General features: G+C 38.0%; 2 protein-coding genes across 2 annotated transcripts; one reads left to right on the top strand and one right to left on the bottom strand.

Annotated features, from left to right (window-relative positions):
• Positions 1-44,658: 44,658 nt before the first annotated feature.
• On the top strand, positions 44,659-130,058 carry LOC127526659 (uncharacterized). The gene is made up of 6 exons (XM_051922609.1): positions 44,659-44,771; positions 115,071-115,183; positions 123,561-123,863; positions 126,415-126,692; positions 128,663-128,847; positions 129,179-130,058. Exons 1-6 carry the CDS (start codon positions 44,659-44,661, stop codon positions 129,930-129,932), a joined length of 1,746 nt encoding a protein of 581 aa, XP_051778569.1. The 3' UTR covers positions 129,933-130,058.
• Positions 130,059-132,668: 2,610 nt separating this feature from the next.
• LOC127526658 (uncharacterized) lies at positions 132,669-136,390 on the bottom strand. Its single transcript, XM_051922607.1, has 6 exons — positions 136,272-136,390; positions 135,260-135,391; positions 134,435-134,706; positions 134,109-134,192; positions 133,802-133,885; positions 132,669-132,758 (listed from the first exon to the last, which is right to left on the bottom strand). Exons 1-6 carry the CDS (start codon positions 136,387-136,389, stop codon positions 132,669-132,671), a joined length of 780 nt encoding a protein of 259 aa, XP_051778567.1. The 5' UTR covers position 136,390.
• Between the last annotated feature and the right edge of the window lie 7,789 nt (positions 136,391-144,179).

The following is a 144,179-nucleotide window of genomic DNA, read 5'->3' as shown; positions in this document are numbered from 1 at the left end:
AGCTCACTTTGCAAACCTCTATTCTCATTTTAGATATTAAAAACTTTTTCTGTTGATCAAACAACAAAAATCCAGTGTTGTGTAACAATAAAACGTGAACATTTCTAAGAGAGTAAATACTTTTTATAGGCACTATATGTTACTGCCTATGCATTAATGTTGATGCCTTAATGATATTATATGACTCAATGGACTGCACTAGAGAGGGGCAGGGCTGGACACCTGAGTGCCAGTGATCCATTACATGGACAAGGAATGTTGTACCCCATAAACTTCAAGAATATTTGTGCTACACCCTTCAAGGCTGAAAGGGTTCTATAATGAGATAGAGAATCCCTCAGCAGAGAATAAACAGAAGCCCTGGCAGAAGATAAGGGTTCTTCAGTGAATTCCTGAGAGAGACAAAGCGTTTGACAGTGAAAGACATTTGGAGATAATGGATGAGTTAACGTGATGAATAAATAGCACAAGAATGGATAGTTTCAGTATATATGCTTGCATTTGCAGTTTAAAATGGAGTGCATGGGGCACACATTCAGACATAAAACAAAAGGCTTAAAACTTACTGAATGTGGACACTTCGAGGCAGCAAAAGTTTCGATTTCACAAAACATGCTGTGTTTCCGAGGTATGTTTATAACAGCAAAAAATATTAGAAATAATGTTTATTTAAACACTGATTGTTGGCACTATTGTTCCTGAAGGTAAAGTATAAGCTGTGTTTGCTTGTCTGTTAAAAGGTGACTGTCGTGGGTGGTGTTTCCAAATAAGCTAGGAAGTAAAACAGCATGAAAACAGAGATGTCTGACAAGCTGCTTACTGTGACATTAACTTCCAAACAAAATACTTCAAAAACATACATATCCAGAATGTGACTATATATATATATATGTATATATATTGTGATTGACGGCCGGTGTCACCAAGAACCCGGGGACTATTATGGTGACGTTAACTCGCAAGTACTTAGGAGTCACAAGGACGGAAACCTGCAGTACTTCTGGGACATCTGAAGAAGGCGTTTGACCCGGAGATGGAATACTTCCAGGTCAGAGACTTTAAAAGGACTATGGGAAACCCCAGCAGATCGAGCTGGAGTTGGGTGGGAGTGTGATGGAGCTGCTGGGAGTTGGAGGAGTGTATTCATTGTTATTGATTATTGTATTGATTTATTATTGGAGAATTGTGGAGTGTGCGGTGCTTTGTGCACTTTATTGAAGAAAATATTAAAAGAATCTTCTTGTGCTTTTACACGTGTGTCTGGGACGTCTGTCTGGTGGGTTCAACAGGGCGCTATAGAGCGCTTTATTCCACAATATATATATATGTATAAACATACTTGTTTTTGGCAGTTTTTAATTCCTCTTTAATTGTAATTGTGACAATTTAAGGTTACCTTACCGGTTGTCTGTAGTGTCTCCATAGCTTTAGGCTACTTATTTCTTCCTTTAGGCTTTGAAATCTGCCTCATCTTAAATCTGTTTCATCTTCTCATCAGATAATTCTTGTTCTTACAGATATGTGCTATGATCTCAGTGAAGTGGTGTGATTGGTAGATGGACAGCACCAAATGTGACAAAAGCAGGCAAGGGTCTTATACCAGGACAGACAGTAGAACACATGCCAACTATCCACAAACAAATACCAAAGTCCGAGTGAATGGACCATTTAAACGCCCTATCACTAAAGAGTTGGAATTGGAAGCACATTTTACCATCTTCTAACACTAAGGGAGATGCCAAAATGCAAGTCTTGGGTATCAATCATCTGTAGTACTAGGGTGTTGTACCGTGTTAGCCGCCATTATGAATGTAGAGAAAAGCCAAGCAAAATGACACCTTTTATTGGCTAACTAAAAAGATTACAATATACAAGCTTTCGAGGCAACTCAAGCCCCTTCTTCAGGCAAGATGTAATGATGTAATGATTACATCTTGCCTGAAGAAGGGGCCCGAGTTGCCTCGAAAGCTTGCATATTGTAATCTTTTTAGTATCAATCATCAAAAGTCCAACATAAAGCAAGAATGGTCTTTGGAATAACTAGATTTATTTTCCCCAAACTAAACTAAAAAAGTCATTTGTTTTGTTTTCTGAATTAATATGCTGTGAGAGACGGCCAGCACCCATGCCCGGCCAGGATGCCTTAAACCTGAAAGGACGAGGGAGATATCTTACACAGGGCTTTGTCTTCCCCAGGATGCTAGATGGGAGCCAGCCCAGGCTGGTATCCCAACATGGGTGCCAACAAAGCATGCCAGGCATTGTAGTCCTGGGGACAGGCTTGTTGGATCCTGTGTGTTCTGCAAGTGAGAACTGTGGAATTTGGGAGTCCAACCTCACCTGGGAAATGCTTTGGAACCACAGCTTCATATGACTGGAAGTACTACCAGGGATTGGATAAAAGGAGCTGCCTTTCACAATGTAAGGAGCCAGAGTCAGGAGGAAGGAGAACAAAGCTCGTGTGAGGAGCAGAGGAGGCAGTGGCAGTGACTGAGAGAGTGAAGAAGGCAGAGAATTGCTAGTGTTTGTTATACTACTGTGTATTTCTTCTTGTGGCATGGGAAACAATTCACAGAAGAGTTTCCCACAATAAAAACTCTTGTTCATTTCACACTTGTGTCCATTTCCTGTCTCTGTTGGGTGTTTGGGGAGCTGGAGCAACCCCTGGTGGCCACAATACATATAATTGTAAAAACTGTATATTAAACTCTATGAATACTGTTTTTTGACTGTGCCTTTTGTTCTTATTAAATTTTTGTCACTATTCTGAGAAGCCCTGCAAATAAGAAATTCTTTGTAGTATATACATAATGTAAATAAACCTGGAGTTGAAGGAAATTCTAGCCCTAATTGCTGGAAATATTCAAAATAAAAATTGCAGCATTCACAAGCTGCAGGAAACCACAACCCAGGGACAAAATATTTGTTTAAAAAAGAAGACAGTCAATGATGTGAAAAGCACTGCTGAGTATCTTTTAAAATGACCAAATCTCACAAAACATTACACAAATACATTGTCCTACAGCCTTACTCTGATCAATACTGAAGTTCATTCTTGGCTTGAAATATTGACACATTCTGTAAATGTTAAGGTTTTTGTTTCACATTTAGATTTGTGCTCTTTTGGACCCCATAATAAAATGCAGACACCATCACTGCATTGCTTCAAATTTATAAAAAAATGCTTTACTTTAGAACACAATTAATGTATTGTACACCATTATTATGAAAAGAAAAGTTTATCTTGAAAAGAACCAAACTTCTTTAATTGTTATTTTGCATGTGACTCAGTATTTCTGTCTCAGTGTTCGTTACAATATTGAAACTTCAATAAAAGCTCTCTTTGCCATTCCCATGTTATTCTGTACATTCGATTATAAAGTGACAATTTAATTTTATGTGTTTGTATGCTGTTATTTTTACTGAGCAAAAAGATGGTAGGACTGGATACAAAATTATCATAGATGAAGGATAAATGTAAATATGTTTCTTTTAATTTTGTTCTAATTTTAAATAGCTTGATATTCCATAAAGATTGACTAATTGACTTGTCTGTGTCTTGCAGATCCTATTTTAATTTAGTTTCCCACTAACGTACCTGATCAATTTAAAATGTGGTTTTACGCACTGGCCTCTCCAGCTACAGGTTCATGCATGGAATGTTATTTGGGTCATAATTATCTTATGCTATACATTCAGGTACTTTAAAATTAATAGTACATTCTAGGTTAGTATTAAGCTTCTACTATTCAGACAGCTAGGTAGGAATAATAAGTAAGACTTTCACGTTACTCTAAATGCAACATATAATAAAACTGGGGTAAACGAGCCAGGACTCATTAAAACACAACAATATATTAAAAGTTAATCATTACAGCAAGAAAAATATTATTATTGTTCTGATTAGCCTAAAACTATAATAAACTTTATAAAATATGACAATTTTTAATCTGTATTTGCTAATGTTTTTTTATAAACAATCTCATAACCATAATGACTTTCAAAATAATTACAATAATATAGTTAATTATAAATGTATATGTGTTGATATGATTCTAATCACCTCAAAATATATAAGCATATGTGTGTGTGTGGGTGGCGGCACGGTGGCGCAGTGGGTAGCGCTGCTGCCTCGCAGTTGGGAGTTCTGGGGACCCGGGTTCACTTCCCGGGTCCTCCCTGCGTGGAGTTTGCATGTTCTCCCCGTGTCTGCGTGGGTTTCCTCCGGGAGCTCCGGTTTCCTCCCACAGTCCAAAGACATGCAGGTTAGGTGGATTGGCGATTCTCAATTGGCCCTAGTGTGTGCTTGGTGTGTGGGTGTGTTTGTGTGTGTCCTGCGGTGGGTTGGCACCCTGCCTGGGATTGGTTCCCTGCCTTGTGCCCTGTGTTGGCTGGGATTGGCTCCAGCAGACCCCCGTGACCCTGTGTTCGGATTCAGCGGGTTGGAAAATGGATGGATGGATGGATGTGTGTGTGTAGGTTTGTTGTCACGCATGTGCATCTGAGGGTCCCCTTTTGGGCTCATCTGAGGTAAGCACTTCCACTTCAGGGCACCAGGGGGCACAATCGCTAACTCATATATCTCTCATCACCCACAGCTCAGAGAAGACTTCCACTGTGGGCAACTGGCCACGCCACTTTGAGTCTGGGAGCTATAAAAAGGAAACACTCCCAAAAGGTGCCGTCTCATTCAGGAGCTGAGTTCACCGCATTACAGAGGTCTGACACTCTGACTGGACTGCTCTCCAGAGCCTATCATTTTGAAGCCAACTGCTAAACTTTGTTTTTGTGTCTTTGTTTTTGGGTCTGTGATACGGTTTGCATATTTGCAGCTGGAAATTCATAAAGGGAGAAAAATGAATCACGTATCATAAAGTAGTTTTTATTCCTGAGCTTTCAACCCCTGCCAGGGGTCTTCATCAGAGGATAATGCTTAGACTTACAAGAATCAGAGGCAATATATGGCAAAAAATTACGTGGTGGGGTGGGGTGGGGGATGTGGCTAAGTCAGTGTGATCGGGGTGGGGGGGGGTATTGGGTGCGCAACTGTCATCTTAGACAATGAACAATCCACCACAGCTATGGAAGAAATGCTTTCTGACACTAACACTTATCAACAGCTGAGTAATGACCCAACGAAAACTACACTTAATAGAATAAACAATACTCTGACCAAACTCCAAAATAACAACCGCCTAGATGCACAGAATTATTACAAAATGAAATCCAACGATGCTAACTGCCCTGAATTTTACGAACTCCCAAAAATACATAAAACACCACTGAAATTCAGACCAGTGGTCAGCCTAATAGGCGGACCATCTTACAACTTGTTAAAAAGACTTTTCCAGTTATTCAGACATTTAACTTATGACTCTGAATATTCGGTGAACAGCGCTGAGTTGGCATTACAGCGCTTGAAAGATGTATCCATCGCCGAGGACGAGATCATGGTCTCGTTTGATATTGTGTCTCTATACACCATGATTCCGATTCATCTGGCCACAGAAACACTATTAATGAGACTGGAAAGCGACCCCACCATAGAGACAAGAACTAAACTGTCCATTAAAGACATAATACACCTAATATCACTTTGCCAAAAAACTCACTTTCATTTCAACGGCAAATACTACACTCAGAAAGAAGGCATGCCAATGGGATCGCCGTTATCAGGACTTCTAGTGGAACTGGGTAATGCAGCGATTTGAAAACATGGCTCTATCCCAGTTCACACCCAAAATTTGGATACGCTACGTAGACGACACATTCGTCATACTAAAAAATGACCAGCTGAATGAATTCTAAAACCACATCAACACAATATTCCCTGCAATCCAATTCACAATGGAAAAAGAAATTAACCAACACATCAGCTTCCCGGACATCTACATCAAAAGAAATAATGACGCCACCCTGACCACAAGTGTTTACCGTAAAGAATGCTACGCAGACAAGATATTACACTTCACCAGCAACCACCCGGTATCTCATAAATGGAGCTGTGTTAAAACTCTATTCAGAAGAGTCCACACCCATTGTAATACAAAGGAAACAAAAATGAATGAGAGACGCTATCTCTTCCATCTTTTCACTTCAAACGGATACTCAAAAACATTCATTAATCAGAGCTTACACAGAAGACGCCAAAAAACTCAGCAAACAATCGACTTGAATCAGAACCCCCCCCCCCCAACCTGGCACTCATTCCCTTATCACCACAAGGTGTCTGAAGGTACAGCGCGCATCCTGGCCAAGTCGGGCATCAGAATAGCACACTAACCCACGAACAATTTGTGCACGGTCCTCTTTAATGCTAAAAACAAGAAATCGACAGCAGAAACACGAAACGCAGTTTATAGTATTCCATGCAGTTCTTGCTCAGTAGTATACATAGGACAAACTTCAAAAAGAATACACTTATACAACACGTATACAGGAACATCGCAATGCCGTCAGAAGAAAGGACTCACTATCATTGATCTATACGCATACTAAGTCAACAGGACATACATTTATCTGGGACAATGTACAAGTAAAATTTAAGGCCAGTACTAAAAGTGCCAGAGAGCTGGCCGAATCTTGGCTATCAAATGAGAACGCTATCAACAAACACTTGGACATAAATTCAGCATATGCAAACTTAAGAAGAACATGTTCATAATAAATAAACTGTACACCCAATACCCCCCCTCCTGACCACACTGACTTAGCTCCCCCCCCCCATAATTTTTTACTATATATTGCCTTTGATTCTAAGTCTAATCATTATCCTCTGATGAAGACCCCTGGCAGGGGTTGAAAGCTCAGGAATAAAACCTACTTTAAGATACGTGATTCATAATCATAATACGTGATTTTTCTCCCTTTGTGGATCTCCAGCTGCAAATATATATAGTTGAATTTATAGGGTGCCTTTCAGAAACCCAAGGTTGCTTTACATACAGAGTAAAAAAAAAATACACAGAAGACAAAAGTTTGTAGAAGAGGAAACTTTTCAGTTGAGATTTACAGGTGGACAAAGAGGAGCAATCTCGGAGAGACTGAGGAAGAGAGTTCCAGTGTTGAGGGTCCATAACACTGAAGAACCTGCCTCCCAGGGTGGAGAGTCTGGTACGTGGGACAGTTAGGCGATTACTGCTCGAGAACCTGAGACAGCGACAAGGAGTGTAAGCAGCTAGTAGCTGAGTGAGGTAGAGGGGAGCAAGGTTATGTAGGGCTTTAAAGGTGAGAAACAAAATCTTGAATTTAATCCTTGATGGAACTGGTAACCAGTGAAGATGGGAGAGAACAGGGGAGATGTGAACAAAACGCTTGTGTGGGTGAGGTATATTTAGTACTTAATAATATTTACACTTATCAACCATTATGTGTTGAAATTATCGTGATTGCGCTCAATATATATTTTTATTACAGTACAATGGTTAGTTACATTATCAACAAATCAGATACTAGATAAAGATGCAACCCTAGCATCTTTGCATTCTAAGTTTTAATAACTTTTGCCTCACTCAGTTTTGAAGACAAAGAGATGGTTGAGGAAGAAGCCAAGAATATTTTGGATTTTGTTTTTCATGGTGATTTACCTGTTCAAATACAGATATGTATAAGTTGGAAGAGCTACAAGAATTGAAAGAAAATGTTCTCACATAAGCTCCAACGTCTGACTAAAAATGGCACAGTATTTATAATATCATGTGTCCACAGTTTGCCTTTCTTTTCTGACCAAGGAACAGTGGATCAATTCATTGGCAAATGGGTCAGTCATGCTCTCATTACATTAAAAAAATACCTACTCTATGAGCATTTGGTTCAAGGGCAGAAATGTATGGCACATAAACCGCTTATCAACCCAATAAAGATATTTAAGATATTTTTGTCTCCTTTTTATAGGAAACTTGGACTAATGAAACATTTCATAAAAATGATGAACACGGAAGGTGAAGGATTTTGATATATAAGACAGATGTTTACCCAAATAACTGATGCCAAAATTAAGGAAGGCATTTTTGTTATTCCACAAATCAGACACATCATCAGTGACAAGAGGTCTGAAGTTCTGCTAGTGGGGCCATAGGGTACTGCACAGATGGCATTCAAAGAAGTTGAGAATATTCTTGGCAACTACAGAGCACCAAATTATGTCCAGCTGGTTGACAACATGCTTCAAGCAATACAAAACAATGTCATCTAACTTGTTATAAAGATTAATTTTCTGAATTCACACTTGGACTTGTTTCCTGCTAATCTTTGCGCAGCCAGTGACAAACACTGTGAAAGGTTTCAACAGGATATTTCAGTGAAGAACGCTATCAGGGCTAGAGGAATCCATCAGTGTTGGCTGGCTATTGCTGGACACTGAAACAAGAAACATCAGAGTGTGAGAACAAATGAAAATCAGCAGAAAAAAACATTAGTTCAATTGAACTAATGCAATGTGTCAGCATCATTAAGTGTTTACACACATTGAATTCAAAAAAAGTTAATTTCATGTTTCTCCAATTCATACACAATACAGTCAATCTGAAATTACATTTGTGTTCAGCTTGAAGCAATCTATCATAATCACTAAAAATTTTCTAGAAAGCAAAACTTTTGAAATAAAATTCTTGTCCAGTGTTATTGGACTTATTATGCTGGCATGCTGAGTGCACTAATTTCTTGTACAGCATACAATTAAAATAAAAAACAAAGTGATTGTCCAACAATCCATCCATTCAGCAAGTTTTTCACAATTCCATCCAATTATCTATCCTTTGTGGCAGGAGGCTTGGGGTCAGAACCAGCCGGGATGCCTGGAAGGACTGGGAGGCAGTCTATATGTCCCCTGGGCCACGAGGGGGCAACTGCCCTTGATGGTGTGGGGACCATGGGGACGGAGCGTGGAGGCTCAAACCCGTTGGGGTCCGTAGCTACCGTCAGAGGGTGCCCCGAGCCTGGGACATCTGCACTTCTGTCACACCTGGGAAGGTGTATGGATGACGTTCCAGGGACACCCGGAATGCTTCTGGGTGCTCATGCGGCACTTCCGCCACACCAGTAAGTGCTGCTGGAAGGACATTAGCGAGCACCTAGAGCATATCCGAGTGATTATAAAAGGGGCCACCTTCCTACAGTCGGGGAGCCAGAGTCGGGTGCTGGAGGAGAACGAAGCTCCAGTGAGAGGAAGAAAGGCGGCCTACAGGTGTTTGAAGGCCCGTGTGAGGGTGAATGGTGTGGGAGCATTGTGTGTTGTGCGGGACTGTGTTGGGGACATTCTGTAAAATGAACGTGTGTTTTATAGTAGTGCCGGTGTCTGTCTGAAGGTGTTCAGGCTACGTCTCACAATGGCATCCTAGATGGGACTCTCCGCTTGTTCCAAGGCAGGGACCCATAAAAATAATTTTGTGAGTAGTCTGGCACCACAGACCATCACACACACATGCCACAATAGCGCAGCCCGCACACGCACCACGGATGGTCTGCGACTCACCCAGGGACCGCAGGCAGTTCACATAATTGCCTTCTCCAACTTGATGGTGGAAAGGAACACCAGGCGTGGCCGGAGAGCCGCGGACTCCTCAGTGTTCGCCATCGCTGTGGACAACCAGGTCGGCACATCGATGGAAGTGGCCACTTGGAGGCAATTCACTCCGGGAGACGGGATCCAGGAGGTGAGTCCTAGGCCCTACAGCAGTCGTCCCGCGGGGTTCGGTCGTGCCGGGCATTGTCTTTGTTTTACAGGAGGGGACTACCTGGATTCGCGTCGCTGGCCGAGGTGTGCCAATCCCTATAGCGATGCAGGGGGAGGAACCGCAATGTCTGAAGAAGCCCCACGAGACTTGCTACCCCATTGGGAACAGGAAGAGGATGACGGCAGGGAACCGGAAGTCCCTCCCCAAGGCAGGCGAGGGATTGGATGGTGTGTGTCATGTTCCCGTCGATGATTGCTCAGAGGGGGACTGACAAATGTCCGTCCCGAGCCAGGGGAGGACCCAACGGAACCGGGAACAAGGCTTTGCAGTGCACAGCCGGCGTGTAGGACTAAGCAAAAGGTCTGATGCTCTGTTTCTGCTTGCAGCTCGGCGCGAGCTGGAGGATTGCCTTTGGACCGCTGAGTTGCTCTTCCAGGTACTACATGACCTCCGAGAGTGCATAGACGAGCTGGAGGGGAAGGCGATCGCGCCAGGGAAGAAGGGAATGCGAGTAGGAGTTGGACATCCTGAGGAAGGGGGCACGAAGGCCGCAGAGCAGGTGCTGAGGTTTCGGCTGCCAGGGTGCCGATCGACGGGGGAAGTGTTGCCCATTTGGAATAATGGAAGACGCCAGGCAGTGGTGTCAGGGAAACATCTCTGCCCCTGTTTTCGGTTTGTCTTTTAAAGGACTGGACCCTGGACGAGCGCGAATCGGACCTTTTTTGTGAGAGGCCTGCCCTCACGAAACGGGCCGCTGCGCCCTACGGGTCTCTGCTGATGGAGGGACAGTGTGTCAGGAAGCTGGGGGTCAGTGTGAGGGTGAATGGTGTTGGGAGCACTGTGTGCTGTGAGGGACTGTGTTGGGAACATTCTTTAAAATAAACGTGTGTTTTATAGTAGTGCCAGTGTCTGATGGTGTTCAGGCTACGTCTCACACCTTCCATCTAAACATTTTCTGTCCTGCCTATCCAGCTAGGGGTCATGGAAACACAAATGGGTACGCCATGAAACATTAAGCTTGCATTTGCCAAGTTAAGATGTGGACGTTCCTAAGGTGCTATTTTCAACGACACTACTTTCGTGACTTGTTCAAGGTGTTTAAAATACTGTATGTGTTGAAATGCTTTGGAATATTTCCACAAAACTGATCATTCACAATTTTAATCTCTGCCCTCACATCCTTATCTAATAACACATTTTACATGACTCCTGGCTGATTTATTTGCTTCATAAATGTAAACACATCAGTTATATCTCATTGTATTCTTAACTGGAACCTTGAATCTTTTCAACTCAACTCTTTTAATCTTTGCTCATCACTTATACCGTACACTTCTAGACTCAGCACGTTGAAACTTCTCTGTAGATGTTATGTCCCTTCACACCTAGAACTGTGAGTAACAATAAACACATTACCAAAGGATGCAGTTGGGAGAAGCACCTGTTGAATCTTCAAATCCTGACTTACTGATATTTCCCTGACAGTAGATGAACAGTAAAAGATGAGCTATGTCAAGTTGAATGGCCTCTTCCACACAGCATTTAAGTTTTTTAATACATGGGTTGAAAATGCACACAAGTATATTATACAGTACATCCTATTCACTTATATAAAACAAAAGACCTGTGTATGTGTGTGTGTGTGTGTGTGTGTGTATGGAGCAGTCCGCTATGCTCACGCTGAACCACAGCCACTAGATGGTGCATGCATGCACTTTTACATTTTTTCACACCCTTGCATGCACCTCACTACAAAAGACCTGTGTGCAGCAAACGCCACTGCACAACAATGACGCCTTGATAATGACAAAGATGAAAAGACACAACGTTGAAACAAAACAAACACTGCGGCTCAACAACGTGCAAGTGCAATACCTCAGCAACGGAGGGCAAGGCTTGAAGTTTTCACTAAAACATTGTCTATCAGGAGGAATTTTCTGAAGACAAAGAATAACAGGACTCATATACCAGCAATTCGGCTAAGATATGGTATCAACTGTGTCTTCTTATGAAAGCCAGCAAGCACAGGTAGGTCCACGTCCTCTACATTGGATTAATTCTTAAGAGTTAGCTGATGCCTCTCCAAGTTCAAGAATATAGTAAATATGTTAGGGAGTATTCAGGTTGTTTTTTGTCCCAAAGACCACACACAGCTAGTTCTATTAATATTTTAATTTGTTTCTATGTCCTGATGATGGACAGAAATTAGTTTTCTGGGACTCTAGAGAACTGTACCTCATAGCTACCATCCGATCAGAATATTGTTCCATTTTGTGTGCACACTTCTTTCCAAATCATTGCAGTTGAATCATAGTAGTAGCATAGTGTTAATATGCAGACGGTTCTTTGTAAGAGCGGGGTGGAAAATGCCACTAAAATAATAGAACTGGCAACAGTCTTCTGTATAAAAATTAGGTTCTGGTGGATGCAGGAAGGATTGTGAGAGCCTGAAGCCAAGAGATGCCAACTTGCATAAACAAATCTATTGGCCATTTGTCTCCAGAATTATGTGACCACTTGGCTCATTTAACTGTTATTTGTCAAAGTCCTACCATCTGCTGCCTATTATTAGATAAATGAGAGGGAAGAAGTGTGAATAATGAAAAACTACTGTTCAGGCACATCCCAAATCATCCCCAGTTTTCAAGCCTAGAAAAGATAAGGCTTACTTTAATGGTGTCTAATAATGCATGCTCTGGCAAGAGTGAAGTTAATCTGCTGTTTAAGAACTGTGGAATAATTTAACATTTTAGTGTTCAAATGTATCATAAAAAGAGCTCCCATCCTGAGCATTTGGAGCATCCTTTATCAGCCAGAACTCTTGGGGAATGCTGAAAGGAAGGACTTTAACAGGCCTGATGATGTGTATTCACTAATTGTATTATCTAACATATCAGATGGGAAATAAAACCCAGCCAGGAAACAGGCATGTGGCAGATGTAATCTGAATCAGGGTTACAGAAAGCCTACAATGAAGTGGCATCAAAGGCTTTGTGCCATTTGGCTGAATCTAATGCATCAATTCACACTGGTTAAGTAGAAACTCATTGATATTTTATTACAGACACCATGATGCATTTTTATAAAAATTAGGGTTAGGGGTAGGCTTAGGGTTAAAAATTAAAATGATCACTGAATTTGAAGTGATCAAATTGGATCCCAATCAATATATACAATGCTAATGTCTGTCCATCTGCCAAGCAATTACTCGCAAACTAATGGGGTTAGAATCTTGATCTTAATGGAAAGCTTATGACCCAATATGTTTTGGAAATTTAGAAACCTTTTAGATAGAAGCAAACTGGTAGGCACTTTACTGGTATGGTCCCTGCATGCCCATCTATTGATAATCCCCCAGGACACAATACATAGGCGTTTACAATTCATAATCAAGTGTAATTCCTTACATTTAGAAACAACAGGTGGTGAGTTTACTGTATGTTTAGCCTTTTGTAGCATTTTATTTTAGGACCACAGTTAATAATAAAATGTTTGTAAATGAAGTTATGCCTGTTAAATCTATCAGTTTGCATTTGAAAACATGTCTGATTTCCAATTCCAATGGTCTTTCGGACCTTTATTCCAAACCTTCCCACTGCCTCCACAAAGCCTTACTCTGCCAAGTTTCCTAACTCTATGAAGGTCTCAAGCACCCCATTAGTCCTTCTCTTCCTTCTGCATGCACTTTTTTGTTTAAGTTACCACAGATATCATGTCTAGGGTTCACTCAGTGGAGTCCAAAGCCCAGACATTGGTTGTCATTGTACTTTTATGTGACAAAATCAGTGCAAACTTTATTGACTTCAAGACTAGTTATTAAAATCCTGGACATTTTTAATGATGGTCTTCCGCTCAGAAAATAAATTTTAACTCACAGCACAGCAAGGATTTAATCAGCATACTCTCTCTTAATAAATCTGCTGAACTGGCAACTATGTCATTTATTACTGTTTTAATGCAGATGTGCTAGAATGATTTAAATTTTTTTTAACCCATCATCTTTTGTGGAGATTAATTAACTTCAGGTGCCAGGAATCAAAAATAAAAAATAAAATAATTGTGTAGGATATTCTTGCACAGCAGTTCTAGGTTTTGTGTATGTGGGGTGGCCATATTTAATAAAAAAAAGGTGTGGAGCACCAGGCTGGCACCACCACTTCAACCCAACACAGACAAGCATGGGACACAAATTCAAGGTGCACACGTTTTATTTTTTCTTTGTTACCTTGTGGGAAACGCCTTCCCTGTTTCCCATAAGCCCAGCACAGTCCAAAACCTCCTCCAGACAAGCTTCGTCCTCCTCCTCCTCCTGACTCTGGCTCCCCGAGTAGTGGTTGCTGGCTCCTTTTATACTGCACCCAGAAGTGCTCCAGGTGCTTAAAAACTCGTTTCCGGCAGCACTTCCGGGTGTGGCGTAATCACTGTCCAAAAGGACTCAGCAGATCCTGCTGCAGCACTCCCTGGCGGCGCCCACGGATCCCAACAGGGCTGCACCACACTCAAACTCCCATGGAGCCCTGTGGGAGTCCGAGGCACTGCTGCAACCCAGGGTGGCTGCCATCTAGCAGGTAGGGGAGGTAACACTGTGGCCATGCTTGTTCCTCTAGTCCTTCCAGCGTGGGGTTAAGGGCCCCATCCGCACGCTACAAAGGGGAAAATGATTTCTACACAATACATCAGTTAACTGATGTACAGGCGATGCACACTTATCAAAGTTATTCAACTGGTCACAAGGACAAATAACTCCAAGTACTGTTATGCATTGACCGTGTCATGTCTGAAAAGGAGACACAACTGATACCATGTATTACCTGCAGTTGTTTATTTGTTGTAATCCTTTAATGCCCTTCAGTGTATTGGAACAACATAGGTATAGTTGTGAGAAAGAGTGACAGAAGCATACAAAACATGCGCAAAAAAAGAAATGATTAAAATATGATTTAGAGGGTGTGGCAGATTAATGGGGTTCGTACCTGGCCGGGATGCCTGGAGGGACCGGAAAAGGACAGGAATAGCATCTGGGTCACAAGGGGGCAACCGCACTGGACTAGGAGAGGAACAAAGTGGGTTCTAGCCTGTTTGGAACCGTGGCCACTGCCAGGGGGCGCCGCAAGCCTCGTGGGACACGAAGAAACTGTTACTTCCGCAACACCAGGCAAGATGGCGGATGAACCTGCCAGGGATGCCTGGAGTGCTACTGGTGCAAAAGGCAGCACTTCCACCACACCAGGAAGTGCTGCCGGATGGATGTCATCAGTCACCTGGAGCACATCTGGGCAGGAATAAAAGGCGCCGCCTTGCTACAGTCTGGGAGCCAGAATCAGGAGTGGGAGTAGGACAAAGCTCCCAGGAGGAGAGTAGAGGCGGCTAAGGACTGAGAGATAAAGAAGTTTATTGTGGGGATTATTGCTGAGTGCTTTGTGTGGTGTTTGGGACTGAATCTTGTATATTATGGTGCTTAATAAACGTGTGAGTTTTATAAAGAGGTGGTTTCTGACTGGTGGTGTCCAGGCAAGTCTCACAAGGGACATCTGTTAAGACAAATTAGCAGCACATTGGCTTTCAGCAATTTGAGTCTCTGTAAAGCTTCACACTGTGGTGCTTTCAGTGGGGACTTTGAATTTTCCCCTTTCCTATTTAGGCATTAAGTGCTTTTTGACTGACATGGTCCAAATACATGTTGCTAGATATTGATTTTATTTCATATCCGGCTGACACCTTTTCCAGGATCAGCATACATCACAACAATCTACTGTAGTAACATTTTTCATCTTCTGGTTAACTAACTTATTGAGGTGAGTAAAGGGCAGCAACTGAAGAGGCAGCAACTTGGTGGTTTAGAGTGCAAAGCTGAAGCCAGTGCCACTACACCACAGTGCCCACCACAGACATACTCTGGGCTCACTGGCAAAGCTAATCTGACCCAACAGGAATCATGTGTTTGTGTGACAGTAAATCTAGGGAGGTATTCTGGCATTCTGTTGGCTGTTGTCCAATTCCTGGTTGGCAGACAGTCACTTTAAAAATGAAGTTAAAAGTAAAAAAATACTAGATTTGCGGTGTTTATAAGAAATGCAACGATTTACTTTATGAGGTGGAAATACATAATGAACAAGAATAGTTATGTCAAATAATCAAAATTTGTGCTTCAATGTAAATGTTTGAAGTCGAAATATTCTCGATTTTTATAAAAATTTAGCATTTTGCATTTTCTGATAAAAGCCCAGTAAAGGATCAAAAATCACAAATATATTTGTAATCACTGATCTTGAAACAGTCTAAAACAATACCCCACATTTGTATGTTTGAAATTTGTCATTTTTAACCTGGGAGATGCTCTGAGAGCTATAGAACCACTAGTAAAAAATCAAGTATCAAAAATATTATCATATTCATGATCAGCAACCAACATTAAAGCAACACTCCACGTGCCTATATTACCAATTACATTTTTTATAAAATTTGTGAAAAGGATTTTGATTCCTCTTATCCCATTACAGGGTAAACCCCTTGGGCCAGTTGAGGTGGCATGCACAAATCTTTGTGATTATTTCTGCTGAAGGCACCTATTGATTTATCATAAGGGTGTAATTTCCTGCACAAAATATGGTCCAAAAATGGCTGTATCTGCGGGTGTGTAAGGCGAGTTCAAGCACGGGTAAAACGCGTGCTGAAAGAAATTTCTCGGTCCAACAATTTGTTTTAAAATATTTAGTGAAAATTCAAAGCAAATAATCCACACAAGAATAAAAGAAAAAAGGTTGTTACACACATAGAATAAAAGGCAAAAAATTAAAAGAAAATGCATCTTCTCTAAACTTAGCTTTTCATTTCAAACTTTAGTTGTTTATACTTAAAGATGCTTTACTTCTTCTTCTGTACACTTTAAACGTACGGCACTGCACATTCAATAGAGCACATTGTCTTTCATGTTACTTGGCACTTAAGGCACATAAGGGACGCAAGGCACGGTTTAAAACCGTGTGCCCTCAACACCTTACACCTGGCAAGGTAAGCCACTAACTGAGAATAATGTATAGACAGAGAAGCTAGAAATATTTAGAATATACCAATTTTATTCAACTTATGGGGGGATGTAGGAACCTCCCATAGACTATGCACAAATATTTAGGCAAACATTTATATAACTTAAATATCTAGCAAATGGCTCTTACAATGGTCTAAAAATAAAAGTTTTTTTGGCTCTAGTGGGCCAGCAATAAGAGGGGGGGGGGGGGGGGGGGGGTATCTCAAAAAGCTTGAAGTCTTGCATAAGCAGACATGTTGAATGTGAATTTCCCCTTGGGATTAATAAAGTATCTATCTATCTATCTATGAACAGAAGTTGTACCGTATATCATATGTGGGGGTTTTCGCATAACGGTGAATCAGTGAATGCCGGACAAAAAAAAAAGGAAGTTATTTAATTGTGTTTATAAGCAATTCTTACGATCATAATAAGACACATGCATAATCAGAGAATTCATTTATTGTTTGAACTTACTTATATCAATACTGGGCCCCAGGGTCTGCGTCTATCCTTAGGGAGGCAGTCCTAAGCAACAAAACATCCACCAATCCTTTTTCAAAGAAATCAACTCTCAAGAAAATATGAAGATAGCAAAGAGAGAAGATAAACTTAAATACTAAAAGTAAAGTAAAACACAACAATTACTAAGCTATGTCACAAATATATTCACGTATATAGAAAACATTAAATAAACAAGTAAATGTGTTCAATTAAATTAAATTACCAGAAAGGTTCCATATCTTAATTTCCAGAAAAAAATATGGTGAAATAGGAGAAGTCCAAAACATATGATTGTATCGAAAGGTTTTCAATCTGGAGCAGGAAGCAGAAGTCCAATCAAAGGACCAAACGGTACCTCAGGGATGGTAAACTTTTTCAGCCAGTGAAAAAATCAACCACAAAGAAAAGCCTACATGTTTCAGGACTGGATATCCCTTCTTCAGGGCCAAGTAGAGTGGTTCTACAAATTAATAACAAATCACAAATTAACAAAGAAGAGGAGCCAGTCCAGGGCAAGATGCCACCTTATCACTTACACTCTTACTCTTATACCAAGGATGCCAGTCAGTGTAACCTGCAGATTTGTGGGGTTTTGGAGAAACACAGGATTATCGAGACAAGTATCCACATAAACAGGGCATGGACCAGAATTTGAACCTCAGTATCCACCTCAGTTTGCTTCTACTTTATGCTTGGGGAAATTACATAAATCCTGTTTAAGTGTTTATGGATGTCCTATACAGAATTGCGTTTCCATTGTATTTGTGAAGTCTGTGGCATTTTTATACATTCATTTTGCCTCACCAGTTACTTGTATCACTAATAACTTTTACTTGCATCGCTTTGGAAGTTACAGTTTTTCCCCATTTTATACACCAAAAAGTGGAACTATGCATACAATTCTGAAACCATGAAGCTCATGCTTCAACAACATGACTCCAACTGCTAAACTCTAAGCACAATTCCATTGGTCTCATTCAAAAATCATTTTAAATCACAGTTGTGCAAACCTCTGAACAGAAATTGCATCATTTAGCACAATTTGTTCACCTAGAAGCACTGGCCTTCAAAATGGAACACCCTGACTGCCAATTAATCTCACTCAAGTTGGAAGATCAATTCAATCATTGTCAGGGTGGTCCTCAACTGGTTCGCCAACAACCCAGGTTTTGTACTGCTGTACCGTCCACCATATTCCCCATTTCTAAATCCAATAGAGGAACTCTTTTCAGCATGATGGTGCAAAGTGTACGAATGCACACCCCATGAGCATGTGGCAGTACTCCAGACAATGGAGGAGGCATGTGATGACATCTACATACATAGATGAATGCCAGGGATGGACTCACCATGCCAGGCGTTTTTTCCTTCACTGCCTGGCCAGGGAGAACATTGCAGCTGATGTGGATGAACCTCTCTGACCTGACTAGGGTCAGAGGTGGAATGCAGAGTAATCTGTTTCATTACATTTTGCAATTGTATTTGTCAGTTCAGCTGGAAACTTTGTCTTGCAGTAACGAATGAATATTCTTTTGTTTCCTTTTTATATCTGTTCACTTATTTTCTTTGCAGTGTTTCTTATTGTACTTACATTATATAGATGAAATTACTGAGTTTTGCTACATACTACGTAAAATATTAACATCTGTGTTGCATATACATGCAGTACTTTAAATTCTATTTCAGGACAAAAAAACCTACACTTCGCCAAAATGAGAAAAAGGAAACTTATTTCCATACATTGATATGCATCTGAATATGCAACATGGCTTCTTAAGCCATAATATACATGATGGTAGTGTTTTGAATTTATCACATCGGTGTTTATTTAATGCTCTGTAAGATATATACGAATATGAAAGCTGTCTGCATTGTTTTGGTGAAAGGAATCAGTTTTGAGAAAAGAGAACATGGTTTGGAGTGGCGTGTTTCATTTTGCAAGAGATTTTTGGAGTTTTGACAAAGTAGTTAACTCTTTACAGTTAGTGTTTAGAGTTTTGAGAATTTGAGCCACAGTTTCTGGAAATGTGTTTAAATGTTTGGGAAGAACTGTAATTAAAGAAGTTCAACCCAACTACAAATTAAAGAGTGCTATAACTAAACAAAAAAAAATCTAGTAACTGATGTCACAGACGACTGGGGTTCTGACCCAGCAGGGATGCCTAAAAGGACCAGAAGGTGGCAAGAATAGCTTCCGGGCCATGAGGGGGCAACCGCCCTGGAGCAAGAGAGGACCACGGGAAAGGAGAGAAAAGATTATAACTCGTTGGGACCCGTGGCCACCGTGGGACTCGGAAATAGTTACTTCCGCCACTCTCGGCAAGATGGCGGAGGAACCTGCCAAGGACGCCCGGAGTGCTTCCGGGGCAAAGGGCAGTACTTCCGCCACACCAGAAAGTGCTGCCGGAAGGATGTCATTAGACACCTGGAGCACATCCGGGCAGGGATAAAAGATGCCGCCTTCCAGCAATCGGGGAGCCAAAGTTGGGAGTGGGACAAAGCTCCCAGGAGGAGAGTAGAGGCGGTTAAGGACTGAGAAAGGACTGAATTGGGGTGATTATTGCTGTGAGCATTGTGTGGTGTTTTGGGACTGTGTTTATTTGGGATTAAATAATCACCATCCGACTGGTGGTGTCTGGGCAAGTCTCACACTGAGAAACAAAAAATAACTAAACCCTTGAAATTGATTGAGCCCCTGAAATGAAGGGATTGTATTAAAAAAATGCTTTAGTTGCCTCACATTTTTATGCAATCGTTTTGTTCACCCCACTGAATTAAAGCTGAAAGTCTGCACTTCAACTGCATCTGAGTTGTCTCATTTAAAATTCATTGTGGTAATGTACAGAACCAAAATTAGAAAAAAGTTGTCTCTGTCCAAATATTTATGGACCTAACTGTATGTCACTGGTAGTTAAATAAATTCACCTTGCAATCTTCAATAAATCAATTATATCACTTCATGGACTTTTCTTTCCTTTTCTTAGTTTCTGTTTACCATGTCTGTGCAAGTTGACATTGTTTGCCCTGGAGCTCCACAGAAGTAACAAATCTGTCTATCTGTCTTGATTCAGGTCAATTCAATTGAAATCCTATTCAATTCAACTTTGTGTAGCACTCTTCACTAAGTGCAGTTTTCAGAAAAAAAAAAACTACAGACTTTACAAATTACATAATGTATACCCATAAAAATAAACATTAGTTTAAACACTCAGTTAAACACAGCAATTTCAAGAAGAATGACATGAAAGGATCCTAATAATATATGTCCATTACAGTTTTCTTCAACTGCTTAAATGCAGTTCTCAAAGCATTAACCTCATTCCCGTAACAGAGCCTCAAACTCCACACCCTTAACGCCATTGGCCACAGCACTGTTTCATTTTTTAATGTGCATGCGCTAAGTGGCAATTAGTAAAGCATGTTTTGCAAATCACTAAGTCCAGGCATCATTGCATAGACACAACTTGCATTGTATAAACGCAATTCTCAATTGACTCTGATAAGACAATCAGAAGAGATTTTCCTTTTATCATTTTGGAATATACATTTCTCACCCATATCAGCACAATGGGTCATTGTATAAATCATTATGTGTACAATGAGCAGTGTATTCATTTGATAGTTTGTTAGAAGGTATATAAGAATAACGAACACCCCCCATTTTACATGTGCAAGTCACAGCTATTTGTAACCTGTTACTAATTACAAACCTTTATAAGGTCTTCCTCAGAGATGCTGCAGGAAAACAATGGAGCAAGAGGTGTCAGAATGTGTGGCGGAGGGGTGAGAGGAGTGCAGAGAGGATGAGGAGGGCATCAAAGGTGACTAAACATATCAAATGAGATCTCGGCCACATTGTTGACCATGTAATACACCATGGTCTAAGCATGGTTGAGGCTGAGCGGAGGGTCCAGCCACAACTAAGCCAAACCTCAGTGGCATCCGTGATACAAATGTTCAGAAATCAAAACAGGTGTATAACCAAAATCCTGCACATTGCATATATATTTTACTGTTTCTGTGCAAACTTGGTAACGGCGTACTGTTCAGTCATGATACTTTTTGCTTTGCAGAGAGTGATGGGGCTGGAAGCGAGTGACACCGTATATGTGGATGAAGCAGGATTCAACCTGAACAAAGTCAGGCAACAAGGTAGAAACATAATAGGCCATTAAGCCACAGTGGATGTGCCAGGTCATCATGGAGGTAAGATAACCATGTGTGCTACAATATCAGAAGATACTATAATCCACCACATTTCCACCATTGGACACTATAACACAGCTCATCTCCTTGACTTCTTAGGATGGCTTTACAATTCTTTCATTCCTGAAAATGAGAGGGGAGTGGTGAGACCTGATATGCCACAATATATGACATTGTCAGTTTTCACCACTTCAACCTTGTCAGGGAATGGTTTACTGCCCATGAACACATGTCAATGGAGTTCTTACCACCACCCTATTCTCCCTTCCTCAAACCAATAGAGGAATTCTTCTCGGCGTGGAGGTGGCATGCATATGACCATCTGCCCCACGACCAGTTGTCTCTACTGGGGGAAATGAATGCTGCTTGTGAAGACATTACTTAGGAAGCATGCCAAGGGTGGATGTGGAATTCAAGAAAGTTCTTCCCCCTCTGCCTTGGAAGACAAGACATCAGATGTGATGTTGGAATGCTGTGACCAAACGGAGATGGATTGAAATTATTGCCTCATTGTATTTACAATATGATACATCAACTGTATGTTTCGAAATGTTTTCTTTCCTATAATAAAAAAACAGATTTTGTTTCATGTCATCACTTGGAAGTTATATTTGAATGTATACTGGATTTTTATTGCATATAAGGGTATATTTACATTGACAACAAAATAAATGGTGTGGTTGGTTTGGGTTCAAGAACATAGCATTTTTCAGGATTTACCTATGCATTGGTCAAGTGTGCTTTAATAATAACTAACAAAATGCCCACGCTTCGCAGCGGAGAAGTAGTGTGTTAAAGAGGTTATGTAAACATATATATACATATACATATATACATATATATACATATCTACATATATACATATCTACATATACATATATATATATATATACATATACAAATTTACATATCTACTTATATCATATATATATATATATATATATATATATATATATATATATATATATATATATATATATATATATATTCACGGCATTCGTAGTCTGAATCACAATCTGATTGTATGGGTGATTACCTACCAGGTAACGCTTGTGGTTGGCCAGCAAGTCAGCTAACATCCGCCATGGTGCCCTCTTTTGTGAGAAGCAGATCATAGAATGGTTGAAAATAGTTTACAGTCAAATAATGCAAAGAGTACGCGACACGTGTTTCGCCCTAATTCTGGGCTCATCAGGCGTACACACTGCATATAGCCAAATTCCCGTGCTTCGCAGCGGTGAAGTATTGCTTTTAAATTTTAATTAAGAAGAAAAGAAAACCTTTTTAAATTGAGGGAAAATATACCAATAACAATTTGTTAAGGATCTGTTTTTTTGTGAAGCTGCCTTTACACAGCCTGTCCGCTGTTTTATAAACGAACGCCATATAAGGCCGTCCTTTCTCCTTGCTTAGTGGTTCTGTATTGTTTTATTGTTCGTTTATTACGATTGTTATAGTTATTGTGTAGGTATTTGAGACTCACTTTTCTGTTCAGGTACCCATGGATTCTCCGCTATTTTTTGTTCGTTTATTACAATTATAGTTCTTTATTGATTCCCTTCTTTAGCTGACTGCCTGCTCATATAAGGCGCTCTGCTGTTTTTTGTGAAGCAGTCTTTACACAGCTTCCCCGCTGTTTTATAAATGAACGCCATATAAGGCCATCCTTTTTCCTTGTTTCGCCAAGGAAGCAGCCTTTTTATTTAATCCAAAGGTTCCCCACTGTTTTATTGTTCGTTTATTACGATTGTTATAGTTCTCTTTGTATACCACGTTGTCAGTTCAGCACTCCGGTTGTAATATGACCAAGTCGTGCAAGCTTACTGTTGAGAATGCAACGTATAGTTGTACAGGAGAAAAGCAATCTTTTGCTTTTACACCGTGCTTTGTTTCCACCTTAGCTGCACTTATGAATATGCTTGTATGCGTCACTCGCTCGCTTCTTATTGTTTCGCTGCCTTCTCAATTGTGTAATGAATGTTTTCTTCAGCGCTCTTTGGGGCTCTTCCTTGTTTTCTACGTACTGTGTTCACAGTCAGTTCACGTGATTACGTGGGAGGCGTGATGATGCGATACGCAACTCCGCCTCCCACAGCCAGCGAGCTGCAGTCCATTACAGTATATGGACAAAAAAGAGGTTCCAGTTATGACCGTTACGCTTTGAATTTCGAAATGAAACCTGCCTAACTTTTGTAAGTAAGCTGTAAGGAATGAGCCTGCCAAATTTCAGCCTTCCACCTATACGGGAAGTTGGAGAATTAGTGATGAGTCAGTCAGCCAGTCAGTGAGGGCTTTGCCTTTTATTAGTATAGATAATAATAATACATTTTATTTATATAGTGCCTTTCCCATGCTCAAGGCACTTTCTTTATGGGGACAATATTTTACTGATGACTTATTTTGTGTGTTGTGGTACATGTTCTAAATGTTTTGGGCATGTTTTGTTTTTTACACTTGAAATACTGTGTGAAATGCACTTAGAGCTTTGAGACAAACATTAACATTTTGGAAAATGTATTTTAACAATTGAAAAAACTGTAATATTGTTGACAGAGGAAACACAAACTACAGTCGGAAGCATCCCTGGAAAAAATAAACCTCTAGGGGTCCAAGTCTAAGATGGTTGCAGTCCTGGAGACCTTGGCGATCTGGCCGACCCACCCCCTCCTGCGCATTCCACAGCAAGTTCTGGGCAGTCTAATATCATAAAATCCTTTCCTCCATGGATTCCAAAGCTCACAAGTAATTTTGGTGTCTTTCACAAGGTTAGGAGTAAAGTTTGAAAGCGGAGCAGAAATAGCAAGTGCCACAGCAGGACAGCAATAGCAAAGGGTGAGTAACAGTTCAAAATTATTTTAATACTTATATTTTTGTACAAATAACTAAAAAACAGAGATGCAATAAGAACAGCTATTCAGCATCTATACTCTGGGTATAGAAGAATAAAATAGTGAAACTAAAGGGGCTTATACATGAAGTCCAATTTAGAAGCCCTTTAGCTAAAAACAACAATATTGTTGTATTAATTCTTGGAATGTTGAGTAGACAGGAATCGTGAGATCTTAATACATCGGAATCAGACAATTCTGGCAATATGAAATTGGTGATCAGCATCGGTCCCAGCTAGACGTGTGTGCATGGGTGTCCCTGACATGGATAGAAATCCTATCCAGGGAATCTGAAAAGAAACGAGATTCTGAAGTGTCAAAACTCTTGATGGCACTGGGAGACAGCAGATTCATTGTGGATGGCTGTAGTATGTGTGATACACAAAATCATTCCTAAACATAAAGATTTCTAGAGGGTTTCTGTGGAAGGATAATCTAGATAAAACTTGGTGGCTCATTGATAAATTTGCTCATAAAAATGGACACATTAGATTAAACCTCTGTGCGGCCTAGTGATGTAGCCACTGGGCTGTGAATCTTAACAGTTCAATGGCTAGCTAGGTGACCCTGAGGTATTCAATCTTTCGGTGTTCAAGTTACAGCTAAAAAGATATATAAAAAAATACTTTTTAAAAACCACGCTTATATTAAGTTAAAAAGTGTACTAAAAAGTAAAAAATAAATCTCTCATATATCACTCGTAAAAAAAAAAAAAAAAAAAAAAAATGTGGATGCTTTTTGAATGTTGTTAAATAAAAGCGTGGGCGCTTTTCATCAGTCAAGTGATGTATGAGAGACTTAATTTTTACATTTTTATTACACTTTTTAATTTAATATTAGCATGGTTTTAAAAAGTATTTATATATATATATATTATTTTCAACTTTTTAGTCTTGGGTTTGTTTTACTATAATTTTGTAATCAATATTTTAACACTTCCTTTAATATTTCTGTCCGTTACTAGATCCATCTATTGGTGAAATCTTGAACTATTCTTCATATGAAAATTTAATTTCTTAATTAACATGGATTAATTAATCAATTAGTGAAACTGATTATTGATTCATGTATTGTCATCAGAAGTGAGTAAGTGTGCAAAATTTCAAGTCATTTGGACAATAGGAAATGGGTTAAATATCGATTACAAGATTTGTACCAAACAACAAACAGGTGCAGTTAATATAAGCGTGGTAATAAAATAATAATAATAAAAACAAAACCAGACCTACAGGAATGCTGGCTGAGCAACTAGGGATAAAATGGTATTTGAAAGGTTAAAAGAGGAACCAAAAAAAGACAAACTTCAAGCTGTTTTTTTTCCAGCTCCATTCTAGGAAAAATCAGTATAAAAAAATGAAGAAACCTCACAATCTAACAGAGAAAACATTACTGAATGTGAGCAACAAATATTCAATGAACTTAATAAATATTTCCCCCAAGTATTCATAAAATAAAAAAAATTAAAGGAATGCCAGAGGCAGAAGAGAATATGAGGTTTGTGTTTATAGATTTTAAAATTGTAGTTTCACTGTGGCCTTCCTGCTCTCTGTGTATTGAAGACCCCAGGCTTGATGGGATTTTAACAATGGAACTGACAGAAATGAAAGAAGTTATTTGTAAGCCTTTAGTAAACACATTCTAGCAATTACTTCTGATTCAAAAAGAAATGGATGACAGAAAAGTTGCCAGTGTAATTTCAGATTGCAATAAGAGCAACAAAATGGATCCTGGTTATTATTAACCAATAAGCCTTATCTGTACTCTGTGTAAGATTATAAAAAACATAATCACAAACAAATAATAAGACTGCTTGTATGAAAATGATGTATTGTAAATTGGGACACCGCGGGGTGGCAGCAGCATTTTAAATAAATGGAATCAGGAGATGTTTTATTAACAGCAGAGGTCAATACCGGGGAAACAAAACTCTAATAAACAAGCCCAGGATGTAAAATGTAAATCAAAGAATGGAGTGGAGGAGTCAAAATGCAAAATAATTTCACGTAAGCAGCACCAAAATGTAAGATGAAATTCATAGTAAATAAGCAAAAGAATTTGCTGACAAAAATCACATTGAAACACTAATCAGAATGTTAATCTTTATTTTGGACAAAATAAGATGTACGACACAGACCTTTATGCCCTTGACCTGGTGATGTTATGCACCATACACTTCCAGTTGACCTTGCCTATGAACTAATTACCAAGCAGGCCAAACTGAATGCATAAAATGGTTAGCACCCATATCACAAACAAAATGGCATAGAAGCAAATCCTTTTTACTTTTAAGCGTCAGTTAGAACATGTCTAAGTAAAAAATAAATGAACAGATTGGGTCAGTTGCAGTGTACTTGTACCACACTAACTGCAGATCAACACCACATTATGTAATACAGGACCAAGAGGAGACGATCCACAGGTCTAAGTTCTGTTGCAGTGAACAGCAGAACAAAATTAATATCAAATTTAACTAATCTGCAGGTAGTTTTGTTTTGGTTTTGTGTTTCTCCTTAGCTTGTTCAGCTGGCTGAATGATTGCCGGTTAGCAGCAGTGCACCGGCAATTAACGTCTTGCCCTCACACAATTAACACTTTACAGCTACAAATTCCTCTTGATTTAAAGGAATAAAGCACAGGTTCTCATGTAAATTTAAAAGTAACTGTAACCATTCAGCTACATTAGATTGAAATTAGATTGAATGTTGTCAGTCTGCTGGGGTTTCCCATCGTCCTTTTATAGTCCCTGACCCAGAAGTGCTTCTGTCCCTCAGTCCATGTGATTTCATAGCACTTCCGGGTCAGATGAACACTCCTTGTCTTCAGCCCGGAAGTACTTTGTTTCTTCCCTCCCCTTGACTAGGGAGTACTTCCGGGCTATATGGAAAATATATATCCTTGTTCCTCCCTGCAGCGTCCCCTGGCAGCTCCCACTGCATCCAGCAGGGCAGTGAAGAAAAACTCCAATGTCCATGATGCCCTGCTGGAATTCGGGGCCCCTCCATGTTGCAAGGAGAGCTCCATCTAGCAATGTGGGGGTATTGGCTAGGATAAACTGCCGGCCATATATCACAATGGACATAGGTGATATGTCTGAAGTATGTAAATATTGTAAGGCTTTGAAGTTTAAGTCAGAGAATTTCAAAAACGGGGTTTACCTCACATGCATTCATTGGTTACTTTGCAAAAAAAAGTATTAACTGCTGATGATGTAGATCATTTTGTCTGTGCTATAATTCCAAACAGAGAAACCTATTCTGAATTATGGTACAAAGTCATTAAACACATGTCTCACATTTAAAGACTCAGCATGTTGGGACTTGAAAGATTCCAAATATTGTTGTTAACTAAGTTCTGAAATAAAAGTGAAACTAATGAAATAGCAACAATTCAAAGAAAAAAAAACCTTAAAAGTGTGTATCCGGAAAACCAAACACAGGGGTTGGCGAGCTAGTTTGTAAAAATATTTTCACTCAGCTTAAACAGTTTTTTGTAGAGATGTGGTTTTACATTGCCCTGATTTGAAATCTTTCTTTGTTTTACAGGTCGATGCACAAGGGTAAAGGTTTTAGTCCATCTTTAGCATAGGGTGAGGGCAAGGACAAGAGACCCATCTTGTTTATAAGCAGAAAACTGTTTGATAGACGGAAAAAAATTCCGCTCTAGAGAAAGAGGTTTAGTAATTAAATGGACTGTTGATAGTCAGAAATACTACCTAGTACGGAATGAATTTGTTGTAGAGAATGACTACAGAGAGGTGTAGTGTGTAGTATGTAGTGTGGTGGTACCTCTCCCCAGTCTCATACTTTCCAGTTATGCTACAGTTTGGGAAAGAATAATTTAAGGAGTAATGTGTGACAAGCTGAACCATAGTTTAATTTCTATTGAAGGCATTTAATAGCAATTTATGGCTTATTAATAAAAATATAGTTATTGTGGGAAAATGCACTTATCTGTTGCATGCAAGTGCGAACTGTGAAGGGACGAAAATAGAGAACTTGTACTGTACATGATAAGGGACTGATGCTCAGTGGGCATCTTGGCATCTTCCACAATTGGTGGTTCCAGGAAGATGTACATGACCCGGCATTCTGAGCAGGTTTCCATTTGTAGTAGTTAAGAAATGGTGCTTATTTTTTAGTAAATTTGAATTATAGGATGATTTGTTTGTATATATTTTTGGCATAGGTTTCTGTGGTGGTGTTTTTTTTATTGTATTATTTCTGTGCCTTGCATTTCATTTTTAACCTTTTTTTTCTGTCTATCCTTAATGAACTGTGTTAATCGAAGGAGGAAGAAGATTATTTGTTCATGTTTTTTTCATCACCATGAAATTTGGAGCCACTGTAATTACTGTATATAGCATCAGCACTTATTTTTGTTTATTTCTATTTGTTTGTTTCTTGCAGTGAACTTTATATATAATTGCAAGATGTTATTTTTGTAAATATTTTTTACACATCTGGAATAAAACCAGAATCTCTGTTTTACAATAGAACTGCTATTTCAGATGCTATTTTAATGCTGTAGTGGTTTCATCAGACTGAGTGGAAAAAGCAGGAGGGGGATTGGAGATTTATATGAATGTGCAATGGTGAAAAAGGGAGCACAGTACAATTAAAACTAAAATGTGTGAAAAAGACACTGAAATGCAGACTGAATTTGTCCATGTCACTGTTCAGGAAAGCAAGTTACTGAACATCATCTTGACCGACTCAGCAACAAAAATGATGTACTCTGTGCCAATATCTTAATGATGAATTATTCTGAATGCTGGTCATGTTAAACAAGAAATCAAGTGTCCATTATGCATATTCCATTTGTGGACAGCTTGACCTGCCTTATCCAGATATTAATGAATTCAAATACAATCCTGTTTTACAATCTGAGCAGGTCTGACCTCATCTTGCTGCCACCTACAAGCCTGTTATTGATAGCAGAAGCTCTCTGTTATCCACACCTGGGGGGTATTTTTCATACGTCGCTTAAATCATCCGAGATCAGATGCCTCATCTTGGATGAGTTAATGCCGGTGACACTCATCTGGGATAGGTCGGTTTTTCAAACGCAGCCTTGTATTAGATTAGTCTAGCTGGATCTAATCATACGAGATGAATGCGCGCGCCCGCGCTGAGTGAAAAGCCCATATATATTGAGTCTAGAAAACATGATCAGTCTTTGATAGGCTGTAACAAAATGACAAAAGAACGGGCACATTTTTTCTTTCACACACGCGGCGCAAGACCTTTTATTCGAAGGACATGAAGAATTTCAAGATTTAATATGCACAAGGGGTAACACTGCAAAAGTAGCCCAGACCAGAAAAGACGGCTAGCAAAAAGTGGCCGACAAATTAAATGCTAAGTAGTGTGCTTTGTACTTACTGAATGCAGCGTTTCATTTCCTATGTGTCAGATTAATTATTATTTAATATGTCATAATTCCATTTCAAATGTGAGCACAAGGAGAACACGGGAACAGGTTAAAGTGAAGTACGAAAATATACTTCAAACTGGTAAATATTGATATATAACTATTTAAAGAATTGTTGACATAAATTGTCATATATAATATAAAAAACATTAATTTTAAAGCTAATAAGAAGGCAGACAAGCAAAAAACAGGTGGAGGTCCACGCGGTCCAGACCTAACCCCTGCAGAAGAGTTGGCTCTCCAGCAAAATGCCCATCGCCGTGTTTCTGAGGGCATTCCAGGGGGAAGCTCCTCCTCAGAACCTGTGGCAGGATGCAGTGATCACTTCATTTCAGGTAAAGAATGGTCATTGCATATATTTGTCCTCCATGTGTGCCATAGGTATGTTCCATATAGCCCTCTTTTTTGTTGGGTCAGTTGCAGGGAATGTCATATCCCTTGAACCTGTGTCTGACCAACGAGATATTGACGAAGGTCAAATATTTGATGAAAACACTGTGTCTGATTATTCATCAGGAGGAGAGGTACATTTTACAAATAATGTTTGGTCAAACTCCACTCTGATCAGTCCCATGTGCCCCAATCACATTTGGAAATCCTGGTAATGAGACTGTTAGGCTGATTGAGATTCTTCATGTAACCATGGGTGTTTTTACCTGTGTATTACCTACCTGCAATGGCATGAAATGCCTCTTTTATTGTCTGCACACGCAGGTGTCCAGGAAACACTATGAAAACCCGAAGGAAATATTTCAGAGCCAAACAGACTTTATGAATTGCCTGGCAAACTGCACTTTTAGTTAGATTTTCCGCCTCGCCCACAGTATATAAAAAAGTGCTGCTTGTAAAAAACCTCAAAGCAATGCCTACTGTCTGTGTGGTTGTGAGAGCCTGACTTCGCCGAATTTGACTTTGAATATAAGGTGCTAATAAATCTTTGAGGTACAATATTCCCCCTCAGCTAAAGCGGTATCTTTCGAAAAGAATTTCCTCCGGGAGCAATAAAGGATATTGTCGATCGCGCAAAACCCTCTCTATATGAAATTCTCTTTGTATAATTTGCGCACCAATATCCATTGGTCACTCATTCATGAACTCCGAAGCCATGACTGGATGACTTCCACGCACCGTCACTGATCACGTGTGTAAACTAATCCTTGTTTACGTAGAACAAACCTGCTCCGAGCAGGTTTGAGGATTAGGATGTGTTGCTATGACAACACTTCCAGCAAGAGTTTCGAAAAACCGACAGATCCAGGATCAGGCCAAATCGTCAACAATTACATCCGGCTAAACGACTAATCCACGTACGAAAAATACCCCCCAGAAGTTTTTATGTGTGTCTGGTGAAGGGTTGTTGTTTTGTTTTCATATTATTTATTTATTTATTTTGAGAGCTTCTATAAAATTTTAACCGGTTGTTCAGTTATGACTCCAGATGTCTAGAATCTGAGTCTGTGCAAGGGTTCCATTACATGGGGCATTAGATCCCTTAGATAGATAGATAGATAGATAGATAGATAGATAGATAGATACTTTATTAAATTCACATACTCCAGCAGCAGCATACTGATAAAGACAATATTAAAGAGTGATAACAATGCAGGTATACAGACAGACAATATCTTTGTATAATGTTAACGTTTACCCCCCCAGGTGGAATTGAAGAGTCGCATAGTGTGGGGGGAGGAACGATCTCCTCAGTCTGTCAGTGGAGCAGGACAGTGACAGCAGTCTGTTGCTGAAGCTGCTCCTCTGTCTGGAGATGATACTGTTTAGTGGATGCAGTGGATTCTCCATTATTGACAGCAGCCTGCTCAGCGCCCGTCGCTCTGCCACAGATTTCAAATTGTCCAGCTCCTTGCCTACAATAGAGCCTGCCTTCCTCACCAGTTTGTCCAGGCATGAGGCGTCTCTCTTCTTTATGCTGCCTCCCCAGCACACCACCACGAAGAAGAGGGCGCTTGCCACAACCGTCTGGTAGAACATCTGCAGCATCTTATTGCAGATGTTGAAGGACACCAGCCTTCTAAGGAAGGACAGGATTATTGATCACCATACAACACATACTAAAGACTGCGGAGGTGGAGTAATTTTCAATGTATATGTTTCAAATAACAGCAAACTTTTAAGTAACATTACATCTTTTGAAGTACTAATTCTACACATTAACAATGAATTAAACATAATTCTATTACTCATTTACAAGCCCCCTGGTCCTTATTCCACAATCTTAAGTTCGTTTAGTAACCTTTCATGCAAAACAACAATTTACCTCATTCATGCTGACTATTAGGTACAGAATAACATCCTCAGAGAAATAACAACTAAATACAATAAAACATTTATAAAAATATATGTTAAAACCTTGTAAAGGGAAAGATTAACCAGGGACTGAAAGCAGATAAAATGTCCAAGAAGACCATGCAGATATCACATCAACAGGAGTACCCCCAATTTTACATATAGATTGTAAAAAGTAAGCAAGGCCACTATGCATAAGGCAAGAGATGAAGAAAACCAGCACGATGACCACGTGAATTCTTAAACTGAGACAGGCAGAAACATATTGAAATGCATATTACTGATACAGAAGGTCAGCATTATTTAGAGTCTTATGGAGTGTTTGCCATCCGGATGGCAGGAAATTAAAAATAAATATCCCAGAATAATGCACATGTATTTGCCACTACAAGTAACAAATCAGAAAGGGAATTGCAAGAAGCAATTCTGCACTTTGTTCTTGACTAACAACATTTTTCAATTAAAAACAGAACACTTCTGGCTTATTTTTTTCAGGGAAGTAGAGGGTGAATGCACAAAAAAAAAAAAAATCTAAAAATAAGGGGTTGTTCACTCAGGTAAAATTTGTCAGTCACTCAGTCAGTCATTGTCCTAATATAGGGGTCACGGGGGTCTGCTGGAGCCAATCCCAGCCAGCACAGGGCGTAAGGCAGGAAACAAACCCCAGGCAGGGCACCAGCCCAACGCAGGGCACACACTCGCACACACCATGCACACACTAGGAACAATTTAGGATCGCCAATGCACCTAACCTGCATGTCTTTGGACTGTGGGAGGAAACCGGAGCACCCGGAGGAAACCCATGCAGACACGGGGAGAACATGCAAACTCCACACAGGGAGGCGAACCCAGGCCTCCTTACTGTGAGGCAGCAGCACTACCACTGCGCCACCATGCTGCCCTGGTGAAATTTGTAATAGTGCAAAACAAAAACGGTTGTCTTTCCTTAGTGTTTAGTTAAGTTCAGGCAAGAAATGCATGCAATTTCCTTTTTCAGGTGTCATCCATGGTGGTCAGAGTGCTGCACCCATGAGTGCTTTTGGTTTGAGCTCATGAAGACTAACAGAATTGTTACCAAGTTTTAAGCAAATTTTCAACAAATGCCCAACAAGTCATTAACTGTAATACTAAAACTGTAATCAAAAACAAAGGAAGTCCTGGCACTCAAGTCTTCGAGCAAGTACCTTTTAACTTTCACCACAGTTAAGCAGAAAAAGTGGACCTGATGTTTAGATGGCAACCATATCAGACAACAAACATGATGGTGTCATCAGAAAAACAAGAAAAATGATGAAAAGCAATAAAAAAAACTTTGAAGATTCCAAAAATAAAGCAGATTCATCACCCTGACAACCCTTTACCAACTCAAAATCTTCACTTTTCTCAGTAGTGATGAACAAAACAATTTCCAAAAAAAAAATTCAGAACAAAATTTGCAAATTAAATACAATTTCACTTCCACCTTAATGTATGCCATTAACACAAGAAGAAAAGTGTTAATTTCCTATCAAGAAGGAAAATACAAAAATTCATTCAAATTATGCATGTGTCTGAATGACATTTAGATTTTAAAAAAAGATTTCTATTTGAAGAAAACAAATCACCAGACACACGTATATGATATCTTGGCAATTACAGTTATAAACTGTTATGTTTTAGCAAAGATTCCACCCCTAGCTGGGGTTCAGATGCCATGTTTTTGTCTATTTTGTTCATAGTTTATGTTTACATTGCTGGTTATTTATTTTCTTAATGTTTATGCATCATTTATCATGTTTCTTGTGTTTGGTGGTTGGTTCCCTAAGAAGTGGGGCCACCTTCTCTTTACCGCAGGGGTCTTCCCTCAGCCCTATAAAGGCTAAGGAAAACCACAGTCCCTTGTGGGTCATTCAAATGGAGCTGGGAGTTGATGGGTGTTTCTTTGTGATTTACTAGATTTTGGAAATTTTTTCCTCTGTTCTTGACCACTTTTTAAATTTCATATTGGGACTTTGTTCACCTTGTATCACCTTTGCTGGCAACTTATTTTGGTGTTTTGTGCTCCACAGAGCTCACATTTTGTTCAGAGCCTTGTTGTGAAAACTAAATCTTTTTATTTGAATAAAATGAAATTTTTTTGCCATTGTTACAACCTGGGGTTTGATAGCAATATCCCTCTCTATTGTGTGCTTTTGGAAGTTTTTGGGATTTATGTGTTTTGTAACCCTTGAGGTTCATGACATGAATATGGATTGGAGACTTAAATGAAGGGCACAGGAGCATGCAGGTTCTTATCTGCCAGGTGGTGCTACGTAATAGCACTGGAGGGGCAGCAGCTGTCTGTGTACTGAGTTTTCCGGTGGTGAAACACAGTAATATGCACAATGGTGCGTTTTGGTGTGCCTTCATAGGGAAAATAGGCGGCATGTACCATTTGTAAACAGTATAATATGGTTATGTGAAAGAGAGCCATAAAATACAACTGGTTTTGCTGGTGTGCCACCAATTACCTCCATTACACAGCTGCAGAAAAAAAAACCAGATAAACACAATGTACGAATGAGGCTTTAGGGAGCAATATTTCTTGATTTTTTTTTACCCTACAACACCTTTAAAACTCACAAAAAACACTTTTTAGTAAGTTTTGCTATTCACAGTTGGGTAATCACTAGCCAAACAAATTTTACAGCCAGTTTTACAAAAATGTATGTAGATCAAAACATCCCTGTTTAACTTTTCAATAATTCTCAGTATATACTATATGTGCCATGGATATAAAAAGTCTATGATTCCTTAAAGAAATTTTTCTTGTAAAGGCTGAACTCAAGACAACCACATGAGATTTTCTGAAAACTAATTAAAGTTAAAAAATCTTTTATATTAGAAGTTTCATAAATAAAATACAAAACCATATGGAGATAAGGATTAGATGTGACTGCGGTGAGCTGGCGCCCTGCCCGGGGTTTGTTTCCTGCCTTGCTCCCTGTGTTGGCTGGGATTGGCTCCAGCAGACCCCTGTGACCCTGTAGTTGGGATATAGCGGGTTGGGTAATGGATGGATGGATGGATGGATTAGATGTGAGACAGAACTTTGGCTTTTCACAGAAGCTTGTTAAATATATATGTGTTGTAAGAAGAACGACCATAAGACATTGCGAAGGTTTGGGGCAGCCACCCGTATAATTTTTCCCAGCTGCAAAATTGTTGACAAAGCACAGACATGTTCATACAACAGAGTCCAAAACAGAACTCCCTAACTGGAAGCAAGATGGCGGCTTTAAAGGCCAGTGGAGGAAGTAATGTAATCAAGACCGGAACCGGAAGTGACGTTGTTGGCTGCCCCTGAGCCGGGTGGGATTTCCCTAGAATGGTCTGTAAAAGATCGAGAGGGAGAATTAGTGCACCTCGCCACCCCCTGGTCCGGCTTGGAATTGCATGTTGTCAAGCCCTTTAGTTGTCTCCTAAACACACATGTGTGACTGTATATAATACTACAGTTTGGTCACAGAACAGATTAACTAAAAAGTCCCAGTGAGTCATTATACAGACATATTGCTGTTGGTATAAAGGAGCCCCAGTAGCGTTTCATGTCACATTTCTGCTGAATGATTCATCTTCTGAAATTCCTCAGTGTTAGTGTGTCAGAGACAGGATGTGCAGCAGTGTTCATAATGGCACTCAGTTTTGTTTTAATACTCTCTGTTTCTTGGTTGCAGTGATGATAACAGTATATGATGTAAACATTTCAAAACTCTACCATAGAAACTTATTATTATAAGTTATTTCCGTGGTCACAGTACTTGTTAATTATCTTAGCTAAAATGGAAAAGAAAAAGATACTCTCGGATCCAAAAAAAAGAAAGAAAAATACAGTAAATTGTTTATAATAACTACAAAAATCTTTAAGAGCTCTTGGAAAAACTTAAGGAGACAGCATCACAGCAATTTCATAACTCTCACAAAAAGCTGTGAAGGTATTGTGGTATAACAAGAACCTTAGAAGTTAAAATGCCTTTCGCAAACACATTTATGCAAGAAAACACATGTCCAGCAGGCACAATATTAGTCTATCAGCAAAAAAGCAAAGAATAATACGTAAAACATTGTATAAGTAAAAAATAATGATAGTAATGTTTTTATTTTTCTGGCCAACTAGATCAACAATTTTAATATCCTATTTTATAAATTCTAAGTGTTCCCCTGCTATTTTTCAAACTTGATAGCATCCTGTCAGCTGAGTGCTGAACGTGAGCAGAATACAGATAAGAATGTTTTTATTTGTTCCCCGCAGGGGGAATTTAATTGACTATACCTATTGATTCAGGCTTTATTTTAATGATTATATGTCTATTTTCTGTAGCATGGAATGTGTTTTTTTTGCATACCTTTCTAATATAGAATGAAGCTTTGTATACTTGGGTAGCCGATCTTCAAATCTTTGCCAGATGTAGACAGTTCTGCATATGCTGTGCCATACCCCAGATTTGCAGTCTGCATTTTATTAAATTTGGTCTCCCACAGCTCTTACTTATTAAAAGAGAATAACTGCTGTGCCACAAGCTGAAAACTGCATGTTTTAAGGGTGTATATCTTTTTCCTCGCAGACATCTTCAGAACAGAATAAGCTACATTATTATTTTTTTACCCATACATTGCTAAAACCTGGTCATTATATTTCACTATTTTTGTTATATATTGTTGTAACTATTAATCTTTATAAAAAGGAATTTAAAAAAAAACAGGAAAACAGGTGACAGTGAATTCCAGGGTGAAGACACATTTCTTCAACATTGTTTTCCAACACTGTTCATATAATACCCTCAATCATACTTACACACATTCACAACTTGGCTCTATGTAGGCTCCAGATACCCCCACCAGACACTCCTATTCAGGCAGATCATGTCCCTGTGAATAGTGTCCTCCAATTGTGTACGTAATAATTACAGCAGCATATTTAAAGTCTAATGATGTAAATTTAATGGAATTTTCCATTTTTAATGTGTTCTTATAAAAGTAATGAGAGAAAACAGTGTTATATTTCAGCCAAGGTTTCTTTACTGGCCCCAGTGTATTCTTCGTTCATTTGATCATTTTGATATCCTTTCATATAATTTCGTATATGGTATTATTTTTTTCTGCACTTTACTTATTTCGTATTGTTTTTATTACTTTTCAATACTGTATGATGTTAAGATCACATGCATTAGTTTTCTTTGTCCTTTGCCCTGTCTCCTTTATGTAGAGCCTAAGGAAGTGGGGCCATCTAATTATGCAGCTAGGGTACTGGTTTGGGCCTATCCTGACCAGTGTGAGGCCAATTCAGTGAACCCAGTTCTGTATAGAGGGCATATATGGCATTTTGTGGAATTTTTGAGGTCTGCTGCCAATTTTGAGCTTTGTTTTGGCAAGAATCTTAACATTTATGTTTCTGAATTTGGCAGAAGGTGACTTATTCAGTTTGGCTTATCCATTATAAACATTCATTCTCAGGTCATTCATTTTTTAACATGCTTATCCATTCCAGGGTTGTGGAAGAGAGGATGCTTAGTTCAGCAACATTAAGTACAAGTCAGAAAGTAACTCTTGAAATGTGAGAAGTCTGGTGCAAGCTGCAATTATACAGAACTGCATTGGCACTAATTTTGAGTCACCAATTAACACTAGAATTACCAGAGCCTACGAAAAAACTCGTAGATCCGGCCCATCTTAAATCGCTTCTTAAATTCGTTCACACCTCTCTGCCAGCATCCTTTGTCCTTTGCATTTCTGCGTGTGTTCCAAATAACGATCTGTTTCCACTGTAAAACTCCACTTCACTCCCAGATAATCAACAAAGGCATGAGCTGGGAAAAGTTCGCTCACATTCTAAGTCGGTGGGGGGATGGAATAGCCGGCTGCTGGCAGCTTGTCTTTTATCAGCACATTTAGAGGACAAAGGATGCTGGCGGAGAGGTGTGAACGAATTTAAGAAGCGATTTAAGGTGGGCCGGATCTACGAGTTTTTTCGTAGGCTCTGGTAATTCTAGTGTTAAGTGAACATACATGTCTTTCAAATGTGAAAAGAAAACTGGAGAACCTGGAAAGATTACGTGGTGTCTATGTGTTCAGTATTCTGTTTCTGTGTTTTAATTGCTATTTTGTATATATGTACAACACTATGGACTTGTAAAACGGGCATGCTCCATCCAAGGAGAAGATGTATTGAACTTATATACTAAGAAATTAGAGCATGCTTTTAAGATGTTACCAACCCTAAATGAGGACAAAAGGGGACAAAAACACAAATATAAAGGTATTTGATTAGGATAACTAAAGGTTACCACTTGGGAGAACTTGGGTGTTCAAGCAAAGAGGGAATAATTATGACCTAATGCTCTAATGGCCCTATCTATGCCAGACTACCTCATTAGGTAGCAAGCCCACTTATCGAAAAGTACAGATAAAACTCCCTGTTTATCATTATTTAAGCACAATATTCCCTGCCTACACCTTATTCTCTCTTCCTTCCCATTTGAGTTTTTGACAACTGACTCACATCCCAACTCCATCATACCATGTCTCTCACCAGAGACTATCAAGTCACGTTCGAGGATCACTTTCAAGGTACCTTCCCAAGAGCAGTTCTAGAGTTAGGAATGCTTTGTGGATCTTCCTGGATCTCCTGGGGCCATTTTGATAGAATCCCCCTGGTGGCCTCAGGTGTTACTTCAGTCCTGAACTAAAATTGGTACACAACCCTAAAGCACACTACAGGTTTCCCTGCCGCAGTCAATAAGATTATTGGATACCTGAAATATTACGTGTCATTTGCTATTGTCCTGTATTCCCATTTCTGTTTTCTTAGTATGACTACATTTGTGGATTCCCTATTAACACCTTTCCTCCCACATGACGTTCCTTCCTTACTTTTTCGGGCCCTCTGTTGCCTGCAATGTAGGATTTACTGTTGTTATTTGAGTGAAGCCAGGTTTACTGAGCAAACACACATAATTAGCAGTTGTAAGTGATGAGACAACATAAAGATGGTAAAGTGTTGGGGACCAACTGGGTACCTAATTGAAATCAACGAAAAACTAAGTAGTAACTATATTGTGGACATCTTGCGTCCTTTAGAGCCTCTCTGTGGGCTGCTAAGTAATTGTGTCTTTCAGAATCGCTGACCTTGGAGGAGCTTCTTTCTTTTTAGATCTGGGTTCCTTGTTGATCTCCAACTTCCATTGCCATTGATCCTTAAATAGAGCCCGTGTGCTGAAAGCTTTAAGATGTCCAGGGAAAGACAAAAAAGTTTGTCACAGCAAGTCCTGGAGCTCATAAAAACTTATAAAAACAGCCTAAGAAATTAACAGCTGCCTAAAATGCAAAAGACAGAGAGACAGACAGACACACACACAAAATGAAGCAATGGACAGTCAGATATTACACGCACCTAATCCACATCCCCTTAAAATGATTACTGGGTTGCCTATTCCCTGCTAGCTGCGTTTTGAGGTCTTACAGACTGGTACCCATCTTAATATTATGATGTATGTCTCTGCTCTATTTTAACTAGGAATTTAAATTTAGTCAGCTGGACAAAGAGCCCAAAAGGTTTATAATGCAAATTTAAGGCCTATAGTTTTACTACATGCATTAAAAGTCGTTAAATTGGATCACTGGGATTGGAAATTGAGCTTTTATAGAAGCATAATTATTTGATTTCCTTTAAAATATGGGAAAGATAATTGTACTTTCAAAAGTGCAGTTAAATTAGAACTTGGTGTTTGCTTCTGTGCTACATCTAATAAATATTGCTGTTGATACAGTACCATACCTGACAAGTATGATTTGATGAAAATTAACATCATCAAAAGGCCAGCGGTGGAGGTAGTGTTGATAAGTCTGATGTTTAACGTGTCACTTAAAATATATATTTGATGATAAATGTTCTTACTTTAGCTGACGCTTTTATCCAACAACAAAATTAATTCAATTTTTTCTGCATTGTGAGTATTGGCTCAGTCAGTGATCAAGATGGAACCATGGTGCTTTATTGTCCAAAACCTCACTTACATGACCACCATATAAATAATATGACAGATACTTGCACTGAGACAACAATTGAGCGGCAATCATCATTTGCCACTTATATAAAAAAGTCATGCCAAAAGGGCAAATTGGGTCTGACTTCAGGAGGCTAGGTTTGTATCCAAAATGGTGGAATGGGTTCTGCATATTTCCCTATTGTTTGTGTGGGTTTTTGTCCAGGTACTACTGTACTTCATGCCAAAGATGTGCGTGTTGGGTAGATTAGAGACTCTAAAGGTAATGTTAGCATATGCACAAGTACGCCTTGAAATCAATTTGGTGCTTTGCACTGTACAGAGTTTGTTCCTGCATTGTATCCAGTGCCGTGGAGTCAGATTATATGTGACTGGTGAACCCAAAAATGTAATTAGATGGATTCAGGAAATCAATAACTGAATGAAATATAAGGCACAAAGAGATGGAATTTGATGTGAAAGATGTTATACCAAAAATAAAAGTGGATTGATTTATGGATTGATTTGAAAGTGAACTTATTTTCAAACAACATTTATTTGCCGAAATTGATATTGTGTTTGTAAATGGAAATGGCTGTCACATCCACTGTGAAAATGTTTTTGAAATAAATCTGTAATGTCTATGATAAATAAGCAATCCACTCTGATAGAAATGCATTGCTCCAGGGCAAATTGTTCAGCTTGCTCATTTAAGCAATAACACATGAGTGTCTTGCAGAACATCTTGATTTTGATTATATGGCATATAACAAGTTGCCATTATTGTTTTTATATTCATGAAAACTGAAATGATCTTTTAAAAATAATTTTAAATTAAAAAAAGAAACATGAAAAATTCAGGGTTCAGGAAGCTACAAAATGGTTTTGACTAATCAGCTTGGCTTTTTCCTTAGATTTAATGGTATACTCACGAAAGCCTTTAGCAGGAATGCAGAATACTCAGATCTCCCAACATACCATCACAGACAAAAATGTTTTTCCCAAAACAAATTAAACATGTACATGGAACAGTTCCTTTTCACTGTGCCACCACAAATGCAATATGCAAAGGATTTCTCTTGAAAAACAAGCCATTTAGAAAGACCGCAGACTCATTTTTCTTTCCTTGAGCATAATTCTATTCAGTCTCTCCACATAGGAATGATAGACTTACAGGACTGAAACACAGTGAATCTTTAACACTTTTGTGAGTTCTTAAGAACTCCAATTGCATCTCACAGTTTAAGAAATAAGCCACTGTATCTCTTTATGTATATATTGTCACACACATGCGAGTAGGAGGCAGCTGAAGGGCTTATATAATCGTAACAACTTATCCGACCAGGGGGCAGAGGTGTGTACTGACTCTCTTTATCAGTTCCCTGCAGACCGTTGCCGGGAAATCCCGCCAGGTCCTGAAGCCCAGAAGAAGACACTTCTGGCCCCGGCCCTGAAGGCGACATCACTTCCGGTCAACTCTCCATAAAAGCTGATCCTCTTCCTCTGGTGATCAGTTCTGTCTTGGACTCAGTAGTGTAAACTACCAATGCTAACTTTTTGACACAACTACCTTTTGCAGCCAGTATTATAATATACGGGTGACTGCCCCAAACCTTCTTGCGATGTCTGGAGTCCCTTATTGTGACATTGGCATAGTCAGCAGGATTCTGTTGGTAACAAATACGGGAGTAGTGCTTCTTAATGGGCATAAACTCACACCGTTGTTTGATGTTTCCGGCAGTAACGTTACCATCGTTGCTCACTGATATGTCTTACCGTGACAGCTAACTAAATGAAAGACCAGTGTTAAATGCATGCATGGAGAAGTCCGTAACTATAAAACCGCCCTATGCTACATCTGCCTGGACGGATCGCTAAGAAAACACCCCGTGGTGGTCCACCCCAACCCACCTTTTCCTGTAGTTCTAGGGCGGGACTGGTCTGAAATTAAAAGCAGTAGACTGCTGGCTGCTCCCGGTCAAACACTGGGCCTAGTTGTAGAGAAGGTTGACTCATCTCAGGCTGCCTCCACACCATGTAATATGCCGGCAGAGAGCGAGATGGAAGACCAAGATGGAGTCGGAGAAACTCCTGGCCTGTCGCAAGCAGCTACATCATTCACCCGCACCCTGGCAGGTCAGGCGGAGTCTCCACCCCTTGAGGTCAGACTGGATCCTCTCTCTGAGATGCAGTTTCAATTTAGAATGACACCAGCTTCTTTCAAGAGAGAACAGTGGAATGACAACTCTCTGAAATATGTTAAGAATGCAGTGGTTCTTGTAAATGGCCAACGCGCACATTGGCCCATGCCATAGGGACCCCACTTCGTTATCAAAAATAATTTATTATGTCGGGTCGCGGAACATAGAGGGGAGGTCCAAGAAATTGTTGTTAATCCCACGAATTTACTGGGGGCAGGTTTGTGAGTTAAGGCATGCCCACCTCCTTGGAGGCCATTTAGGCTCTGAAAAGACTGTACAGTATATCAAGCTCCGATTTTACTGGTTGGGAATCAACAACAAGGTTCGCCGTTTTTGCATATCCTGCCCAGAGTGTCAACTATGGCAAATTCCCAAGAGGGACCGTGCTCCTCTCGTTCCCCTTCCCCTAACTGACATACCCTTCGAGAAAATCGGGGACGATCTAGTGGGACCTTTAGAGCCCTCCGCCAGAGGACACAGGTATATATTAGTCCTCGTGGATTATGCGACCCGATATCCAGAGGCTGTTCTTTTGTGCTCAGCTACAATTAAAGCAATTGCACAGGAATTTGTAGGGGTCTTTGCGCGTAGTGGCATCCCTAAAGAAGTCCTCACAAACCATGGGACACCGTTCACTTCGGAAACAGCCAAGTTACTTAAAGCATTTAAAGACCGCGGTATACCATCCTCAAACTGACGGTTTAGTGGAGATGTTTAATCAGACTCTCAAACAGATGCTCCGCAAGGTGGTCAGTGGGGACGGGAAGATTTGGGACCAACTCCTCCCCCCATTCTCTTTGCCTCTCCGAGAGTTCCATCCGGGGGATCGTGTCATGGTTTTGGTTCACACCTCTAATTCTAAATTGCTCCCCCATTGGCAAGGCCCTTATGAAATTAAGGAAAGGAAAGGGTTGGTTAATTATTTGGTGAGACAACCTAATCGTCAACCAAGCTAGTGGGTCTATCATGTGAACTTGCTGAAACCGTGGAAGGAAAGGTACCCCCGATCCCATCTCCGGTCAGCCCTACTCATTCTTTGCTCAGACAGACACACTTAATTTCGGCAAGGAATTAACCGTCGGACAGAGACAGGAGCTGAAAATAGCTATCTGGTCCGTCCCAGAGGTGGTGAGTATAACACCCGGCCGGACCTCTCTGATTGCGCATAACATCGTGACTGAACCGAGGGTATAATCCGAGAGCGATCCTATAGACTGCTGGAGGCAAAGAAAGTGGAAGTGGAATTGGAAATCAAGCAAATACTGGAACTAGGAGTGATCGAGGAGAGCTTTAGTCCCTGGTCCAGTCCCATCGTCTTGGTTACTAAGGCAGATGGCAGTTGGAGGTTTTGTAATGACTTCCGTTGGCTTAACCAGGTTTCCCAGTTCAATGCCTATCCCATGCCATGCGTGGACAACCTCCTTGAGAGGCTGGGCCTGGCAAAATTCCTGACCACACTTGACATGACCAAGGGTTTCTAGCAGATTCCTTTAACAGACTCCGCGATGGTCAACACCGCGTTTAGCTCCCCTAGTGGACACTGGCATTATCGTGTCCTTCCATTTGGGTTACACGGGCTCCTGCGACTTTCCAGCGTCTGGTGGACAAAGTGCTCCATCCTCATTGTCACACATGTGCGCATGGGAGGCAGCTTGAGTAAGGGCAGTTCTGAGTTCATACTGGGATGTGGCAGAGTGCACTGACTCTTTTTCTCCCTTTCCTGTAGGCCATTCACGGGAGATTCCACATGGCCCCCTTGACGTCACTTCCAGGACCGAGCCTATGGAAGGAGACCTTGCCAGCTCCGGCCCCTGTGATATCATGTCTGGGCTCGAACCTATGGCTGAAGACCTTCATGAGCCCAACCCCTTTCATCTCACTTCCTGTCTTCCCCTTTAAAAGCCTCCACCTGTTCCCTATTCCCTGAGTTCTGTTTTGGACTCGGTTTTGTGCACATCAGTGCTGTACCTAATTTATGACTTTGCAGCCAGGAAACCAGTTATACGGGTGGCTGCCCCAAACCTTTCTATGACTCTGAGTCGAGTTTGTGACACCATAATGCGTATAGTGCTACCTACCTGGATGACGTCATCATCATGGAAGGAACACGTACAGCAGGTCAAAGCAGTATTGTGGACACTAAGAGAGGCTGGGCTGTGAATCAATCTAAAGAAATGTTTCTTTGGACTGAGAGAAGCTAGATATTTGGGCTACCTGGTGGGTCGGGGTACTGTAAGACTACAGTGGTCCAAAATAGATGCCATTTTGAAATGGCCCTGCCTGCAAACCAAGCAGCAGGTCCAAGCCTTTCTCGGCTTAGCCGGGTACTACCGCCGGTTTGTACTTCTGTTTTCTGAGAGTGTGGCGCCCTTGTCTGATTTGACGAAGAAAAGGGCTCCCAACAATATGGTATGGTCCGAAAAAATGGAAGCTGCATTTGGTGACTTAAAGCAGGCCCTTACTTCGGCACTAGGCGTCAACAGTGCTGAACACCCAGTCATGTACCTGAGCCGGAAACTGCTGGACGAAGAGACAAGGTATGCGGCAGTGGAGAGGGAAGCCTTGGCGATCAAATGGGTGATTACGCAGTTGAGGTACTACCTCTTGGGCCGTGAGTTCACTCTGGTGATGGATCATGCCCCTTTACAGTGGATGGCCCTTCACAAGAAGTCGAACATGCGGGTCACAAGGTGTTTTCTTGACCTACAACCATACAAGTTTATTGTTCATCGTAAAGGTTCTCTTTATGCCAACGCCGATGCTCTCTCTCGAGCACATTACCTCTCGGTGCAGGCTGCCCGACCTGATGGGTCTGGGATGAGGGGGGGCCTTGTCACATACGTGCGAGTAGGAGGCAGCTGAAGGGCTTATGTAATCATAACAACTTATCCGACCAGGGGGCGGAGGGGTGTACTGACTGTCTTTCTCAGTTCCCTGTAGACCATTCCCGGGAAATCCCGCCAGCTGCCGAAGCCCAGAAGAAGACACTTCCGGCCCCGGCCCCGAGGGCGACATCACTTCCGGCCCTGAGGGTGACACAACTTTTGGTCAACTCTCCATAAAAGCTGTTCCCCTTCCTCTGGAGATCAGTTCTGTCTTGGACTCAGTAGTGTAAACTACCAGTGCTAACTTTTTGACACAACTACCTTTTGCAGCCAGGATTATAATATACGGGTGGCTGCCCCAAACCTTCTTGCGATGTCTGGAGTCTCTCATTGTGACAATATATATACCGTATATGTTGCAAATGATGAGGTTCAAGTCATGGATATAGTGCTTAGTTTTTGAATAGCCATGGCTCCGTTTCACCCCAGGAAGTTTAGCATGAAGCAAGTTCACTTATTTTATAAAACAGACAGCTAGGTAAAAACTCTGATGCTCTGAGCATTGCTTACAGGTAAGCAGACATGGGATTAGTTGCTGGTTACATAAACATTGTTAAGGACACGTTAATGTACCTGAGGATTACTGAGAAAAAAGGTGAGACCAGAAGAAGAAATCTGTGCCAAAACATATGGTCAAGGAAAGTGAAGAGGTCAAAATTAAGAGAGCAAACCAAATACAGAAAACAGAACTAAAAAGATGAGATAAGTGCAAAAGCCAATCCTAATGGTAGGGACTACCTGGGAAATCAGCAAACTATTGCTAAGGTGTCTGAGAAGTTGTTATAGCCACTAAGTGTGACCAGTGTGTTACCACCACTATATTTATATCGTCATCTCCTGTGACATTATCATTGGTAATAATTGTGAATACGTGATGGGAATCAACATGGCGATATGTAATGAAAGAAAATTAACACAGTAACAAACACCTTTGTAAATACAAAACAAAACATGAAACTGCTGCCAGAAATGAAGTCTTTGGTATAAAAACCTCACATTAGGCAACTACAGAAATTAGTTCCAGTGTGTAGTCCGTAAAAAAGAAAGCAAAAAAGGTGTTTGTAAAAGCAATTTGTTGTCAGAATTATGAAACATAATACGCTGGTTTTGTTTAATTTGTTTTATTTGAGTGCCATTTCATCACTATTTTGTTTTATTTGTTTTCAATGCACATTGCCATTTGGTGAAGTTATTTGCATCGACATCATTTTGTATTTCTGGATTGGATGGGTGCCTCCAGTTTCTGTGTCTTTTTCCGATGATACTGCATGGTTGCTGGGCACATGATGCATGTATAACCCATGATGTCATGGTGTTCATGTTATCTTAAATGGCTGCTCACATTAAAGCTTATCCAAACTTTGTTCCTAAATTAAGGGAGGACTGACTTGGGTCTGTCTAGACTTTAATGGAAATCTTCTACCAGTCATGACATTTGTCTAACATCTTTCTCCACTAACAATGCCCCACAAAGTTTTGCTTGCAACTGTTCAAACCTCTGCCAATCCAGTTATAAACCATGTCTTAAGAGTTATAGTATTATTGTATTATTATTTATTGTATACTTGGCTCCCACAATTATCTAAAGTTGCTTACAATGTTAGGCTATGGCACAATTGCTTGCCGTTACACATGGAGCAAAGTGGTAGAAGGTAGAGGTAGAAATCACGCCAGAAGCCACCTTTTTCTAATTTATACCTCTTTTCACAGTTATATTTTTTAATCTTTAAATACATGTATCAGTAGTTTAATCTAGGGCATACATTTTTGAAAAGGTCTTTAAATGAAACTCATCTCAACTAGAAAATCATTATCCCATAAGAACTAATGGATTCAAGGAACATCTGCTATTTGTCATTCTGACTTTTGGGTATGGAGATTTAATACAAGTTCAACACAGCAGAGTATAATTAAAATAATGAAGGCAGAAAAATTATGTCCAAAAGCTACAGAAATAATACCATGTTTTATAATATGGCAAGCATTACATTTGTGTTATTAAGAACTTAAAAAGAATATGCCATTCAGTTTAAAATAACTTATCATTTTCAGTTCAACTGGAGTTTTCAAATTAAGACAAAAATAAGATTTGAACGTTCCACAATGTGATTCATTTGGGCAATTTCCTATGCAGATGAATTTGTAAGTCTGTACATAAGAAATGAAAAACATTTTAATGAATTTGCTCCTAACCAATTACATCAGTGCCTCTGTCCTCATATATTAGAAAACAACAAATCAATAATTAAAAAATCAAAACTAAAACACTCTTAATTAGCTTTTGCTTAGAAGAAGGCTGAGTTCAAGGCTGGGCCCCCACACCTCCACTGCTCTCAGCCTCAACACCGGGACGCCGCACAGTTGTGTGCTCAGCCAGCACCTCTACACATATGACTGTGTCCCCACTCACCATAGCAACAAGATCATAAAGTTCGTGGATGACACGACGGTGGTCAGACTCATCTCGGGCAAGGAGGGTGAGCTAGCATACAGGGATGAGGTGGAGCGGCTGTCAGAGTGGTGCAGGGTCAATAACCTGCCCCTCAACACCAATAAAACGAAGGAGCTTGATATTGACTTTAGAAAAAACAAAACTGACATCCAGCCACTCATCCAGCCTGTGTGGAAAGGGTTCTGGTGTTCAGGTTTCTGGGTATTGAGCTGGAGGATGACCTGACCTGGAGCACCAACACCAAGGAGCTGCTAGAGAAGGTGCAGCAGAGACTGAATTTTCTGAGAATCCTCAGAAAGAACCATCTTCCCCAAAAATCTGCTCCTTGCCTTTTATCACTGTTCCATCGAGAGTGTGCTTACGTATGGACTGTGTGTGTGGTACGGTAGCTGAACTTCCTCAGAAAGGAAAGCACTCCACAGGGTCATCAGGACAGCAGAGAGAACAACTGGCTGTACCCTCCCCACTCTGGAACAAATCTATACCTCCTGATGCAGCAAAAAAGCAATAGACATTTCACAGGATTCATCACATCCCGGTCATTGCCTCTTCCAGCTTTTTCCATCGGGCAAGAGATACAGAGCAATGAAAACCAGGACAAACCACCTTAAAAACAGCTTTTATCCAAAAGCAATCATGGCCCTGAACTCAGAATAAAACTGCTCCATATCATTCTCCCAAATGTGCAATATAGACCTTAAGTCAACAAGTGCAATTTGTAAATTTTGTAAAGTACTTTTATTACTGAGTCGACTGCACCTTCAATTTCTTTGATCCTTTTTAAAAGTGACAATGACAATAAAGATCTATCTATCTATCTATCTATCTATCTATCTATCTATCTATCTATCTATCTAAATATAACAGACACTTTCAGCCTTTGAATCTGCTGACTTGGATTCTTAGATACCTGACCACTTAGACCAATGTCACACTACATGACTTTTCTAGTATTTTTCAGCCATAGACTTAATTTATATAATCTTTGTGAGATGTAGACAATCACAATGCCAAAAGCAGAGTTAAACAAATACCCCAAGTGCATGAAAGATTTTTGATCTTCATTAGTTCAAACACTTTTTTTTGTTTGGTATGGGTAGCGATTGGAGACAGAATCGACAGTCTTCTTCTTCTTCTTTCAGCTGCTTCCGTTAGGGGTTGCCACAGTGGATCATTTTCTTCCATATCTTTCTGTCCTCTGCATCTTGTTCCGTTATGGAGACAGAATCGACAATAATAGTAGTTTGAAATCCAAAGAAATCTTTGTACTTGTTTTATACTGTCTGGAAAGGACTGATTGACTATAGTAGGTACCTTTGATCCATGGACAATAACCCAGAAACAAGATTTTATTTTCACATTTCTTTTTCTAATTTGACAAAAACAGATGTTCCCACAACTGTTGCAGTACCTCATCAACATGTAGCATATGAGTTTATCTTTAGAAAAAATAAGAATATTATCATCTACACAGGGACATATTTTTCCAAAATATTTTAAAAAATGCCATCACCAAACGACTGAAAGACTGCAGGTGCATTTGCCAAACCATTAGCCATTATCCTATATTCATAATATCCATTAACAGTATTAAATGCAGAGTCATTTCATCCTTTTTCTCCACAAAAAAACCAAATTCTGTGGCAATAGGGCTATTATATGTAAATTCTCTTATATATTTCTCCATTGATTGATGCTCCCAGCTTTGTCCCGGGTATGACGTTAAACTGCATCCAGCCCTACAAATGGTCCTCCAACTGCAGGGAAAACCTGGGCACTCCAGCCAGCGTAAAAACCTTACACAGCTCTGAAATGACAGACAGGACTTCTTTCTGCTCTCCGTGGGAGTAGCTCTGCTGCAGCCACCCATAGGAAGACTACTTGCATTGTGAAGGGGATGGGGGAAAGCCCTCGGGAGCCTCATCCCTGGAAGAATCAAAACCGTCGGAGAGCCAATGGGGTCAAGCCTGTGGGGATTGGAACTGGTGTGGTGCTGAGGCGTCACTCACTGCATGGCAGAACTTGGGTCCCAATTCCAGGCGGCACATCTGGGAAGGTGTGTGAAATGTCTTGTTTCATCTTCCTCTGCTTTTAGAGGAACTTCGTAAACTCTCTCTCTGAGGTGCACAGGCTCTGTAGGTGCTCCCGAACCTGACCTGACCTGATCTAATCTATGCTCTTTTTTTTAATGCAGACATCTTTAAGTTGTGAGCATCTAATAATAATTCTATTGCACATATTTAGGTTATGGTGGAAGTTCTTAAAAGGCACTATATTCTGGTGGTATGACAGGTGTGGTGTTGCATGATAAAATAGGTGGATTCCTAATTAAGCAGCGTTTCTTACAAAAAGAGCTCCACTGAGCTCTTTTAACATCCAATCAATAATTGTATTGTTTTTTTGGAGCAATGGAGGACAAAAAAAAATCTACGGCATGAAGGATTGAAAAATAAAAAATGCATATGTTACTTTATGTAAAGCCTCTATCTGTCACTGTCAATGAAGAAGTAAAACAGTCATGAATAATTTTTTTTATTTTAATTTCAATGAAACTTTGATCAGTTTCAATTATTTCATCCAATGCTTAATTTCTCAGCAGCTACTGAATCAATAAGTGCAGTAACTGTTAACTAATGTTTTCATTAATAGTAAATTCTTAAATACGTTTTTACTAGATAAGTCCACCCTAACAATTGTAAAGTAAAAAGAAATCTCAGTATTTCCCATTTTTAGAGGATGATTGGACACAAAATGTTATTAATTGCCACAAATGAAACATAACCTTTCTTTATTTTTCCATTGATTTGACTTTTTTTGTTCACCACTTTCCCCCCAAGGATTCCCGTTTCTTAACAACAGATACCCTGTAACATTGTAAATATTGGCAAACAGATCTGAAATTAAATAGGCCGTTTGTGCACAAACATAGCTCTCATGCTTCACATTATAACTTATAAACATCACATAAAATATGCGAGGGAACTTATTTTATCTTCTAAGCTGCCGCATTATCTTGAAGACTAGAGATAGTAATTTAAATGAGAGAGGACCAGGAGGTGAATGCAAGTCAAGACTTGTGCCAAATTCATTAACAGGAGGTCAAACCAAAATTTTACCAGAAACCAAAACTAAACCCAAAAATCACAGTCAGTGCTAAAGTCAAAAACTTGGAAAAAATCAAAAGAAAGTTTTTACTACAGTGTTTCAAGGATTATCCGTCAAACTCGGCTAAAACACAGCTGCTTGAGGCAACCTGTAAATCCTCAACCTAATGAGGTTAGGGTCATGACCTCTATTAACATGCCACCCAGCAACCGGAGAATGCATCAAAGCAATGGGATCTGCAAAATGGCACTGCATGTGAGGAAAGGCAAAATGGATTAGTAGTAAATTGTGGATTTTGTTAATGTGCAAGAAACAGAAGAACGAACCTCAGATTTGGAATCACTCTGTGTTAAAACTGTATAATTGAATTACAATTAGTCAGAAACTCTGATTTTCAAGAATTTATAATGCAGATTCTAGCAAAGATTAAAACACAAATCAAAACAGAAAAAATAAAATGAGAAGACAGGATGAGACTGTGACAGAACTCACCATACCTGGAAAACATTTGGATAGCCATTGGCGCTGTCCGGCAACACATGAATTGGCTGCCAAAATGAAGCAACAGTTTGAAAAATTGGTTAACTGTGGACCAGCAGTTTGCTCTGACAAGATACAGAAACAGAATTGTGCAATGGATTATTGTCTTCAGCACAACAAACAATCAAAGAGAGACAGACAAAAGAAGAAGAGCTAGTCACTTGCTCCACAGGACTGTGTCTTCATTGACTTGATCCATACATAAAGAACACCAAATAGCTTAGAACAGTGTTTCCCAAGTTCAGTCCTGGGGTGCCACTGTGACTGGGGGTTTTAGTTCCAACCAGTTTCACAAATGAATGATTCAGTCTAGTTTATTTAGTCTTTTTGTTCTCTTATTTTGCTTTCAGAGGTTTGTGCTGGTATATTTACATGTAAACAAAATTTGCCATATCTTAAAATTTTTACTTTTTAGTATACCTTCAGCACCACCCTTTCCTCTGTTTTTGCTTGTGTTTGAAGTTATCTTAACTGGCCCTCGGTCTCTCAAGTGTGTTCTTGTAAAGCCTGTTTCTCTGATTCTGTCATTATTTTTGAGGCATCTTTTTCACCTCCTGTCCAGTTTTATACTTACCATTTTTGAAGCCGACTTTTTCAGCATATTTCTTTACTCCTTCTTGTGAGTTTCACACTCGCACTTCCTCTTTTGTCAAAACACCTAAGCCAAACTGACCAATCAGATTGCTTTGAGGGAGTAGACAAAGACCTTAGTATTTTATTATATAGTGGACTAGCACACAAATGAAGGTAACACTGATGTAGTGGCTCTAGTTTTATATCCAGTGTCATTTTCACCTGTGTCTGCACTCCTCATCAATAATCATCATTACTGAGATACAGTTTAGGGAGCAAATGCCACAGGAATATGGTGAATTGAATTCAAAATGGTAAAAGAAAGTTAAATGTTTAAAACTGTGCCAAAGAAAATACATTCTAAATTTTCTTCTAAGTGCAAATATTGTACTAGAGCACTTTTTTGAATGCAGAATAGGAATTTAAAAAGTGACCTCGGCTGTTGGGTTTTGTGAGAGATACATACACCACCTTTCTTTGATGACCGCAGGTCCAAGTGCTATTAGTTAAAATATAAAATGGCAGAATGAAGATGTTATGTATGTAATGTCCAAATAGCAAAAAAAACAAAAAACAAAAATACAAATATAAATAATGTTGAAATTTTCTTTCAGTTGCGTCAGACTGGAATGATACCATTTGCTGATACATATGGCACTGAAAAAATTACATGGGTTCCACTGGATCAGTGCAGAAGACTTCTAGGACCCTGAAAACAAAACAGGTTGCCATCATCCATAAACAACATAGACAGAATGAGATGAGAAATATCAAAACTGAAGCCCTGCACTACTTACTTCCTACAGGCCCTACTCATTCCCGGCTTGTAGGTTCTTCACAACAGAAAAAGGTGCCTGTTCTCCAACTTTTATAAAATGGAATTTGTAAAATCACACATGCACAAGAGGAGGCGCTAGCATGTACACATTGTGGAGGAATGCTGGATGTCAGGGGTTTCTGGAATGTTCTTGGGATGAGACTACAAGGACTTCAAGATTGTCTAGAGGGTAGTAATTGAAGGTTGGCCCCTCTGGGGAACTAGAGAGTAGCAATGGGTCATAGTGGCTATTTCCTAAGACACTTTCTCTTGTCCTGTCCTTTACTGAGATTTGGGCCAGCTGAAAAGAGTAATGGCCTCTGTGGAAGCTACACTCCTCTAAAGAGGGTTTGGGTGACCTGAAACTGCCACTTATGAGACTGGAGCACAAGCTTAGAATATTTTAGTTGAGAACAGAATTAGGAAGATAGGCAAGTGCAGAGCTGTATTCTATAGTCAGACCTTAGAGTAGGTAAGTGCTTGTTGTTTTCACATTTTGTGTATTCCTTTTCCTTTGTACCTTACAGAAAACCTTTTCATTTAAAGCTACCTCTTTGTTATTGGATTTTGTGGCATTTGAGTATGGGTATTGTACACTACTCTCAAGAGCTCTCCATAGCAGTCACTTCATATTGTATCTGATCACCAGCAATGTCCAAATATTCCTTGATGTGTGCTACAAAGACAATGGCCACACAATTTCACAGTCACCAGCAACCTGTACTGCTAACAGCTGTTAGAAACAATCAAATGACTTCATCAGGTCCTGTTCTTCCCAGGACGGCTAAAGGTTATGCAGATATATAATTTAGCTGTGTTATCAATCTGGATTCTTATTAGCATTTGGTTATATGTGCTAATAATTTTAATATTATGAATTATTTATCTTATGCTCTACCAAAAATCCCCTGGTAAAAGTGCACAAAAGAGATCCAGTGTGCCGATCTGTATTAGAAAACAGTTCACAGTAAATGTCATGGCCGTTGGTCACTTTGTGCACTCGCTGTGTGATAAAACATTTGTAGTTCCCACGGGAACTGACTTGATTAAATCACTTTGCTATTTCCTCAGGATGACATCAGCCTTTTCTAAAGGTGGTTTGGAGTGCTTCTGATATCATTTGGAAAAACTGCTAGAATATCCAATTTCTTTTGTGAGGTCATTTTCCAACGAATAATTTTTTTTTATTAAACGGACACCAGTTCATATTCTGGCTGGAGTCTGCATATTCTTCTTTTTTTAAAAATTTTATTTATTAATTTTATTGTAATCATTCCATACAAATAGATCAATTTATCACAAAAAAAATTGAAGACAAATCAAACCCCACCCCTGAGAAGGATAGCTTAGCCAAAGGAGAATTGCTTAAGGGTTTTTAATAAGGCAACAATAAACAAAAGAAAGGAAGAAATATATATATAGGTAAATAAAAAAAGGAGAAGGGAATTAAATGCGGTAATAGTTATTTCTCTTATTCTAAAATAATATTGATTAGATCCTGCCAGGTTTTAAAAAAATTCTGTACAGATCCTCAAACTGAGAATTAGATTTTTTCCGATTTCAAATAATATAAAACATCGGTTTCCCACTGACTTCTCAGAGGAGAGTTAGGATTCTTCCAATTTAACAGAATAAGTCTGCGTGCCAAAAGTGTAGTGAATGCAATCACCGTTTGCTTGTCCTTCTCCACTTCAAGTTCGTCTGGAAGAACACCGAACACAGCTGTTAATGGGTTAGGAGGGATTGTGACCCCAAGGCTCTCTGAAAGGCACTTAAAAATTTTGGTCCAAAATGATGTTAGTTTGGTGCAGGCCCAAAACATGTGACCCAGTGAGGCAGGAGCTTGGTTGCAGCGTTCGCAGGTTGGATCCTGCCCTGGAAACATTTTGGACAGTTTTAAGCAAGACAGACGAGCTCGATATATACATTTTATTTGAATAATTCTATGCTTTGCGCATATGGAGCTTGAGTGAATTCTCTGCTTTGCTACCTTCCACTCATTTTCTGATATATTGATTAAGAGATCTTCTTCCCAATGTCCTCTTGGATCTTTGAAAGGTAGGGACTCTAATAAGATTTTATATAATGCGGAAATGGTGTTTAATTCCTCGAAATTGAGCAGTATTTTTTCCAGCATGGTGGAAGGTACGAGGTGAGGAAAATCGGGCAGTTTCTGTTTAACAAAATTTCTAATTTGAAGATAGTGAAAGAAATGTGTAGCTGATATGTTGAATTTGGAACGTAATTGTTCAAAAGATGCAAATATGTTTTCTATATAAAGATCTCTGAGCATTTTAATCCCAAAACTTTTCCAGATATTAAAAACTGGATATGTTTGCGAGGGTTGAAAGAGGTGGTTCTCTTGCAGAGATGCCACAGATAAAAGAATTTCCATCTTAAAATGCTTTCTAAGTTGGTTCCATATTCTAAGTGAGTAAAGCACTATTGGGTTATTAGTGTATTTGCTATAACTTGCATTTATTGGAGCGCAGAGCCGGGAGTATAAAGAAGTACTACAGGATTTTACTTCTATTGCGGACCAAGCCTGTGTATGTTCATTTTTTTGTGTCCAGGTTTTTATGGCTTGTATGTTTGCTGCCCAGTAATAAAACTGAAAATTAGGTAAAGCCATGCCACCTTCTGCCTGAGGTTTTTGTAGAGTTGCTCTTCGGATATGTGGGTGTTTTGAGTTCCAAATGAATGAGGTTATTGTTGAATCTAATTGCTTAAAAAACGATTTATTGATATATATTGGAATGTTTTGAAATAAAAAAAGAAGTTTAGGAAGGATATTCATCTTAACAACGTTAATTCTTCCGGCTAGAGTGAGATGAAGGGTTGACCATCTATGCAAGTCTTGCTTAATTTTTTCCATACAGACGGCAAAATTTTGTTGATAAAGAGCTTTATGTTTACTTGTGATATTTACCCCTGGTATTTAAACTGATCTGCTATGGTAAAAGGTAGGGTGTCCAATCTAATATTATATGGTTGTGAATTCACTGGAAAGAGTATACTTTTATTCAGATTAATTGTAAACCAGATATCTTTTGAAATTCTGTGAGTGCTGTTAAAACTGCAGGCACAGTGTTTTCTGGGTCTGATATATATAAAACCATATCATCTGCATATAGAGAAATTTTCTCTTCCAGTCCTTCTCTGACAATCCCCTTTATCTGATAGGAATTTCGACAGTGACCCGCCAATGGTTCAATGGCGATTGCAAAGAGCAGTGGTGACAAGGGACATCCTTGTCTGGTACCACGTTCTAGCTTAAAGTAGTCTGAACAAATGTTGTTAATACAAACTGAAGCTTCTGGATTGGTATACAGTAGTTTGATCCATGTACAAATATTCTGGCCAAACCCAAATTTCTCCAATGCAGTGAAAAGGTAGTTCCATTCAATCATATCAAATGCTTTTTCTGTGTCTAATGATAGTAATATCTCTGGGGTGTTTGATTTTGCTGGTGAATATATAACATTAAACAAGCGTCGGAGATTGGAAGATAGGTGTCGGCCTTTAATAACTCCAGTTTGATCCTGTGATATTACCGAGGGCAGCACTTTCTCCATCCTTCTAGCTAGAATTTTTGCGAGTATCTTAACATCATTATTCAGGAATGAAATTGGTCTGTATGATGCACATTGTAACAAGTCCTTATTTTGTTTAGGAAAGACGGTGATTAATGCTTGACGAAATGTTTGAGGTAGTATTTGGTTGTCTCTAGCTTCTGTAAATGTTGCCAATAAGAGGGGAGCTAGCTGAGTGGAGAATTTCTTATAAAATTCTGCAGGGTAACCATCAGGGCCTGCTGATTTCCCGCTTTGAAGTGACTTTATAGCATCTAGTAATTCTGTTAGTGTCAGAGGTTTATCCAGTTCCTCAGCACTTAAAGCATCTATTTGTGGTGTCTGTAATGTGTCCAGAAATGCATTAGATTGTGTGTTGTGTTCTTTGAACTCAGTAGAATATAAGGATTTATAATAATCTCTAAATGCGTGCATTATATTTTTATGGTCAATGATTTCTTCTCCATTCATGTTGGCGATTACTGGTATTGCATTGCGAACTTCTTGTTTGTGAATTTGTTGATCTAAAAGCTTATTAGCTTTCTCTCCATGTTCATAGTAATGATGTCTTGACTTATAAATAAGTTGTTCAGTTTCTTTAGTTGTTAAGATGTTGAGTTCTGTATGCAGGGCCTGCCTTTTCCTGTGAAGAGCTTCACTTGGACGCCTGGATTGTTCTTCATCTATTCTAGTAATTTTGCTTCTTAGCTCTGACACTTTCTTGGTTTCTAATTTATTTCTGTGGGAAAGATATGAAATAATCTGTCCTCTTAAGGTCTTTAGAGTTTCTCAGAGTGTTCCTGCAGAAACCTTGTCTCTAGGAAGAAGCTGATTTGTTTGGATATAAATTCTGTGCAGTTCTCGTCTGCTAATAGAAGAGGGTTAAGATGCCATCTACGAGGTGAGTGTGAGGGGCTTAATGATTTTAGCTCCAAGACTAGAGGGGCATGGTCAGAGATAACAATTGTGTCGTATTTGCACGATTTAATCGTAGGCAGGAAATTATTATCTATAAAAAAATAATCATTTCTTGAGTAGCTATGATGCACTGGTGAGTAGAACGAATATGATCTTGAGTTTGGGTTAAGAAACCTCCAGGGGTCTGATAAGTTGTGGTCAGTTAAAAACTGTGTAATTGTCTTTGCAGTGTTAGATGTCGTCCCCCCTGTCACAGGAGTCCTATCTATGAGTGGATTTAAAACACAATTAAAATCCCCAGCCATTATAATTTTATGAGTGTTCACATTGGGAATGGATGCAAATAGATTTTGCATGAATTCCTTATCATTGACATTGGGTGCATAAACATTTATCAAAATAATTTTACTGTTAAATAAGTTGCCCATGACCATCACATATCTCCCTTCAGGGTCCGATACTACATCTGATGCTACAAATGGAACTGTTCTGTGTATGAGAATTCCCACCCCTCTAGTTTTCTTTATAAAGCTAGAATGGAACATTTAGCCAGTCCAGTCTTTTTGTAGTCTAAACTGATCCTTGCTTAGTAAGTGGGTCTCCTGTAAAAATACTATTCAACTAGCGTTGAAATCTGTTAGGTGAGAGCATACTTTCTTTCTCTTTAATTCGTGATTCAGGCCTTTAACATTCCAGCTTACAAAGTTAACTGTCCCATCATGGAGACATTGATTCTGAGTTTTTAATGTCATTTTATAGTCTTAACTGGTAGTGAGGCAGTTTTAATCTTAATTTCAAAATTCCCCATGAGTTATTGCATTTTAGCCTATTGTTTCATTGACATTTATAGTTATAAGGATTAGAAGAATAGATTAGATATAGCCTGCTCTCCTTCTCTCCCCCCTTTATCCCCCCACCCCCCCATTTTGCCTCCCCACATGAGGCTTGATCCCACTTCGTGATGTCCCGGTCCTCTGACATACAAAGAGACAGAGCACGTCGAAAACAAAACAAACCCCACCCTGCAGCAGCGTTAGAGAATTAAAACAAAGAGATATCTATTGCAGCTGAATTCTAAATACTATCTGCCGAAAATATAATCATTAACAGTCTTTAAGCTTAAAATAATCTTCAGCAATTTTAAGATAATAAAAGAATGAACCCTGGGAATGATTTTAAAAAGTAGTCTATGGTAAACATAGTAAATCCTAATGTAACAGTATAATGTAATAGTAATAGTAATGTAATAGTAGAAATAGCAATAAACCAAGAGTATGATGTTAAACAGTCTACTTAAAGGTAGTAAAAGAACAAAAAAAAAAACAAAAAAAACCAAACCCTACTTTAATTACTTCCACACTCACGTCTATAACTGTAATTAAGACATAAACATATAATGTTCAAGTAAAGAAAAGGATGTATAATTATAATACCAATCTCTTTAAAAATGGATCCGACAGCACATGATAGGTCCTTCCCATGCCTTGACAGAATACGGCTCCTTATTAACTTTCAAAAGAGTGTCGGAAACAGCTTCTTTAGTTCCCTTTCAGCTTCCTCCTTGCTTGAAAATACATAATAATGGTCTTGAACTTCCACTTTCAGTTTGGCGGGATACAAGAGGCTGTATTTGATATCGGCTTTCTGTAGCAACTTTTTGATGTTAAAGTGGGCTGCGCGTTTTACAGCTGTTGATGGTGAGAAGTCGGGGAAAATATGAATAAGATTATTTTCAAATATAATCTCTTGCTTGTGTCTGAGAAGTGCCATCACATCAAGCTTGCATCGTAATCGCTCAAAGTGGACAATAAAAGACCTAGGTTTAAAGGGGCTTGATCTGTATATGCGATAAGAGGCTGCTATCTCAATGTCGAGTTTAAAATCATCTCCAATTTATTTTAGAGAGTAATTCTACTGCAAATTTCACTGGGTTTGAGCTTTCTCGTTTCTCAGGTATACCCTCAATTCTTATATTGTTTCTTCTGCACCCATCTTCCAGGGCCGCAAGTCTGTCTCCGAGTTTTTTGCATTCGGAATTCGCAGCTGTCGCTTTTTCATCGGCATTAGACGCCAATTGTTTCGCTGTTTCAACTCGAGCCATGAATGCCTGCTTAACGTCATCCAGCTGATCTGTAACGTCATTAACCTGGTTGGCAAGCATTTTCAGTTTGGATCTATTTTCTTCGATGTGTTCCTCGAATTTCTCCAACATGCCTTTAAAGTTCACGTCAAAACGTTTAAATAGACACGTTTCCCGGTCTTTGTTATCCTTCTTAAACTTGTTCTTAAGCTCAATGTTCGCCTTCTTAAGCTCATTCTTGTTATCCTTCTTAAGTTCATTTATGGCCGTAGCCATGGCAGTGGCTAGTATAGCGATCATCTCTTTCAGTTCAGTTTTCAGTTTGGACAGTTTTTTTAGGATTTCGTGGAATTGCAGCTCCTGTTACAGCAGGTGCTGCAGTCTCACGATGAGTAGATGAGAGCACATCCTGCAGGGCCTTTTCTAGTCTCAAATGATCCTCAGAAATCGGCGATCCATCGCGACCTGTATCACTTGCACCTTCGCTCCCATTTTCACTCTCGACTGGAGACGATACAATGGAGCGGGGTCCCAGGAAATCTGCGCATTTGTCTGCCTGCTCCAGGTCAGTCTCCAAGAGGCCATACCTTGCACTGTCTGTCCAGACTTTGATGCAGCTTTAAGTTTCTTTTCCGCTTCTTTCTGACTTTTCTTCTTATTACTCATGCTTGTATATTATAGTGGAAGTTCCTTGGTCGGGTTAAATACAGGATACCTCTAAATAATATGAAATACATGGGAAAATAAAGCTGGTGCTAGCGGAGCCCTGCTTCAGACGTCCATCTCCTATAACGGACGAGACCAAATCTGGAGTCTGCATATTCTAAACATATTTGTCCCCCTTTCCTCCCAGTGTAAACTTATATTAATAGATTGATTGATAATTCTAAACTGCACTAATATGAGTGAACACCCTCTATGATAAGTAAGCATCCTGTCTGGGGATCATTTCTACATTGCACACATTGCTGTGGGGATGAGTTTTCGTGTTTCAAGAAATGGAAGGGGGGGGGGGTGAAAAATTAATTAGTCAGCATCTGAATTTAATTCATGCATTCAATGCAATACCAGTGACAGGTTTTTAAATTCCATCACTTCCTTGTCAAAAACTGACTGTCTCTTCATGCAAGTTTTTGCAGTCTCTTATATGAATAAATAGCTTTCACTAAATGTAGAGAGACAGCTATCCATCTTCATATACTATATTCAAATCAGTGTGCAATGAGACAATTTACATCTGCAGCAGCAAATCAAAATCAACAGCATGCATATGAATGTCCTGCCCTGTAAAGGCCAATAATCCCCTTTTTATCCAGTCTACTATGAGCAAATGTCTCAGCAGGATATGAAATCCAGCTGCTTGTTTACTACGAAGAACAGGGTCTTATCAATATGCAGAAGAAAGAGTTACAATTCTCCATCACAAAAAGGGATGAATAGGAAATGGTGACTACATGTAGGAGGAGCTCAAATTCTGCCAAGGCGTTTTGTATTTTCTGTATTCAGAGCTAGACTGCTCTCAAAGGAATAGACCTACTTAGACCAACATCACTTAAATAGTAGAAACAAGGCTTACTGCTTAATTTACCCTTGGGACAAATAGTTTGTTCTATCTATCTATCTATCTATCTATCTATCTATCTATCTATCTATCTATCTATCTATCTATCTATCTATCTATCTATCTATCTATCTATCTATCTATCTATCATTTTCATATTTGCCAACTATTGGAAAACCAGTCAAAATTCATTTCAATCAAAATCAGTTCTGCAGAACATGGGATATATGACATATTTAGCTGCAGCTTCATAGCCACAGAGCATAAGAAAAAAGGAAAAAACTATCTTAAGAGTTTTGTAAATAGTTTTTGTCATAGCTACAAAGGGAAAATCCAATACATTTATAATTTTTTTTTCATTTATCACTCTCACTGTTGTGAAAGAGAATCACACAATGTCATTCATTTGCATTTTTATATGTTATCTCTCAGTGCAATGAATGTATATTCCATGCGTCCTGGATTTATTGAACTCTTATACTGGCTTAATACTGTGCCTTATGGATGTTGACCTGACCATGAAGCCTTATGTGAATTCTGAATTTTCTTCCTGGTTCTCTGGTTTCCTCCCACAATCTAAAGACACACAGGTTAGGTGAAATGGCAAATACTAAATTGACACTTGTTTGTGTGTGTGTGTGTGTTTTCACCCTGGAGTCCTGTCCAGGAGTTGTTCCTGCCTTGCACCCAATGATTGCTCAGGATAAACAGGTTCTAAAATGGACGGATGGACATGGCACCATTCAAAATGTGCAGCTGTGCAAAATGTGACATTTGGAAACTTTTTTCCACTTTGTAAAGCTAGGACACATTACTAAATATGGAAGACTATTTGTGCCAAAATTAAATGCAATCCAACGTGTTAACTACTTTGAAATGCAATACATATGCAAATGGACTGTTTAATTCTGGCATGGCTTTATCGTGTCATAATTAACAACAGTGGCAGTTTGTAATGTTTGATGCTGCAGCACCGCCCCTCCAAATATTTTAAAAACTTTACTTAAATGTATTAGGTAATGTGAAATAATCATGAAATAAATGTATTTGCCCAAAGTGCCTGGTGTCAGTGCATGTCAATATCCATTAAAATTGTTTCTGACTTGTATTTGTTTAATTTCTGTGTTGAAAAAAAAAAAATTGTCTGAAAACCTATATTTCCAGACTGAAGTACGCTGGCCAAATGAGACTGTATGTAAGTCCTTGATCTTTTGGCAAGCAGGTGACCTGAAGCTGACCTTTAATTGGTTGCATTCAGATTTTTCTGGGGACGTACATCTCTGTGCCCTGGACACCCACACATTTATTGGCAGTGAATTAGAAATGTTTTAGGTTTTTTTAATCTAATGTAATTTGACAATTGTCGATTTAGTGGTTCACAGATCACACCCGCATTTAATGTTATGTAACTACAGATGAGCAAGCTCGACTGGGTGTAGCAATGGCAGAGACACCTGTGACACCTCTCTGTGGAAACTCATTTTAAAACAAACAAATGGCTCTCTGTGTAAAAACAAAGTAGTATGCACACACTGCAATGAGGAGCTGGCCATGCTAACATCTGCAGAGTTCGATAAACTAACCTGGCTGGAGAAACTACTTGAACTGTGGAGGTGAGTTACGCGCTTGCAAGCGTCGGCTTATGTATCATAGCGTTGTTGTTTTTATAATTATTGAAAAGATGATAAAGAGTCGCGTTATTAAGCTAACTATAAATACAGGAAGGGCAGGTCTTTGTGTGTGTGTGTTATTTGCAAGGATATCAGTTCCTGAGATTTTAATGTTGCTTTTAGGTTTATGTTATGTAAGTGATCAATTCTCTAAACCATGCATTAAAAAGGATGCTGTGGAGAATGCTGTCGTACCTAATCCTGTAAAGTAACAACAGTTGCCTTCTTTTACTAGGCATTCTACAGCTAATGCACCTATAAAACAGAAACTAAATCTGTCTATTATAAAAAAAAAATCTTGGGTCGAGATGTGATTTTCTCTGTGACACTTTAACGTCCCGCAAGACAAGGCAGTGAGACAAAAGGACAGCTGCTGTACAGACTTTTAAATGTTCGAAGCACTGCGTGACATGCAGATCTCGCAACGTGGCATAAGCAGCTGCAGCAGCAGCAGCAAGCCAGCAGATCAAGCATAGAGGAGGCATCTCCTTAGCGTGCTTTCAGCCCGCCTCTTCACAACGCGAGAGTCAGAGACACAAAGTGGCTGGCGCATTGCGCGCCTCGCGGGAGAAGGGGGTGGGCGAGTAAAGTACCCTAGTATTAATAAATACAAACCAGCAAAATGCATACTGCCTGATAGTAGACTTGGGGTGTTGTGATTCAAATGGTTAGTTATTCTTGCATTCAAAATCAGCCTTTTTTGGTTTTGTTCCATGCAGCTGTCTTTTTTCTTCTTCATATTTTCCATAAAAGGAGATCTACTATGGTATCTGAAAATGTGAACAAACTTGTGTGCCTTAGCAACTGGCTGAATGTTAAGAAGAAAAAATAATGATGACATTGGCCTTAAGCAATATTATAGACATGCCCAAAATATTGTGCTTTCTTTGTCATAATTTTGACAATAAACAGAATTTCTGAAATCCTCTGAGAATTAATTCCAGTATATCACGATACTGACATTATTATATGTATAGCTGATCTGATGATGTAGTAACTGTAAATATTTGCATAATTCATAGTGTACTATAGTACTAAATACCATCCTGTATGATTACAAAACATGCAAAGACTCTGTCTTTTCTTTTTATATATTGTGTGTTTATTCCCTTAGTGAGCTTTAGTAATAGGCCTACTGAGAGCTCGAGAAACAGAAAAACATTCAATTGATAGTGGTGTTCACCATAGGCTATTATTGGTGTCTATAGTTTGGATGCTATCATGCCAGTAAAATTTTTGTTTTGTTTGCTTTTAGTTATCTTCTTATAGTAGCCAAGAAGAATAGATTTTAATCTTTAATGGCTGGGTCTTTGAATTTGTGTGCATCCATCTTTTAATGTTGTGTCCATTACTGAGCAGGGTTTTATTACAGGATCCCCCTCATTCGGCTGCTGACGGTCAAGTTGTATAAACCGTCTTATCTGGGTGAAATTTTATTCACCTCCCCCTAGTTTCATGTATGCCCACCCATAAAGAAATTTCTGGCTACACTATTACTACTACTACTACTACTACCTCTAATAACAATAATAATAATTCTTTACCTTTATATAGTGCTTTTCTCACTACTCAAAGTACCCTTTGGCAACATTACAGTGTATGTGTTTTTTCTTTTCTTTTCTCCTGAGCTATGAAGTGCTGCATCAGTTTATCCCCCCCTAAAACTGTACCCCCGCCCAAATTTTTTTTTCAGCGGCCACCACTTATTAACAAAATATGACCCCAACTGATTGACTGCTTTTCACTATAGCACACAATATTTGTGTCAATTTAAAATGCATCACCAAAGTGCATTGCATATCAATACATGTTCATAGATAGCATGTCATAACTAAAAGCAAATGCATTGTATTTCGCTTAGTGGTAGCTCCATGTGTACTGCATTTCAATTTGAGACAGTGCTTTAAATGTGCCAAAACTAAAAACAATCAAATGACCAATCAGCATTAAAACTTGGGTCAAGGGGTCACAACAGTTGGTGATTCCACTTCTAAACATTTCTGCATTTTGATCCTGGTTGTTAGTAATTCTAACTAAATACCGCATATAGTAAAATATTGTTAGAATCGGAGGATGGTTTTTTTGTAGCTTTTTATTCATAACCTCTGTGATAACCAGATTTTGACATGTAAGAGAATGAAATTGTCATTTTCTGTAGATTGCCAGCTTCCACCAATTCAGTAAGACAGCAGATACCCTACCTTATCATCTTCTTGGTCCCCTTCTTTCCAAGTACAACCCACTCATGATTGGAACATCTCTTCCTCCAACTGTTGACACCTCTTGCCCCACCTTTTGATGGTGACTGGTCATTTGATTACTTTTAGTTTTGGAAAGCTTTGAATCAAAATGTAATACACACGGAGCCACCACTGAATGAAATACAATACATTTGCTTTTCTTTTAGTTATGACATGCTATCTATGAACAGGAATTAAAATGCAATGTGCTTTTATATCGCATTTTAAACTAACATGACAATTATGTGCCGTAGTGAAAAGCAATTAGTCATTTAGTTGATATGTTTTTATTATGACACGATAAAACCATGCTAAAATTAAATAGTTCACATGCATATGAATTACATTTCAGTGCATTTAACACGTCGGATTGCATTTAATTTTGACATGAATAAATTTCCATAACTAAAAGCCTTCACATTACTGAGCTGAAAAGTGGGTTGTGAACAAACAAACTACCATAAATAGAGACTTTAAGAAATCCATTAAAGTCAATGGTGGGTCAAAGCTGACCTGAAAGACATGGCAGAGTAAACATTGTTGAGAAACTATACACATTATGGTTGGTTACATTGTTTTTTACTGCCGATTAATTGGGAAAATGTAGGAAAATTTCAAACGTTTTATCCTTAAGCAAGCACAAAACTGGGTTAAATTTTAAAGACATTGCAAGGGTTAATCCAGATCAGACCATAGCCAATCCTAGCTCTGCCATTTTATTGTAGGCCACGAGTTTGTATATAGCCACACTCTTTCACACATTTCTGAGCTGATTCAAAGTCACCAATTGAGCAAAACGTGTCTTTGCAATGTAGGTAGAAAACCAATACAGAAATGGGGAGAATGGGCAGACTTAATATAGGGCCACACTCCTGGATGTGCCAAAGCAAATGTGACAACCATTTTGCCATTCTGTTGCCCATATAGTGCGGCCACCTACTGCATTGACATCCTAATATTTTTAATATTTCCATCACTATTAGTATTGTGTACTGTATATTAACCAGTCCTACAAGTTGCAAATGTAAGAAATGTTTCATTGCATATTTTAATTACCTTGAAATTAATATAGTAGAAGATGAAGAGCTTAAAGTATTTCAAACTGTCTAATATTGTTATATGATTTATCTTCCCTTACAGTAATAAAATGAATGCTCTTTCAGTCAGCACAGTATCATATTAATATGAAACATTCCAAGCAGCCTCAGTAACAGGGCAGAAGTCTTCCTTGGATGGAGTGCCAGTCTACTGCAGGTTACCCTCACACACTCCCAGACTCACTCATCCCATCTCATTTTAGAAAGTGTAATTCACCAAAAAGATACTATTTGGGAAAAGGGCGTCAAGCAGGGGCACCTGGAGAAAAACTGGCAGAAAGAACATGCAAACTCCACACAGATCAGGCAAGGATGTGGGCCTTAAGACATCTGTGCTAACCACTGAACCACTGACAAATAAAATAATTTTACTAAAAGAGTAGAAATGACTGAATCATTTCTTTTATTTTCAGCAAAGAATTATACAGCCAGTGGTTTTCAGGGAGAAATTTTTACTGTTAAGGTTAAAAGTTTCTCAGAAATGTTCAATGAGCTTTAAAGAGCCAAAGGAATTCCATTTTTCAGACATGTTAATTTTCACCAATTTTGTGCAGTACAACTAAATCGACATCCCTGTTTTGTAGGTTGGGTGCGAAACTGGATAATTTTTTCACACATATACGTTCATTGAACTGGTTTATTGTACTGTAATGTATTGTTGATCTTGTATGCAATAATTGTTTGTTATGTATTAAAATATCTTATATATAAACATTTATGTGTGGAAGTGCGTGTGTCTGTCCAGTCCGGAAGTGAGAGGTGGAGTCAGGGTAAGGGATCCACCTCCAAGGAAACAGAAAACTAAATGTCCATGTGTGGAAGTGTGTGTGTGTCTGTCTGTCCGGCCTGGAAGTGCAAGGCTACTACAGCATGAAGCTCTGAGAGCCGGCAAGGCGGCCCCAAGTTAACGATTCAGAAGAAGAAAGCGACTCTGTCACCAAAGTAAAACCGCAGAGAAAAGAGAGAAACTCTTATGCAAGCGAGATAAGCACATTGGCAATACGGTATCCCTTTTACTTTTCCTCCTGCCGCTAAAACACAAGTGAGGCGAGCACATCGGGAAAATGAAAGCTAGGAGAGAGATGCCCAGAGTAGTTCCTTTCAATTACCTGACATCTCTACATTTTTTTTCTTACGATTTCAATAGATTCTAGGAGCCCGGGCTTTTTACAGCTCGGGCTTACTCAGCTGGTTATTTTATATTAGTCTTTTCCTTCCCTCAGGTTAAGAGTTTGGGGGTTATGTTTGATACTACACCGTCTTTTGAATCCCATATCAGTAATGTTACACAGTCATCTTTTTTTATCTCCATAGCATTGCACGCCTGCAGCCCTCCTCACACTAAATGGCACCACCATCCTTACTCATGCATTGGTCACTTCCCACATTGATTATTATAATTCTGTTCTGTTTGATCTCCCACATAAGCTTCTTCATAAACTCCAACTTGTTCAGAATTCAGCTGCCCGTATTATAACTCAGACCTCTTCCGTGCAACACATTACCCCATCTCTTAATCAGCTGCATTGGCTTCCTGTTAAATTTTGCATTGATTTTTAAATTCTCCCACTTACCTTCAAAGCACTTCATAACCTTGCTCCATTATACCTCTCTGTTTATACATCTAACCGCACTCTTAGGTCCTCTACCTCAGGTCTTCTCATACCTCCATGTCTTACCTCCCTTGCATGCCCAATCACCATGGGTTCCAGAGCATTTAGTCGTAGTGCTCCTTGTCTCTGGAACTCACTATCACAAAACATTCAGGACACAGATTCCCTACCTATTTTCAAATCTCGTCTTAACACTTATCTATTTAGATTAGCTTACACTACATGAACCTAGGCTATATTCTTATTGCTGTATTTTCAGTTCCATAGATATAGATATTGTGGAAGGAGGGCCCTGGACACAGACAGGCAGACACGTTTACATTCATCACCACACGTTTATTTACACTATTATTTACAACATCTATAAGTGCACCGCCACAAACCCCAACAGTCTCCCAAAGTCCAGGCTGCTCATACAGCCACCTCTCTTTCTCTTTCTCCTCAGGCCTCTCCTTGCCACCTCCTCTCTGACCTCGTCAACCTCGTCAACCTCCTCACCCGACTCCAGCCCTGAATGAGGGGAGGTGGCTCCTTAAATAGGCAGGCGGCTGATGACCACACCCGGCCACCTGCCACAATATATTTACAGTATATGTGTATGTGTGCATTCATGTTTTTGTTGGTTTTATGATTTTATTAACTTTGTGGTGTCCTTGGGTGTTTAGAAAGGCGCCTTGAAATGAGATGTATTATCCATCCATCCATCCATTATCCAACCCCCTATATCCTAACTACAGGGTCACGGGGGTCTGCTGGAGCCAATCCCAGCCAACACAGGGTGCAAGGCAGGAAACAAACCCCAGGCAGGGAGCCAGCCCACCGCAGAAGATGTATTATTATTATTATTATTATTGCTGGTCTGCTGTAGCACATTATTTTTATTTAGCCATAGTAAACACAAAATAGGAAAAAATATTACAAATAAAAGATAATATAATATATATAAGTACTCATAACAGCATTTCATAGAAAGGGCAAACATAGACTGACAGCCCCCAAGCAGATGTCTTCAGGCGAGAATTCATGTTTGGTCTTTACAAGATAAGACTCCATGTAAAGAGCAGACAACAATGTCTAACTATTCATAAATTCATAAAAGCCCATCCATTACTTCATTACTGAACCTGTTTAATCCAGTTTTGGACTGGGGAGCTAAGGCTTGTCCTGACAGTAATACGCACAAGACAAGAATCACGAGTTTTATAAAAGCCTAAAATACACAGCTTTATATTTTCACTAAAAACGTGTTTTTGTTAAATATTTGTTTTTTTATAGGTGAATAAAAATGGCATTGGATAATCTTAATTTGTGGTCTATTCATTTCCTGAGCCCACTAAATTTAGTTTACGGCTGCACAAGCTAGGGCCTATGCCGGCAGCATCGAGCAAGGTAATATGAAAACCTTCACAAGGCACCAGTAGGATTAATTAGTGAAGATATAATCCTATACTAAGTCTTAGAAAAATATGATTTCATTTTCAGGAGTACTGGAGTGCCATATTTGAACACTTGGAGGCATTGACTCCTAAAACTTTCATCTGTTTGAAGACTCATAAAAAGTGAACAAGTGAGAGGTAACCACCAAGGAATTGAATTATAAGATTGAGTATAATCCACCCTTCAATTCATCTTTTTGTTTTAATGTTGCTTCTCTAGGTGAAATGTTTATTCTTCCTAAGGAGTGATTTTTATTTCGATTCAAGGGCCTGTTTTAACAGCATTCATTTTCTACAGGGTTATCTTTTTCTGTCTTTAATTCTTCTGCAATTGTTTGTCACTGCTTGATGAGTCTGTATAGTTTTACTTTCAGGTCCATAAGTATTTGGACAGTAGCACATTTTTCATAATATTGGCTCCTTACTTTACCACAATGGATTTCAAATAAAGCAATCATTATGTGATTGAAGTATAGACTTTCAATTTTAATTTAAGGGGTTTACCAAAAATATCGTATGAGCCGTTTAGTAATGACAACCATTTTTCTGCATAGCTCCCCTATTTCCAGTAGCTCAAAAGTATTTGGACATTGAACTGATAAGCTGTTCCATAGCTAGATGGGAGCAGTTCTTTCATTATTTCATTAATTATTAAGCAGGTAAAAGGTTTGGAATTGATTCTACTGTATGTCTGCAATTTGCATTTGGAAGTTGTCACTGTGAACTCTCAATATGAGGTCCAAAGAGCTGTCTGTGCAAGTTAAAACAGTCCATAATTAGGCTGAGAAAACAAAACAAACCCCTTAGAGAAATGACAGAAACACCAGGAGTGGTCAAATCCGCTCTTTGGTACATTTTTAAAAAGAAGAAATGCAATGGTGATCTCAGCAACGGCAGAAGGTCTGGAAAACCACAGAAGACGGCTGTGCTGGATGATTGCAGAATTCTGTCCTTGGTGAAGAAGAACCCCTTCACAACATTTAGCCAAACCAAGTACACTCTCTGGAAGTAGACCCAACATTGCCCATGCCTACAATCAAGAGAAAACTTCCTGAAAGTAAAAAGAGAGGTTGACCACAAAGTTCAAAGCACTGGTAAACATCAATCATAGGAAGGGCAGATTAGACTTTGCCAGAAAACATTTTTTTTAAATTCAGTCAAGTTCTGGAACAATTTTCTTTGGACAAAGGAAAATAAGAGCATGGAGAAGAGAAGAAGCGGTTCATAATCGACAGAATACCACATCATCAGTGAAGCATGATGGAGGCAGTTTTATGGCAAGATCGTGTATGACTGTGAATGGAATTCAGCCACTGGTGTTTATTGATGATATGACTCCTGGCAGAAGTAGCAGGATGAATTCTGAAGTGTATAAAGGGAATCCAAAGAGAAGAATTAGCCTTAAGGTAATAAAAGATACAGGGTGGGATCCACATGGTTGTTATTTCACAAACTGAGGCACTCCTCCAATAATTAGTGTGACATATCCTACTTATGTCATGATGTGAAGTCCCAGACATGGTGAAAAGCATTACAGATCTACAAAATACACTCCAAAAGTCTGATTCGGACCTGCTCTAACTTGCCAGAATAGGACTCATCTAAGACAACCTGACTCCAAAGCTCTACTAGGCGGCTTCAGCCTACACAGGATTAAAAGAGGTGTGGGCATCAAAAGTTCAAAATGCTAGAAATGTCTTAAAATATAATAAGAATGTCTTTAAAGGGAGATGAACAGATAATCTCTGTCTTGCAAAGGCAAATTTAAAAAAAAATCTTTCTAAAAGAAATGTTTATAAATAGAATAGGAAGATTTATTTTTATAAAAAGCTCAAAAAGTAGTTGCCTAAAAACAATCCAAAAGTGAACAAATCTCAATATATAATCCAGCAAGCAGATACAAAGAACTCAAACAAAAACACACACACACACATAAAACCAGAAATATCAAAAGAAAAGCCAAATACAATAACCTTGACAAACTCAATGACCCACTGCTGAGATCCTCTTCCCTGGCTCAATATACAGTCTTAGCATCAGTGACATCAAGGTGACACCATCTCTGGCAGTACCACCCACACAACACAAGGAACAGATACAAATTTAAAGTGACAGTGATTAATTACAAAATTACAGACAAACAAAACAGAAATTGCATACAAATATGAAACATAATTGAAAAACAACACTTACGGAAAATAAAGATTAGTCAGGAAAAAACCCTTGGCGTTACTATAATAACTTATTTGCATGGTGTTCTGGATGTAGTTACTTCAAGATAACCAAGGTGAGAGGAAGGGACTAATTGTATACTAGGAGAACTCCTCCAGAGCTTTACAAGTTAGCTAATGGTTCCCATATGGGAGAATGGAAGCCCTGCTGCATTTTTAGAGTAGGCATCATGAACATCTATGGTGCTACTATGAAATTGGTGCTTGGGGTACCTGGCACTCACAGAGGGAATACTTAGGGGGAAACCATAGGACTGATCTCAGAACTGTAGGGTTTAAAGGCTACTCTTTGCCACTGGCCTCTTCAGTTTAACGTTTAGCTGGGGCACTTTAGGAAGAATATAGAAGAAATGGGATGTTTAGGAGGAAGATGATGGTAGGTAAACCATCCCATCTGACAGATCTCATTGGGGAAGCTAGTATTCATTTTCTGTTCAGTTGTCAGTTGTTTTGTGTTTTTCTTTTCTTCCCTCTCTTTTGAATGATATTTTTTTCTTTTTTAATTTTCTTTTAATAATCAAACAATAAGATTGAAAGCATAGTTCCCCTTTGTGACTCGCTGTATGATCCAAAGAAAGTCACTTTATTTGCCTGGGCTGCAAATATAAAAGTTTATGTAAGCAGTTCTGCACAGCACACTAATCTTGTTCATTACCTTGGATGAAGGCATATTCCAAACATAAAGTTTATGAATCCATCCATTCATCTTCTTCATTTTAGTTAAAAATAATATTTATAAGAACTTGGGGCTTTTTTCACTGTTAGGAAGGATGCACTACTGAGAACACCCACTCACCATTCACCTTTTTGGGATATGGGAGAAAACTGGAGTATTTAGAGAAACCCCACGTGAACTATTGGAGGAAGTATGAAATCAACACAGAAAGGGGCCAGGCCATGATTTGAACTCTGAATTCTGGAGACGTGAGGCAACAGCATGAAATATTTTTCCACCACAAACTCCCACTAACAGTTTAATGTATTTTTGAATATAGTATCATATACAGTATATAAATGGTCATTTAGTCTTCAGACATACAGTAGTCATTATCTATCTATATACATTTTGTTAAGACTTATAAAGGGTGATCAAATACCATATTCTCCCCATTAGGTGAAGTACGGGGCCTGCAAGTTGAATCTGATAAACTTAATCAAACAAAAGGATTTGACTGTACATTTCAAAGTCACGCCTTCTTTCTTGACAAAACACTTGCACAGATCTACCATTCCTCCTGCAGATGGTGAGCATGGTGCTGTACTAAAATGAAAGACACTTTGTAAATTGACTTGACTGTTTTTTTTCTGTTTCATCCCTTACTGAAATTTAGGCCTAGTTATGCCACAAGAATGTAGTCATGCTTGAAAAGTTTCTTTTTATCATTTATTATGTGTGCAGTAGAAGAATTTAATACCAAAAAACAGCTACTATCAGAATGAATTAAGTCAAAATTAATCACAAGGTGGCTTCTTGCCGGCTTTAACTTAATTTGACTTGACTGGAATTCATATTGGTATTCATAGGCTCTGTTAAGTACAAAATGAAAGAAAAATTTAAATATCCAGGTGAAGACCAGCATATTTTAAATCAATGCAGTTCTGATTAAATGTGGGTCAGTCAGGCCATTCTGTTGCTTGCTTTACTTTTGATCACCTTTACTTTTTGCTGCTTAGCAAGAGACTTGAGAATTGCAGACTGTTTCATAAAAAGTTCTTTCAAATGATATAGCCAAAACTGTGGGTTTTGTAACACAGAGATAGAGCACTTTATTGTCATTATTCTTTCATACAACAAAAGTTATTTGACATCTCATCCTTTACAGCCAAGTGTAAGGAAAATGTAGACATAAAAATAGACATAAGAATTACAAACAATTACACAGAGATTACAATGAGATGGCTATTGAAAAGAGCAGTGTATACTATATTTATAATGTGGAAGTAAATGATGTATAATATAGGTGCTTATTATATATAGTATCAAGCAACTCATATATACAGTATTTACTAAAAAGCAGCATGCAATGATTATAATGTAATGCCCAGAAGTAATATAAACAATAAACAAGAATTACTGAAATTAGCAGCTTCTTTATCAATAATAATGTTTCAGTCCAGAGAAGTTCAGGTCTGTATTTTGTGTTTGTTTGCATGTGTGTTTGCATGTTAGCTGTCCATTGGGGAACAGAAATTGTGTGTTTGGCCATGTTTGAGTCATTGCAAGGGTAGATGGACAACACAGCTCTTGAAAAACAGGAGCTCCTTAGTCTTTTAGCCCAGCATCTGATTTCCTTCTTCTGCTTTCCTGATGGTAATGGGTCAAAAAGATAATGGCCTGGATGTGCTGAGTTCCTAGCAATGGCTCCAGCCTTAATCTTCTGGCAGCTAGTGATGACACCGAGTAAAAATCAAGCGAAGCATTTAATGTTCTCTTTGTGAAATAAGCTTCTGTATTATATTCAAATGTGCACAAAACTGTAATATGTAAAAAATGGTTGCAGGTGCAAGCCTCATCCTGTAAAGATTATTTATTCACTCTTATTTAATAAAGTACAAATATATATTGTATTAATATGATAATAAGTGAAATGTAGTGGTTACTCCAACCCAGAATAAATATCCAAAAGTGTCAAAATAGAAGGTTTTTTCTCCAGAACACATATAGTACTGGTGAACCCAGGATACCAAAGAAAAAGACAAATGGTGTCCTGTATGAAACATTTTGAAACTTTTGAATATATTTGCTTGTGAGTGATGATCCTTCTAAAATGCATTCACAAACACAGTACTGGACACAGATTTGATCATAAGCTTCTGAGTACGGTAATAAATCCCAATCAATCATAAATGGCTAGCACATTCACTTTATTACTGAACATAAATCCATGCCCATTAGTGCCCCCCCCCCCTTTACTACTACATAAGAAGGTGGTAATTAATATAATATAAGGTCTATAAAAATGCCCCAGTAGAGGTTTGAAAAAAGAGAAAACAGCTTTTCAGATGATGAGGTTATTTTAACTGAGGTGGAAAAATGAAAAATAAATCTAGTATTAGTAGTGGGATAACTATATGAAAAGCTTAAAAGGATGCAATTGACACTAGTATCTTCAATGTCATCAATCGTGCAAACTGTTCAAGAAATCAGATGTCAATGGTTCAGTTTGAAATTGGATGCAAAAACATACATGAGTTTCTGCCTGTTGAAAATAAAACCCCTAAGTACTTTTGTAATAGACTTTATTGATTTAACTACTCCTAAACTATTTTTGCAGAAGTTGTTATAACTGCCATATAATAAAATGCTACTGTCTCTGTGTGTGCATTTGTCTGGTCCCTCTGTGAAATCTGATTGGTCGGTTTGGCTTTGATCTGATTGGTCGGTTTGGTTTTGGTTGACAGAGGTTGAAGCACACAAGGAAAAGTCAAGGCATAAGAGGCACACTGAGAGTCACCTTCAAAGACTAGTAAAGAGAAAGTATTCCCAAGAATATAAATTATATTTTCACAGCAGGTAATGGAATCCCATCTACAATTGATGATAGTCAAAAAGAGGAACAGAAGGCAAGCAAGACACCTTGAAATGGCAGAATCTGAGTAGCTGGGTTTATGGGAACACAATCAAGAGAGGATGCACTGGGCAAGAGAGGTTAAGACACATGGGCATAATGAGGAAAGAAACAGGAGGAATGCTGAAGGCACATGTATGGCAAGAGATGTCAAATATTTTTAAATATATTATCTGTCTTTGACAGGCAAAGTGGTTAGTTTGTAATACTTTCTGTTTTAAAATTATATTTCAAAGGCATTTGTGTAATATTGTGAATATAACTGAGCATAATATAAATTAAAATTCTTATTTACACAAATGACAAAGATTTGTAATTTTCACATGCACAATGAAACTTCATAATAAAAGTGTTAAGTTATAGGTTTGAACAGATTGGGGCTAGTATATCATTCCAAAATATACATAAATTCACTTCTGTGAACAGTTCATACACCCATGTGTTCTGCTCACATTTCATAAATAAGATTTAATGACTCTACTACCAAAAATGACCCAAACCTCCCACTTCCCTACCCAAAACAGTGGGCCTCTCCCTGACAACCCTCCTTTCTTATGACCTATTCTATTTCTTCCTCACCAGCAGCAAGCCTTTGCTTAATTCTTTTTCTTCTTATTCTAAGTCATAGTGATCTCTAGCAGTTACAGAGACCACAAACCACTATATTTCTGACATGTCCTTAAAAGTGCAGGGGCCTCATGTATAAATGGTGCGTACGCACAAAAATGTTGCATATCCTGTTTCCACGCTCAAATCTCGATGTATAAAACCTAAACTTGGCGTAAAGCCACGTACATTTTCACGGTAGCTGAAACAGTGGCGTACACAAGTTCTCCACTCGGTTTTGCAAACTGGTGGCACCCAATGTCAAAGCAGTGCTTTTGTTCCGGTGTTGTTTCCCTTTCTTTTTTAGATCCACATCCCTGATGCGGCTTTATCATATACACTGAAATTAACCGAATATTGTTTATTAGTTTAAGGCATCTGATTGTAATTAACCTGTAACAATATAATGGTCCACAGAACAGCCAAACTATTCCAAATACCATAGCTGCTTTAGCATTGTTATTCTCACTGCACCTTCTTCTTCTTCTTTCAGCTGCTCCCGTTAGGGGTTGCCACAGTGGATCATCTTTTTCCATATTACTCTCACTGCACCACTCAGAGTATTTATATCCCTGTATCTGAGTGTGGAATCACAGCTCTACAGCAGCTGATAGGAAAGAGAATTATCGGTATACAGCATCAAGCAGCATCATGCTGCGTATTTGAACTGCTCTCATACATCAAACTATTCAGAGCCTTTCCTGTACTGACCTTGTGGTTCAGAACCAGTTTCATCCCAAGAACTATAAACACAATCAATCAGTCCATCAAGTGCTCCTTGTAGAACTGTTTGTACTTATAAGTACAATTACCTCACTGTAAACTTGTGATACAGTTATAATTTTGCACAACCTGAGCTACTTTAGCGCTTATTTACATATGATGACGATATCATTTTTAAGATGAAATGCAGCAAAATATGTTTATTATATTATACAGATAAAACTTTAACTTCATTTAAATAATCTATATTGTTAATAATTAAACATGTGAGGACACGGTGTCGCAGTGCTAGCAAAGAGCTGGCGCCCTGTTCACGGATTGTTCCTGCCTAGCGCTGTATTCTTACTGGGGCTGGCACAACACTGGAAGGATAGATGGATAGAATAATTAAACATGTGCTATGAAGATATTTCAATGTTCCTTAAAAGTTTTGAAGAATCTGCGTTCTCAGCTTACAGATGGCTTTACATCTATTACAGAGCTGATTGTGTGTCGATTGGGTATTTGGAGAAAGAAAAGGAAGGACAGGAATTGGAGGTTAGAACGTTTGAAAGAGACAGTACTGCTACAATAAATTATTTCATCAAAGGTCACGCACGGCGCAGCAAGCATCTTGCATGAGGCATGAACAATCACTGGACAAGACGCCCGCTCGTTACTATCACTGCGCCACCGTGTTCCCATGTTTAATACATGCTTTAATTCCTATCATCATGAAAATGATATCAAGTATACATCTCAATATTTAAATTATTCAGAGAGCTGTAATATCATGAATGTAATGGATTCTGTGTCCTGTCAGAGGAAGAGAAAGCCCATTTAAGAAGCACATAGTGATTCACACACATAGAGGACCATAGAGATGAAGTTTATGATGATCTACTTTAATGACAAAATAAACTACGTGATTAAAGTAGAAATTTCAGATTAAAGTTGATATTTCGAGCTTTTTCCCACTGTGTCCCTATTTTTTTTTTCTTTTCTCTGTACCTTAATACGCTTTCATATGACACTGAGACGGTGGGCTACGACTCGCCTTTTCACGGTGACTTTGATATCTAACAACTTCTTTTTTATTTCAGGCACTGTGCGACTTTGTGGACTTGAGCTTTCAAGTTTCTCTGACATTCTATGTCACTCAATCAGCTTCCTTTTGTTGTTATACCACTGTTTAAACCAACAAATAGTATGTTTTTCCTTTCCTTCACTTGGTATTCGCTGAAATTCTTCTGTTCCCCCCGTGCTTTTGCCATTGCCTTTTCACAGAACGCTGAGCTTAAGGGCTTTTTATACTGATCTGCATATTCAAAGAGGCATTATTCCAGGAGGAGTTTGGGGTGGGGCAGCAGGCATGTGCACGTGCGTTACTTTTCACACTGACTGGGATTTATGGAGTGGAAGAACATGGAATCCTCACAGGTGGCGCAGTGGTAGTGCTGCTGCTTTGCAGTAAGGAGACTGTGGACGATTGTGGGTTCGTTTCCCGGTTCCTCCCTGTGTGGATAGCACTTTGAGTACTGAGAAAAGCGCTATATAAATGTAATGAATTATTATTATTATAAGTTTGCGAATGCACAGATTTATGCATGTGGATTTTTTTTTTTTTGCGTACGAACATTTCCACTTTTGTCCATACGCCATGTTTTAGTGTGAATTCTACGCATGCCGTTATGCATGAGACCCCAGGCCTGTATGGCAACTTTGAGGCTGCAGGTTGTTGATATCTGGAGCCAACTGCAGGCCAAAAAAAGTTTGTATGACCTCCCATTAATCATCAAAAACCTCTTTAAATGTAGGGATTTGGGCACCAGCTCTGCAGTGCATATTAGCCCTTGGTAACTGGTACCTACCCACAATGGCATATATAAATGCTGTCCAAGGGTAAATTTCAGCCTGTACTCCGTCCTGTGTCCCCTATGTGACATTCTTGCCCGTGTTAATGTCTGTCCAGATTGGTATCCTCTTAGACTGTTAATAAAATTAACATGTCAGAATAACAAATTGCAAGTATTTGCAGGACAAGCAACACCATTGTTTCAGCAATGAACTAAAAATATAGCAGATATCATTAATAGTGAATGAGCATACATAAATAAAAAACAAGGTCATTACTTACTGGGAAGGTGCTTTTTACACTCCATGAGCAACATCAGTTTTATGAATGTACATCATACATAATTGGAGAGTAGGGAAGACCTGTTGTAGTCATACATTACACAGTTGTATTTACAAGTGTTAAATGCAGCAGGCCAATATCAGCCTGCGAAGCAATGATGTTCAAAGATCCAAGTAGATGTTCACAGAGACTCCAGGTCACGTGTGCACACTGAAATTTAAAAACACCAGACAACTTAAAATAATGTGATTAAAAGAAGGAAGAAAGTCTAAGCACCCAACAAATGTCTTACAGAAGACTTTAAAATCCCTTTCACTGTTTCATTATTCCATTTTGGTAAATTACAATGTCCTACTAAATTGTACTGAAGCAAAACCAACCAACTGAAGCACTACAAAGTTGTGCTCCATCTGTTGTACTGAATCAGTAAAGGCAGCAGTCCAAAACTAGCAAGTAATGCTATGAGCACAAAAAACAAACAGCAATAAAATTACTTTCTGAGGGCTTTTAATTGATCAGCTCATTTTATTATTTCAATGTAATCATTTACAATATTTCACAGCTGTTTACTATCTGTTGAACTGCTGACTAAATGAGCAGGCAAAACTGGCCAGTATTGGTAGGAATCTCACTGAAGGGTTATCCCTAATTGGCTGCCTTCAAATGGTAATCATAAGGCTAAGGGTACTTGCCAAAACAATATAGAAGACTAACTGCATAAGTAACATGTAAGTAACATCTAATCCAGTATTTGGCAGCCCTCGTCCTGAAGTGTTATAATAGCTTTTAATGAATCAGATAATCTAATCAAATGCCTTTGTCCTGCCTTCATTCTGCCACATCAGAAATTAGAACATTTATCCTCAAAGGGCTTACAGAAATTAATGAGTAGATATATAAACTCCAGTCACATATTTTTCGAAAATCTCTGTACAGTGGTTAACTTCTGAAAGAGTTCAGGCTAGCAAATATCATGCTGTTGTACAATGAGGTTGATTGGGATGATCAAAGTAACTATAGGCAAGTAAGCTTAACTCTTTCAGGGCGGGTGTCGACTTTTCTCGAAATTCAGGGGCAGAGGATTTTAATCTACTGTAAACCGTGACAAAATTCACCGTTATGTCTTAGTTCAACTCTCTTTGCTCGAAGGAAAGTTTGCTTCATTGATTTGACTTCGATTGCCTCTGCATGTGTGAGTAGCAAGGAGCAAACAGCTCCTAAAATAGCATTGACGTCTCGCGAGAGACCAAAGCGAATGCGCAGAGCAAAATACTCAGTGGATGACGTTTAGCGCTTTATCACTGAATCGGACTCTGAATTGTTGGACTCCAATTTTGATTCTGGTGACGGAGATCGAAAATGAAAGTGAGGTACCAGCATCAGCTGATTGTGATGCTCAACACTTTTTTGTAGCTGATGCGCCGATGGCAACGTTCGCCTGAAAGGACAGCCACATACGATGACAAGAGATACAAATCAGATTACGTCGCACAAAGACAGCCAGGTATCCAGCTCACCACGCATTCCTGCTGGCCGTCGAGCCCCAACAGCAACAACCCCACGTGAAGCCAATACCACCAGCGATGGTGAACAGGCACCAACAGCAGCCACAGCACACAGCGACTGATGTGTTATGTTGATCTTGGTATGAAGCCATTGCTTTGTGTGGAAAAAATATTCAGCCCTCAAAGAGTTAATGTGCACCACTGTCAAATTAGTTGGAAGCAATTACTGAGGAAAAGACTGAGCAGCACATCTAGAACAGGTGTATTAGCGAATACTCAACATGAGTTTAGACAAGGAAGATCATGATCATAATATTCAGGAATTCTATGAGGAAGCTTCAAAAGCATACAATATTGTTTATCTTGATTTTCAGAAGTCTTTTGATAAAGTACCACATAAAAGTTCATGGTCTTTAGGTGCTGGAAAATTGGCTCAAACCCAGAAAGCAAAGAGTAACTGTGAGGAGAACTTTTTCAGATTTAGGTGATGGTAAAGATGGTGTCCCTCAGAGATCAGTGCTGGACTTGCTGTTCTTTATAGTGTAATGATCTGGACATTAATATAATCAATAAACAAGTTAAATTTGAAGCTGACACCAAATCTAGGAGGAAGGGCAGATCATACAGGCAGATCATATAGAGTCAGGTAAATTGTTATAGGGGGATGTGTACAGCATACCAGCTTGAACAGATTTGGGGAAAGATTACATTTAATGTAAGTCAATGTAAAGTATTAGATGTAGGGAGTAAAAATTTTAGATTTGAACATGCAATGGGAGGTCCGAAACTTGAAAGTACATCTTATGAGAAAGACCCAAGAGTCATAGGCGTCTCATCACTATCTACATTTGTACAGTGTATAGAAGTGATTGAAAACCTATTAGGATGATAGATTATTTATCATGATGTGTGGAGTACAAGTTCAAGGTAGGTTATAGTTAAGTTATATAACACAATAGTATTACAAGAGTGCACAAGAAAAACTCCCCATACTCCAAAGAGCAAAACGTAGATGTGCCAGCTAGGCAGCTTCGTTGTCCTGTGGGGGTTGATTGAGAGAGTATGTCCTGCAGAAAATCACTTGCCAAACCATTTTGAGGCACTCTTCCCCCAACCCTGCCATAAAATGCACTTCCTGAGTCAGTCCTAAAGACTCATGGGTTGCTTAGATATGAAAACATATCAGTGAAATAAAACACTAATACTGTATTACATTTGCTTTGTCTGACTTACACATGAAGACATACAAAATATTTACCAACTTGTATACAAAATTTCACATCACAACAGGATGAATTGATAAAATCATTGGCCTTGAATGCAAATACGGCTGTCCTATAAACTCTAATTATTTAATATAGGCTTTGGTTTGTTAAAACAGAGACTTTTCATACTCATGTCAAATGGATATGCACTTGTAACCATTATAAAAAGAGATAAAGTATGCGTTTAGAAGTGAGAACTTTCACAGACTTATGGTGCAAAGTTTAAATCAGCAGCATTGCTCGAGGTGCATGTTGCTGCTTCTTCTTCCAGTTTGATAGCAGTGACTACTTTGTGCTGTACAATACAAGAGGATCTAAAGAAGATTAGTTCTGCTTTGTTTCCTCTTACTCTTTTGGATCAATGCCAAGCAAAGCTTATTTGTGTTTCACAAGGGAGCCTCTGGATTTCTAGAGTTTTCTATCTTCAAAGTATGAAGAACTTTTTGTTCTTTGCAATTTCCTGTGGAATAACAGAAAAGCCAGTCACAAATCAAAAAGTGTATTATATACCCAGAAAACAGAATTCTTATTTACTGTGTATCACAAAAAATATAACAGGCTTTCCAAACAGTTGATGGTTTTTTTAGTTGGGATAAAAGATATGTCTACAAAATTAATGTTTGGCAAGCTGGCACAAATAAGAGTTAGATGCTGGGTAGTTAAACTTTGACAAGGTTCAGGAGAGCCAGTTGCATTTAAATTTAAAGAAAAGTATCTTGCCAGCACAAAATGTGGACATTAAGTTTCCTATTGTTTCCATTTAAATGTATTTATTAAATTGATGTATTTATTCAATGCTTATTTAAATCTTACCTGTCAGCTCTTGTCCCATAGATGTCTACTTCGTTGAATGTCTCCCAGTCATAAAGGGGATTTTTTTATATTTTTCATTTTTATACTCATCCTCCCCTTGTGGTTCATCAAAGAGTCATAAAATCCTGTTAGCTTGTCCCTTTCATGAACATTGTGAATTCTCATAAAACATGCAAGAGGAAAACCATATGTGTTTTAATTAAGTATACTCTCCACCACTAAGGTCAAGATCAGCATAACTTTCTTTTGAAAAACTACACAACATGTCTGCTGAAATATTGAATATCATGATTTAGCTTCTGAGAAATGAAACTTATTTTTGGTAATGGACACCAAATTGCTGAATTATTTTGAATGGAAGAAGTGATTATAGGTGGAGATATGCTCTAGAAAGGAGAGGAATGAAGGTCAGTAGGAACAAGACAGAATACGTGTGTGTAAATGAGAGGGAGGTCAGTGGAATGGAGAGGATGCAAGAAGTAGAGCTGGCGAAGGTGGATAACTTTAAATACTTGGGTTCAACAGTACAGAGTAATGGGGATTGTGGAAGAGAAGTGAAAAAGAGATTGCAGGCAGGGTGGAATGGGTGGAGAAGAGTGTCAGGAGTAATCTGTGACAGATGGGTATCAGCAAGAGTGAAAGGGAAGGTCTACAGTATGGTAGTGAGACCAGCTATGTTATATGGGTTGGAGACAGTGGCACTGACCAGAAAGCAGGAGGCAGAGATGGAGGTAGCAGAGTTAAAGATGCTAAGATTTGCATTGAGTGTGACAAAGATGGATAAGATTAGAAATGAGAAGATTAGAGGATCAGCTCAGGTTGGACGGTTGGGAGACAAAGTCAGAGAGGCGAGATTGTGTTGGTTTGGACATATGCAGAAAAGAGATGCTGAGTATACTGGGAGAAGGATAGAGCTGCCAGGGAAGAGGAAAAGAGGGAGGCCTAAGAAAAGGTTTATGGATGTGGTGAGAGAGGACATGCAGGTGATGGGTGTAACAGAACAAGATGCAGAGGATAGAAAGATATGGAAGAGGATGATCCGCTGTGGCAACCCCTAATGGGAGCAGCCGAAAGAAGAAGAAGCAGAAGAAGCGATTATAGGTTCAATTCTTAAGTGTCATTGTTTTTTTTGTTTTTTTTTGTATAAGACCACAGATGTCACAGGTTCAGTTGGTAATCTAATTACAACTGACTTTGTCAAGGCTTTTGTGTGAGACCAGTGCCCATATTTATTATGTCAGAATTTAGCATCTCAGAATTACTCCTAGGAATTTCATTAAAATTCTGAATAGGATAAGAATTTGTCCTACCTTACAGTAAAACATAAAACATGAGTTATGAAGCATCATAACTCTAACTCTCAGCAAGGATAAAGATTTAATTTTGTCAATGAATGACATAACGTCTTTACGGGAGCCTGAGCCACAATGTGGTGCTCATGATGACACTTTGTAGTTTTCTGATGCTAATGCTGATGTTTCAACATGACGATAATAATAACAATACTGTTATTAAAAGAAGAAGAACAAAGAAAATGTAATAAGGTAGGATATTGCACTAAGCTTCATGTAATTGTTGGCACTTCCCTTGTAGAGAGTAACACAATGTTCCAGTGGTTCGTGGAATGCAGAGCTCAGCTTACCTTTGTGACATTTCGCTCTTAAATACCATTCTAGCCCTGCTTATCTTCAAAGTAATGTTATGGCTAGTACGCTATGCATCCATGACCACCTGTGTGTTGATACTGTGATATCGCTTGTGATTCACACATGCGTGCTCATCCACACATGGGACAATGATCTTTATGTGGGTTGATTTGCACAAATGCAGTATTGCTTTAACATTACCTCACACAGAGTCATGGGGAAATGTGTAAATCTGTGCATTACCTTATGTGCTATAAGGGCTTGCAGAGTTTGATGCAAAGTTTGAGAAATAGTCGGTTGTGACATACCCAAATCATCATTATTGCAAGGTTATATTTTCCATGTGGCCAAAAAGTGTAATGTTACCTACACTTTCATTTAGGCTGACAGAACATGACTTCTCCACATAGATGGATTGATCACGTAATATAAAACAGTAATACCACATCTGAGTCATTCTAGAGATTTTTGAGCCATATAGGACCATGTTGTTATTCTGAGACGCTTGATAAATATGGGCACAGGTCTAATATTACAATCTTATGAATGATTTTTCTCAGAGAGTCCGTAACCCGGGATACTTTTCTCATTGAGAATGCCTTACTTGCAGATCTGTACAAGGGACTATACTAGAGCCTCTTTTCTTCCTGGCATTGATTAATAGTCCTCTAATAGACATCATGTACACTAGATTTACATGAATTATATAAATTTGGCCCAGACATTGTCACCTCATATACCGTTTAGTTTATAAAAGTCCTTGAATGATCTTGAGCATTGGGACCCTGTGCATAAAATGAAGCTCAATCCAAGCAAGCAAAGTTTAATATATTACCTATATAAGATATTCTGTCATTGTCAACTCTTTTCATTGATCAAAATATTCTAGAAGTCTGTGATACAGTAGAGATTTTGGGGGTTATATAATAATTTGCGATGGGAAAGGCAGGTGAACCATATGCTAATATCAACTAATAGGAAGCTTTCCTTCTTACAGTGCTTGACTATATTTGGCACTTCTCTCTGAATATTAACCAGATGAAAGTTTGAAATTAATACAGAAATGGGCCTGTAATATCATACTTGACACATTTATACTGGATATCTGGATACACTATCTAGCCTTGAATTATGTATGGAATCAAATTGACATATCTGGTGGTGGCTGAACGTTGCTAGAAAATTGATTAAATCTAAGTTCAGGGGTTGGCAGACCAAATTTAGGGAGGCGATTACTGGTTGCCATACTTTCAAACTTACATTCACTTATCTTCAGTTTATAGGCTCCTGCTGGGAAATATCATTAAAAAATATAACATTCACTGTCATCCATATGCACATGATACCCAGCTATTCCTTTTTTTCAGATCATTCGAAATTTTTCCTATAGTGTCCTTAGTTGTGTCAGCAAGTGGACAGATGATAAACTACATATCTTTCAATACAGAAAAACATGTGAATGGTATTAAAAACAAAGCAGCAAGAATCATTACTAGAAGTAGAAGGTGCAACCACATAACTCCTATTATTGGTTTCAGTTAAGATGATTTCATCTTTAAATGGCCTGTTTCCCTTCTTACCTAACTAAACTTATCATCACATGCAACCCAGAGCATGTATTAAGTTCTCAAGATGTTGGCCTACTAAAGATTTCAAGGATTAATAAAACAATGGCAAGAAGACGTGCTTTAAGCTACAAAGCTGTGGAACAATCAATCTGCTTATATAAGAGATGTCCCATCAGTCACAGCTTTTAAATCTGGGCTGATGACTTACTGTTTTATTCTTGCATACTTTTATTAACTGTGCTCAGTTAACTTCTGTTTGGTAGACATTTGTACAAAATAGTATAAATATTAATATAATAAGAAACTGTTACTGACCTTCTCTATTCTTTTTCTCTTCTGGATATGCCATGCCAATTGGTACCACTGCTACACCTCCAAGCTGTTCTCCTGCCGGTGGGAAAGACACAAAATATTCTTGGGAGCTTTGAAACCTAAGGATGAATCTAAGGATAGAATGCTTTTGTTGTCTAAATAGACTGCTCAGCACAATCTCATCTAATGCTATAGAATTACAAGGACTGGACGGACAGCCTAGACCTCCAGAACTGTGACTGTGTTTGACTTTGCATTATAGCCAACAATGGACCCCAGAGAGGCCAATAACTAGAATTTTTATTTTTCCCTCTTCGATTGTCAACAATATGGTTAGGACCCATTTATGGCAATCAGTTTGGATACATTAGGAATAAAAGTCAAGACGGAGGTAAAAAGCTTAGGGGTAACTGTTGACTGTAATCTGAATTTTAAATCGCATATTAATCAGATCACTAGGACAGCATTTTTTCACTTAAGAAACATAGCAAAAGTTAGACCTCTTATATCATTGAAAAATGCTGAGAAATTAGTTCACGTGTTTGTTTTCAGTCGACTAGATTACTGTAACGCAATCCTCTCAGGAATACCCAAAAAAGACATAAAACGTTTGCAACTAGTGCAGAATGCAGCTGCTAGAATCCTAACCAGGAAAAGAAAATCCGAGCACATCTCTCCAGTTTTGATGTCACTACACTGGTTACCTGTGTTATTCAGGATTGACTTTAAAATTCTGCTTATGGTTTATAAAGCCTTAAATAATCTCGCCCCATCTTATATATTGGAATGTCTGACATCTTATATTCCAAATCGTAACCTCAGATCCTCAAATGAGTGTCTCCTTAGCAGGGCCACTGCTGGCCAAATGGGTGCCCTAAGCAGAAATTTACTTTTGTGCCCCCTCCCCCAAATATTACGGAAGTAAAAATAAAATAATAAAAAAAACACCTACTATAAGGGCCAAAATAGAACTTTATTCAAATAAGGTGTGCTTAGCCTACTCTGCGTTCACCGTAAAATGCAATATATACGTTTATATTTTTGTTTATTTGTATATGTATATTATTAATATTAATTTATTATTATAATATATAAAAACGATTTTTTTGAGCAGCTGGGATGGTGCCCCCCCTGGGAGTTGGTGCCCTACGCAGACTGCGTACTCTGCTTATAGGGAGCGGCGGTACTGCTCCTTAGAATTCCAAGAGCAAAACTTAAAAGAAGTGGTGAGGCGGCCTTCTGCTGTTATGCACCTAAAATCTGGAATAGCCTGCCAATAGGAATTTGCCAGGCTAATACAGTGGAGCACTTTAAAAAACTGCTGAAAACACATTATTTTAACATGGCCTTCTCATAACTTCACTGTAAATTAATCCTGATACAGTAATCCCTCCTCCATCGCGGGGGTTGCGTTCCAGAGCCACCCACGAAATAAGAAAATCCGCGAAGTAGAAACCATATGTTTATATGGTTATTTTTATATTGTCATGCTTGGGTCACAGATTTGCGCAGAAACACAGGAGGTTGTAGAGAGACAGGAACGTTATTCAAACACTGCAAACAAACATTTGTCTCTTTTTCAAAAGTTTAAACTGTGCTCCATGACAAGACAGAGATGACAGTTCTGTCTCACAATTAAAAGAATGCAAACATATCTTCCTCTTCAAAGGAGTGCGTGTCAGGAGCAGAGAATGTCACATAGATAGAGAAAACAATCTCTAGCAAACAAATCAATAGGGCTGTTTGGCTTAAGTATGCGAAGCACCGTGGCACAAAGCTGTTGAAGGCGGCAGCTCACACCCCCTCCGTCAGGAGCAGGGGGAGAGAGAGAGAGAGACATAGAGAGAGACAGAGTTTGTTTTTCAGTCAAAAATCAATACGTGCCCTTCGAGCTTTTGTGCAGCATGTCGTTTCAGGAAGCAGCTGCACAAAAGATAGCAACGTGAAGATAATCTTTCAGCATTTTTAGACGAGCGTCCGTATCGTCTAGGTGTGCGAACAGCCCCCCTGCTCAATCCCCATACGTCAGGATCAAAGAAAGTCAGCGCAAGAGAAAGAGAAAAGTAAGCAATCTAGCTTCTCAGCCATCTGCCAATAGCGTCCCTTGTATGAAATCAACTGGGCAAACCAACTGAGGAAGCATGTACCAGAAATTAAAAGACCCATTGTCCGCAGAAATCCGCGAACCAGCAAAAAATCCGCGATATATATTTAAATATGCTTACATATAAAATCCGCGATGGAGTGAAGCCGCAAAAGGCGAAGCGCGATATAGCGAGGGATCACTGTACTCTGTATATCCAATTCATTATAATAACTATTCATGGTGGCTCTAAAATCTGTACTAACCCCTACTCTCTCTTCTGTTTCCTTTTCTGGTGTCCTTTTGGTGGTGGCTTGTGCCACCACCATCTACTCAAAGTACCGTGATGTTCCAACAGTGATGGATTAAAAGTCAGAAGTCTGCATAACCATCATCATCAAGTCCTTCCATTGAATAGGCTAAAAACAAAGAGGACTATTTCATTTATGTTAGGTAGAATGCACAGAGGGGACTGGGCGGTGTCATGGCCAGGAACCCCTGCAGATTTTATTTTTTTCTCCAGCCGTCTGGAGTTTTTTTTTTGTTTTTTCTGACCCCCCCTGGCTATCGGACCTTACTCTTTTTCTATGTTAACTCATGTTGTCTTATTTTAATTTCTTATTTTGTCTTTTATTTTTATTTTCTTCATTATGTAAAGCACTTTGAGCTACTTTTTTGTATGAAAATGTGCTATATAAATAAATGTTGTACTGCTGTATGTTTAATGAAATCTGTACTTTTAATTTATGGGCATTTTAAGAAATTTCAAATTTTTATATTACCTGTTTACGGAGCATATACTCAGTGAAGTGTGCTATATAAAAATAAATTGAATTAAAAAGACCTTTCTCCCTCTCTTCACTCCTGGCTTTGTGTAGTTCTACTGATTCAAACAATGGGTAAAAGTCTTCTAGGTTGTCTGAGTTCTATTTCTTTATCTAACCAAAGCACTTACTACAGTATTACACTATCATCAGTGCATAGTACTACACATCTTGGCCTCAAGTTTAGTTTTTAACTTCTCAGCTTCTAATCACTCAGATTTGATGTATTATGTTGTGGTTTTAAATATACTTTGACAAAGTTGCACTATGCTCTGCTCTATGAGCAAGCATAATAATTTTTCTTTGTTTTAACAGGGTTTATTATTGTTCTAGAAAAAGCATGATGAATATTTTAAGATAAGCTGAAGAAGCATTCCAGTAGCACAGCACTCTACTCTGCACTGTTAAAGAACAATACACTTACCTTTTAAATGCAAAATTCTCTACAAGCAGATCCCAGATCCTCTGGGAAATCTGGGAACAGACAGATATGTTCAGCAGATGGTAAAATTGCAGCCCTACAACAATATTTGTATAAGGCACTAGCTGAATAAAAACAGGAGGTAGGAGGGAGCTTCACGGGGACTGAGAGTCTATACACTTCTCAGTGGTCTTGCAATTTAAATTTGTAGTCAGTCATAAAATGTTGAATCATTGTGTGGCTTTTTTGTATTTTCACTTGATAAGCTGATTTCAAAACCCTCATTAGCTAAATATTAGACCTTGAATTAAGTTTATTATCTTAGGACAGTATTACAAGGTGCTTATAAAGCAAGCAACACAGCAATTCAAAGTAAAAAAATAAACAAAAGAAAGTGAAAAAATAAATAACAGTAATTTTTAGAAGGTTATTTAAAACGCCATGTAAAATGCAGACAAAATCAAGAAAATTACAGAAGATTTTGTCCTTTTTTGAAGAGTGAAGGAGCAGATCAATCTTCATTAGTAACACACTAGGATTACCTTACAATATCTAAAGCGTTGGTGATTTTTCAGTTTAACTAAGTTTATAATGTAGAATTTTTTCAAATATATTATGGCAAAACATTTATTTTAAAGGTTTAAATGCTTTGGAAATCAGCCTTAAAATTAACTGGAAGCCAAAGCAGAGTCTTAAGAACAACAGCAGCTCTAGTTCTGGTAGTAATCCTTGTGGTAGCATTTTGAATTAACTGCAAGCAAGGAATAAAACTATTAGGAAGTCTATAAATAAGTACTTCAGTAGACAAATATATCTGAAACAAATAAATTAATAGAATAACGTTTTGGTAACACTTGAGTAATGCAAATATGCATCTGTTATTCATTTATTCTTGAAAGCAAGACCTTAACAAAGGCTTCTTTTGGACTTAATTACGCTTATAAAGCATCAGTCAATAGGTTATTCATCTCTGTGCAGTGTGACATATTAGGAGCCTTTGATATACTGGTAAAATGACTTATGAATGTAAAGAATTTGCTGATCTCATACTGAATTATGTAGAAGAATTATGTCTGAATTAAGCCACTTCTGACCATTGTAAACTGAAGTTATTTTACTAGTCTGCATTGCAGAGATGAATAACCACTTTACTGATGCTTTGTAAGTGTCATTAACACCTAAAGAAGCCTTTGTTAAGGTCTCATTGCGTAAGAGTAAATAAGTAAAAGACAAAGAGAAAAAACCTTAATTTTCCTGTACTGACCAACTGGAAAAAGGCATCATGTGTTGGTATTGTATTACTTTCTCTGTTCCAAGGAGAAACACAATTTAGAATTTCAATGTAAAATGTACACATGACCATAAAATTAAACTTTAACTTGATTAATGTCAGTGGATAAATTAGTGCCAAAGGTAACAGCAAAGTTAGTGTTGATTCTGAAGTAAAAAGTGACACTATCTTGTTATTGTCTACGCCATTCCTACCAAATAACTGAATTTCTAGCATTGACATGCTGAAAGATAAACTGTTATCACTCATCCTATTTAGCTCATTTAAGCAATTAAAGGCATAATTGGAAAAATGTCCTTAGGTTTGATTGACAGAAACAGCAGAGTGTTATTAGCAAGTAAGTGAAAATGAATTACATGATTGTAAACAAAAATTTCAAAAGGTAGCAAAAACAGTAACTGTGCCAGAGGAAAGTCATATGTAACTTAAGAATGTGATGGATATTAATATCACATTTCTGTACATACTGAAAAAATTTGATAAAATATGAACTAAACAACGCAATGCAATGCAAGGACAGTGCTTGAGAGTCCAGTGTAATTTAGTTTAGTCACACTATTAAGATAATAACTGTGGCGTTTCCAGTATCAGGAGCTGTTGCAGATTGAAGAATTAACTAAGAAGAGCTTCAATAAAATCTGGACCCATTTCTGGAACTGAATTGATATCATTAATGTTGTAGCTGCAACAGGCACTTTATTGACTATTTAAAGTGAGAATCATCTTAACAACTCTGTTCAAATGATTCTGGAACTTAGAGCAGAACTAAGAAAACCAGACAAGGCTGGAAGAAAAGAAGAGAACATGAAATAAAGAGACTGGGCAAAGGCTGAAATCCAAACGTTTTAGGCATAGAAGTGAAACAAAGCAAGAGTACAATAGTCAAATAATTACCTAAATAATATGAGTTAAAAAGAAGTAGTACTTAGTTTTTGATTTTGGGACTGTCCTGGAGTGTAAGATCTTCAATTTTAAAACTGCAGACTGCTTATATTAAGTTTTATTTTTGGCTCAAATTAATGAGCTTGAACTAAATTTCCTGGAATCTTAAAAACAATTTTACTGCAGATGTAATTCACATCGAAAGTATTACTCTTATATATTCTTCCAGTATTGTACTAATAACAAATAATATTAGTGCATTGGTTTTAGTAGTTTTACATCTTAATAGTATAGAAAATGGGAAATAGTGTCCATGCCACAGGATTTGAAGCTGTTTTAAATAGCTTGAAGCTTGGGAAAGAATGCAGTGCCAGGTGCAAAAAAAGTCAAAGACTCTGAGCAGAGTTATTCATCGTAAGGATAGCCAGCCAATCAATTGTGTGCAATTTCATTTGTCCTGAAACCCCACGGGAAATTTGTACATAAATATGGCTTGTCCTGGAATGTTCAAAGAAGTGACATTAAAGATTAAGACACGAGACTATCTGGATCTAATCTGAATGTCAGAGAACATAACCGAAATAACTCGGATTGCTAAATCAAAAAGCAGCCCAGGACAACATCCACTCTTGACAATGCTAATTTTTCAGTGAGGTTTTCTAAGACTATATACTGTGCATGTAGACTTTGCTATCTATTTTGTAATATATATTCTATTTGGTTTTTTGTTATACTTTAATAAATACCACGTTGCTTTAACATTTATATACTTTGTCTGTATATCTTGAGTAATCAAAGTACATATTAGGGCACCTAGTGTGGGAAGATTCCTGCTTTCTTGCCCAATGGCATATCAAGGCTGAGAGACTGAAAAACAACTGCAGTTGAAGTAAAACATTGTTTGGTTGGTAAGTGGCATATAACCAAAAAACATGTTGAGTGTTTGTGTGTCACAAGGACATTCGCTTGTTTGTGCTGGTGATAGTGAGCTCCTTTGTAGAGTACTAAGAGTGACAGGCATTTGGCATCACTCTTATACCTACTTATGTGAAGGGGGTCCTATGTGGAATATTGTGACAGGCAATTCAGATCACTCGAGTCATTGTCTGGCTAGGATCTCAATGTGTGTGTACCTTTGTGTGTGTGTTAATCTTAAAGTGTGGAAGTAGGCAAACTTAGTAACAAACCTGGTAAGTCTCATGAATACCATAATAATACATGGGCACAACATTCAAGAAGTACAGTAAGTAGCAAATATTAGGCATTTCAGAATACTAAAGCCAAACCTTGTCAAATTGTCCTGAAATGACACTGATGTTAACCACTCTTGTTTAGAATTCAACTCATAATGTATGGAAATGAACCTTTCTGGGATTTTAGCAACTCAAATGCTATACACACCCCGGAGTAAATCAGAATAAAAGTCTCACTGAGAGGTGAAATTGGAAGCATTTGGCATATAAATGAAGTACAGAGTATTGATCTGAAAATCACAGAAAAGAGAGAAAATCTATAGTACTAAGCTGCTAAAAACACAAATCTACCTGTTTTTGACTTCTATGATGAATTAATTTACAACAGTAATATTACAGTTCCTGAATATTGGTCCATCCCTTCACCTTTAATTATTAATAAGGCTTCCATTTCAGTTTATCAGGCTTAACAATGCTTCCGTTCATAAATACTTCTTGTGGATTTAGATTTGCACCACTCACCTCTATAGCCACGCAAGTGAGACTGTATTCTACTATGTTTAAAGGCTAATGTGTGGATTGACCAAATACACTCAATTAATCCTTTAGTGACAACAGCTACAACACCAAGAAATAAATGCTTCCCTCAACATTTTGCTTTTACGTTGCATTTTAAGCAAATCAGTGGACCTTAGCCATGCCAAGTAAATCATTCACAACCATAGGGCTGTCCCTGAGTTGATGGGCAGGTGGTCCCAGCTCTTGAGGAACCATCCATAAAACACAAGGAACACAGCAGAATACACATTGACCAAAAGAAACTAAATAATCAACACTGTTAATATAAAATAAGAACAAAATAAAGATAAAAAGGGCATTTGAACCTTTTGGTGAACCCAGGCTGAAATACAACGTATGTCAGTCAGTCAGTCAGTCATTGTCCAACCTGCTATATCCTAACACAGGGTCACGGGGGTCTGCTGGAGCCAATCCCAGCCAGCACAGGGCACAAGACAGGAACAAATCCCAGGCAGGACATCAGCCCACCACAGGGCACACACACACACACACCAAGCACACACTAGGGACAATTTTAAGATCCCCAATGCACCTACAACACATGTGCCTTTATAAAATATTAGCATTTATTTTTCTACAATAATTAATTTTGTCTTTTTTATTTATTGATTTGTGTTCATAAGTGATTGTACTTGATACATAGTTCAGGCTTGACGGGGTGCAAATGACATTTAAGAGCAGGTTGAAATATGTTTTATTGTCTTTTCTCTTTTTTCACAAAGGTGTTATTATGCTGTAAAGGGATCATTTCCTCAGATACATCTATACAAAGTGCAGAGCTTCTCACATAACAAGCTTTAAACTATAATCAAAGAATTTGATTTACTCTGCTTTAAGATGAAATTCACAGTAAAAGATATAATATGCAAAAGCTGCACTATGGTCTGTTGTCTGCCTCACAAAACATCTGTGTTTATGGCAGTCTCAAGAGCAGCGCACTGTGGCTCTGACAAAGATGTTTATTTTGCATCAAGTACATAATAAACTTCCATTTAAATGTGCTTTTGATGAACTTCTTCATAAAATCACTGCTCTCTCAGCTGAAAGTAACAAATGCTAGAGGCCTTTTTAAACATTTCAACAGCAAAATCAAACAGCAGTCTACAGCTATCACTTCCCAATATATTTGAGTTAACTTTAAAAGGTATACAATTTACTAATTCTACCCAAGAAGCTCCTTTGAGTACTCTGAATGAAGAAATTTAGTAACAATACACATATAGCATAGCACTGCATATTAAGACTGACTGCTTGTTGGGCACCTTCTAAAACTTTAATATAAGTAATTCTAGTATGAGATAAATTAACATTGACTCCTGGATTCCAGTATTTTAGTTTAAACAAAACACCAGAGTTGTCATAAAATGTTTTATGTTTATCTTGTAATTCAATATTTTGGAAGCAATAAGTGACCACCAATTTATTAGTTATATTGGACTGAATGCCATTTTTTGTCATTAAATTCATTTCATCAAATTGCATGGGCCAGTGACAAACACTGTTTTAAAGGATATTATTACAGGCAGGAATATCTATAAACTGTCTTTCATTTTTGTTTTGGTTTTCGGCAAAAGGAAAAAAAGGACATGAATAGTTGGGTTGTGGTCATTATCATGTAAATTTTATAAGATAACACAGAGAAGCTATGCAGGCAGAATTGAGGCAGAAGGCAGGAGGCAGCACTGGACAAAGCTGCAGTCCGTTACAGAGCCCACTCTGGCACAAACCCCCACTCAGCCAAAGCACTCATCTTTGGGACTGTTTGAAGAAGACGCATGCAGACGCAGGGAGAATGTACACTTAGTACAGGATTTGAGCCCAGGATGGCAAATCCACGAGGAAGCAGAGTTAACTACTGTGCCACCATTAAACGTTGGCACCAAAAGACAATTTCCTACAGTGAGCACAGAAGGACTTACAGTATTTAAAAAGGCTGAATTAGTATAAGATGACATAATTGGGGTGTTCATAAGAAATGTAATGGTTTGCTTCATGAGATAAAGTACATAATAATAAACAGTAGATGTGTCAGATATTTGAAATTTTAAAACGTGTGCTTCCATTTAAATGTTTAAAGGTGAAATATTCTGGATTATAATAGAAATTTACAATAGAAATTTGTAATCAAAGACCTTGAAATAGTCTAACATTATACCCCACATGCTTATGTTTAATATTTGTCATGTTTAACCTTCTTTTAGTGGCTTTTAGAGGACTAGGATAGGACCACAAATATCAATAATATTATCATATTCATGATCAGCAACTAGAAATAGCATTAAACAACACTCCAGATAGATAGATAGATAATTTATTAATCCCCAGGGGGAAATTCACATACTCCAGCAGCAGCATACTGATAAAAACAATATTAATTAAAGAGTGATAAAAACACAGTGCAAGTTAAAAAAAGTGCAAGGTAGAGAGTGCAAGGCAGGTATAACAGACAATAACTTTGTATAATGTTACCATTTACCACCCCCAGTCGAACTGAAGAGTCGCATAGTGTGGGGGAGGAACGATCTTCTCAGTCTGTCAGTGGAGCAGGACAGTGACAGCAGTCTGTCGCTGAAACTGCTTCTCTGTCTGGAGATAATATTGTTTAGTGGATGCAGTGGATTCTCCATGATTGACAGGAGCCTGCTCAGTGCCCGTCATTCTGCCACGGATGTCAAACTGTCCAGCTCCATGCCTACAATAGAGCCTGCCTTCCTCACCAGTTTGTCCAGGCGTGAGGCGTCCTTCTTCTTTATGCTGCCTCCCCAGCACACCACCGCATAGAAGAGGGCGCTCGCCACAACCGTCTGATAGAACTTCTGCAGCATCTTATTGCAGATGTTGAAAGACGCCAGCCTTCTAAGGAAGTATAGTCGGCTCTGTCCTCTCATGCACAGAGAATCAGTATTAGCAGTCCAGTCCAGTTTATCATCCAGCTGCACTCCCAGGTATTTATAGGTCTGTACCCTCTGCACACAGTCACCTCTGATGATCACGGGGTCCAGGAGGGGCCTGGTCCTCCTAAAATCCACCACCAGCTCTTTGGTTTTGCATATTTATCATATGTCTATATTACCAATCCCCATTTTCCTGAAGTTTAAAGAAAAAGAGTAACTTTGACTATTCATATCCCATTTTGGGGTGAACCCCTGGGGTCAGTTGATGTGGCATGCACAACTTCAAGTTTTCTGAGGACACATATTGGTTTACTCTGTATCATAAGGGTGTCATTTCCTGTACAAAATATGGTCCAGAAATGTTCTAAAAATGAGTCTTTTAGGTCTAGAGGTCTTACATAACTGGATAACCAAGAAGTGTTGAACGACAGATCATATCTGGGAGTTTCCTTGGTCCGGTGAGTCAGGAGAAGCTGAAGTGATTTCATAGTAAGCAAGTAAGTAATTATCTTATCAGCACAATAAATAAAAAGTGAATGGATGAGGCTGATCATATTTAGCTCACATAAGGTTATCGTCTCTTATGCTCTTGAAAGTTTTTACTTTAGTTTGAATCACATCTTTTTTCTGTATTTACTTGACACAAGCCATTTGAGAAAATGTTTCAGGAGAACCAGATGAATAATTTACTTTGGAATAATATGTGGTCGAAGTGGTCAGAGATTTTAGTGAGATTAATGGACTCCCTTTAAGCATTGAACAGAAAGAGCAGCTTACAGCTATGCGCTTTCTTGTTCATGACTGAATGACAAAATGGCACACTTGAGACTTTGAGATTGTTTTGTGGGCTGGCATTCTTCTGATTAAGCACTCTCAGAGTCAGAGTGCTTCTTACATGTGATCTAGTACTCTGCCCTGATCTCCGTGTCTGATGTCATCCTACCTACATATTAAATGCTATTTTACACTCTATTTGCAGGTCAGCAGGTTATAGTGTCAGTCTTTACAGCAGTCAGCAGGTTTTTGTGATTCAGCCCTATTTGAATTAGGTGCCATCTCGGTACCAGATGCGGGGGTCTTTAATTGCATGATTAATGTTTCAAATTCTTTGGAATTTTGGGCTAGACACAACTGACAGGAAAATCAATGAAACTGTTTTAAAAGTGATTAAAATGTGGCATATTGGCAGTTTGGAGACAGAAACAACATCTAAGCAAGTGGAAAATATTGCATAAGAGCAAAGCAAATCACAAACCTATGTTGTAAAATGAGAGGTTAAAGTAAAAAAAAAAAAAACAACAAAGGTAGTGGGAAGACTAAAGCAAAACTGGAAAACAGAAACTAAATTGATTGATACGGACTCTAGAAAAGATTTAAGGTCAATGTCTACTTATATAACAAGACTAATGGCCGATGAGCCCAAATACAGTACACCATCATCAAGAAAGAAAAGAAACAGCCATTGAAACAGCTATGACAAAAATCATCAATAATAGTGAGGCCTAACAGTCATGTTGCCTTTAATTTACTTTAGTAGGAGACTTTCTTTATTAATAATGGAGTAGGAGGTTATCTCAAGATGCCGGGTTGCTTATGATTCCAAGGATTAATAAAATAACAGTGGGAGGTCAAGCTTTTAGCTACAGGGCCCCTAAACTGTCTAATTCCCAGCTGAAGACTCACTACTTCAGTTTAGTATATCCTGACTAGAGCTGCTGATTAACTGTACAGACTGCATCTCTAATGTTGGTCATTAGCATTAAAACATAAGTAATAAGATAGTTATAATTTGTTACTAAGCCTTACCTATTCTGTTTCTTTTCTTGGTACTCAAATGTGGCACTTGGTGCCATGGCCCACCTGCCAAGTTGTTTTGCCTGTCTAAGGTAAAGTCATCCCTGATGGAGGATCACAGGAATCGTTGGGTAGAGAGGTCCTTTTATTGGATTGGCTGGCCCAGCGCTATCTCAGCTGTGGAATGGCCAATAGGGGGAAGGCAGCTTGACGGTCGAGGTCTGCAGGTCTCTAAACAAATCCAAATCATATTATGTGTGTGAAAGGCGCTATATAGGCACCCGACTCGACACAGTCTGGACACAGAGGGACACATAAAATTAAACACAAATTTGTTTTTCTTCACCTGTGGGCGCACGTCTTCCCTGTGTCCGACAGGCAGTACAGTCCCAAGCACAGCACACACCAAAACACCAATAAAGATACAAAATATCCTCCACTCCTCCAAGGCAGCTTCATCCTCCTCCTCCTGTCTCTGGCTCCTGAGTGGTGGTTGCTGGCTCCTTTTATTAGGCACCCGGAAGTGCTCCAGGTGCTTGATTGCCAAAACCCGGCTGCAATTCCGGATGTGGTGAAACTACTGCTCAGAAGTGCCCAGCAGCTGGGCGGCACCCCCTGGCGGCGCTTGCAGAACCCAACAGGGCTGCACCAAACTCCAACTCCCATGAAGCCCTGCGGGAGTCCAAGACACTGCTGCAACCCAGGGAGGCTGCCAACTAGCGTCTCTTGGGTATTGGGTCTCCCATGCTTGCTCCCCTGGAACATATGCTGCAAGGGTGTCCTGGCCGGGCATGGGCCCCAGCTGTCTGCCACAATGTGATATTATCTAATGTTAAATTCTGCTCTGTACTTGTAATATTTTTATTTTACTATCATATTGTATTGAGGATTACTTGTGTTCTGTTCTGTGTATTGTATTATATTGACCCCCTTCTCTTTGACACCCACTGCACACCCATCCTACCTGGAAAGGGGTCTCTCTTTGAACTGGCCTTCCTAAGGTTTCTTCCATTTTTTCCCTACAAGGGTTTTTTTTGAGAGTTTTTCCTTGTCTTCTTAGAGAGTCAAGGCTGGGGGGGGCTGTCAAGAGGCGGGGCCTGCTAAAGCCCGTTGTGGCACTTCTTGTGTGATTTTGGGCTATACAAAAATAAACTGTATTGTATTGTATTGTATTGTATTGTATTGTATTCTTCTGCAAAACTAAAAGTACTGAGGTTGATAAGTTAGAGGGGCCAGGGCATATTTTGAGTTTTATTTATTTTTCAACAGGAACAAATATCAGATTAACAAATAAAAAAATAATGTATTTTTAAGTTTCTTGAGTGTCCAAACACTATGTCGTGCAGTGTCCATAACAAGTATTCACCTCCCACATTTTATTGCTATGCATCGCTGAATCATAGTGAGTTTAATTTGGATTCTTTGACATTGGCTCAACAGTAAAGGACTGTTTATGTCAAAGTGAAAACATATGTCTGATATTTTTTTCTGAACTAATTACAAATAGAAGATGCATAATAATTGATAGCACAAGTACACCAATGGGGTGAATACTTTTTAAAGGCATCATATATGGGTATGTCTTCCTTTATAAGGCAAACAGTATTTCTTATTTCATTATAATATCTGAAATCTTTTTCCAGTATTTACACTTGATTTAGGGTATATTGTACAACTGTAATCTGTGGCTGGAATTCTCAATATAGCCTTCCATTTGGAAAGATGAGTAGAACCCCTACGGTAATCAACCGCAATCATACTCAGTGACTGGTCTGAGGAGTGGAAGCCTCTGCAGAGGGTATGTACTCCATGATGGTGTATATCTAGCCAGAGACAGGTGGTCATATGCAAGAGTTGCTGACTGCTAGCTACTGAAGCTCTGTAATATCTAAAAAAAAAGATAAATTGTGTAACTAATTGGTGTCTCCTCCCTAGCTGACATTCCTCATGCAACCTACAACTAGGGACGGGACCAGCCACCAGGACTTGTATTGCAACCAAGGTGACATCTGGTTAGTCCTACAAAGAACCAGAACTTGGTACAAATGGGGGCGCAAATCAAAGACTAGGCAAAAATTCAGGTGATGGTCATCCACAAAGGTCAAAAAGGCCAGTGAACAAAAATAATGAAATGGAAGTTATGATCAAAAATGAGAACAAAATTTCTTAAATGTGATGCCCCAGACCCAGATATCTTCCATTTTACCAGGTAACTGACAGTCATGACCAAGATAGACCAGGGTAGGCTGAGGAGGCAAACAACTATTTTAAGTGCTTAACAACAACCTTTATTTATACAGTATACCATGCTTTCATACAAACAATGCAGTTTAAAGCACTTTACAAGATGTCAAAGAGAAAGTTACAAGAAAAGAAAAACAAATAAGATTAGGTGAGAATATTAATGAATAAGTAAAAAAGAAAAAAATAACTAGTAGGAGAGTAGCATCCTTATATACAATATCATAATGCAACTCTCTGAAGGTGTGTCTGGTGATAAGATCAGATGGCTGGGAGGACAGAAAAAAAAACTCCACATAATCTTGAGGGAAAACAAAACAAAATCTGCAGGGGTTCCAAGGCCAAAAGACCAGCTGCACCCCTTGGCCATTCTACCCAACATAAATGTTCTTAATTGATTTCTCTGTGTTTCCATGCTTCAGAAGAGAATATTCGATGAAGTTGGTCTGGTGGACAGATGAGACACCTACCTTCATTCCAACCTCACAGGTAGCAGCATGGTGTTCTGATCAGGAGGTGGTGGCAGAAAAGCCACCACAAAAGAAATAGGAGACAGCAGAGAAAATTAGAGATTAGTAAAGATTGCAAATCCATGAAGAAATTGATAAACACTGAGCCTATATAGTCTGGTAGAAGTATTGCTATGAAAAAGCCAAATTAAAATAATGGGTTTTTACCTGTTTTTTTTAAATGTTCCATGGTATTAGCCTAGCACATTTCTATTAGTAAAGTATTCCAGGTTTTAGGTGTATAACAGCAAAAGGCCACCTCACTGCTTCCTTTAAGCTTGGGTCTTGGAATTATAAGCAGACCACCATTAGAAGATCTTCAGGTATTCTAAAATATAGGAAAGGGCAAGATTATTTAAGGCTAAACCATTAGAAGTATTTTTAAAGTCAATTCTAAATGACATAGGTAACCAAAATAACAACTCTAACACTGGTGAGATGTGCTCAGATTTTCATTTTCTTGTTAAGATTCTAACTGCAGTCAATTGTTGTCTTTCTTGGATAGTCCTGTTAGGAGTGCATTACTGTAATCTAGTTAACTGCAAACAAAACAAAAGCAGGAACTAATTTTTCAGCATCTTGCAATGTTAGAAGAAGTCCAACTTTTGCTACATTATTTAAGTAAAAATAAATGGAGTCCAAGTAATTCATTTGTGATTTAAAGTTTAGGTCAGAGTCAATGATTTCGCCTAAATTATTTACCTCTGCCTTGACACTTAAACCTAAGGGATCAAGTTTATATTTAACACCCTTGCTATTTCCATATTTGCCAGTTACAAAGGTGTATGTTTTTTCCTTATTTAATTTTAGAAAGTTAATATTCATCCATTCAAAAATATTGCTAAGACACTGGATCAGAGAGCCAAGAGCATCAGCATCATCAGGTAAATCATTGATAAATAAAGCTGTGGAATATTTATTGTCAAATACCCAGGATTAAAGTGCAAATCCAGAAATGTACAAAACACTGCTTAAAATAAAAAATCTTCATAAATCTAATGTGTAAAGGTGATTAATAAATAGTAAAAGTCCAATACAAGATCAAATCCTGACACCTGTCACTCAGATTTTCTGAGGAAAATCCTACATGCAACCTCCCAGCAACATCCACACTGCAGTTGGCGTATAAGCAATGCCAAAAACCCTGACAATCTTTCCCTGACTCAACTCTGTGTCTCAATCTTGCACTCAGCACAGCTTATCTCATTGCTGTTACACTACAGGTTCCCCCCTTTCACTCTGCCACCTCCACCAGTACCTGCAGCGTGCCAATTGGATTCCCACTTTTCGACAGCAGTTTGCTGTCTCCAATGCTCGTTTGTTTTAGGTAACAGAACTGACTATGCTGCAGCATCTGAACCTCCTTCCAACCATCTCAACTAATTCACAGCTTAGCAATGCCCATCGCTGTGTCTCTCTAACAGGTTTTTCTCTCCAAATAGGAACGAGTTTCACCTCCAGTGTGCTTCTCCACCCCCTATTGCACTCACCCCATTCTATTTAAACTGGTCACTCCCCGCTTTTTCCTAATTGCCTCACTATTGGCAGTTAGGTTTTGTGACTGCATGCCCACGTGTTCAATCTACTAAAAACTGCCACGTGGTAAGTGCTAAAACTAAAATCAATTAATTAATTCACACACTAAAAATTACCTTGTGACTCACCTTGTCACCTTAACCATAACTAAGATTCTTTTCCCTATCTAAACTATTATGATGTTCTTCAGCAAAATTAAAACTTTTGTCCAAAAACCTGGATTTTTATTACATACATACCTTCAATATTCTCGCCACAAAGGAGTCATGTGCAACTCAGTGCTAATCAGGTATTATCATAAATAGTATAGCCACAACCACTGCAAAATGTAAAAATGAAGCCATCTTTATATGTAATACGCTACCGTGGCTGTTCGTCTGTCCAGGATTTTAAATCACCGGTAGCTCGCAAACTGTTTGACCTATTGACCTGAAATTTCGTACACATATACTACGTGACATCTTCTATCCATTTTTGGGGTGATGATTGACCTCCAAGGTTATTCCTCTTTTTATTTTTATTTTATTATAGAATCAAGTCTCGGCAGCGGCCAGCAGGGCAGCCGTGCAGCACATGTGTATGGGCGCCATTCACATTCCTACTACCTTCACCGTCACTTCCCCTACCTCTTCATATCTTAAATCATTCTTGAGGCAGATTGAAGACTTAAGTGCCAGCTTAAGTGAAAAATTAAGGAAAACATAAAAAAGATGCCTATGAAAGAAGAGAAGATGCGGGCCACTAGGGCGGAGAACAGAACAGCTGCTCAGTAAGCAGCAAGCACATCAACCTCTGAGCAAATGAATGCTAAACATACAGAGAAAGAGGATGAAAACTAGGAATGCTCAAGTCAAGTGTATTCCCTACATGTTATCGTGCAGTGCACCGTTACTGGTATTAAATAATTAAATTAGCGACATAATAATAATAATCAGAGCATTTAAAACTTCATGAATTCATAGCGACTGGTTGCACTAATGGACGTTTGCAAGATGTTAAATGTTTCCCTCTCTATTTAAAATTAAATCCAGGACAGTATTAATCAGGCCCAGTTCTAGAGCAGTGAAAAAAGCAACTCATGCAGGTTTGCAACTAACTTGCTAATTGCTTTAGTTTGATCATTTTTAGGTTAACCAGCAAGTGCACAAATCTTGGAACTAAGAACCCACAAAAACCAAGGAATCACTCTAAAAAGACATCACAGCTATGAAAACTGATTTCAGAGGGTTTGTCCTCCTGTTCACAGCTTCACTTATTACTTCCAGGGATCAAAGATGAACTGCTGACTGGCAGGAGGCTTGGGACATCTGCTTTAATTCATTCATATGAATAGCTTGCCTTGAACTTGGAGGGTCAGAATACAAATCTGGGGGGCAATGTCCATTCTAGCCCCTCTTTAGTGAGAGTCCCAGTGTTAATAAAAGCCCTTTACTATTAAATTTTAATGGCCTGACATTTTTTATTCTTGGTTCTGAATAGCACATTAAGGGCCACTGTTATAATATTTATAAGCTATTAATACCTGGAATCCAATAAATTATTAACAAAGTGTTAATAAGATATTATAACCTGACCTCAGTGGAAAGACTGATCCTTCAGGATGGTGAAATAAACCACTCAGTCTGTAACACATTGTTTATACATTCAGCCATCTTGTGGATCTGTTTATTCCATTACAGGGTCTTGGTGAAATGGAGCACCAGGCACAAGGCAGAAATTAGCTTTGAGTAAAATGCCAACATAAATGTTATCCTGCAGAAAATATTTTAATTCATAGAGATTATTTATTCAAGTTTCTCTGATTTCTGAAAGCATACTTCTGGCATATACATGGACTGATAGAAGAATGTTTTTCTTTATATTTGTTCAATAGTAAATTACCTTTATGACTTCCAGAATCTTTTAACTCACCCTCCATTTCCTGAACCTTTTTCCCCTTCCAGAGTTGCAGCGAGCTGTCTGACAGCATCAGGAGCCAACATTAAGATGCCAGTCAACTGCAGGGTACACTAGCACAAGTACATAATGCAGGACCAGTTTAAACTGGACAATTAGCATTACCTCCATTTGCTTGGGATGTGAGAGAAAGCCAGATTACCCAGAATAATGACACAGGCACAAAGAAAACATGCAATCTAAAAAGAAATGGCAGTTGTGCCCCCTATTGTTCATGGCCAATTGTACAAAAACAGCACACATGAGACTTTGACTTTGATTTATGGGAATGGATGCAGGGTTACAGAAGCTGGGAGTCATGATCATTAGCTACTGCACCAGCAGTCCAAAAATGGTAAAGTTATACTCAGTGTTCACTAAGGGTGCTGTTTATGAAAGAACATATGATTTGTTTCATCTTTGTTGGTCTAATTTTATTTTATCTGTTAACTGTTATTACTTGATCACGGTGGCGTTGTGGGTAGCGCTGCTGCCTCGTAGTTAGGAGACCCGGGTTTGCCTTCCTGCATGGAGTTTGCATGTTCTCCCTGTGTCTGCGTGGGTTTCCTCTGGGTACTCCGGTTTCTTCCCACAGTCCAAAGACATTCAGGTTAGGTGCATTGGTGATTCTAAATTGTCCCTAGTGTGTGCTTGGTGTGTGGGTGTGTGTGTGTGCGTGCCCTGCGGTGGGCTGGCACCCTGCCCGGGGTTTGTTTCCTGCCTTGCGCCATGTGTTGGCTGGGATTGGCTCCAGCAGACCCCTGTGACCCTGTAGTTAGGATATAGTGGGTTGGATGATGGATGTTATTACCTGGTAGCCCAAACTGTGAAACATCCATATTGTGTGGTAATAATTTCTTGCTATCCCCTTAGAATGTTAAAATCTGATAGTGTGAGCACATTTTTTTTTTATATTATCTGCACTCATTCATGTGATGTCATCTTCTCAGCAACATTAGTCAGTTAGGGTCACTGCAGCAGCAGGCCAAACAGGTTAGCCGAGATTTCCCTGTTCCAATATAGTATAATCTGGATATAACTACCGTGAAAGAAAAATTAAATGCTTGCAAGCTACTTAGGGTTAATAGCTGACAAAGCCATTTTGCTATAACGGCAGGTTATCATGTCATAAGACAGGGTGCAGTAAGCTGTCCTAGGACAATTTCCAGTTTCTTTAGGAATGCGTCTATTTGACACAGGAAAGATGACCCATCCTTCTTTAGGGTCTATCTGACAAGTAAAAAAAAATAAGAACAGATGGCCCATTAGTGCAATAAAATAAAATGCTTAAGTAAACGATATAATGCTTTTTGATTAAGTAAGAGGAAGGGGGAGGAAGAAGAAATTATAAAAAACCAATCAAAAGATGGAACTTCGCTCTTCTGCCTTGCAATGTAGAATCCATGTACTCATCTGTGACTGAATAAAAATCTAATTGATTGAACTATTCCTGTCTTCCTTGGGGGTTTCTTCCACACTACAGATCAGTGAGAGTCAACCTATTATCTGACATAGGGATTAGCAGGGCAATTTCACTTTGAATTTGATGGTGTTCTCCATGCTCTGCATGTTCCTGCCGTCCTTAAGAATGTGTGCCTTCTGCAGGGCCAGCCCAGAATAGCTATGCCACGTTGGGTGATGGGAAAGATGTCAAAGCTGTTAGGTTACTTTGTGCCTTCCATTATGTCTGGCTTTTATTACCTGGACCTTTAGAAAAATCCCATCCTTACCTTACATATTATTATTTCTAGTGACCAAATAATTATTTATGTTTAGCAAGAAAAGATGCAGGGTTTATAAAAATGAATATTCAAAAATAAAGCAGATTTTGTTAACAAGTGAAAGATAGAAAGAAACAATGAAGATAAGAACAGGACTCCCCCAGACTCTTATCACCCATTCATTCACTCATGTCACCCACCCTGATAACAGTCCTGAACAATTGGGGTGGAAAATATACAGGACAATGATGCCTAGACACACCGAGAAAAGGCGTGTGACCCAAGCAGTGAGACAGCTTTCATTTTTACTGTCTTCTCGAGCAATTCTGAGCTTCATCTGCTGCCCTCCCTGGAGCCCTTGCTTAAAATGATGACTCATACACTTCAGTCACTTGCATTCTAATAATTTTTGATTACCAATATGTCTTTGGTTTGATTTCAACTCCACTGGAGTCACTTTTAACTGTGCAGCTGTTTTTCCTGGCCCTACATTGCGATGTGCATCTTTGTCAGAGAACTCAGCTAGTATTTTCACACAGATGCATACATTTTAAATTTTACTTTAGTCAATCTGTTACTGAGTCGGATTTCACGTACCTCAACAAGGTCTGCCTCCTGCGTGGGTACATAACCACAAGTACCATACCACAATTAAATCCGCTTAATTAGTGTCTGGGAATAAATTATTTCTAAGACATGTGGTCTGCAAATGATAAATGAGTGTTAATAAGTCATCACTGTAAAAGTTAATAGTAGAGGCATTCTTAACAAATAAGGAACATGACAAGGCACGTGTAACACTCACCCTTAGTAGTGAGACAAAATAATTTGCATGAAACTGAACTGCAAAAACATTTGCAAAATTAATCGTGTTTTGCTGCCCACAAACTACTTGTCATTTACACAAGAAGAAAGGCGCTTGGTTCATTCAGTATTTTCATGCATTAATTCTTTATGCATCTTTCTGACTTGGATAGCATACAGGCTTGAGCAGATTTGTGGCAGATGAAATTTAATGTCAGTAAATGTAAAGTATTACACATAGGAAGTAAAAATGTTAGGTCTGAATACACAATGGGCGGTCGGAAAATCGAGAATACACCTTATGGGAAGAATTTAGGAGTCATAGTGAACTCAACACCATCAGCTGCCAGAAACCATTAAGAAGGCTAACAGAATGTCAGGTTATATAGCACGGTGTGTGGAGTACAAGCCTGAGGAGGTTATGCTCAACCTTTACAATGCACTGGTGAGGCCTCATCTTGAGTAGTGTGTGTGCAGTTGTGGTCTGCAGGCTACAAAAAGGCACATAGCAGCGCTAGAAAAGGCAAAAGAAGAGCGACTAGGCTGATTCCAGGGCTACAGGGGTTGAATTATGAGGAAAGATTAAAAGAGCTGAGCCTATACATTTTTACCAAAAGAAGATTAAGAGGTGACATGATTGAAGTGTTTAAAATTATGAAGGGAATTAGTACAGTGGATCGAGACAGTTATTTTAAAATGAGTTCATCAAGAACACGGGGACACAGTTGGAAACTTGTTAAGAGTAAATTTCCCAGAAACATTAGGAAGCTTTTCTTTACACAAAGAATGATAGACACTTGGAATAAACTACCAAGTAGTGTGGCAGACAGTAAGACTTTAGAGACTTTCAAAACTCGACTTGACGTTTTTTTGGAAGAAATAAGTGGATAGGACTAGTGAACTTTGTTGGGCTGAATGGCATGTTCTCATCTAGATTGTTCTAATGTTCAAATTTAAATAAAGATCTGTACTGTGCATGTTTTCAGCTAGGATAAGGCAGTTGTTAGGTATTGACATGTGGCAGCGGCGATGTTCTGTGTACTGATATTTCTTGTGGAGGAAACACAGTAATATGTGTGATGGTACATTTCAGTGTGTCTTTATGTGGAGAATATTCAAAATGTTATTTTTATAAAAACATGCTGTACTTCTCCATAATGATGTCAAGTAAAAAAATAATTAATTTTACTATTGTGGTAAGGATTACATTCTATACACAGCTGCAGAAAAGAATGAAAGTTAACACAGAAGTGTGAAAGAGGAATTAGGGAGCAAAATTTTTCTTTGCTTTCCACCTCAAAAAACTTTAAAAACCCCTAAAAAACTCTTCACTGAGTTTTGATTTTGGAAATTGGGAAAATTAATATTAGTGTCAGTTTTGCAAAATTGTGAATTCAAAACTTGCATTTTCTGTTTGTCACTACTAACCAGCAAATGCACTAACATGCAGCTCTCTTTGTTCCAGAATTGTTAAGATCTCTTGGTCACCACCAACAACATTTACAGGGAATGTGTGAGAGAACATTTCCAAACATTATTACAATGTCATATTAGTTACATCACTACCTTGGAAAAGCACTAATGATAAACAGCAATTAAAATGATAATTACAATATGGAGTGGTGTTCATGATTTGTCAGTTTACGTTTTGACAGACAGTGGTTGCACACACCCCATTTCAAACATCAGGAAGAAAAGGAGAACTCCTTGAAAAATTGTTGAATTTTTGCTTCATAGCATACAAAGCCACAGCGTTTCTCTCTTACTGATACTGTAGTTCACACTCCTTGAATGACATGTAGTAAACAAAGTAGTTTCTACTATTGTATTGTGTTTATGTGGTGGCAAAGATAGATTGGCCACCCAACTCTGTGAAGAGGATTACTTGTGTTCATGTTCATGTTGTATTTACTCCCTTTTCTGACACCCACTGCACATCCAACCTGCCTGGATGGGGGTCTTTCTCTGAATTTCTCTATTCAGGATTTCTTCCATTTTTTCCCTGTAAGGTTGTTTTTGGGGAGTCAAGGCTGGAAGTGCTGTCAAAAAGCAGGGCGTGGTAAACCCCATTGAAGGCATTACTAGTGTGATTTTGGGCTATACAAGAAATAAATGATTGTTGTTGTTATTATCTCTGTGACTCTCTCACTTGTCATTGTTAGGCAACTACAATTATAAGGCTGTTGCCATTAGTATTCAAACAGTCTCCTTATATCATTCAGCATACTACCACTGTGTTTTATTGTTGCTTTACTCTAGCTCATATTTCCTGCATTTATTCTCTTTGCTTTGAGGCTCTTTGTGTGATTATTTTCTATACTGAAATAAGTCTACAGACCTGAATCCTTAGTTCCCTCAGTGAAGGGTTCACTGATTCCTATAAATAGCAAGAGAAATACCAATAAACACAAAACAATTCTGAGTGATCTCATTCATCCCGTTGTGAAGCATTTTTCTTTCCTGAAGGTTCTGAAATCAGTAACAATGCCCCTTTCCACAGGGCATCAGCATTCAATGGGCAGTTTAGAGAACCTGAAAGTCTTTTAAACCAAGTATAACAGCCATTTCAGTCACAATAGCACACTTGGCGATCTATGCCCAAGTGCAGTGAAGCTCTTCTGGTGGCATATGGCAATCTAGTAGAGCATTTATATAATTTACACAGGTGATTCTTTATTTGGTCAGTCACCTTTAATATTAAACCGAGAACAGGAGTGCTTTTTCCATATAAATTAGCAGTAAATATTTAAAAAGAAGATATAAAAGATTTGTAAAATTTGACCATTTTTAAGGAAAAACATATAATAAAGCTAAAAAACACTAAGATTCTTGTATAGATTTATGAGCTGTCCTTGGTACTGAAAATGGGCTTCCTTGTTGCTAGCTCACCAATGCCCTTGAGTTCATTTAATCACCTTCGGCTTTAACATCAAGAGAACATATAAAACAAAATACAAGCCAAATTTTAAAACTTTTCCTTCTGTTGTTCCATTTCTACTTTATTCTATCTTCAATCTCAAGGAGCAGTATCTTCTTTATGAATAGCATTAACTATAGTGTGGGCCACCACTTGAAAGTTAAAGGATACATATAGCAAGTCACAAATTGTTCATTTTCTTTCAAAATGCATATGTGTGTTTCTATAGAATAGCATATAAAAACAAAGACACTCTTTCATTTTGGTAGAGTACTTTTGTAGACCTTTTGGCTGAAACTTGTTACTCTTTCATTAACCTCTTTCTTCTTTGAAACTCCTGACTCTCTTCCAGTGCATTCACATTTTACCACTGGATGTCAGTTTTTCTGTTTGTCTTGTTCTTTCTGGTAGAACAACAATATAGAAACAGTATTTTATTTCAACCAATGTTACAATCAAAATGAGAGTTATACTGTATTTCCACATAAATCCCTCTGCTTAACTAAATTTCTTCTTTTAATATGATTTTTGTTTGCTCTTTGTTACAGTTAATAGTTTATTCATGACTTTGATCTGTAAGCATACTTTTTATATTTGATTCTTTATACATAAAATAAAAATGAGCACGTAGCTTTTAACAAAATGAAGTATAAATAACACAAAAAGGTGGTGCAGAGGGTAACACTGTCACTTCACAGATCCAGCATCCTAGGTTTAATGCCTGTGCTTAGTCGCTGACTATGTTGAATTTCCATGTTCTCACGAGGGGTGCATGGGATTTCCTTTGGGTTTTCCCCAAAGGTGTGCAGGTTAGCCTAACTGTCCTCAATGTGTTTTGTGTGTGTGTGAGTGGGCTATGTGATAGACTGGGTACCCTGTGCGGGGTTGTTTCCTGCTCTGCATAACATGCTTCCATGATGTGCTCCATCACCCCAATCCTAAATTTGATTAAAATGATTTGAGAAAAAATGAGAACATGAGATAAATAATTAAATGACACAATTACAGAGGTTTTAAAGAAAATGACATTAAAACATTTGAAAAACATCATGTGTTTCTAATAAGCTCAAGTAAGGTTGGGGGTAGATGTTTCTAGAAAACAGCTCGAGTTTGAGAATCATAGAGGTTTTTTATGGCACATGCAAACAGAATGTATGTACATCAGTCCAGATTTATATTAATCTTTTCGACAATGCATACTTACTCAATTCATAGAATTAGAGACAAAGAACTACAAAAAAATCTATAAAAAAAAAAGGGTGAAATTATGAGAAGCTGGAAGCCTGCTAGAAGGTAGTGTTTGGACCTTGTTAATCCTTGTTATATGGTTCATAAGAATTACTTGGGAACACTATGAAATCAGTTCAGTTTTTTTTCTGTCTGGCACATTTTTGACTCACTGCTATTAGAAAACTTCAAAATATGATATATCACTGAACTCGTCTTGATGTCTAGTTATGGAAGACATTGAACATTTTGGAGTTTCCCTCTATTTTATATCCCCTCTAGACCTGGAAAACCCTCATTTTCATAGACCATATTTTATGTAGGGAATTACACCCTTATGATAAAAGAGTAAACTAATAGGTGAGTTTAGCAAAAATGATCAAAAGAACTTGAATTTGTACATACCACATCAGCTGACCCCAGGGGTTCACCCCCTAATAGGATACAAGGAGTCAATGTTACTGCTTTTCCCAAAAAATAAAAAAATTGAAGTTTGGTAATATAGGCATGTGGAGTGTCATATTATGCCATTTTGAGGTTGTTGATTATGAATATGATTTATATTCTTGATATTTGATTTTTTACTGGTGGTCCTAGCACTCTAATTGCCACTCTCAGAAAATAAAAAATGAATTCCAAACATGAACATGTTGAGTATTATTTTGCAATGTTTTAAAGTCAATGATTATATATAGTATGTTATTTTTAATTTCTGATCTTTTACTAGGTATCTAGCCCTTTATAGACCTCTATCAGAGGTTCAAAAATGACAAATTTCTATCAAAACTGATACATTAGAACTGATCTTGGAACTCTGTTGTGAGTGATGCATTAGAGGATATGTGATTTTTACATGCTGTGTGCTTTAGAACTCATTGGGCCCCACTCTGTGAGTTTGCATGGTCTACCACTTCATTGCTGAGCTGTTGTTGCTCCTAAACTCTTCCATTTCACAATAATTGGCACTTACAGTTGATTTGGTCAGATCAAGCCAAACAGGATTACAGATTACTAATTTATGGCCAATGTGGCATCATATGAGAGTTGCCACATTTAAAGTCACTGAGCTCCTTAGTTTGATCCATTCTCATTTTTGCCTTTATGCCCCTTTCAACAATGGGTGTGACTGAAACACCTGAATAAAATAATTTGGAGGGATGTTCACATACTTCTGACCATATACTGTAGTGTATGGTCTGCCCACATTAGGTGATCAATAATGCAGATTCCAACTTATTTCATTTTGCTGACCCTGTCAACAGCACCATCTCCTATTTAGATGTGAGTGTGGTCTGCTTCATTTTTTGTGAAGTCTACAACCTAACATTTGGCCTTGTTGATGTTGGTATTTGAGAAGAGGTGTGGTGGATGGCTGGGGCCCTTGTTCAGCTGGGACACCTCTTCTTTATATGGTCTCGGGGAACAAGCAGGGACTGAACAGTACCTCCCCCGGGATGCTAGATGGCAGCCCCCCTGGGTGGCAGTGGTACCTCAGATTCCCGCAGGTCTCCATGGTAGATGGAGTTCTCTCCATCCCTGTTGGGATCCGGGGGGTGCCGCCAGAGGGCGCTGCAGTGGTACCTGAGCCCATGTGGGCAGCTCTTCCGTCACACCTGGAAGTGCAACCAGAAATAGGTCATCAAACACCTGGAGCACTGCTGGGTGGACTAGAAAAGAAGCCAGCAGCCAGCACTCCGGGAGCCAGAGTGGGTGGTAATGGATGAAGCTTGCTGGAGATGAGTGGCAGAGAAAAGAGAAAGACAAAGAGAAAGGAGAAGAAGAATTGTGTGGGCGTGTGTGTATTTGGGACTGTGTTGTGCCTGTGGGAACGGGGAAGGTGTTGCCCACAGGCGAAGAAAAAGAAAATAAAAACATTTATTTGTTTTACCAGTGTGCCTCCTGCATCTGTCTGTGTTCGGTTGAGCGTTGATATAGCACCTTTTGTCACAGAGGAAACTGTTGTCTTTAAACCATTGTGAGAAACAGCCCAGACACAGACAGGCAGACACCGATGGTTTTAAACCAGACACACGTTTATTGTACATAACACCAACTATTTAAAATATCGCACAACCCAGTGCCCCTGCACCAATCACACTCAGTCCAGGCCTCTTTCTCCAATGCCTCTGACCACCTCCACTCCTCTCCTCCAAGCTCTGTCCTCTTCCACTCGACTCCAGCTGATGAATGGAGGGAGGTGGCCCCTTTTATGTTTACCCAGACTTGCTCTAGGTGCCTTCCGATGAACTTCCGCCGGCACTTCCTGGTGTGGTGGAAGTGCTGGCTGAGCACCCAGAAGCACTCCGGGTGTCCCTGGTAATCTTTCTGCTAGCACCTCCGGGTGTGGTGGAAGTGCTGACATCCAGGGCTTTTCAGGCATCTGGGCTCCCCCTGGCGGTGACCACTGGCCCCTATAGGGTTGAGCTTCCACACTCTGTTCCCGTGGTCCCCATACCAACCAGGGCGGCTGCCCTCTCGTGGTCCGGAGGAGGCGTAGTCCCTCTTCTGGTGCTTCCAGGCGTCCCGGCTGGGTACTGCCCCCAGCCGCTTGCCACACCATCTATCATTAAAGGTGATCAAGCTGATGCAGGTGTGTTATCAGCAAATGTGCACCCAGTGCTGAGTATTAGTGTGGAGGAAGTTGTGCTGCCAGTCTGCACATGCTGGGGTCTGCTAGTTGTGCTCTTCAAACTCTATTTGTAGAGGGTCACTCTATGCCCCAAGTCTAGGTGCTTGGTAATCAGTTTTGGTGGTTCAAACAAGATAAATGTTTAGCTGCATTTTTTAATCAAAACTCTGCAGTCTGCAGTGAATAAGTATGGACTGGCTTTGGCAATAAGCAAACAGGAAGTGGCCTAAACTATTTATCCATCCATCCATTTTCCAACCCGCTGAATCCAAACACTGGGTCACGGGGGTCTGCTGGAGCCAATCCCAGCCAACACAGGTCACAAGGCAGGAACCAATCCCGGGCAGGGTGCCAACCCACCGCAGGACACACACAAACACACCAAGCACACACTAGGGCCAATTTAGAATCGCCAATCCACCTAACCAGCATGTCTTTGGACTGTGGGAGGAAACCGGAGCACCCGGAGGAAACCCACGCAGACACGGGGAGAACATGCAAACTCCACGCAGGGAGGACCTGGGAAGCGAACCCAGGTCCCCAGGTCTCCCAACTGCGAGGCAGCAGTGCTACCCATTGCGCCACCGTGCCGCCCCTAAACTATTTAGAATATTCTAAATAATGTGTCCCAACACCAGTCTGTCAAAGCAATTAATCACAATGGAAGTGTCTGCCTCTGCTCAGTATTTATTTACGATGTTCCCTTCAACATTCCTGCAATCACATCCCAGACTAATTCAGTTGTTTTTCGAAAAACTGTATGACCTTCAGTCAGCAAGAGGGCCACTCAGTGGGCACCAACTTTCCAGTTGAACAAACTTAACAACTACCTTGTGATCCACCTGGTACCTACTGTAGTTCTATTCTTAATGTCCATTCCTATGTTTTCCACTCATTGATTTTTCATTTGTTGCTATTGATAGTGGCTGTTTACGGTTATCAGCTATGGGACAGAGTGGTGATGTCAGTTATCTCATCTTTACATAAGGCTTAAGATCATTAGGATCGATTCAAACATCTCCATATGCAATATGAATTCAAGTTTGAAAGTCAGACACCAGTGTTACCTTCTTCGTAAGTAATTAAAACCACCTCCTATTATCGAAATTATGTCAGTTCAACTATCTTTTCTCACTGAGAACTGAGGAATGGAACATTATTTTACAAGCAAGTGTAAGTTGATTGATGTAGCAACTAGTTATGATCACATAAAATTCACTGTTGTCTGGCTTTTTTGATAATTTCTGTATAGTTTTTGCTTTTGTTAACAGTCCTCAACTACACCATTCAGGAATTTTTGCTGGATTTTTATTAGCTTTTAGAACAGCTACAGAAGATAAAATCAAAGTCTATTTACTGATTTAGTCTAGCCATTAGGAGGATAAAAATCTTTTGTGTAATTCTTCGAGTCACCTTAAGGTAGAACAAGAGGAAAGAAAAATCCCTTATATGATGAAATAAAGTTTTTCTGACTTCAGTTTGAGTGTTTTCTTTTGTGTGATTTGGGAATATATAAGATATTTGAATCATGACATGCAATTTATTCCAAACAATTTCCTATTAATGCATTTTCTCAAGCCTTCACTGTCATCTTACCTGTCTGGAAGAAACCTTCAATATATGTAGCAGAAGGATGACAGTTCTGGCATTTGACATGGCTTTGACAATGTCCTCTAGTCTCCAGAGGTGCAGCTGCTATTCCCCATCATTCTCCTTGACCTTCAGACAACATTAACCCTGGCATAACAGCATGTAAGGATCAGAGAGCTAATAAAATGTGTATTGACTAGAATGGCACTCTGAGAGCACCTATAATAAGTGCTAGCATTTTAGGGTCCTGGTCAATAAAATGTACTTTTCTCTACTCATTACTAAATGGTTCTTGCCGGCAATAGGAAAATTAACCATTGAGCTGCCTTACTTAAAACAAGCTTTATGGTTGCTTTAAAATTAAAGAGAAAACACTCAACAAATCTTTATAATCTCCTGCGTGCTGCACATTTTTCACCAGCTCTCTACATTTCCCTGTAAGAAGCGGCATCTATTAACTGGACTAGAGTGCAATGTTACACACATACACACACACGCACACACACACAAATACCTAATTTAGTGCCGCTGACAACCCGTATATTCCACTCAGTGCTACACTGATAACAAAACTACATGGGCACCCCATGAGAGCAATAAATCTCAGACAAAAGCACTACCAAAGAATGTATACAATTTAAACAGTATATGGAGGGCTACTTAATCAGCTCTTTAAGAACAAATTCCATCTCGGGCATGTGCAGTGACTTTATTAAAGTCTTTTTAACACAAAAATATCAATAAATAGGTTAATGCATTTAAAAACAAGGTATATTTAAACTCTCAGTCTTTTATAGTTCCCAGCGTTGGTCTCTGCAGCATAAACATGTGTCTATTGTCTTTTTTTAATCAGGCTCACTTGTAGCCTGCCTGTCCCTTGGTTTGCAGAGTACGGCCCCTCATTTAACTTTGTGATATGCCTCAAGTTGGCACTTGGGGAAGATTCTTTCTTCATGGCATTCAAAAGTAAATTCTTATTTACCAGTAAATTCATTCTTCTATACCATCATGGATCATGTGTCCAGAAACGAGGTTGCCTCTTTTGTTAATCTTACAGGATGAAGTTGACTCTCTCCTATCCTGTGTTCAACTACTGATGCTTCCAGTTCTCTCTTGGATAGATGGAGAAGCACATGCTTCGGGGCATCTCAAGTTGCTTCTCTTCCCTCACTTGGCTTTTCTCTTTTTCCAAGCGCACTTTATTCTTGTAATTGCAGAAACATGTTTGGAGTCTTCCAACCACATGGTAAAAGGGAAAAGAAAATGTAATCAATCTTCAATCATAATTCTTCTCTGTCTCTGTCTTCTCAGTTGAAATACAGTTTAAAGGCATCCTAAAGACGGGTGGGAATGCTAAGTTTGAGACTGTTGTGGTGTGAAATTTTGCATACAAGTTGATAAATATTTTGTATGTCTTTATTTGTAACTTAGGCAAAGCAATGTAATATTAGAATTTCATTAGTGAGAACTGCGGTAGGTTGGCACCCTGCCCGGGATTGGTTCCTGCCTTGTGCCCTGTGTTGGCTGGGATTGGCTCCAGCAGACCCCCGTGACCCTGTGTTTGGATTCAGCGGGTTGGACAATGGATGGATGGATGGATTAGTGAGAAGCATTCATGTTTGCCCCCCCTCCCCCCTAGACTAAGTCAGGATAGTAAATTTATGACAGGGGGAAGCGCCTCAAACAAGTTTGGCAAGTGATTCTCTGCAGGACTCTCTCAGTCAACCCCCACAAGAAAGCCAGACTGCCTAGCTGGCATGCTTCACCTTAACAGATGGTTTAGGGGGCAGGTGTGAAGGTATTCTCGGCCCCATTGGTCTGAAGTATGGCTGTTTGGAATTGGCTTGTATCAGAAGCCTTTAAGTACCATGACATCCTATTGGCTGTAGAGGTTGGACAGAAAATCTATACATTTGCTTGCTTTACCCCTCACTCTTTCTCTGACCAACTGATGAAAGACCATCTCACACACCATGAACTGAAAAGGACAACACAATAAAGAGCACAGCTCGGCAGCCATATTGAGACAGGCATGCAGCCTGTTCTGAAGAAAGTAGACCACCTAATGATGCCTTAACTAGAGACATTTTAAATAACTAACAAGTCTGTGTGCCGCCTGAAACTACTCATCAACTTTTATCAGTTTGAAGAGTTGCCAATATTCAAATGTACTTTGCATATTGTTATTATTTATGAATATTATCAATAATACATTATTTAAATTGTAACCTTAACTCCTGCTTGTCTTTTACTACACCTAATTGCCTGAGGTTATAGATGTAGAAGGGAAGGTGGGGAGAAGTGGTATACTATAATACCTTATAAACAGTGCTAAGTCTGTGAGATTTGAGGCATTCTGACAAAGGCTAATTATTAATAATAAAAAAGGGGAAAGTAGAGTAATATGTTAGCTTTTATGTATAATATATTACTCTACCAAGACAAAACAGAGACCAATCTGAAAAACAGAACCACCCCAGCTGGACAAAAGCTGCTTGCATTAGAGAAACAAACACTTATAAAGACTTTCATTATTGTGTAATATGTGTATTAAGGCAGTTGACATTAAGCTGGTCCTACATCCTTCTGAGTAAGGTTTGTGAGAAAAAGTATTTTCTTTGTAACTACACCATCCCTAGAAAATGAAAGCACAGTTTTCTCCACCACATGTTTCACAATATAAACTCACTGAGCTAATTATTAGGAACACCTATACACCTGCTTAGCCATGTAATTAATTCATCTTCCAGTCCTGTGGCAGCACTACAATGCATAATATCATGTGGCTACGAGTCAGGAGCTTAAACAAATGTTCACATCAGTTACTAGAATGGGGAAAAATGTGATCTAAGTGGCCTGATTGTTGGTGTCAGACAGGCTGGTTTGAGTATTTCTACAACTGCTGACTTCCTTAGATTTTCACACATAACAGTCTCTAGAGTTTACTCAGAACGGTGCAAAAACAAAAAGCATCCAGTGAGCAGCAGTTCTGCAGATGGAAATGCCTTGTTGATGAGAGAGGTCACAGGAGAATGACCAGACTGGATTGAGCTGAAAGGTTAGGCTAATTTAGATGAGACAGTGGATGGCACTGCTGCTGTTTCACACATCTGATGCCCAGCTCAGTGCCCTTTCTCACATTGCACCCCATGGTGATGGGATAGGCTCGGCCCAGTGCATGTATAAAGACTGAAGTTCATAAGCATCTCTGGTACAGGTAAAGAACAATGGGTTTTGCACTTTCTGAATCACATAAAAAACTATAATGGAATTAATGAAGTGGTGATGGATGTTTTTATGTGAATTGTTTACTTATTTCATTGTGCTTCTTATTCCACTGTATGAAGACACCTAATCGATATAAAAAAACCTACAATTCACAGGACTTTTTTTGTTTAAAATGCCTCAACATGACCTCACCTTATTAAGTTTAATTCTACAGATTTTGTTGTATTGTTCATAATATCATCATTAGCTCTCTATTGTGAGTGCCAACATGCCCTTCATGCCCTAGCAGTGGCTGTCACTCCTGCTATTGTATTCATTATATGTTTTAGCTTAGAATGTCATTTTCATCTTTATTAACATTAAAAGTACATTCATCATTTTCTTATATATTCTGCATAATTTAATGTTAGCTCTACATCTGCAAAATGTCAAATTTGGCATTCTATAACTACATATTAACAGTTCTTATAATAAAAGCTTTACAGTAATAATATCGTCAAAATTTCACTGTGAGCTACATGCATTCTCCTAATTTACATACAAATCTTAAGCTGGGAGAGTGTTAAACAAGCAAGATGTTCACCTGTGCTGAATGCTATATCCACATGATTTTGGCATTGTTATGATTACAGCCAACCTTATCATGTCATCTGAGTAGCATTGGCAGTTCCATTGCCGTGCTATGATGCAGTAAATCTTAAGGATGCTTTGGCTCAGAGGCACAATGTTTTCTTACTTCATACATTAGAATTAGGAAGTTCTAGGTTCATTGTCCAACTTTCTGAACAGCTAGTTTTTATACAATGCTCAGGTTGCTCACACGCCCCTTACTTTTGGCCCCTTTCCCAGTTCATAGGGATTGAAGGTAACAGAAGAGAATTTGATAACTTTTGAGCCTTTTCTTTACAAATAAATTAAGCTTAAAACAAATTTAAAGGTACTTTATATATTAAACTAAATTAGGTTTGGCTCTTCTACTCATTGTTGTCAGCCTTTTTGCCTCATGGCTACAGATTCCTGGGTTCAGGAAATGGCATGGACAAGAATGATGAGACCCTTAACTTAAGATTTGGTGGCACAACTTTTAGAATCTGCAACACAAGCAATTCCTGAAGCTCTCCATAACACTTCTGCACCTGTCCACAGGTCATTTGGCCCACAAACTGCTCCAGTCATACAACTGACTGGCACCTCATCCACAGTTCATTCACTCCTTGTTACAAGTAAGAATTAGCATTAGTTCACCACAAACCTGAACAAGATAAGAATGTTAGAAAATGGATAAACCTTTATTCTGACAAAAGTATTAACTTCTTCATTATACAATCTCTTTTCCAGTAAAGAATCACACAGGGAATAATCCATCCTGGCAACATAAAGAAAAAGGCAAGATCTACCCTACAAAGGATCATTGATCAATTTCAGGGCACTATCACTCATATGAGCCAAGCAGAGCTGCTAGTCAAAAAAAAACAGAGGGCATAGGGCGGAACAGATAAAAGCCACTGGAACACAGGAAAAAGAACCAAATGCCACACTGGCAGGAGTGGGATTTAAACTGAGGTCTCATCATTGCCCACTGTGCCACTATGCAACTTACCCAGTCAAACAGAGTTTGAAACTGGTCACACCATCCAATGTGCCATATTGTGAAAGGTACACCATTAATGGGAATGTGTTTAGGTTAACTGGGTTTAAACAGGCAATAATATAAGCCATAATAAGGCAGTATAATATTTGTATTTGAAACTTAATTCATATAATGATGGTATAGAAATTAATACATTTTGAAGAATGATTTCTTGGCTGGTTGTGTCTGCATGCTAAATTTTAATTTCAATCTGACTTGCCTTACAGTGGCCTAAAAAAAGATCAACTCATGTTCAAATCGCCTTATTTCTGAAAGGACAGAGTGGAGTAAGTATGTCAAGTGGCACATAGGAGCAGCTCATCTACCATTGTATTCATAAATTGTGACAATTGTTAAAATCTACGCAAATGGCAAAATAAAATAAATATTTGCACTTTTTTAATATACATTTTGCACTAGTAATTCAGATTATTAGTTGGGTACATTTACTAAATCCACTTATTTAGAAATCAAAAGATGTGTAAATTTAAATTAAACAAAAAACAAGATCTAAGGTCAGTTTCCCCTATTCCAAGACCTCACACTAAAAAACTCAATGGTTTGCTGATTTCAAAGGATTAGAGGATCAAACATTGTGTCTCACAGCCTAAATTGAAAATATCTGCTATATAAATGTCAAGATCTGCCTGTATGTATCCTGTCCATCAGAGCAATCTGATTGATCAGTTTGGGTTTTGGTGTGTTTGGTCAGTTTGGCCTTGATGATGTAATCATGAGGCTATACGGATGATTGAGACACACAAGGAGGAATAAAGGCATAGGGGGCAAAAGGAAAGTGTCATCTTTAAAGACTAAAGGTAAGAATGTGGACAGGAGGTGAGCAAGTTACCTCAAAAAAATGACAGAGTTTGAGAGGCTTTACGGGAAAGTGCTCGACAGAAGGAGCGCCGGTTAAGAGAGCTCCAGATACAGATGAATACCAAGGAAAGATGCTAAAGGTACATGTAGGGAAGATATATCAAATACTTTTACATTTGTTATATTAACTGTCTTCAACAGGTAACATGCTAGTACAGTACTTAATATTAGTGGTACCATCACAGTGATATTCAAGTGAAATTATTTTACGGTATTAATATTTTTAACAAAAATACAGCAATGCAATCAAAACAGTTTAAAAAGAAGATAGCCCTTGTCCTGGAGTGCCAGATCTTCAATTTTTTCAATAACAGATGCTTATATTTTTATTATATTTTTTGCTCAAATAAGATGAATTTAAATGACAGAACACTTACAGGGACAATTAACATCAAAGCATCTTCACTTCTTGAATTGTACCAGTAATCTATGACCTTAAAACATTTGTTTCCCGGTCTGCCTCAAGCTGTGTTGATTATTTTATCACTTGGGAACAGAGCTGTGAAAAAAGAAAATTTTGAGCAATGTCATCCATCAGATGGACAGTCAGCTTATCATTTGGAAACAGATGTGTAAAAAGATCAGAAACCTTAATAGCCAGCCAATCAAAAATGTGTAATATCACATGTCACAAAGCCCCACGTGGAATTTAACATAAATACTGTTTGTCCTAGGGACCGAGGAGAGAGGGCGAAGTTAAAATCAGAAGAGATACGTGTGACCATTTCATCTGAATTTTAGCGAAAGCATCTTATGCATTACACCGATTACTAGGTCAAAATCTGCCCTAGGACAATATCTAATCCTTGACATTTTCCAGGAACTTTTTCTGAAGACTATATCCAGACTCTTACTCTCAATCTTGTTCTATTTGGTATTATTGTCTGTTTTCCTTTTATACTTTCTATTTTCCTTTTACACTTTCTATACTTTGTTCTTGTATCTAGAGTGATTGAAATAATAATTTGAAAATTAAGACACATTACTTGCTCACAAGGTTATCAACATCATAGGTTGCTCCTCAAAAGAAGGATAACTATGGTAAAAGCAGGGCATATTGTTTGGTTGGTAAGTAGCCTAACCAAAAGATTTGCGCTTTTAATTGTGTTGTGATGATACATTAGTGTTCATCAGTGCTGGTGATAGTAAGTTCTTAAGTAGAGACTCCTATAGAATATTGTGTGATGCATTTAGGCATTACCATTGTCTGAATAAGGATATCTATGTATGAATATGAAGAGATTCTAAGTAGAATACTGCATGGTGACTGACAATTAGGTTTTCATCTGAGACTTTGTCTATAGGATCCCTATGTGTATGTATATCTGTATGTGTGTTAATCTTAAGGTGCAAGAGTAGACCAACCTACTAATGGACTTGACAAGTCCCACAGAACCCACAATAATACAGCCTTCTAGAGAATTCATGCAGTATATTATATTCATACATTTTTTTATTCTTCTCCATTACAGGACTTTGGAGCAAAAGGAGTATAATAAGAATGAACCCATAAATAGGCTCACAGGGCATATTTACTATTGTTTTTCTCCAGTAAATCTAATGTGAACATCTTTGGGAGGTGGGATGAAATGAAGGAATGCAGTGAAAATCTAAGTGAACATGGAGAGAATTTCATAGTCTTAAGAAACTGGGAATAGGCCAGGATCTGACTGTGATTCCTTCACATTATCAGGTCTGTGAGTCACAATTACTATGTACCACAACACCATCATGCTCCTCATCAATTAATTCAGTCAAAATTGGTTTGTATTGTGCCTCTTATGCTGAATATCATCTCAAAGAAGTTTACTTTTATAGTATACACTGGATATATATATATATATATATCTATAATAATAAAAGGCAAAGCCCTCACTGACTGACTGACTGACTCACTGACTCACTCATCACTAATTCTCCAACTTCCCGTGTAGGTGGAAGGCTGAAATTTGTCAGGCTCATTCCTTACAGCTTACTTACAAAAGTTAGGCAGGTTTCATTTCGAAATTCAAAGCGTAATGGTCATAACTGGAACATATTTTTTGTCCATACACTGTAATGGAGGAGGCGGAGTCACGTATCGCGTCATCACGCCTCCTACGTAATCACGTGAACTAAAAACAAGGAAGAGATTTACAGCACGAGTCACACGCGGGAACGAAGGTAAATGACGTTAATTTTTGACTGTCTTTTAATACTGTGTAAGCATACATATTAACACATGTGCAATTAAACGTGTGCATTTACGGGGTGATTTCTCAGGCTTAAAAGCTCACCTTTTATCAAATGCGGGAACAAAGGTAACTGACGTTGTTCACTGTCTTTTAATACTGTGTAACCATACATATTAACACATGTGCAATTAAACGTGTGCATTTACGGGGTGATTTCTCAGGCTTAAAAGCTCGCCTTTTATCAAACGCGGGAACAAAGGTAACTGACGTTGTTCACTGTCTTTTAATACTGTGTAACCATACATATTAACACATGTGCAATTAAACGTGTGCATTTACGGGCTGATTTCTCAGGCTTAAAAGCTCGCCTTTTACTAAAAAGGTAAATGCTATGGCAAGCCAAATTAACATTTAGAGATATCTCAAAATGAATTTCGGATATCTTAAAATGTAATTTACTTTTTAAGATATCTGAAACTCGCTTTGAGATATCTTAAAATAATTTCCTTTACATTTTAAGATATCTGCAATACATTTTGGGATATCTCAAATGCATTTCAAGATATCTCAAATACAGTTTCAGATATCTTAAAATAGTTGTGTCTGCATTTCAAGATATCTCAAATGAATTTTCAGATATCTTAAATTGACCTTTCATGCATTTTAAGATATCTTAAATGCATTTCAAGATATCTCAAAATCATTTCCTGTAAAACTGCCTATTATTTCAATGGGACTTCTTGTTTATTATAAGATATCTTAAAATGTATTTGAGATATCTTGAAATGAGCAGGAAGTGATGTTGAGATATCTGAAAATGTATTTGAGATATCTGAAAATGGACAGGAAGCTGTTTTGAGATATCTGGAAATGTATTTGAGATATCTGAAATTGTATTGTAGATATCTGAAAATGCTATTGAGATATCTTGAAATAATTGAATGTCCTTTTAAAGATATCTTAAAATGCATTTTAGATATCTTGAAATACAATTTTAGATATCTTGAAATACATTGTTAGATATCTGAAATAGAGCAGAGACCCATTTTAAGATATCATGAAATTAATTTTAGATATCTAAAAATGTATTTCAGATATCTGAAACAACAATGAATTTCAAGATATCTTAAATGCTTTTTAAGATATCTAAATTATATTTCGAGATATCTTAAAATAACTTCCTTCTCATTTTAAGATATCCCAAATTCATTTTGAGATATCTGAAATGCATTTTCAGATATCTTAAAATGACTTCCTGCACATTTCAAGATATCTCAAATACATTTCAAGATATCTTAAAATGACTTCCTGCACATTTCAAGATATCTCAAATACATTTCAAGATATCTTAAAATAACTTCCTGCACATTTCAAGATATCTCAAATACATTTCATGATATCTCAAATACATTTTCAATAACTTCCTGTTAAGGTTCACTGCCTGTTCAGATTCCAATGGCGCAGGCAGAGACTTCTCAAGTTCTTAGGACTATTAGAACTGTGTTCACTGCAATAGAAAGAAATATTCTGGAAGGGTCTGTGATTGATTCTGATACTAAGAATTTATTGCAAAATGCAAAACACAACTTTGATAGAATTTCATCGGCATTACCAGAAAATATTAGAGTACAATTGACAGATTGTTTTGAGGATTTGATACCACGAATTGAAAGATACGATGCCAGAAACTCTCCACCAGTTATCAACAACTTTCTTGATACACGCATTAAAGGAGGTAAGCATCGCAAAAGTATGAATATCATTTTAAATTAATGTTAAATAAGAAAGTAAACTGATCAATAGGGCAAACATGTTTTGTGCAGTTGAATAATATTTATGTTGCTTTATTGGTATAGTTTAGAAAAACTGACCTTTGACATGGAATGTCAAAACGTATTGATGACATTTTTTAATCATAATTTATTAAGAACAATTATCGTCTTTATTTGTGGATAACACATACATAGACTTTCTTTCTGATCAATCATTTAACGATATGCACATATAACTGCATTCAATTGTATTTTCTTTTCAACTGAATCACCTAGGGTTGACTTAAATTTAACACTGCGTCTTGTGACATTTTTAAAAATGTTATTTTCATATTAATAACATAATGAAGACGATTTAAAATGCAATATATTACAGTGGCGTTATTCTTTCTCAGTTCAGTAGTTTCATTAAACTCCTGTGTTGCAGTATGTTGGGCCAGTCAGTTCTTGATACTTGACTCCGGAGGTAATTATTTAATCTAAGCTGGAATCTAAAGTAAATGTAAGTATGCACTGCCTCACCCCATCCACTGTCGCTTTCTTGTCCGTGACCATACTGTTTTGTAGCCCCATGCTGGAAAGAGCATGTTCATAAACTGAATTAATGAGTCGGATGTATTGAAGAAAAATGCAATTAGTTCAACTTTAAGGGGTGTTTAATTTAAATTTTTTTTATTTCCATACCAACAATAAAAACAACATTTTTACCTGCGCGATTTTAAGAGTGTTGTCACTTTAAATAAATACATTCGCGACACTTTGCTACACGTCCTAAGATATCGTAAAAACAAAAATGCTTAAAAGATGCTCAATAATTTCTGATAGTCTCTGGCTGAACAGAGATTTTTCTCCACCACAGCAAAGAATTAAACTTGTATAGTATGTTAACGCCTATGGTGAATTGAACGAGATATGTTGAATATGATTTCCTTGTTGTTTTATTATAATAAGTCACATTAAATACATAAGTAAATAAATACATTTAGAGAATATTCTTCGTCCAATTTTATAGTTGTGAGAGTTCTAGCCTGTCTCAACAGCACCAGGTGCGAGTGTAGGAGAATTCTGAATTTGGCCTAACTGATCACATGATGGAATCACCTACTGTACACCCACGCTGCAAAGGCCATAATAAAAGTATCCATTTTTCTTGCATCAGCATCTCTTGCAAGTGACAGAATGCAAGAATACCTACAAGAACTCTCACATATTTCACTGTTTATCTGCAATATTTCAGAGAGCTGCATCTTTTTGAGTAACCATTTTTAACTCGTTCTGCAGTTAGGAGTAAAATTATTTTTTATTACAACACAGATTCATTGGGATTATTGCGCACACTGATTTTCTGCCTATTTCACTAGAATATGCCACTTTTTTCAATTGTCCTGTCTTTCAATTTTTGTTCAGCAGTACTGGGCACAAAATATGAATGGAACAGCATGCAGTCTTGGCTCTCATTCAAACACTGCTATATGAAAACTCTGCCAGTTAAGACTGACCAGGTGATTTAATAACATGTTCATGACATTGAAAGGAACCACAGTTCTGGGGGAAAAAAAAGAAATGTGGGGACAACATGCTACTCCATTGTAAAAGCACCTCAACTTGTTATCATCCTTAAGCCCAAGTCCAACGGGCTTGTTCAACAACACTATGTCATCAGTTTAAATTAATCTTAATTTCATGCATTTATTTTCAATGAATACAGTATTTCAAAGTGCTTCACTTATGCAGAATATTACGATATTGGAGGAACAGACGTTTGTGCATCTGGCTAACAGATTTAGCATCCAGAATTCAAATCCCACACCTGGATGTTGTCAGTGTTTTCATGTTACCTGTTCACTTCAGTTCTACTCCCACAAATCCAAAAGCATGCACTTAGGTAGACTGACTGTTTCCAAATTCTCCTTCTGTTAGAGTTAGTGTGGCGGGGTCCATGCTTGCAGCAGTTTCTTGTGCTCAGCTCTTCTGGAATCAGTCCCAGCCTCACCTAACCTGACTTTCATTAAGCAGCCTTCACAATGTTATGTTGTACTGCAGTGCTGACTTGAACAGGAAGATACAGTGAGAAGTTTGGAATTTAAACCTGTGAGGATGTTATTAGATTTACACCAAACATTTCCTTATTACTTTTTATATTCATTTTTTCTTTTTGAAGTTTTCTTTTATCCAGTAATTTAATGGATATGTCAAGCTTTCTTGTTTAGTCCATCTTAAGTCATTCATACACAATCCATCAGTAAACACTAAAAAAAGGTTATTACAGCTGAAGTTAACACATCATGACACAAATGACTCCTAAACACAAACACAGCAGTACAAAAGTATTTTCAACCTGGTTTTAAACATAATGAAAATTACCTTTTTCCTTAGTATATATTAGTAAATGCTGGTATTGCTGCATAAACATTTAACATTTTCAAAATGAATTCTTATTTTTTGAAATTAGACTGTTTTAGTAAGTTGTTCATAAATAATGTTAGTACACATTTATTGTTGATTGACATAAAGTAGGATGCTTTATTATTATTCTTTTAAATTATTTCATAATAGGTCAGTTTGGTTTGCCAAAAGTTGAAATCTCTAAAGAACAACTGAAGCTATTAATTTCACAAGGATACACAGGGAAAAGAATTGCAGAACACATAGGATGTTCTGCATCTTATATTTATAAACGCCTGAAAACTGAGGGTCTGTCACCAAGACAGAAATTCAGCAGTATAGCAGATAATGAACTGGATGAAGAATGCAAAAGACTACAAGCAAGTTGTCCAAATGCCGGTTCTGAGGTATAATTATTTGTTTTGTATTTTATGCATTCCAGGGTTACACTCCAAAGTGAAACAAAAATATATTGTTAAATTGGAACACAAAATATGAAAATATATGTTGGTAAATATTTATGCTTCAGTACAGCATATGAAACGTGCAATTTTTAAAGTCAGTTCTACCACATGGAGTTTGCATGTTCTCCCTGTGTCTGCATGGATTTCATCTAGTTGTGGCTCCAGTTCTCTCCCACTGCCCAAAGACGTGCAGGTTTGGTGAACTGGCAATACTAAATTAGCCCTGATGTGTGTTTATGGGTCGCCCTGAGATGGACTGGCGCCCAGTCCAGGGTTTGTTCCTGCCTTGTGCCAATTGCTTGCCCCCCTGCGACCCAGGTCTGGATTGAGCAGGTTAGAAAATGACACTATGTAAAGTGGAAGAAAAGGAACTTTAAATGCAGAATTGATGTCCACACAAAACAAAACTTCTATAACGATTTAACATGATAATGATAATAATATACAGTATGAATAGAACAGTAGGAAAATGTGTACTTTTGATCTTTTCAGAATCAATGCAATAAACTCTGCATATAGTTATGAGTGGATTTACACAGGAAAACAAAGGGCACACAAATTTTTTAAAACAAAAATAACTTTCAATTAAAATGTATTATGATTTATCCATCGTTCATTCACTTATTGAGTATTACTTTTTTGCCCATTCATTCAACTTTCAGACCTTCTTACTCCAATTTAGAATTATCTAGGACCAAAGAATTCCCTTGTAGCATTGTCAGCAAGGCAGGAACCTCTACCCTATTCTGGAGGACATGTTAATCAGAAATTCTGCTTTTGTTCAGACTCATCAATTTAGAGTGTATTTTTATCCTAACCTGTATATCTGCTCGGATATGGAAGAAAACCTATATAGACAGAGGTGGAATTTGCAAAATCCACAGACAGTGAGCAAATTCACAAAACATAAATAATTGTTAAGTTGTGAAACAACACTATTATTTATTTCTACACTACCCAGTAGAAATGGAAAAAAAACACATAAAAATCTAATATGTTAAAGGGTTAAAAAAACTAAGAGACATAGTTTTAATTAAGATATATAGAAGTACTAAACAGCTCTTTTTTATAATCTTAAGTAACAGCCCTGTGATAGACTGGCTCCTTGTCTCGGGTTGTTAATGCCCACAGCTGTCAGGGCTTGGCTTGGATTAAGTAAGATTGGGAATGACTGACTGACTGACCTTAAATAATTTTTTACGTGTTTTGACATAGAATATCATATATGAAATTGAAAAAAAATATTTTCTCACAACAAATTTGTCAGCTTTCAAACATAATTGTGAACTATATTCTAAGTTTTGCAGTATTTCACATACTGTAATTTCATAGCACCAATAACAACTTCTGCGACACAATGCTATCCCTCCCAATCCATCCATTCATTTTGTAAATCCACTTCATCCGATGGGTCACAGGGTAGCTGGAGCCTATTCCAGTAAGCATCAGGTGCAAGGCAGGAACAATCCATGGATGGGTCATCAGTTCATCACAGGGTGATCATACACACACACATACATATCTGAGGCGAAATTTTAGCATCACCATTTACACTAACCTGTACGTCTTTCAACTGTGGGAGGAAACCCAGATGGCCACAGGGAGAACATGCAAACTTCACATGGAGAGGACTGGGATGTGAACAAAGCAGCACTACCACTGTACTACCATGCCACACTCCCTTCCATTTCATTAATTCTTATTGAATATATCACTTACCAACAATCTTTTTAAAATAAAATATGTTCCTTGGCAAGATCTTATAAGTTTATGTAGCTGTAATGCTCAGAAAACAAACATTTAATTTCCTTACAACATGATGGTTACCTATAATTACACACCCTGTACAATCAGCTTTAATGTTTAAAATTATCAGTTTATTTAAAAATGTTCAAATTATGTTTTTTTAACAGATGATGTCAGGAATGCTAAGAGCAAGGGGAATACATGTGCAAAGGGACAGACTTCGACGCACATTGGCTAGACTTGACCCAGTTGGCACTGCTCAGAGATGGTCACAAACTGTTCAAAGAAGGTCATACCATGCCGTCTCACCTAACAGTATATGGCACATTGACAGTCACATGAAGCTTATAAGGTAAAAGACCTGTAAGATTTATTTCTTAATTTAATGAATATCACTTTCAGCTTCATTATTGTCTTAAGTGGACCAAATTAATATGTGACACTTTTTAGTTTATACAGCTATATTTTTTGCATAAAATAACTGATATTATTTTTTTAAGCAATAGAAAATAGAATAGGTAATTATGTGTAATTCTAAACATTTTCATTATCCAGAAAACAGTTTTCATATCTGTATGTATAAACATGTATATTATTTGTGTTTTCCTTCTGGAACCTAATCTATAATTCAATTTTTTCACTAAACTGCACATGTGCTTAACATTTTTTCTTTTGATGGATAGGTGGGGCTTTGTTGTACATGGTGCTATCGATGGCTTTTCCCGTCTAATACCTTATTTAAGTTGTGCTACAAATAATTCTTCATCCACGGTGCTACAGACTTTCTGCAGGGGTGCTCTACAGTATGGATTACCATTAAGAGTGAGGTCTGACCAAGGCACAGAAAATGTTCAGGTAGCACTGCTTATGAATGCCATCAGAGGATTACACCGTGGCAGCCATATAACTGGACTTTCTGTCCACAACCAGAGAATTGAAAGGCTATGGAGAGATGTATTTCAACAGGTTCTCTTCCCCATCTACAAAGAATTTTATGAAATGGAAGATAATGGTATACTTGAAGAAGGCAACAGTTTACACAAAGGATGTCTACAATATGTTTACTACTCAACAATTAATCAAAGATTGGAAATGTTCAGAAAAGGCTGGAATAAACATAGAATTAGAACTGAACACAACAGAACACCGGAACAAATATGGTTTGATAGCTTGTCCACTATATCTCACCAAACAAGTCTGTCTGACATGAATACACAACAGTTTAGAGAGAGTTTAATAGAACATTTACAAAGAATAGGTGCATCATTTTCAGATGATGCATATATGGAGTCTCAGGAGACATTCAACCCACTTGAAATGTCTGACCAAAATCTACAGATACTACAAGATGCTATTCAGCTAGAAACAAATTTAAAAGATAAATATGCATGTTGTGTTCAAAAGGCCAATGAGCTATTAACAGATACCCAAACATAGTGTCCACTCCATTTTGCATGTAGTATTAAAAAATTGTTCATGAGTACATTGGCAAGGTCCAGCATCGACAGTAATGCATACTACATGGTAAACAGCGTGTTATAACCAACCAAAATTCATTTTTACTTTATTGTAAAATGGTCTTACAGTTATTTATGGTAATGATTGTTGTGTGCAGAACTGAATTCTGTAAACTTTGACAATAAAAAAGACATGATTAAGCATTAAGTTGTACATTTATTTTACAGTATTATTCATTTAACAAATGCCATACATTTTTGTTTTAATAATTTTTAAAAAGAAAAATAAACTCTCTCTCTTTTTACTGTTTCATTCACGATTAAAACAAATTACTGAGTATTACATGCCTTGACATGTGACACATAATTCACCAACTCAAAACATTTGAAGAAAATTATACATTTTTTAATGAAGTTGAATAAACATAGATGTACAATTTGTACATAAACTACACCTTATTTGAATTAATTAAACAACTTATTTTAAATCAACAACTTGTACTGAAAACAATATATATTCACATATTATCATTAACAGCCAGTATTTTAAATGACAATATCAGAAACATTTAAATGGTGAAAGTAAACAGGATTACAAATATTAACTGAGAAAATGTTACTGAATATATGAAATATGCATGAAAATATCAACTATACCCAAATGAATTAGCTCTCATTCAAAAATACATATTATCTGTTGTGTCAACCTGAACTTCAGTTACTCAGTAAAAAAGATATCTAAAAGTTTCATTCAAAGACATTTCAAGTGTTATTTTTGTTTTGCAATTTCATAATATGGTCATTCCAAATGCATACTCAGAATTAAGTATAGTTTTAAATTCTCTTTTAAATTCTTGAACTGATGTATAGCCAACTGGAATTTCCAAAGTGTTGCTGCAAGTATGTGCAATGGGTCGTCGCAAGCTACCGCATAACCGGTTGAACGTAATATTGATTTCAGTAGGCTGTAAAGGTGAACCTGTGACAAAATGCAAAAATTTGGACAGTTCATCAGGATCTATTGACTTAATGAAATCACACAAATAATAATATGCAACTTCTTCCTCTGGCCTGAGATCTGTTTCTGTTTTAAAGCATGTCAAAACACGTTCTGTAGTTGGCATTTCTTGCCAATATAGGTAGGAAATTGAGTCAATATCTAACTGTGACCAAAAAACTGTGAAATGGGAATCTGGAATTGACTGTCTTATAAAATTATTGAGGAACCCTGGTTTAATTATTAGTTCATTCTGTGCAATAAGAATGATCTGATCCTTAAGATTTATAGGTGTTGGGATACTATGCATACCATTTACAGAAAAAAATGTTAAGAGCTCTTGTTTTTCAAAGTCTCTTAATGTTTCAAAGTGGTTAATTGCTTTTTTTAGGAGGATCCTTTCTGAAGCAGTTACATGAAGCAGAAAGTCATCTATAAGAATGTTATTGTGAATGGTGGAGGTATTAAATACAATAGAAAGCAATGTTGACCTACAGAATCTTGGAGGTATACATCTGTTCAGCTGACACATATGAGACAATACTCTTCCCACAACTGTAAAGATTTCTTGTGCTTTATGATAATGATAGAGAGGTATACAAGGTACAAGAGCATCCTCACCTTTAAACCACTCAGTGAAGGCACAGTTCCAAAAGCAAGAAAAAAGATCTTTGGTTAATCCGCCAAAATCATGCCCTTCTTCTCCAATAAAATGTACTTGAAGCTTTTTGTTGAGGAGTTCTGTTGTTCCATAAATTCGCTGCATGTCATTCAATATTATTTCCCTGTTTATTTTGATAATGATTTCTTCCTCTATTAATCCTTCAAGCTCCGAAAAACCTCATAAAATACAACATGTTTTTATCAAGAAAGTGAAAAAAATAAACTGTGGAATATATACAGTAGTATGAAATGTAAGGGGCTAATCAAAACGTGAGAGCAACAGAAATTTCTGAGTCTATAAGAGGGACATAAAAGGAGGAATGTCTGGATGGAAAATACAAACGTGAGTCTTAAGAGAAAGTGTTGGAGCATGAGTAAGGACCATTAAACATCACAATTTCGTGAAGGGTTGTTTTTACCAAATTTGAGGCTTAATTGATTGTTGACTGTAATTTCTTGAAATCAAAGAGATGCATTTCCTTTTCTAAAAATGTAATCCAATGTACAGTACTCAATTTGTAAATTATAATGGTTTTGGTTAGATTTATGCATGAAAGTGACTGAATTACCCTGAGTAAAACTTACTTCTGTCAAGATGGAATCGTTTTTCTTCCAGTTGAGATACTTTAATCTGAACCTAACAGAAACAAAATAAAAATATTAATGATAAAATATGTAAGGATAACAAAACAAGTTCACAAGCACACACCTCATTTTCCAGAGTCCTTCCTGTTTCTCAATACATTTACACATATTTCTCCTTTCCTCCTATCACGTAATTTGCCCTTAATTCTGAATGTTTAAAACATTAAATATTTACCGTGGGAGTATCAGCATTTATATAAGCAAAAGGAGATTCTGGAGGACTTGGTACATTTGCCTCTTCATGCAGTCTGGATAATCGCAACTGCAAAAGCAAGTGATTGGAAAATGTTAATTTATTTATTGATTAATTAACTTTACTTTAGAAAATCAATAATGTTTCATTTTAAGTTTAAATAAAACTCATTGAAGATAAAATACATGCATCAGTAAGAGTCCATAAAAATTATACACTTAATATATGTTTAAAATGAAATTTACCTCTGATGTGCTGTTTTCATATTCTGCACTTCCAAGAAAGTTCTCAATATCACCAATCAAAATCTATAAAATGAACGACAGAAGAGCATATGATGAGCATAAAAACACTATTGAGCTAAGTTTAAGTGATGTACAGAACACATAAGTGACCAGATAAATCTGGCCTAAGCAAAATTGACAAAATATATTTACAGCAATTTGGTTAATTATAGGTAAAATATCAAATAAAAACACTGAAATAAACTAGTGCCCTATTCAGAGTTTTCTATCTTGATCCACTGCTTCTCGGATAGGCTGTATGGCTCCACCACTACAATAAGTATTAAGCAGGTGTGTCTGCATTTCAACTGATTAAGTTTTAAGAAAAACTTGAAAAAACGTAGGTGTTCTAAAACTTTTGGCCAAAGTGTGTACATATATATATATATATATATATATATATATATATACACACACTGTGTACAGCTATGAACAGTATATAATGCATGTATATTAACACTATTACTGTATTTTATGCTTCAGAACGAAGTTAAAGCATTATTTATCATGTCACATAGCCAGAGCCTATCCCAGCAGTAATGAAAACAATGCAGAAAATAGACCTAGATGAGATGCCAGTCCATTACAGAAACACTTACTCAGGCATTCTAATACAAAACCAGTTTGACTGATTGATTTAACAGACTGTCTATAGACTGTGAGAGGAACCATGCATCCACACAGGGAACTAACAATGTATGTAGGCAATGCAACTTGCCATGACTAAATAATTTAAATTAATGTAACAGATCTCTTTAAAGACTGAAGAACAGTGTGGTGCAGAGGTTTGTGTGCTTCCTCAACACCTGGCTCAAAAGCCCATTATGGGACCTGCCCATATTGTTTATATTTACATTTTTTCAATAAGCTCCTGTTTCCTTTGACATCTCAAGTGCCTCATTTTTAGTTTTATCAGAAACTCTAAATTGGATTAGTATTGGTGACTATGGGAGTGTCTGATTGGCATACTGATTAGGGTTTGCTCTCTTCTTTTACCTCATGCTGCCATCAGCAGTTTCAAAAAATGGATAGATTAATGTAGTAAAGAATTTTACCAAATTACATACCTGGCTATCTACTTCTGCTTGAGGTTCTCTTGTGTTTTCCAGCCTATCTACATGTGGCTCCTGTGACAATGTTGCCTGCGCTCCCTATTAAATAAATCAGGTAAAGCAATAATCTATAAAACTGAATAAATAATTACAAAAAAAAAATAGTAATTTTTAACACTAAAATATCAATGTTATTTCTTTTATAAAGGATTTATCTTTATACTGAATATAATCAATAGTGGTGTCCTTAATAAGTAATGAACCTTATTTACTAACATTTAATATAATGGTTTTAAAATAACAAACAATACGAAATAAATACCTGATAACTTGTTTCTGCATGCACTTGACCTGGAATTTCTGGTCTAAATTCTGATTCTTCTTGTGCCGTGTGTATCTGCTCCATCTTGAAAAGGAAATGTAGAAAGGAATGTGGTGTTTAAATATACAGTAATACATAAAAACAAATGTGTGGATTCAGTTGAGTGACAAAGTGTAATTAACATGCAATGAAGCACAACTGCACAATATACTTTATAAATGCTCACTTAAGATTTTGCAGAATGACAGGTTCTTCTTTCTTCAGAGAGAGTATCATATTAATCAATGCACAATTTAACATATTATAAAAATTAGTGAGATTTCTACCTGAATCGGTAGTGGTATGTCACGGTGAGGAATTATGAATATTTTGCCTTTCCCAATTTTTTTCTGTAATTGAGCAGCAGTTTCAGTTTGCAAGCTATGCAAACGTCTCCCTTTCTCGGCTTTGGCAAAACTAAATCCTGTTAAGTGTAAAGGAACATTTGGGTAGCTTTCAATAATAAACTTCTCTAACTGGGGAATTGTCCAGTTCCTATTAATGGATGATTTGCTTCCATATCTGTCTTGAGTCCCAGGCTGCTCATGTTTTGGAGGACCTGAAATCAGAGAAATAATTATTGTACAAGTATGTAATGAAATTCCATAAATGATCTGCATACTGGATGAATACATAATTTAGTGCAATAATTTAAAACTGCTATGAAAACTGCATTGTGATGTCCTATTATGCACTGCTTACAAAACAACTAATTTTACTCAACTGGAAAAATCCTAATCAAACTTTTACATCTCATTAGGAAGATGATGCTCTATATTACCTAAAATTGGAAAATCTTAGTTTGATAACAAGAATTTCCTTTCCTTTCAGTGTTTTTTCAGTGTGCCTCCATATTCAATTAACACACATCAGACATTTTCTGCATGGCCAGATCTATACACACATACACTGACACACATACAAACATACATACATACATACATATATATATACTTGTATATACAAGATATATTTGCTCAACATTAGCTTTACAGAGATATGCAAATATGTAAGAAGTTAAAAGTAAGAGTTTATGGGAGGGGGTAGGAACAAATCCGCATTTGAAAGCAACTAGGTTGTCTAAAGAAATTACTTAAATGACGAGTACAAACCTAAGCCATTTCTTGTAAGACGTGAAAGTTCTGAGGGAGGTGGAACATACTCTTCATTGTGTTTCTGGAGAAGGAAAAAATTAAGTTTCCATATATCGCATTTTGATCTTCCTTTTTTTCTTGTTGTAGTATCTGGGGAAAACAAAAATTGAAATAAATGTAATCTGTGAAGTATCTTTCTAGGAAAATAAGTAATACTCTCGTACCTATCTGGAAATATATATTCTCTAACTGCAATTATTACTATTTAAATAGGACTGGCATCCACACGTTGTACACGATTTATAGTTTAATTTAGAGTTTTTTGTGCATATGTGTTCAAGATTATGCTTCAACACAAGTCCTGTAGCATTGCAATAACAATAATGATGTACAGTATATGATTTCTGAAGTCTTTTGATAGTTGCTGCAGTGATATGTGAAAGAAAAAAGAAAGTCAGACTTTACTTCAGAGTGATTATATTCTACAACAAGCATTATCTCAAGATATTACTGAATATACAGGAAATGTATTATTGCTTCTAATTTATGAAGTATTAGCATGTGTCATTAGAAAAAAATATTTAGTTTAAACTAGGTAAAAGAAAAAAACATAATGAAAAAACGGAAAGAAGGAAAAAAATATATATATATGTTACTTCTGGTTTTACAGCCTTCACTCATAAACGTTTCTTTAAATGTAAAAAATACATGACTTATAATGTTGTTGACTAACTTTTGTTAGAAGTTATCATGGGTTACAAATCAATAAAACAGTGAGCTTTGTCAAGGAAAAGTAAACGGGTGAACTTTTTAATGACCTTCGCCATAGGTGTCCATTTAAGCGCAAGTAAGGAACTTTGCCAGTTGAACACGTTTTCTTTTCTCTCTCCGAATATTCTCCTAACAGTGGATGAATGTTCGTTAGGTTTATTAATCAAAACTAGTGAAAACATTTTATCAAGGTATACGACCAGCGCTGTATAGGTGGGAGTAAACTGCATGTATTTAAAAATACTAAAATAATACAAACCCCCTGATAAAGGTGGTCTCCGTGCACTTCTTCTAAATAAAGCTCTAGTTTGTCTCACACAAGAAGCTGCAAAGTCATCTGCTTCTGCTGCTTCTTCAGCTTCTCGAACACACGACATGGCCCGGGTTAAAACACCCTGCAACTGTTCTCTTTCCGCTGACATCAGGTTAAATAATCACTGGTACAATTTTCTTTTGAAAGCAGAACATAAAACACATAATACATAATAACTGGCTTCACTTCATAACATAAACAAGGTAAAAGATTTAAAACAGTTAATATTTGTCTTAACTGGGCATATGCTTCATATGTCAAATAAGCAATGGAAGAAATCAGCGCATTGCACGAGTAAATTACAGAAAAACTATCACAAGAAAGGAGATTTAATGGTACTTTTTGTTGCTATTGATTAATAGTGTAACCTTCAAAAATATGTCTTACCGTTCGAGTTGCGGCCTTATGAAGCAATGTTTCAAGCTGCTTCATATGTACATTTATGTTTCGGTTAAAACGTAACAAATTTTTTGGTATTAGACGCGCACCCAATTGTAAAAGATTACCTTGTACTTTATGATGATCCCGTAATTACAAACTTATGGCTTTGTACGATCAATAATATAAACGTGGGTTTCCTTTTCTGAACAGAATACTGCAGCAATCACGATCAACGACAACTTGTGTAAATTTTCTTTTTACATTTTGTAATGCCAATACTTTACATAAACTCTGAATATGACGATACAAACTGAGGCCTAGATATTGTAAGCTTTATTACGAATATTCAAACACAGAATGCTACCTATATAAAACATGCACCGTACAGCACCCTCTGTTAACTTTAATGGGCGGAAGTATTACTAAAAAAAGAAAGTCATTTTATTACTTTTTAAGATATCTCGAAATATCTTCCTGTCTGTTCGCAGATATCTGAAATACATTTCATGATATCTCAAAATCACTTCCTGTGCATTTCGAGATATCTTAAATGCATTTCGAGATATCTTAAAATGGGCAGGAAGTTCCATTGAAAGTATAAGAAATTTTACAGGAAGTGATTTTAAGATATCTGAAAATGTATTTGAGATATCTTGAAATACGCAGGAAGTTATTTTAAGATATCTGAAAATGCATTTGAGATATCTTGAAATACGCAGGAAGTTATTTTAAGATATCTGAAAATGCATTTGAGATATCTTGAAATACGCAGGAAGTTATTTTAAGATATCTGAAAATGCATTTGAGATATCTTGAAATACGCAGGAAGTTATTTTAAGATATCTCAAATACATTTTCAGATATCTTGAAATACGCAGGAAGTTATTTTAAGATATCTGAAAATGTATTTGAGATATCTTGAAATACGCAGGAAGTTATTTTAAGATATCTGAAAATGCATTTGAGATATCTTGAAATACGCAGGAAGTTATTTTAAGATATCTGAAAATGTATTTGAGATATCTCAAAATGCTTGCAGATGTATTTTAAGATATCTTGAAATGTATTTGAGATATCTCAAAATGCACATGAACATATTTCAAGATATCTCAAATTGCATTTAAGATATCTTGAAATGCATTTCAGATATCTGAAAATGTACAGCATATCACTTCAAGATATCTTGAAATCTGTTTGAGATATCATACAATTCTTTTTAGATATCTTAAAATAGATGTATTTTTAGATATCTATAATTCAATTTGAGATATCTAAAATGCATTTCCAGATATCATAAAATTCATTTTGAGATATCTCTAAATGTTAATTTGGCTTGCCATAAAATGCAAAACTATTTTCAATCAGTTTATTGAAACGCTCCCGTTAAGGATTGCAATAACATATTCGCGAGATAAAAGAACGAAGTAGGGGGAAATGGAGGAAGAGCCGCGAACAGCTAAGAGCAAAAAATTAATTAAACAATTGAGAACGGAGCGAGTTAAGCATACAAGCATGTTCATAAGGGAAAGAAAGCATGGTGTAAAACGTAAGTTTAAATTAAGTTTATAGAAACGCTCCCGCTGCGGATTGCAATAACATATTCGCGAGATAAAAGTTTAATGAGAACACACGAGGTATAAACGAACCACACGCCGTGGCGCAACGTTAGGGGCAACAGTTTCAACCATTCTATGATCTGCTTCTCGCAACTGAAAGACGGCACATGGCGGATGTTAGCCGACTTGCTGACCGCAACGTTAGGGGCTTCAAGTATGGCGCTGACGCCACATCTCAGTGCCAACACTTTGCAGACTGTACTTAAAAGACACGCCCTCCTCACTGGACAGTTAAAAACACCAATCAAACTAACGATGACATCAAGTATTACCCAATCAAAAGTAGGAAAGGAGGCATCTTCATAAAATGCGTGTGGGATGATTTGCATGAGACGCTGCTTTAAAAAAAAAATGATAAAAAAAATACGGGATAAATCCCGTCCAGTATTGATTCAAAACGGGACGCGCAAGTAATGTCGTTTTACTCGCTGTAGATTTTAGTCAAACATTACCAGTTATTCCACGAGGGAGACCAGCAGATCAACTCAACGCGTGTTTAAAATCCATGCTTCTCCCACGCTCGGTTATATGTCGCGTGTTCTCGGGTAGGTGCACCAAAAAATGTATACATTTAAGCATGTAATGGGCAAACAAAAAATGAGGTATACCCGAAGGCACTGCAGTAGTACTTTATGTAACTTTACTTCTTAAATGTTAATGTTTTACTGTTTAATAATTTATACGCTTCTTATATGTTGTTCAAATTCTTTTATCAAAATACCACTGACAGCGCAATGCACGATAACATGGAGTGAATACACCATACGCATCCGCCCACAGCTGCCCTGCTGTGCGCAGATAGGAGTTGATTCTACAATAAAATAAAATAAAGATAAAAAGACTAAAACAATCATCACCCATAAAGCGGATAGTAGACGTGACGTACTATATGTGTACCACATTTCAAGTGTATAGGTGAAACGGTTTGCGAGCTACAGGTCATTTAAAATCCTGGACAGACACACAAATTGCCACGGTAGCAAATTACAGAAGAAGATTTTACTGTTTAATAATTTATATTTATATGAAATGTGCTTCTTATATATTACTTCATATTCTCATATGATAATGATGTTAATGTTTATATTGATTTCTGTGTTATTAAAAACTGCATGTATGTGTGTATATGTATATATATATATATATATATATATACTAGCAAAATACCCGCGCTTCGTAGCGGAGAAGTAGTGTGTTAAAGAGGTTATGAAAAAAAAAGGAAACATTTTAAAAATAACGTTACATGATTGTCAATGAAAGCCCGTTTCACTCAGTAAGTCTTATGTGTGTCTTTATGTATGTGTGTATATATATGTAGATGTGTATATGTAGATATGTATATATATGTATATGTATATAAATGTTTATGTGTGTGTGTATATTATATATATAATATATATATATATATATATATATATATATATATATATATATATATATATATATAAGACAGCAACAGTTATAACAATGACAACACAATTACATTGACAATCATGTTACGTTATTTTAAAATGTTTCCTTTTTTTTCATAACCTCTTTAACACACTACTTCTCCGCTGCGAAGCGCGGGTATTTTGCTAGTATATATATATATATATATATATACAGTGGAACCTCGGTTCACAAACGTCTCGGTACACGTACAACTCGGTATTCGCCAAACTTTTGCCTCGGTTCACAACCACACACTCGGTATACGAACAAGCCAGTTTCCCTTTCGGTTTGTGCGCGCTGATGATTTCCACACCTGTTGAATTGTTCTCGGTCAGATGTGCGTGCTTGCACATGTGTGCGTGCTTTCGCTGTGAACTCTTTGTGCTCTGTTTCATTTCCCTTCCGGTTCGTGCGCGCCGATTACTGTATTTAAGCACGTGTTCAGCCTCTCCCTGTTCATTGTTCTCAGTCAGACGTGCGTGCTTACCTGTGAACTCTTTGTGCTCTACAGTATTTCGTGTGCTTTTGCAGTTAACCATGGCTTCTAAGCAAGTGAAGAGTGGTGAGAAGAAAGTGTTGCAATGTTACTTTTCTATTTTTTTCAAATGTTTATTTTTTTCCATGTGCTTAAAACTCATTTAAAAAGAGTGTTTACAGAGATCGGGCTGTAATGCTATTAGCGTGAACTCCTGCAATGTTACTGTCTTGGTTGGCTTTTAAATAAAGTTTCGATTTGTTCAAATGTTCCTTTTTTCCCCCCTGTGCTTAAAACTCATTTAAAAAAAAGTGTTTATACAACGATCGGATTGTAAGGCTATAGCGTGAACTGCTGCAATGTTACAGAGAGAGAGAGGGCTCGCGTGCTTCTGAGAGACAGTGGGGGAGGGGGCTCGCGTACTGCTGAGAGAGAGAGAGGGGGGCTGGGGAGGCTCGCATGCTAAGAGAGAGAGAGAGCCTACACGTGCAGCTGAGCAGGGAGCCTGGGTGTTTGTGTCAGTGTTATTCAATGTTTTTACATTAGTTTACTATTACACTGTGCATTCTGTGGTGTAATTAACTATATTTGTGCTTAAAAATCTTTAAAAAAATATATTTACATACAGTTCGTACGGTCTTGAACGGATTAATTGTATTTACATACAATCCTATGGGGGAAATTTCTTCAGTTCACGACCAAATCGGTTTACGACCAGAGGTTTGGAACGAATTATGGTCGTGAACCGAGGTTCCACTGTATATATAGTCATACACAAGCATATTAGTAACTCTATCAAGGTAAGACAGTCAACTACAGGGCAGAGACAAAAGCGATCACTAACTACCTCTTCTCTCCTCCCTACAGACTACAGAACAAGTCCCGGGATGGACCGTTGTGTCACTTCTGGTACGATCTCGGAGGTCCTGCCCTGGGAGCCACTTAAACTGTGAAAGCACTAGAAGGCACCTTCCATTGGGACCTCACTACTTTAGCATAAACAACTCTGTGATAGAAAAGTCTGTCTGTGACTCAATGACTTGCTAGGACCTGAGATGTTCTTATTGTTGTTTTCTTTTATTACACTTTTTTGATTTCCTTCATTAACTCTGATATGATATTCTGTTCCCACATTTCAACAGAATTACAATATATAAATTGCAGAATAAAATAAAACAGATGGATAAAGAATTGGGGTCTCAAGGGAATCCCATGTAATATTCCAATTGTAGTAAAGACTTAAATATAGAAAAAACTGATGAAATCTACGCAGTGAACCAATCTTGACATTCTTGCGGATTCTGTGGGTCATGAATTCCATCCTTCCTGAAAGAAGCCTCACAAATGAACTGTGAATTCTGGTGAGTCGTCCATTTAAATTTTGGACTGTATGTGTATGAAAGTGACATCAGTTGTGTCTTCCTGTGGCTTCTCTTCCTTTGTAAAGAAGGGAACTGATATTTGATTAGCGGCTGTGTTACACCCTCACTCTCCCAACCATGAGAAGCTTTGGAGGCTCACATGGATGACAGTTGTAAGGAGACACAAGACACAAGATAAAGGGTCTGGGGCACCCAAAGGCAAACCCTGTATATTAAAGTATGTAAAAGGCGTTAAAAGAAAATGCATGGTACTATGCAAATGCTGAGATGTAGTTTCTCAAGACGTTCTGCTGGCAAGATGTTGTTGGTCCCCTTTATGACCCCATTAGTGACCTGTTAGTGGGTAAATGATGTTATATACTATTTGAAATTGGAAAAAATCAAATTCTCACTTAGAGGATCTGTACAAAACTTTTTAAAAACCTGACAGGATCTAATCAATAACATTTTTGAATAAGCATTTAAATTGAGGAAGCAGATTCTCTCCCCTCTTTCTTTTTCTATTTATTTTTATTCATTTATTAATTTATCTATTTACTTATTTTTACTAGTTTAAAGTTTTACTTTTGCTGGCCTTGCTCTCTTTCTCCTAGGTTGGGTGGATTTGTTATTGTTAAACTTGACTTGCTTGTATGGAATTTTATTTGATTTTAATAAAATCAATAAAATGTAAAAAAAAAAGAAGAAGAAGAAGTGAGGTGAGAGTGGGAGAGGTGTCAATCTTCCTTTCTGCAGAGGGACAGGGAGAAGAAGGACTGTTATTAGACAGTGCCCCCTCATGTCTCAGTGGTAAATCACACTTACCTAAGCCCTTAGGTTGCTCCCCAAGCACACACGTGTAACACAGTATAATGCAGAAATCTCAAAATGTGCCAAGGCAAAGTAGCAAACCATCTGCATTACAATTCCAAGTTTATGAAAGCCCCATTAAAATGCTAAAGCAATATTTTTGGAAATGAGAATTGAGAGATTCTGCTGGCACGGAAATTTTCTTAAACAGCCATTTTCATCAACATGGTTGCTTTATATTGCACCTTTTCAGGAATTTAAATAGAATCAATTTTCAAATTCTCTGCCCCTTAGCAGACACTTACTTTATAATATGACAAATATTGCCATTTGAACTTTTTATACTATGTTTACCAAATGATGAGAAAAGTATGAAATTAACTGGGGCGTGTGGGGTACAGGATTATTATGTTTTATGGCAATACTATTGACTATCTGTTAAAATTTTAAAAGAGAAGCTGTTTAATGCCACTGTGAATTGCCAATTGCTTTTCTAATGTCACTCCCATAAATGGATCTGAAAATTGTAAAAAAAAAAAAAAAAAAAAAGGAACTGTTTTCAACAAGGACATTACTGTATCTAAAAACACTTGCAAGTGGTGTTCTCGTTGCATATTTTGACAACTTGTTTATTGAGTCAACTGGCACTATGTCATTCATTTTTATGGCTGCCACGTGATGTCTTTGTGTTTACAGCCTGTGTTGAAAGAGCCCATTAGAATCAGAGCTATGATGTTTTTTATGGCTGCACTGGAGTGTTTTATTACAAAATGACATAGGTGGCACATTTTCTTTGTGTAGAGCTTTATATTAAATGTATTTTGGTGGACATAATAAAAAGTTTTAAAAACTCAGGCTCTCTAGTCATGTGGTTGCTGGCTATTTTTTTATTTCCATGGACACTACAATGCTATTACTTAATTTAAGTGTTTTTATTAGAAATGATTTATTTTCAGATTTTTTAGGCATGTAATTTAAATGCAAGGTCAGTGGATGAAGAAACCTGTAGAATGACATATTACTTTGTCAATTTGTCATATCATAAAAATGCACCATTCAATTGATTGAGCAACGTTGGTTACTGGTCTTGGGATATTTATTCATAGCCATGATGATAGTGACATTTCACTATGAGCAAAATTAAGAAATAATAAGAACAGCAAAAATACTGCACTGATGCAACAGCCACCAGAAATTAAGTTTCTCTGATTAATGAAACAGAATATTTTTACAATTGAGGCAGGGAAAAAGACAACTGGAAGCTGGACAAAACCCCACATTACTTCACATTTGAAACATTCAGTTTTGGAAAGCGACTCCTGTAAATGCTCCATCCAGCTATCCATTTTTGATCATGCTTTGAAAATGAAGATTAGCAGGATACTTGAGTCTACCACAACAGCACTGAGTGCAAAACAGGAAACAATCATTGATGGGAGACGCTCTGGGGAAATTTAGTTGCTAATAAGCCAAAAGTACACATCTGTACATCAGGGTGTGCAAAGATAACTGAGCATTCAGTGAATCAAACATGTGCAAAAGGAGAGCTACACACAAGCAGGATCGAGATCAAGATGTATGAAGGAGCAGCTCCATATGCAACATGGGACACCTTTTCTGCAGTTATTTTACTGCCTATTGTTGTTGTATAATTTCATTTTTTTTAGACAAAAGGTATGGTCAAGGTTTATTCCGTTTCTTCAGTTGAGGCTCCTATGGAATATGGGGAAAAGCTACAGAAGAAAGCTACAGAAGATGGCCCAAAGACACAAAGAAC

This window comes from Erpetoichthys calabaricus, chromosome 2, assembly GCF_900747795.2.
Source record: "Erpetoichthys calabaricus chromosome 2, fErpCal1.3, whole genome shotgun sequence".
Taxonomy (NCBI): Eukaryota; Metazoa; Chordata; class Cladistia; order Polypteriformes; family Polypteridae; genus Erpetoichthys; species Erpetoichthys calabaricus.
This window is presented reverse-complemented; position numbering and strand designations above follow the sequence as displayed.

Bases quoted from the DNA above. Each gene is read 5' to 3' on its own strand.
- LOC127526659 (XM_051922609.1), top strand. From the start codon at position 44,659: ATGGAAGCTGCATTTGGTGACTTAAAGCAGGCCCTTACTTCGGCACTA. The intron at 123,864-126,414 runs GTAAGCATCGCA...ATTGACATAAAG, and splicing joins TGATACACGCATTAAAGGAG to TAGGATGCTTTATTATTATT. The intron at 128,848-129,178 runs GTAAAAGACCTG...TTTGATGGATAG, and splicing joins AGTCACATGAAGCTTATAAG to GTGGGGCTTTGTTGTACATG.
- LOC127526658 (XM_051922607.1), bottom strand. From the start codon at position 136,389: ATGTCGTGTGTTCGAGAAGCTGAAGAAGCAGCAGAAGCAGATGACTTT. The intron at 135,392-136,271 runs GTTTGTATTATT...TGTTTTCCCCAG, and splicing joins GAGACCACCTTTATCAGGGG to ATACTACAACAAGAAAAAAA. The intron at 134,193-134,434 runs GTAGAAATCTCA...TTCCTTTTCAAG, and splicing joins ACATACCACTACCGATTCAG to ATGGAGCAGATACACACGGC.